The 112603-nt window shown below is 43.0% G+C and overlaps 2 protein-coding genes across 10 annotated transcripts; both read left to right on the forward strand.

Moving 5' to 3' along the window:
* The first annotated feature begins 10433 nt into the window (after positions 1–10433).
* sema3aa (sema domain, immunoglobulin domain (Ig), short basic domain, secreted, (semaphorin) 3Aa) lies at positions 10434–40740 on the forward strand. 2 transcript variants are annotated; one of them, XM_046379350.1, is made up of 18 exons: positions 10434–10556; positions 10675–11146; positions 23084–23244; positions 24497–24559; positions 27896–28015; positions 28901–28991; positions 29087–29206; positions 31183–31325; positions 31488–31602; positions 31694–31763; positions 34057–34201; positions 34306–34525; positions 34703–34794; positions 34911–34952; positions 35204–35361; positions 36997–37064; positions 37178–37326; positions 38150–40740. In XM_046379350.1, exons 2-18 carry the CDS (start codon positions 11041–11043, stop codon positions 38867–38869), a joined length of 2583 nt encoding a protein of 860 aa, XP_046235306.1. In that variant the 5' UTR covers positions 10434–10556; positions 10675–11040; the 3' UTR covers positions 38870–40740. The 2 variants fall into 2 exon arrangements, with proteins under 2 accessions (XP_046235306.1, XP_046235307.1); XM_046379351.1 differs by having other exon boundaries at positions 10438–11146; positions 27899–28015.
* A 199-nt stretch (positions 40741–40939) lies between these two features.
* pcloa (piccolo presynaptic cytomatrix protein a) lies at positions 40940–104563 on the forward strand. 8 transcript variants are annotated; one of them, XM_046379346.1, is made up of 25 exons: positions 40940–42122; positions 54652–55639; positions 57323–58342; positions 69844–70053; positions 73030–77113; positions 77416–78953; positions 79909–81970; positions 83692–83739; positions 84404–84486; positions 84711–84786; positions 85894–86019; positions 89123–89231; positions 89624–89688; positions 90081–90265; positions 90752–90802; positions 91041–91171; positions 92916–92942; positions 94009–94102; positions 94593–94664; positions 94761–95007; positions 98264–98405; positions 98570–98631; positions 99494–99628; positions 101053–101198; positions 101372–104563. In XM_046379346.1, the coding sequence occupies exons 2-25, from the start codon at positions 54857–54859 to the stop codon at positions 101513–101515; spliced, it is 11640 nt and encodes a 3879-aa protein (XP_046235302.1). In that variant the 5' UTR covers positions 40940–42122; positions 54652–54856; the 3' UTR covers positions 101516–104563. The 8 variants fall into 8 exon arrangements, with proteins under 8 accessions (XP_046235302.1, XP_046235303.1, XP_046235296.1 ...); XM_046379347.1 differs by lacking the exon at positions 40940–42122 and adding an exon at positions 50024–50213; XM_046379340.1 differs by lacking the exon at positions 40940–42122 and adding an exon at positions 52077–52525.
* Positions 104564–112603: the final 8040 nt, after the last annotated feature.

Genomic DNA, 112603 nt, shown 5'->3' on the forward strand with positions numbered 1-112603 from the left:
TTGGACTTTTTTCTAACTTATGGAGGCGTTCTTTGAAGACATTTATTAAAAGACAATAAAGAGTAATGGGGTGTTTCATTTGCCATAATGAAACCTAATCACCCTGTGGACAGTACTTTGAATCCATCTGTCCAGTGGTTTAATGGTCCAAGCTGAGCACCGAAACAGATTGACTCTCAGTCTCAGTCAGGGAAAGCAGCTGAGGGGAAGGATTCCTTTACATCTTAAAAGGCTGAAGTGTGTGGAAGATGATGATGAGATGAGTAGTTGGAAGTCTGACTTTCTTTTCCCCTTGGGAAAAGCCGGACAGATGCTGATGAATCCTTGAAGAGAATTCTCGGTGGAATTTGTTACGAGGAAATGAAACTATCCATTTTATAGTTGTACTGTATCGCACAGCTACAGTCCAGTGTATAGTTTTAAGGTCACACCAGCTTCAGAACAGTGAAGTAAAGGGGGAGAAATCAAATTCACAAAGGGATTGTTAAATACAGTGAAATCGATATCGGTTTGATTTAATTGGCCGCTTTTATTCCATTCTTTAATGTATATCACTTCTCTCTAGTATACAGGCAAAAGTTTGTTGTTATTTGGTTGTGTTATTTGCCAAGCAAGTGTGAAAGATAATTGGTCACCTAGGAGGTTTTAATGGAGGTGCTTTGATGGAATCATTTAGTTGCACTGCTTTGCATTTCATCACTTCTGTCTGTCAATTATACTTGATTTACAAGGTGTCTAAGGGATAGCGAATGTGAAGCATCAATTTGCGAATGGGTGATTGCGCTAGAGAGAGAGAGAGAGAGAGGAGACGGCAGGATATAGCATTCATTAACATGGCAGGATGTCCTTCAATTATACCTTGTCGAATTGGAGTGAGTCATTTCAGTCATTAGTCTTATCAGGAACGACCTCTCCCAGGTATGCGGTGAGAGTCTGCATGAGTGTGCATGAACTTGTGTTACTTGTTGTGTAAGACCATACCAGGCGTTTCCAGAGCTATTGTGCTGTTGTACAGGTGGGACTCATCGCTCACCATACCGGCCTGTCAGAAGTCTGTTGACACAGATGGTTTGTATTCACCCAGGGCCCTATATGAATGCTGTAAAGCTAGCAGAATACGAGGACTTTGTCATCATAGAGTAATGAATAGAGAGTACATGACAGTTTTGTTCTCAGGGTTACATGACACGGGGTCTCATAAAAGTTAAAGGCGACAGACATGAACCACTTTCCCCAGACAGACGGGGGCACAGAGGTTGCGTGAAGCGCCCCAAGGTTGCATTATGAGCCCTGATAAATTTCAACTGATAATATTGTGCTAATGGTTTCGAGGCAGGGCTGGGACAATAAATAAAAGAAGGTAATTAGGTTGTTAAAAATGGGAGGCATAACTCTGTTTAGGAGGAAGGACTTTTATCTGGAGGAAAAACAGGGCTTGGTAATGAGAGGTGATGAAGTTTGGTGCCAGGCGAGCAAGTTTGCTGCGTATCTGTGATGAGTTTTCCCGTCTTGATAAAACACAGAAATGTTTTCTCTCCATTTGGAAGCGTTGGCTTGTTCACACAGCTGGGTCAAATCACCATGGAGGACTATGTGGTGGCTGAGTCACCCACATGCCACAACACATCTACCATATTAAAAAGAGACATTCACCAAACGAGCTAAAATACATAATTTTACTTTCAGATAGCTTTTAGTGGAATCATATGGGAGCGATCAATGTTGGGCCCGCTACTCAAAAAATAAATTGTTCTCATTCATCATTTCAGAAGGAATATTATCACTTAGTTATTACTCCCAGTAGGTGCAATTTATTGTACTTTTTACTTCACTTTTCAGTTAAATTTTTTACAAACTGGCTTCATCTCCTCCTCTTAAAAATGAGCACAACTCAGCTACCCGTCCTGTCTTTCCTGTGAATCATTACAGATAAAAATGAAATGTAGCAGTGCAGAAATCCAATATTCCGTTCATCGTAGAATAAAAGTAGTGGAAATACTTAAACAATGAGAAGAGAAGAAAAGAGAAGAGAAGAAAAGATGTGGAGGATGTGGTGTCATGTTTTTGCATAATTCATAAAATCTGTATATCATAAAAGCTGATAGATTTTGTAAGTGTAACATAATTGCTAGCCTTTTGTCATGCTGTACAACTTTGTGAGGAGTAATTAAATTATTGAGTAATTCTCCATCTCCCAACCCCAAGAGGCAACAGGACTGACAGTATTTCTCCTGAGTCAAAGTCTTATTATTTCTAATTATAATTCCTAAGTATGCATAATAGATGACGGGTCAATAACGGCCAGATATTTTGAAATGATATATCAGCGTTGTGTTAATGACGTTGTAGCCGGTAAATAGAACTGGTAATATATATAGAAGGTGGTGGTATGCACCTTTAAAGTTAGTTTGTGATCTGCCAGTAAATGCCAAGATGTGTGGACGTTCCAAAATGAAGGAAAAGTCTATGAGTTTTATATATCAAATCAATATCAATTTATTTCTGGCTACCTCACGTTTACTTGAACTACTTTTTTTTCAAGCACAAAACTCTGAATTTATTGGTTATCTTATCAAAATTGGGCATGAGAGGCAGGGCTCAGCTGACAAAATAAATAAAGGGATTCTGTTTAAAAATGCAAAAAGCTCTCATGATGGTGGGCAGCCAGAATCCCTCAGCGAACGTTTCTGTACACAAACCCTTAAAATAGGCTGATATGTGTTAAATAAAATGGGCTGAGATGTTTTGCAAGTTAAATTTCCTTGTGTTTGATTTTAGACTTCGGTTTGACTCTAAAAGGAAACAAAACAAAATAGGAAAAAAAGTCCCCAGTTGACCATTGGACACTTGCTCAGCAGTATAAATGCAGTTGGACCCATGTGTCTGTCTGTCTGTCTGTCTGTCTGTCCATCCATCCATCAGTCTGTCCCTCTACATCTCCTTATTTAACACACATATTCTTGGAAGCGAATGTGAGCCGTATTAAATCTGACTCCTCTGCCGAGTGGTAATGCGAGCGCCGGCGGTTAGTTTTATATGTTTCACAAGCGTGTAAATATTTAATAGAAGAGGGGAATGGAGTGCTGTGTCACTGTTCCTGCCCTGTCAGCCGTACAGGCGCAGAGACAGAGAAATACTGAGAGAATATCTTCTTGACAGGAGTAATTTATGGAGCAGCTCGAAGATTCATATGCAAGTCTTATTCCTAACCGTCGGATTCTTGGATCATGTGACACAGACATGGATATACAAGCTGTTTATGGCTGCAGAAGATGTCAGTTGGTATAGAGGTTGATATCTAACTTGATATGTATGAAACATGATGGTGACTAACAGCATTCCAGACTTGAGATGTGTGTTTGGGGGCGTCTTTGTGGTATTTTGTTCCTGAATACTGTATGCTTATGAAGGCTGGTGGGAGTTCACATGTGTTATTTGGTCTCACGGCATTTTCAAGTCATATTTTTGACCACATTTTTCAATCCACTTTTAGTTGCTGAAACCCTGATCAGTTGATGAGCTGCATGATGAGCTCTTCATGGTTAGTGGTATTCCACTCCATAATTTATTTGCTCGGTCAATACATTGCAGATAAGGTTGACAGTCTTGAGATGTTGAGCATGTTATCATCCCTGTCCAGGTCTGGACCACATTTACTGCTCTCCTCAGAGTGGAATTTGCTGAAACAATTTACTTATTGTCAGAAAATGAACCAGCTGTTTTGATAGGGATGCCACATAACTGGTTTGATGTCAGCCTTTGTTGCCATACCTACTTCAGTTACCCTCCTCTTTGTTTCCTCTGTACCTGTTTACCGTCAGGTACTGCTTACTGAAGGCAAACATGGCAAAAAAGATAAAAAAAAAATATATAAAAATAATATATCTATATATATATATCTTAAAAAGAACAACTATTTTGATTATTTATTTGTAAAATAAAGGCATCATCAAAGCCATCAGTGCTGCAAACAGATCCAGCATTTCAAAATTTGCACACTCTAAGGCTGGAACTGAGGATTGCTTTCAATCCTAACTATTTTCTAGATTGTTTAATGAATCATTTGGTCCTTAAAATGAAAATAGTAAATTATGCCTGCCACAATTTCCCAAAGCATAAGTTACTTGTTTTCTCCAACCCAAAGTTAAAAAAATTCCAAAATGCTGAAGATTAGAATTTGTTAAAGTTTAAGAAATCCAGCAAATATTTCACAGTTACATTTTCGATGTAATATAATATTTTCGCTTAAAACTTTGAGAAATTACTATTTTCATTTTATGGACCAAATGATTCATTGAACAATCTGGAAAATAGTCAGGATTGAAAACAATCCTTAGTTCCAGCCTTCGAGTGGGCAAATTTTAAAATGCTGGATCTGATGGGAAAATTGGCCTTTATTTTGTCTCCTTGTTTTTTCCAGTCATGCAATACTAGTGATGCTATGTGATGTTGGTCATGATTTATTTTGAGTTACAGTTGCCAGGAAGTACAAGTATAAAACCTTTATTGCTTTATGGTCGTAAATGCCAGCTGTTAACCTAGATTAACAGTATGCCCTCGGTTGGTCCAAAAGACAAGAACAATATTGGTTTCAGAGGCAGAATGGTGCTTGATTTTCAGAGTGAAAATCAAGCAGATATCAACATGAACCGTGTTTGTCAGTAAAGGGCTTGATTCATCGCTAATTAAATTAATGGGGGGAAGTAATGCAGGATTTCTGTGATTCTGAATTTACACCCTACTGAAAGCGGAGAAAATATATTTGTTGCTCTTTCAATCTGCGTGACTTGAAGAAAACATTTTCAGGGTAATGCTTTTAGTCCCCTCAGTATTCCTTCATATCAACGAGACATTGCCACTTAATTAGGTTACACTTTCATTTCAGCACCATAGCAGTGATGCTGATGTTCGTTGAGAGGTCTCTCAGAGGCTCTATTCACATTGACTGTGGGAGTAGATGGGAGGGTGAGGGAAGGCAGATTTCTTCAAGGCCTATAAGCTCCCTGATTTGGCCATACAGAGGGAATAATGAGCTTCTCTGCTGTTGTCTCAGGCCAACCCAGGACTTAAGCCCCCCCTCAACAAACCTCCATTCACAAATGGTGTGTTTTGCATTTACATATACATACGATTTAAAGGAATCCTTCAGGTCTTGGATTAGTTCATGCCCCCCCCCACTTCAAAATTTCTATTGGTCCTTTCCGCTTCAGTGGTGCCTCACGATGAGCTTCCTTTGGACTGAGATGAGTTAGAAGTCTTTCATCCCTGACCTGAAAGTCACTCAGTCATTCATTTGTAACATTGTACTTGTTCAGCTGCCATGATTTTAAAAAACCTGTTGGGTTACATGTTGTGTATATTATTATAATTGACTTCAGAAGAAGTGATTACGTTGCTCAACAAATGCACACCAGCTGATCACAGACAAAACAACTCCTCCGTCCTCCTCCCCCACGTGAACGTCAGCAGCGAGTCACTGCAGGAAATTATCAGATTTTATGAATCAGTGTTAAGTTTCAGTCGAATTTCCTTCGCTTCCTGTAAACGGTTCCTGATCTGCCTGGTACCACCGTCATCTTCCGAGCGGAGCGGACACATCTGTGTGAAGCAAAGCTCCACAGGAGACTTCCGTCACCAGAAGATGGATGGAAATGCATCAGCAATGAATAAATACACCCAACAACCTCCCTTCGTCCCTCCCTCATTGCAACAGATGTTACAGCTCTGTCGTGTTTTCTCTCCCATGGTGCAATGTGGTTCCACTTTTGTTTATTTATCCTCTCATTCCCGTACTTGTCCTGAGTGGATGTGGAAACTGGATGTGCACGCATACAACTGCGTGCATGTATGTGTAGGTGGAAGGCCTTGCTAAAAGAGATTACCCAAGCTCCGTCATGCACCCGATGGGGTTGCGTGACCCCTTTGTAAACCTGGAGGCCGACCTCTGACCTTTTGAGAAGCGATGAAATGGAGGGAAACCTCCCATTTCCCTCCGCCAGCGTTTGAAGGCTCTTCTGGTGCAGGGAAAGCATTGTTAATGAGCTCTAGAATGGATTTTTAATGCAACCGCCACTTTGTTTGAAAAGTAAGAGTAGGGCGAAAAGAGCACGCAAGAGCAGAAACAGGTGTCGGCACTTGACTGGGCGGATGATGAAGCGGAGGGGGGTGATTTTTATATTTTTCCTGATTGTGAAGACTTTGCTTATAGTGAGGTCAAAGTATGTGTCTGTATCACATGACTGCCAGACCTTCTTTTTGTCACACTCCAGATGTCTTTTCTGTAAAAAAGTTATCTCTTTGGATTTTGGAAACTCTGAGTTGACGCTTTCACATGTCAGCAGAGACGTATTTTCAGGCTTCATATGCTGTGATTTATAGCTCATTATATACCTCTCACAGACATGGACAGGTTTACAGAGTTACTGTAATGATTGCCCACACAGATGTTTTTTTTTCTTCTCTTTTCTTCTTTCTCACACCTACGCCTTCAGGTAAATGTTTAATTATGATATACCGATTACACAACTGGTGATATATTAGGTGATGTTCCTTTTATTGTAGTGAGTGTGATGAAGAAGTCCAGAGTTGCCCTGTTATCTCCCTAACTTACGTGCCTCCTTCAACCCTCCCTTTTGCAATAAACGTTGTCAGTGTAACTCAGTTGTACGTTTTACAGTTTCACTTTCCTCACTCCAGTCTTTTTGACTTAGTGTTTCAGATAAGCAGCGTTAAGGCCTGGGTTACAGTTCACCACCGCACTAAAGGAAATGCTGCTCTCTCATAACACTCACTATTTGCTACTGCTCTTCCTCTGTCCCTCCACCCATCTTTCCTGACCATCTCCCACCTTTTTCCTCATCCACGTTTCCAGAACATGTCATTCGCTGAGTAAGGAGCTCACCGTGTGACCTCCTGTAGCATTGAGTAGGAGGTGCCATTTGGGAACAGGAAGTGAATAGGAAAAGGAACTCCTGTGACATAAAGGAAGTGATGGCTGTTCGTACCTTGAACTTCATATGTCATTCATCAAAAAGGCAATTAGTTACTCTGTGCTTGCAGTGGTAGCAGACCTCAGGAACATAAGGGTCAGGTAGGATATGAGCAGGCCAGTTTGTAGGCGGGTGCTAAAGAGTGGAGGAAAGGTCAAAGGGCAGTGTGTGCGAAGTTCAGGGTGGGACATTTCCGCTGTTCTCTATAAAACAGACATCGGGCGTCACGTTACCATAATCATTTTCTCTAACACACACACATACACAGAACATTAACAGCACTTCCCACACCACCGGGTGAAGATACACCATCATATCAGTAACAGCACATTGACACCTGCCACACACACACATAGACCTGTTTGACGCCTGTCCCCTATCCACTGTGTCCTCATAAGCAGGGTGTCTCGTGTCCCCTTCTATTTTTACCAGGAGGCGCTGAAAGCCTCTGGAAGATCCTTGTCAATGGGCATCTCATTCCATCGCCAACAGCGTGTCACCATTTATTAAGTCGTCATTACTCAGGGCCGCTCCGACTGCCGCGGTGCCGGGGTGTGTCACAAATAGATCAGCAAGGATAGGTCGGACTGTTGCTGCACTCTCTAAAGGGCAACCCATAAAGGCGTGTTCCAGCACATCTCACTCGGTCGGCGAAGATCGATGCAGGTAGCTAGGCCTGCCATTAATTTGCCTAATGCAGATAAATGGGAGGGAGGTGGCTGATCGGGGCAGGGGAGGGCGGTGGAGGTTGATGGAGAGAGGCTGAGTGTGAGAAGAGGGTGCTTTCATGTGTCTGTCTACACGTCTTTTTGTTTTGGGTAAACAGCTAAAAAGGCTGTTTAGACTAAAGGGGTGTTGAGATACGAGGACGTGGACGTCACGGTTGTGGAAGTGAATGCACAATGGAAGACTTGTAGGCACACATCAAATTTCATTTAGAACAACTCAAATAGATGGAAAGTAAAGATGGAGTAAAGAGGTGCAATTCTTATGTTCTTAAATTCCTGTAGGGGGAAACACTGCTCATTCCAGTGGGAGCTGCCGGAAATCTAGTGGCTTGTGGCACAACTGCTAGCGAAGTCGAATTTCTGACCAAACTGTCTGTAGTCGTGTTAAATTGTGTGTCGCCGCCTGGTTTTGACAAGGAAGAACAATACATTGAATTAAAAAAAAAATACTACTTTTTTTGTCCATTGTGCGTCGTCTGACAGTTTCATAGCAGTGCCATGCTAAACGTGGGTCTTATTTTCATAGATTAAGACACATTTTTTATTGCCTTTGACAACATCAGTAAGTGCTGAAATCTGCGGACATAGTGAGCAGTCAGAACATCAGACTGGTTGTAAACAAGTCAGCAGTTCAGCCACATAATCTAAATAACTGTATTTGGAGGTAAACCTGGAAGAAAATACACCTTAAATGTCAGTATATTCTCATTGCACAAGAAAACTGCCCATAACTACAGTACATTTGGTAAAACTTGGAAAATGCAGCGAAATTGCCCCATTAACTTTGATGGATATTTATAATAGACAGTTTGGATTAAAAAAATCACCAGTTGCCTTTTTCATTTTCTTTTCCAGATATCTGTGGCTACGCAAGAGGTTTAACAGGGACCCTTTAGCAATGACGCTGTGTTTCCACATTTCAGCTAATAGCTTTTTTTTTTGTACCAATAAAAGGTTGTCCAAAACTTCAAAAATAAGAATTCAAGTTGCAAGAAACTGAAATTAGTGGTTCCTTTGAGGAGATGATATCCTACCTGCTTTGGCAAACTGTTCTTTTTCCAGAAGTGATTAAACACAAACAGCCGTGTCGAAAATTCCATATAACAAACAAACACACACAAAATGCCATTCTGGTTCAACAGCAATAGTTTCAATACACGAAGCACCAGAGGGAGTACTGCAACATGAGGGTACCCACATGTCTCACGCGCACACACACACACACACACACACACACACACACACACACAGTCCGCTCACTATACCAGACCAATTCTCAGGTTTTCTTTTGTGTCTTAAGGTGTGTGAGTTGACACATCAGCACTCCTGTTTATCAAAGCTTTTATCACCTCACCACTGCTATGTCGCCCTCCCAGAGGAAGCAGGAGACACACACACACACACACACACACACACACACACACTCACTCGAACACCTGCAGGGGCTAGCAGGGGTTAAGAGGAGGAGGAGGAGTGTTGTTGACCTGCCTCACTGATGTGAATGACTTAACCAGATACAGGATCCCTCTCAGACTGTACAGGTTAACCACCAGCATGTGTTTCCCTTAACCTGCTGGTTTCATCTGGACCAGTCAAAAACAGACTTGCAGGCTGTGGACTTGTTTTTTATGTACGATTTTCCTCATCATAACTCTGAAAAAGATCCAAATAAATAGACTTTTTCAGTAATCTTCTTTGTAATCTGCTCTGTTGAAAGCGAGACGAGTTTACATGATATGACTGTTAGAGGAATTAGACCCTGCTGTTCTGTCTTGTCTGGTCTTGATTTATTTCTCCCAACGTTTCCCAGCACCACGACTGTTTTCTTTCGTCCAGTCCACTTCTTCCGAACTCCCTGACTCACTTCAACCCAAAGATCCTGAAAAGGTCATGAATACAAACCCCAATAAATTCAAGAGAGACGACCTTTCATATCTCTACTGATCTAATGCCTATTTGTGAAAACAGTATATTTTTCTGTATGTTACCGGAAATTTTGCCGAGCAGCTAATGACATATTGTGTCTGGTGTTTGCGGTCAAAATAAGTCAATATCAAATTTTTAAAAAAGAAGAAAAAAAAGAAATTTTTTTAAATAAAGTTTAAGCAAAAGTTCAGATGAAACCAGTCCTAGTGGATTACTGACTTGAAGGCTGAGTGACTGTGTTGAGAAGCTGCAGAGAAACTACTAAATGAACCTTGTAATGGTGGTATTTTGTCATTTATTGTTTCCAAAGTCAAAAGTGCGCTTCCAACGTCAGAAACATCTGAAAATCTGAAAAACAACTATTGTACCTATAAAGAAAACCTGAGACAATCATTCACAAGATTTCTCAGGACAGAAAACAAACAAACTGCTGCGTGCGTACACCCAAAATGTTTAACGGACGCCGATTCAAATCTGACACAGATATGTGTGAGGTTTAAACTTTGCTTTATTAACCCAAATTTATCGGCAGCTATCAGTTCAGCGTCTGACTTCTGTCTGAGGACAAAATGGGTGACCAGCACATCAGCTGACTGGAACATTCATTAAACCCGGTGAACACCTTGCCTGAGTCATTTAGATAAAGGGAATGATGTTAGGAAATTGATGACAAGTAAAAAAAGGAAATAAGCGTGGAACACTATAAAAACCTCACCATCTACTGCTCTCAAGTCATCTCACCCCCCACCCACCCACCTCCCTGTCTCACCAGCACTCCCCCTCTCTCTCTCTCTCTCAGCTGCTCTCCCTCCCCTCCCCTCCCCTCTCTTCCCGTGGACGGTGTTGCTCTCTCTCTCATTCTCTCTCTCCCTCGCAGTCTGGTGGAGCCGCACACAAGGATTAGAGGGTGGCTGTGAGTGTCTGCTCATAGAGAAGAAACCAGAAGACAGAAAAGAGATTTTTTTTAAAAAATCTAGGAAAAGGACAGCCTTTGCTATTGTGGATAAGTGATCTGATTTATCTTCACACAGGCTCTACCTTTCATCTCCTTCACAACAAGCTGAAGCCCTGCTGAGCCTTCACCTGTGGGGGGAGAACAGATAAACCAAAGGACTATATAGCCTGGACCTCCACACGGGGAGCCATGTGAGCGGCTCCCCTCCACCCACTTCACACTACAGAAGTCCTCCTCATCACAATCTGCACTCTGAGCTGGGGAGCACAACCAGGATTTCTTCACTCCCCCCCTCTTCCCTGGATCCTCCAACTCTCAGGGCTCGCGTGGACAGACTCTCCAGGCTCGGCGTACCCCAGCGGGAGACATTCATCTCTGGGCACCGGTCGGGGTGTTGTGAGTGCCCCCTGGTCTGGAGGCCAGCCAGCAGCACTCCAGCACCATGGATTACCTGTTTGGGATAGTAGTGCTGCTGTGCGGGGCGGTGCAGCCGGGAAGAGGTGCTGAGCCCAGGCACAACGTACCCAGGCTAAAGCTGTCATACAAGGGTAAGCCCGTTCTCTGTTCTCCCCTGACTCCAGGATATAAGGGACAGTGGTGCTTACTGGTGCTTTTAACACAGACTTGTTTGTCCAGTCTGTTTTTCTTGCCTGCGGGTGCTCTTTCAAGCTTTTCTTTTCACCCATTCTTTCTTATGTTGAGTATCCCTTTTCCCCTACTATTTCTGTGAATCTATTTCTGCCTCTGTGTGTCTCTCATTCACTCTTTCTCCCTCTTGGTCAGCACACAGTATCTTAACTCTCTGCCTCTGTGTTCCTCTCTACCATTAACTCACTCGTCTCCTCTCACGCTGCCTGTCTTTCAGAATTCACTATTCTTCTAACAAATAGACAGATTGGTTCCATATGCTGAGGAATGGCTCTTGCCTTGAGTTAAATGTATATATTGGCCCCTGTACCGATTTTCCCCCTCACGCTGTCCCCTTCTGCCAGTACTATACAGCCCTGTTAAGTGCTCTGAACAGGCAAGCGGAGCCTCTGTTTTGATGGCTTCTGTTCCAAAAAACTCTTTGCTTCGGTCGTGACACAGAGCCTTTCTTTAAGGGGCCGTGCAGGTTTCCCGACTTCTCATTACTCCATCCTAAATGGATCCAACAGTTGGAGAATTTTGCTTAAATGGAAAACTGTATGGGCACGTTGTTTTAATATGTGTGCGTTTATGTATTTGCAGAGGAGAATGACAGGGAGTTTTGTGTGTCTTTTTATATCTCGCACGTGTAAGTTTTTGACGTATACAGCAAACATGTTATTCTCTCTCCTGTGTTATTTTGAGGGGAGACTGCGGAGCGCCGGTTCTTCCTCTCCTCCTCCTCCTCCTCCTCCTCCTCTCTCCTTCTTTCTCTCTCTCTGTCTCGTCTCCTCTCTCACACCCCACACTAAATCAAGCTCTTTGTAATAGCAGACTTTTCATCTCAGCTAGAAATAACTGGCAACATTTTTGGCATATTTTGGGATGGGATTTTTTTTTTCTTCTGCTTTTTAATGTCAGCGAAGGAGGCTATTGTGGTTCTTTGTCCTAAAACATGACCGAAAGTATATGGCTGGGAGTGTGGTCTTCGGATTCTTTATTTTAGTCCTGTTTTCTCTCGTAAAACCTGCCCTCTGAAAATTTATGAACAGGCTGATTTGCCGTCATTTTGCAGCTTAAAACATGAGCGTGCGGTTGATAGCCCTCGTGTGTGTTTGACTGTCACCCAAAGCTTTGGTTTCCTCCGATAATTTCAATCTATGCTGAGGAAATTTCTGTCTCGGTGGGGGCGAATGTGATGTTTGTCACTCTAATTCATTTTCTATCTTTAGCTGAGACGTTCGGCACAACATATGTTTAGAGGCCTTCTATATGACATGCTTTATTCTTTAGCTGGAGTGCAACTTGTAATTTTGGGTATAGTATATTTTCCTTTATCACCCCGTCAACTTCCAAGTGTGTACGGTGATTGTTTGTTCTAAATCTAAAATTTTTAAAAAAGAAAAAAGCACGACACTTTAGTATTTTATTTTTCAGTTTGTCCTGATGGCACCACGGTTTGGTGTGGTTGGCACATTTTAACGGGTGATGACACATTCACCACGTCAACAAAATAAATCTGGAAAGAATCAGAGTTTAACTTACCTGCTGCAAGCCATGCATCCCCAGGGCTCCATCATGTCAGTTCACACGTAACAGAGCCTCTAGGAATGATGGGAAAATGTCTTCCCTTCTTTACACAGTCATCTGTTTAAAGAATATAGTCCCCTCCCAACCCCCAGCCCCCTTTTGTGTGATCCTCTTCACAGTGCAAGCAGACAAGTGAACATGTTGCTGACAACAGTACTAGACAAGAGATATGTCAACAAGCATCAAAGTGTGCATCGACTGACTGTGCGAGTGATGGATGTGTATCGTCTGCTGGGAAAGAGTAGCCTGTCATGATAGATGTATTTTTGTGGATGTACAATCATTTATGCTAAAAGTACATCAAAGCCTCATTGTTTATGTGTGTGTGTGTGTGAATGTTCTTGCCACGTCTTGGTGTGAGGACTCAACACCCTCTCTTGTGATTTCCTCCCTTTAGACTGTAAGTGGTGTCTCGGTGTGTGCGTGAGTGTGTGTGCGCGTGTATGTGCGTATGTATGTGTTTTAGCAAGGCAAGAATGTGTCAGGTCTGGTGTGTACTCATATAATTAGACACCTGGTTTTGTGTGCGTGCACATAATGCATAAGCGCACAAATCGGTATCTCTTATTGTGCTGTTGAATCAGAGTTTCTATAATTGTGTGATTGCAAACCTTTCCAGGCTGCCACTGTTGTGTGTGTGTGTGTGTGTGTGTATGCATGTCATTGTGTGAGTGATCACGTGGTGTAAAGGCACCAGAGTGTATCAGGTGCCACTGTCTTTGTGTGTCACCGCCAGCGTCTGTGCTTGTGTCTCGGGCTCCCAGGTGTTTGATGGCTCTCTTGATGCCTTGTCAGGGGACGATTCTCAGTTAACACCCACGCTGTGGGGGGTGGGGTTGGGAGGTGGTGGCGGGCGATGGCGAAGGGGAGGAGATTTGTGTTTAATGAAGGAAAAGCTGGCAGACAAACAGCAGACGACGCAGAAGGAAAGGAGGCTGGTCGTTAAGTGAAGTGTCACTCATCCCCTCTCGCTCCGCGAATCCGGCATAGTAATTAAGTCAAATAAACGACGAGGAGGAATCCTCCTGGGAAGGACAGTCAAACAAACGGCGAGCAAAAGAGTGGGTCCTCGAGTGGGATGATCACACAAGCACAGCAAGAAAGAGAGAGTGAGGCCCGGGAGTGGGACAGTCGCAGGAACAAGGAGGGCCTGTGATTTAGGGAAGTCGAATCAACAGCGAGCGTGTGAGCAGGACCCCGTGAAATCAGTCTCAAATGAGTGCTGATGACGCGTCTCCGGGGACAGATAGTCAGAAAAAAAAGTGAGTGATTTTATTCTGCCGGAAAGGACAGGTGAACGACTGCAGAGTGAGCAGTTTGGGAGGCTGGAGAATGGAGGACGGTAGATAAAATGACCTCTCATGGGACGGCTGGAGCTGCAAGTGCAGAGTAAATGATTTCCCAGTGGGGTCAGTTAGACATTCGGCTGAAAGGAGCTGGTTTGATGGAGACAGAACTATGATCACAAGAGTTAATGATTTTCTCCTCTCCTTGAGACTAGAGTAGTTTACCTCACTTTCCTCGCCTGGGGTGTTGACTTAAGTATGGGGAGACATAGAGTGAAACTCAAGTCCAAGTTAAAATAATCCTGCTTAGCAAAGATATTACACAAATTAATATCATTTCATCAAAGCCTGACTTGTTCAAACAACTACAGAAATCAGTGCTGTGTTGTAATATTTGAGGCCACAAATGGCAACCACACTCCTAGAAGTGGCTCATCATGTAGAATTGCCAAGAAAACCACAACTGCCACCACATTGGTTCATCATCTTAGATAGCAGTGCTTTAATGTTGCACAACTGAGACCATTAGAAGCTACTGCAGCATGACTGCAATACAGCAACAGTATGAAATGCAAGAATAAAAGCATAACACACTCCCATGGATCAATGCATATCTGCACACAGTCACATTCCTGCACACAATCCATCCACAGCACTGTAGGTACTCCTCAGGAGGAACACTGACCCCTAAAGGTCAACTGATGCACATACAGCACACAGTGAAATACAAAGAGTGTGTGTGTGTGTGTGTGTGTGTGAGGGGGAAGTCCACGCAACTGCAAAACTTGACCCTGTTGTGATCCCTAAAAAAAGGAGCCAGTGCACTTTTAAACTCAAAAGGTCTTGATAATTACCCTCAGCTGAGGTAATTATGGAGCCCACTGTATGACCTCTTAGTGCCATCGCGGCCGCCCCACGCCGGCTGGATGGGTGGAACCGAGGAGGAAACTGAGTGCGAGACTGAGAAAGAGACAGGGAATCTGGAATTGGCTTACAAGCTTTCAAAATAGACACTTGGTGTGGAACCACACAACGCAGTCTGAACTCAGCCCCATAATAAGCCTGTGTGTGTGTGTGGGTGTGTGTGTGTGTGTGTGTGGGCATGCCCGCCTATGAAAATATCTACTGTTTGTACATTTGTGGGTGTTTGCATGTGTGTTGGTTTATCAGTGTATCTTTGTCTGCTCATCCCTTTAAACGTGAATGAGCATCACTTTCTGTCTCTGCTCGCCTGTTGTATCTGTCCGCTCTGCAGGCTGGGGCTGACAGAGCAGATGTAGATAATTATAAGGTGTTCACCCAACGCGCCAACTTTGGAGATGTCTGCCTCCATCTCCCTCTCTCTCTCTCTCCCTCTCCCTCATCGTTCTGTTCTTCCGACCCCCTCCTCCGTCTCCTGTGGCTCAGTCGCATCTGAAGGAACCACAACGCCGCAGACCCTAAGTACAATCTTCAAGTAGGCTCCGTGTGTGTTTGTAATGTTTTTCTCTGGTCTGCTTTTCCTGTCTCTTGGTGATTGCTGCTCAGTTGATACATATCTTTTGGCTATCCTATTTTTCAACTCTGTTTGGAAAAACACACACACACACATGCTAAACTACCCTCATCTCTGTTCCCACACAGACACATTCCAACAATGTAAGCCAAGGTTTTTTCAGTGGTTTTGCCCTCATGTTACATCCAAATATTTTACATTTCCTTACGCTGACTCACATACCTGACTGCACCAAGTCCACAAGATGAAAGCTGGTTTCAAGACGTGCGTGTAAGCGTGTGTTCATGTCGAGAGTCATTTCCCCGCAGATAATTTTGCAATGACTCAAATGCACCCGCAAAACAAAAATACATTCAGCAACCTGCAGAAGAAATGGTTTCATACTTTATCTAATGTATCTCATTGTAGGTAATTTAAGCTAATACAGGAAGCGGGAGGAGCTAGAGTGTGTTGTCACTGCCCCATGCGGCAAAATCGGCTGGTGTAATTTGCGAGTTTATGACCTTTGATTGCGTGTGTCTGCAGTTTGCTTTCCAGGTTGTTGTGTGTTTTGGAATGTCGTGTGTTTCTCCAGCGTCCATAAAACGTTCCCTAATTACGCTGCTATTTTCCTTGGGAAGTTTTATTCAGACAGCAGTGATGATCAGAAGGGATCTGGATGTGCGCTACAAGGCCTCGATAGGAGGCGGCGTCAGCGCAGCGGGTGTGTTTGCTCTCAGCGATTGTGTGTGCCCCAGTGTACATTTTTTTTTATGTCTGTGTGTACATAAGCGCTGTATGGAAATGCACACAGGAAAATATCCTGCGCCTTTGCATCTGTGTTTGGGATGTAGGCTTGGGTTACAGCGTGGTGCAGATTGCTGAACTGCTGGCATGAATGGGTCCCGCCACCTGCTAAGTCTTGTCAGTCAGATGGAGAAAGGGGAGCACCGTTCAATCCGAACAGAGTCGTGTTACAAATGAGGTGGACATCTTTGCAGAAAGACAGACTGAACGACTGACAGACAACAGACGGACACACAGACACGAAGACAAGGGAGTGGCAGAAAGACAGGAACACTGAATAAGTAGAGGAAGTCGAGCGAGTGATGGATTTTTTGCACAGGACTGATGTCACTTAGGATGTGCAGTGATTTATAGTAATTACAGACAGTGGTAGTAATTTCAACCAAACTCTGCCACTCTTGTTTTTTAATGTGAAATCTAAGGTCAACTTAAAATACCAGTTCCTTAAAATCTCAAGGAGTAATATTTTTCATTTCCTTCCTTTAGACTTGTTCTTTCTCTGTCCCTGTCATAAATGTCAGCAGCAGCATGAGATATAAAGAGGAAGGTTTTGAAAACACTTTTGCTCAAATGTGGTATTTTAGTTTCCAGCACTGGTATATGGCAAACATAAATCCTGACTTTATATAATTTTAGTGCTCGTGATTTTGTTTATTATCATTTTCCAGCGCAAATGCATTTCGTGAATTGCAGAGGCTGTGTTCATTTATCACACAAAACCTCACTTTGTTACACAAAATCCTGAAATGATAGTGTGCAGAGCTGAAATGTGCATCTGTGCCTGTGGATTTGTGTTTCGAGTGCCTTTGCGGTATCGGTGTGCTCGCCGTCGCAGTTTGCCAGGGACACGCTCAGATCTGTAGCCTTGCCTCATTAATTTCTAATAAAATGGCAGAGCTGACATTCGGCTACACGGTACAGCTGACAGGCTGCACTAACAGGCAGTGGCTCCAGACATGACCACGCTAACCACAGCATGGTTCCTCTCAAAGTCCATCCATCAAACTGCCTCGTGATAGCACCGTCTCCCTCTCTCTGCACAGCTTTGCAGAGGAGTGATATTGTGATTTGTGTGTGTGTGTGTGCTGGGATACACATGGCCCATTTCGCCAGTTTTCTGCATATTCAAAGTTGGCTGTATTTGCATGCAAAAGTGAATGTGTATATTTGCAAGTGTGTCCCCTTGTGTGTGTGTGTGTGTTTTCCTTAAAAGTAATAAGAACCAGAGAGGCTGAGCAGCCTGGTTGTGCCGTGAGCATTTAGTGGTGTGTGAGTGGGCTCTCTGCGGTAGGCATGGCCAGGCCTCCAGCCGTCTGTGGTCGCAGCGCTGGTGGGAAACCACTCTCTGTGGTCCAGCCGTCCAATGACAGGAGGAGACACACACTAATGAAATGGTTCCATATTCAACTGCTTTTGTTATGTGTGTGTGTGTGTGTGTCCCCACTCCTCTTGTGCTCATGTTTCTGCCTTAGTTTGCTGCCATTATTCTTGATTTTTTTCCTTTTTTTCTGTCTCTCTCTTTCGTTTTGTTGCTTCCTGTCAACTCTTCCAGCTTGCTATGCTTTTGTATTCAGTATCCCTCCTCACTGTCTGTCTTTCTGTCTGTGTCTCTCTCTGTCTCTCCAGGGAGAACAGGAATGTCGTGCGGTGACAAGGAAGTCTAGTATTTGGGTTGAGAAAGAATGAATGGTGCTGCATGGTGAAATTCAACACATACTTAGGACTACTCATATAGATTCTGTGTGGTTTAGGATGTGGTCACGTTTTCCTTGTTAGTTCTCGTGGTACATATCCTATGGCTGAACATGGACAGAATATGGTATTAAAATGTCCCATGAGATACTGTACTGGACTATGAATTATAGCTGTGAGTCACTATAGTTGAAAAATAGAAAAATATCTATTTCAACTGAAACTGTGTTGGAATCAAAGAAAACAATGTCCCTCTTTCTGTGAGGTAATACCAAGAGCAAAGTGATCACTCTGCACACACTCTCTGCTCTTTTGGATTGAAACACACATGGGGAGCTCCTCTTAATCATAAGAGCTCACAGCGCTCTGTGTGTGTGTGTGTGTGTGTGAGGTTGCACATTTCCTGTCAGAGCTGTCACTCAGCTGCACCTGAAAGAGAAATCCGACGGTCACTATGGAAACCAACCCACACCTGCAACTGCACTTAGAAAGAGAGGGAGGGAGAAAGGGAGGTGAACTTTTGAGGCATGTGTGGATATATCCTTGAGCTTAGGATAATATTCGAATGCTTTGTTAAGAAAAGCTTACGGCAAATTTCCACGGGGCGGCTGTCTCTTCTTCTTCTTTTTTTTTTCCTGACACCTGTGTTTTGTGGCCGAGGCCATCACGAGAGGAAACACACCGCACCACACAGAGAGAGAGAGAAAAAAATGAAAAAGAAGCAGTCAGAGGCAGGGCAGGCAGAGACAGAGAGACTGACGAGCCAAACCAAACCGCTGCAGATATTATAGCACTGTGTGTCTTTGGTTTTCTGAAGCTAGCCTTGTATTTAAAAGACAAACATGTGTAGTTCTGTGCGCTAGTTCCTTCTCAGCTGCAACCCCCCCCTCTCAGCCGGTGGGCGGAGTAACTCTTTAGTAATGCACACTTTACACACTCTGACAAACCACAGAAACACACCTAAAGTCCAAGTCCTGCACCTCCCGCCAGCAGCAGACTAAAATAAAAAAAGAAAGCTGTGTCAACTACAGGAAATGAACAAGTAAAATGGGTCATTCAAACACTTCTTTATTCATGTCCAAACACCCTCTCCTCTTGTTGAGCCTTCGCTGTATATATGCACAAGAGAAACACTTGAAAAGTGTTGCATTAGTTTAATGGAATATTACCCATCTGTTGAATCTCAGTCAAGTGTTTTCCTCTGTCAGGCTTTTATGTTTCATGTCGCTCAAACACACACTGACACAGCGGCACATACACACTTTCAGATAAACATAATTTAATGCCCTGTCGCCTTTCTTTCATGCCGTTTCATTATTCCGCCATTGCGTGGCACGTAGGCGTCTAAAACGCCTGCCTGTTTGGAGAATGGGGGAGTGAAGAGTACTCCACAGACAATTGCACTTGAATTCTGAATGTAGATTTTTTTTTTTTCCTGGGGCTTTTTAAGACAAGTGCCAGGTTATTTTCCATAATGGAGTATGGCAGAGGGACAAATAATTTATTTGAATGAATTGCTTATGTCTTTTTTTTTTTTTTTTTTCTGTTTCAAGGGGCATCCTTGAATATACGGTGTGTGTTTGTGTATGGTGTGGTTATGAAAACTGAAGATATATAAAATGTGTAGGTAGTAAATACAGTTTATCTGCATGAAAATATGCGGTTTAGCGTGTGATGAAACTGAAATCTTTCAATCACATGGCAATGATTTCACCATATTGTAGAGGCACACGGGTGTGTCTAGATATTTGCATCTGTGTGTGTGTGTGTGTGTGTGAGCGAGCCAGTTTGCCCGGATGTGTGCACTTTCATGTGTGAAAGACAGAATGTGAGAGTGAAAAAGAGCAGACAGAGGATGTGTGTAATAAGAGAAATTGGAGGAGACTCATCAGAATGTGTGTGTGTGTGTTTAAATGTGTCTGTTTATCCAGCGGCTAGTGTAAGCAGACCGTGTGTGGTGAGTGGAGCATGTGGTATGTGCACGGACACACACACATAAGAGGAGGTGTGTTTTGATGTGTGTGTGCGTGTACGTTGGGAGGTCCGTGGCCGGTGGGTGCGCGTCCGAGGTAGAAGCTGCTGAGTGCGCTCGCTGTTCTTCTGGTTCATGCTGCATAAGCAGAAATACTGATTGGATTACAACTTAGTCTAGGAGAAAGTATGTGCACGTGTGTGTGTGTGTTCAGGGAGAATTGATGCGGTGTAAACATTTAGGCCAATATGAATTTAATATGAATGTCAGTTTAAGGGTGTGTACTTGTTTGCATTTTAAAAGAAGAGCGCAGTGAGTTTGTGTGTGTGTGTGTGTGTGTGTGTATCTGCATATATGTTAAGTGAACGTGTGTGTACTCGCCTTTTGCTTGGTTACTATATCTGCCCATGCTCTCATTTCCAAACGAGCGTGTCTGTGTTTAGGTTGGAGGTCCTTTAGGGGGTCACGCCCAGTTCCTCCGATTCCCCAGACACTGGCAGGAGATCCCAGCTCAGATAAAGCCTCACTGTGTGTGTTTGTGTGTGAGGGCCACTGTGACTTTGTCAGAGATTCACCACGTGTTGAAATACGCGCATGTGTTTTTTCTTCCTTTGGCCCATCTGGGGTAAACCTTTCGTGACGGCGCTCAGAGGCTGCCATTTTGGCCCACATTCCCGACTCGCAGGTTAAGCTCCAGCCTCTCGCTTTCACATGACGCAGGTTGTCACAAATCAAGCCAAGATGGCAGTGAAGAGGAGCTGAGGAGTCCTTACGTCTCAATAGCTGCCCTTCTTTTTTTTTCCTTTTCATTTTCTTTCCCCTTGATCTTCCAATACCCTAAAACTTTTTTCCATTTTTATTCCCATTCTGGTGTCTACCTTGGCTTCCTGCCACATCCATTTCTTTTTCCTTTACTTCATCGTTGAAACATAAGAAGACCCCCCTCTGGCGTTCTGCTGACTGGAAATCACATTTCCTTACTTCCCCTCGTCTGACTGATGTCTGATTGGTAAACTGAGAATAGGAGGCTACCTGATTGGCTACCGTATTATAAAAAACTGGCCCTGTCAACACCTATTAGCTTCAGTATTTGATTTTTTTTTGTCACCCTAACTTGAGTATTGTACTATTGCTTTCCTTTGACGAATACCGGGATGTTGGTTTGCATGCAGTGGTCAGTGTAGAAAATAGAAAATAAAATACCTACACACACACACGCACATGCACTGAAACCCACACGCATACGCTCAACCCATCTGTGGTACACTACAAATTCTCACACAAACTCACATCCACAGACCTCCATTCATGCCCACACCCACCCACTCCTTTTCCTTCGCCTCAAGCTCAGCCTCAAGCCGAAACCCAACCGACGCAGATGAGCTGCAACCGTCTTTATTAGGTGACGACCACTCCCTCTCGCGGTCCTCATCCACCCCGCTGGTGCTCGATACACAGACGTGGTTGACACACCACTTCCTCCTCCTCCTCCCATTTCATCAATCCCCTCTTTTATGTAGACACAGATGTCCAAGATCTTACACACTGTGAGTGGGCGCAGATGGCTCCTATAGCAGCCCGTCAATCAGAGCTGTGCGTGGAGAGCAGTGAGGATCACAATCCACCGGACCGCGTGCACACGCGCGTGCACATACAGGATATCCATGTTTGTGTGCACATGTGTTTGCGCTGGTTTCCTGCATTGCGTGCCTGCGTGTGTCCGTGCTCTGTTGGGACGCTGATGATGATGGATGGTGCCGTGTGACGGTGAGGTAGATGCGTACCTGTGGGGCAAATATGTTACGCATCCGGCGGTTCAACCAGAGGCAGAGGGTTAATCCAGTATCTGTTAATGTTATCACAATACCATGGAGAAACGTCTCCTGACTGACAGTCAGCTGAACTTATTCCTTTGTTTTGTTCTTAATTATAATTAAAGATAAATGCATTTATGGGTCAACTTGGGCTCTCTGAAATTTGTAGCAATTAAAGGTCGATAATGTGAGGGGACACTAATGAAGTGTCTTTATCCACAGCAGTGTTAATGAAGGGAGTATCAAATCTCTTTTAACTGTGCTTAATGAACAACGTGATTATTGTTGCAATTACTTGATTTGCCTACAAAACAATGAAAAATAACCATTAAAATTTCTCAGATCCCAGTGTACAGTGCTTGACATTTTTTCCTGATAGTGGAATGCACCATCAGCTATACAGTCTGATACAGACTGAAGGAAGATATTCTGGATCTTCCATTGATTCGCCTGAACACTGAAGCTGTACTGGTTGTGCTGTCTGTAATCAGTATAAATGAACTATTCTGTCATACTTGTGCTGTGGCAAACCAGATTCAGTCAGGGGGATAACCTGGTCTGAGGGAGGGAGTCTGCCTCTCGGTTAATATAATACTGATATTGTGACAGCTCATGTCAGAGGTGATGCGACTCATCTTTGGTGATTAAACTTTAACTGACCATCAGAGGCCTGGCGAGACATCTGTCCGTGTGTGAAGTTCCTGCTGCTTTTCATATTGTTCATGTATACTGAAGGACTTCACACACCTAAATGGAGCATGTGCATGTGCAGTCACACACACTCTTCAGTGTTCATTTACATAATAACCCATTTACATCTACACGCTACACACACACTCGTACTTGGCCCTGGCCCTGACTCTGTATGAATTATTCAACCAATCACACGGCTGAGCAGTCTGAACCATGTCCCTGATTGGGACATGCTGTGTTCTCTTCAAAATGTCTCACACTATACCTGACTGCCGTGTGTCTGTATGCAAGTGTGTGAAAAAGTTTGTGTGGAGAAGCAATTAAGGGAAGTTGGAAAAAGTGGTCTTCTTGATATGTTATTATTTTTCATATACATTTTTCAGTACATTTGACGCTATTGACTCGCGCTTATCAGCAAAGAGAGAGGAAGTATTGGAAGTATATTACAAGTATTTTCCTTCTGTCACGTATGTTCTGCATAAATTTACACACATGCTCATCACCAACTCCTCGTCCTTGTCCTCTTCCAGAGATGTTAGAGTCCAGTAATCTCATCACCTTCAACGGCTTGGCCAACAGCTCGAGCTACGACGCTTTCCTGATGGATGAGGAGCGAGGGAGGCTACTGGTCGGAGCCGAGGACCACATCTTCTCGTTCGACCTCGTCAACATCAACAGAGACCACAAACAGGTAAAATCCAGATCCACTCAACTTAAATGTGGGTACAGTTTGGAAATGTAATGAAAAACAAGTTTGTTTAATAGCTGAATGCAGGTTGCAAAGCTATTTGATCTCTTTTCTTCGCTTCTTTTTCTCCCTCTGGAGTCCATTACACCACATCTTTCTCCCCCCATTCATCCCTCCTCCCTCTGTCTGTCTTGGTCCAGACATGGCTGTCCATAATTCCATTACACCACCTGGACTGGGTTAACAGTCTTTTTATCAGATTCGGGCTGCTATCATAGACACACAAGACTGACAGAGACTTGCCTGCCGGCTGCAGAAAGCTGAGCAGGGGTATGAAAGTGGTGAAAAACACGTCGCCAATGCAGGGAGCGAGAGAGAGAAAACGTGTCTCTAAATTCCTTTTTGCCCTCAGTTCGGATGGGTATTTTTTTTTCTCTTTTGCTCTTTTGTTCTGAACTTTGCGTCATTATGAGATAAAGACCAGAAAGCAGTGATTAAGCAAATCTAATGTAATTACCCTGAAATGTGCAGCGCAGAATCCCAAGACGAGAAAACTCAGCTGATTTAGAGAGGAGATAAAGCCCAGGAATAGAAGGAGGAATTTATTCCCAGATTCATTATGGCTCACACATGCACACTTGTACGTGTGTTTATAATTTACGTGACACCAGAGGCCACAGATGAATTCACCTTAAGGACGGTACGAAGCCGTCATTTATACAATCAGGTCTACTTCTTCCAAGCTAAAGTAATAAATGCCTGTTTTCTCTTCATATTTGAAGTGAAAAACACACCCAAACTTTTTAAATGCCATAATTTTAGCCCATATTTAGAAAAGCACATGAATTGTCTTTATCCACACAGCAAGAGCAGCGATGAAGATAATATTCCTGTGTTTTCATATGAACTGTATTTTATTTTATTTAAACACTGTATTTTTTATTTCATTTTGTTTTCCCTCATTTTCATTTACCCTCTGTGCAGTCCATCATTACACTCTTTGAAATACCCTCCCTGCTTTATCATAAACACATGCAGCACTGATGGTTAGAGAGAAATAAGGAAGTGAGTAAACCAGGTGCTGTCAATGTAAAACATGACAAATCCAAAGTCATTCTCCTTGATATACACAAATCCCGATTTCCTCTGATTCACTGCATTGACTCACTGCCTTCCCTGTTTCATGAAATGACACATAAATGTCTCCTCTCCACCTCCAGCATAGTATGACTTTGTCATTCTCTCATTTGCACAGATTGCGTGGCCTGCCACCCCCTCTAAGAGAGATGAATGCAAGTGGGCAGGGAAAGACTTTGGGGTAAGTCCACATTCATGACGGCGGCGTCATCTGAGCTCATCCCTGCAATTTCTGCTTCTATTGTTACACAAATTACATGGCTGTCCTGCGCAGTTCCATGCCGTTCTTCAAATTTCTCTGGGATGCGTGTTTTGGTGGAAATAATACAGCACGGAAGAAGCTGTAGAGGATGGAATTCAGCTCAAATAGAAATGACAGAACAGCAGACATGTTCCACAGCACACTGTAATCTCCACGTGCCGTCCCCCCACTGACCCCCACAACCCCAGCAACACGCTGTATGACAGATGTTCGGCCACAATAAGGTGTACGCTGCGTCTCAGTGGCACGAGGACAATGACGCATGACCTCGCAAGTTATTTGCTGCTGTTGGGAGTATGTTTATGCATGTGCCTCAGAGTGCGCGTATATGTGCATATTTATGTGGGAGTGTGTTGTTTGAGTTCTCTTTATCTGCCGCGGCCTGTTAGCTCACATGTGCCGTTCTGCACAGGTTTGCTGAGCACATGCTGTATAGCACCAGCTTTGTTTGCGTGTACTGCCTGGTGGTTTGTGTTATCTTTGTGTTGCTGTTTGGATAGGCCCTCTCTGTGTTGTATCTGATCTTAATTTCATGGCTGGATGAGTCTGGAGTGCAGCGGCTGCAGGGTTTTGGGATTAGCCAGAATTACGACGTGCTTTTAAATCACAGAGGTTTTACTGGGGTCTAACTCACTGCAGTTTTTTGGGGATTTTCACACAAACATGAAGTCGCGACCACACAAGCAAGCTCCACACCTTCACTCGCTCACGCAGTGGAAAGAAAAAAACAAAACATAATAATGAGGCATTTGCGTGCTGTGAAAATGTTTACTCTTGAAAATGAGGCGGTGAGAACAGAGATGGAGTGCAGCATGGAGAAATCTTGATTAGGACATTACTAAAGCATTCAAAGCTCCCAAAGTGATGCATACTTCCAAACCGCAATTTACAGCCACAGAGCAAATGTAACAGCTGCCCTCCAAAATGCCTGATGGCTGTATCGCTCTCCTTGGCAGGACGGGTGTGTAACACTGCCCAGGTTGTTGCATTTGATTCAGTGAACCACGGCTTCAGATACTGGAGTGTGGAGTCACCGTCCGGGTTATTTCTCCAGCCATTACGGATATTAAAGGAAAAATTACAGTCCAGCCTTCCAATGCCTTTTCCATATGCAGTTAGAGAGCTCAGCGTAATCTCAAAATTCACTCAGCTCCTCCAAATATAAACCCACGTACAAATCTCAAACAAATCTGCCCACCCATTTCTCTCTCGTCATCGATACCCAGTCAAAGGGAGTCGTTCATTTGATCCAATAATGATCATTTATTCTCTGTGGGTGGCGTGGTTTTCACATCATGACACGATTTGTGGATCAGGCAAGCCATTTTTCACCTGGAGGCCAGACAGAGCCACATGTTTGAGCGACTTGCATAACTAATGTCTGTCAGTGCTTAGGTGCGACCTACCTACCACACAGCTAATGAGTCCAACTTGAGGATAGCCACATAAAATCCTAAACAGGGCTGACAATTGGGAAGGGGCCACAGGAGTTGGTTAAATGCACATTATAAGGGGGCGTGAGAATGATGTGGGGGGACATGTGCTCCCGCTGTTCAGCAGCAGGAAACGCAGAGGGAAAAGTCATTAAGTTACACGGTCAAATAGACACAGAGACGTGCAGAGCTGAGATCAGCCACGGGACATCATGCAAGTTTAATCTTCCTCTGTGAACTCGGCATTAGTCCTGTGCCTGAAATGTGTGGCTGGGATAGTGCGTTAATTATAATGTAAACAGGTGAAAGGTGCTGAGTGCTTTAATGAACTGTGTTCAGCTACAAACCACCGGCACGTTAGTCTTTTTTATATATAAATGAAAAAACTGAAATCTGTTTTTTTGAGGTTTTTTTTTTTTTTTTTTGTAAACCAGATTTCATATGAATGAAATATTTGGGTTTAATGCACGGGACTGTTTGTTGACTGACTGCAGTGTCAGTGCAGAAAATCACTGCACTCAGTCAGGAAATAGTCCTGCCATGATTCCCATAAAGCAGATTAAAAACATTTACAGGTAAGCAGATTGTGTTACATTTGGACAGATGCAGGCTAGCTCTGTCCCACTGTTCTCACTCTTCATGAGAGGTAAGCTAACTGGCTGTTAGCCCCAGATTCATACAGAAATCTTCTCATGCAAGTCTTGTCCAAAATACAGAGACAAGGCCTATTTGTCAAAATGTCAAACCACTCCTTTAAACAGATTTCTGAGGAGGACAAAGAGTTAGAACCTAAAAGTGATTTTCTGCCTTTTTGAATAATAGCAGGAAATTCAGTTTTTTTGGAAAAGGTTCATCGTCTGTGATCCCAGAGTCAATTTGGTGCTGCGCTGTGAAATGTCATCACTCAAACCCGTACACAGTGAAGGCTCGTATCCACTTATGTCTCATATGTGGGACTTCATCAAACCATTAAACTGAAATGTCAGTTAGGTTTAGAAGCCCGAAGAGACACATGCGTTAAAGGAAGGAAGAAAAGAGGATAATTTGTCTGTCTGCGTGTGATGTGATGTGTGCGCTGTTTCCAAATCCCCAAGCAAATGTGTACTTATTTGTTAGGAGGATATTCAGTGTGTATTTATAATAAGGCAAACCCCAGGCTAATCTCTTAAACACATGTGTCCAAATCAACTCCTCGAGGCTGCTAATAACCCTCCTACATTAACCAATCCTGTTGATTAGCACACTAATAAACAGTCTCCCACCACTGGGGACTATCAACATGTGCTGGAGAGCCAACCCAAATACACTCTGTAAACTCAAACATATGGATCATTAAAGATCTGAGGTCGATTTGCCTGATTTGACTTACAGGTGGGATTTCCTTGAAGGAGACTCAGTTTCAATCAGTAAGCCTTTTCCAAACCAACTGGAAAGTCCCTGCTTTAAAGGGACTTCCAACAGAGCTTTCCTCTGTTCTCCTTTATTCTCTGCTTTCTATTAGTCTTTATTTTCAATTGAATCACACCAGGCCTCGTCTCTACTAAAAGTGTCAGCGTTATGTTCATAAAGGATAAAACTTAATTTAAACTTTATGACATGGAGGAGGTTAATGCTAACATATGCAGTCTCTTTCACAAAAATCCCTAAAGTTTCACATGCATAATATACTGTTATACTGTACTGTACTGTAATATAGGATTACTACATAAGCAGGGACGCATACACAAGATGTTTTTCAATTTCTTTGCCAGCTGTGTGTCTCACTGTATAAAATTCTACATTCGTTGCAGTTCTGATGTTTCTTATCTCATTTACTTTCCAGAAGGAGTGTAATAACTTCATCCGGGTCCTCCAACCCTACAACCAGACCCACCTGTACATCTGTGGCACAGGCGCCTTCCACCCCATCTGTGCTTTTCTGGAAATGGGCAAGAGGGCAGAGGTAATGCATCAGGCGCATTAGCATCGGTCGACCAAAATGTAGCGGCTTTCCTTCTACATGTTTAATCAGTTATATATATGCAAAAGGAAATTTAGATCTCAATTGAGCATTCATTAATGAGTCATGAAATGTGACAGCAGTGCTATAGTAAACTAATGAGAGGGCAAAGTCCAATATTGTGTCCTCTGAAAAGAGTTTGTGCACAGCAGTCACACAGACTGCACTGATTATTACACACACATTCATTTTTCTGTCGAGCACAGCAGTAACCGTTCCCTTCATCGATTATCTTCTCGTCAGTGTTTTCTTTTGTGTGAGGAAAGGGGTAAAAAGTGGTCACTACATGGTTCGGAAATTAAACAACCTGTCCCCTACATAAAAGTTTAATCAGTCATCTTGAATGAGGTCTACAGGTTAATCAATGTGCCAACATGGGCTCTGCAGTCCCACAGTGGAGAGTGGAAAGACTGTTGGCACCATGCAGGTTTTCACTGTAGAAGCCCCTGCATGAGTTCATTTGGATAGTAGTGTTGTCAGTAATTGATTTCAAGAAAACCGACTTTTCTTTTAATATGCTCATTGAGTCTGAGAGTGAGCTGTGCTTGTGTACTGCATGATCCTACTTTGGTCCTCATTATTCCTTCTTGTTGCACAGTCAACAGAAAGTATTGTTGATCTGTAACCAAAGCAGAACGAGTCAGCGACATAAAAAAACATCTTATTGCTCATGGCTGGCCTAAAATTGTGGTGAGGCCCATCCCAAATGCAGTGTGCTATAATGAGAAATTGTTGTAATTTGAAACACGGGCTATAAATGTACCGTTAGCTAGGCTTAATGTGGCTTTCACTGGCCTCATTTGGAACTTTGACCCCTTTCTACCACAGGACAACATCTTTCGACTGTCCTCGCATTTCGAGAACGGCCGCGGGAAGAGCCCCTACGACCCCAGAATGCTCTCGGCCTCACTTCTGATCGGTGAGTTTGATCTTTGCCTCGATTAGTTCCAGGAAGTACACATTAGTCGCAGAACTGGACATTTGTTTCTAACTATACTTTTCTCTCCGTGGCAGATGGAGAGCTGTACTCTGGCACATCTGCTGATTTCATGGGAAGGGACTTTGCTATTTTCCGTACCCTGGGAGATCATCATCCAATCAGAACGGAGCAGCATGATTCAAGATGGCTGAATGGTATAAATGAATGAATAAATAAATAAATAAATATTACAGTTTCAAGTAACAACGGTTGAAAAAATTGAATTTTAGTCCCCAAGGAAAGTATTTTCCGGAGGGAAAAAAAGTTCATCTGTATATTATACAAACTAAAAAAGAGTTGTTTGCTCTCCTAGAAATCTAGAAGTGTAATTTAATATCGTACTGTATCATACAAGGTCACCGTAGTCTGTTGCCTTACATTTCCAAACCTCACAAACTCCAACAAACCTTACTATTAAAGTAAAATTGGACACTTGTGGCCAGCATAAACCTCAACTATTTAGTACTAGCTGCAAGTAAACTCTTGTCATTGACCAGTTTTGGAGAAAAAATACCACTGATCTTTTCAGAGGACTTTGAAGCATTAAATTCTCTCACAAGCCTCAAGTCTCCAATCATTTCCATTCATGTGCAGACATCAGATATCAGTGGCCATTCACAAAGTCACTGGATTTGCCTGTGCTGGTGAGATTAGCAGGGCAGTGGGGGTTATTGACTGTTCAGCCTGTCTAGCTATCTTTCGGCACCGCTGAGGACTTGGGGAGCCACAAAAGGTCAGTTTGAACCTTTCCCTCAAGCTGTGCCATCCCTTTTCTCCCTCTTTCCCACAGAACTAATCCGCTCTCAGCTGTTTTCCTGCAGTGGAGTCAAATTCCTCCCAGTTCCCCTCGACCCCCCCTTCCCTGCACCATCAAAAATCACAAACACTGTTCTCTGTAGTGCTGATTACTGTGACATATTAATAAAGAGTGATTTAAAAAGGGAGAAGTCATTGTTAGCGCGTTAATCCCCATCGATCTTTCACCTTGTTCAAACAAACACATTGGGGGATTGTTTCCATTTGGCCCGGCAAAATCCAGGGCCTTCCAAACAAAGGAGGGATTGTAATTGCATGGATTACTGCGATGGGGATATTCTGTTGAGCCTTTATCAACAAGGTTACATGGTACTCAAATGTAACAAGGGGGAAACTTGGGAATCCTTAATAGCAGTCAATTCTAAAAAGGATTTAGGGTTAAATGGTAGCTTTGGCTTTGCCGGTCTCGATTCATGCAATTTATTTACACGTCTCTTCACCCTTTAATGCCCTCACACTCAACGTTTGGAAGGCATTAAACTTCTGCCAAGTAAAGTGGCCTTTTGCTGGGAATTAGATGGAATGAACTGACCTCACTGTTTTTTTCGTTTGCAAACTCTGAATTCATGAACGTGTAGATTTAATGGCATATTCACAATAGAGGTATGGAGTGTGTGTGTGGGGTACAAATGATTCATACCAGGGGTCTTGCACCCCGCACAGCGCTTATAAATCTGCTTCCCACTTTGGCCACACTTGTCTTTTTCACAGCTACTCTATATCCTAAACAGCCATGGAGGCGTAACATAGCACTGCTTGTTTCTCTGCAGCTAACCCCCCCCTCCAGCTTTTAGACACAGGCTCATTTTACACGTGGCGACGACTCAGTGACCGCTGACACTTTTCCTCAGTCCCCTCTGTTGAGACAGGAGATACCCCAGCCCTAAGGCCATGGGCTCGCACGTTTAGCTTTGATTTCCTCTCGCGCCCAAATGCGAGATAAATTTATTCAAGGGTTACCCGGGACAATCGGAGCCATGTGTGTTTGTGAGGATGTGGTCTAGAGACAGGGGTTATGTGGGATTTGGACTTGGAGCGCTCACTTGGGGTAAAGTCAGATACTGTAACACCAGGGTGTAAAGTGAATGGATGTTATTACTGAGCCGTGACTGTAGAATATCACGGGGGATTGGTTTTGGAGGTGTAAAATAGGGGTGAGAGGATTTCCATTGGGGCAGAGGATGGCTCGTAAAAAATTACTTTTGTGTATGTGTGTGTGTGTGTGTGTGTGTGTGTGAACAAAGTGTGCACATTTCACTGCAAACACTGTTGTTTCTGGACTTGATCAGTTTTCTTTTTCTCTTTTTTACTGCAGACCCCCGCTTCGTAGGCGTGTACTTGATCCCGGAAAGTGACAACCCTGAAGACGACAAGATCTTCCTGTTTTTCAAAGAGAACGCCATGGACGGAGAGCACACTGGCAAGGCCACCATCTCCAGGATAGGACAACTGTGTAAGGTAACAACACACACACGAATAAGCAAAGTCCTTATCACAGCTTAATCCTGAGATTTCTAATCATGTCTTTCATCTCTGTGGTTTTACAGAAATAATAACACGCTCGTGCCAGAGTTCGCTGAAATGTAATGAGTTTTTTTTGTGTTTGTGTTTGTGATACAGAATGATATGGGAGGTCACAGGAGTCTAGTGAACAAGTGGACCACTTTCCTCAAGGCCCGGCTAATGTGTTCAGTGCCCGGCGTCAACGGCATTGATACACACTTCGATGAGCTTCGTGAGTGTGTTTTGTTTATTTGTGTGTGAAGAAAAGTTGACCTCACAGACCCGCAGCTCACCCTCATCCATTCTTGCTTTGTGTTTTGCAGAGGACGTGTTTCTCATGAGCTCCAAGGACCCGAAGAACCCAGTTATCTATGCCGTATTCACCACATCCAGGTACAGACCACATCTTTTCACAGTGCCATCTAAAATGTGCGTGCAGGGGCTCGACGGATACGAGTAGCATTTGCTTTGTCGATTTTTTTTTTTTTTTTTTTTTTACTGTGAGGTCAGAAGGAGATGATATATATTCAGCGGGCAGCCGTCCCGGACAAGTTATTTCCTCTGCATTTGAAAAACACACGCTCCATAATTCCCTTCAAGAATTCTTTCTCTTCACATCCTTTATTCCCTTTATCTGTAATTTCCTAACCACTTTAAATGACATGGCAGGATGCAGGCAGCTGAGCGTGCCCCTGTCAAATTCCCAGACAGCGCTCCCCGTCCCGTAATCCACTTACAGGTGTCTTATGCTTGCTTTCCACTCGCTTGGTTCCCCTCCCCACGTCTCAGACTGGAGATTGCTTTTAGCCGATTCCCCGTTCCCCTGCTACCTGTCCCCCTTTTTCATTGAAACCCTGGCAGAGGCTTGTAGGGAAATCAGATTATGGGGCAGGAGGGAGCGAGAGTAACACGATATTCACTCAGCGGGAACGCATGTCTCCCCCCCTGGCCACCGCCCCAGCTTTGAATGGGGTTTTCAGAGGCCGGGTGTGGCTCTATTGAAGCATGCGGAGAGGTGAAGGCATGGGACGAAGGCAGATAAGTGAGCTGAAATGGCACAGATGGTGCCACTTATCGCGATTATGATGAATTTGCATTTGGGAGGAAGGAGGGCGGGCATTATTCTGTGTCCAGTAGTGTCTCTGACTTGCTTTGAAAAGAGGACAAACACTTCACCATCAATCACCGCTAATGATAAGACAGGCTGAATAGAACGGCGGCGCAAGATAACGCGTACTGACAGGCGCCTTGCATCACCAGGCCCGTATGGCTTTTCTCGGCTTTCTGGAATGCATTCAAAGCAAGAGGTCGGGGCGCGTTGGTGGGTGGGTGTGCATTTACGTACCCACATGTGTGACACACACACACACACACACACGCACGTGCTTTAAAATTCAATTATACTGCATTGAGGAATTAGAGTGGTTTAATTGGTTTTCTAAGTGGCCGGTTTTCAGAGATGAATAGAGCAGAGATTCAGAGGGACCGGCTTTTAATATCACTGCTTAATGAGGCACAAAGAAGCTGCCACTGACAGATCAATGTTTGATTGTGCCCGTGTTTGTGTGTGCATGTGCATTTTTGCAGGGTCGACTGTATTTCCCTCAAACTGTGTATCTATGCAAACACATGTTGGCCCTTCTTCTTAAGCACAGATATTGGAGTGTCTTTTTTTTGCCCCCGGCGTTAATTGAATTTCTCTGTAATTAACATTTTCAAATGCTAATCCATTCATCTTCCACGCTTTAGCGAATGCTGTCGGCTGCGTGTATGCCAGCCACATCCCTAATTAGCCTGATACAACTTCCCATTGCAGTCAGCAAGACAAAGGACGTCCAGACTCTTATTGGAGCATTTGGTTCCTGCAAATGCAAGGGACTTTCTGTCCAAATTCAAATCTGCCATCTGTAAAAAGTGATAAAAGCTGACAAAGGAGCATCTAACCCACAAGCAAATAATTACAAATCTACACAATTGTGAAACAGATCCATCCTTATATGTGGTCAGAGGTTAATGGACTTGATGGCGCTCAGAGATTTTAGCTGCCAGCCCCTCTGTCACAGTCTCCACATGAAGATTTTAATAACTCCACTGGAATATTTATATCATGGAATATTCCTGTGAAACTCCCAAATTCTCCACTTTAATGAGTCACGGCTCAAATTGCTGTCTTCTGGATGACCCGGGACAGAGCATGAATTGAACTAAAATTTCCCCTTTTTTTGTGTGTGATTGATTGACCTTGCCTGCTTTGGACCTCGCCTGGCTAGTGAAAGCAAAACCCACCCATCTGGCTCAAGCGAGCGCTCACAAAATATTGGAGGGGATTTTAAATATCCTCTGAACCAGGTCTCCCGTTTTGTTGGTGGTGTGCCCAAATTCCTGTCTGTTCTCATGAGGCTGGAAGCAATCAGAGTGAAGTTCCAATCTGTCATTCCCGTACTTAGGTAATGACAACCTCGCTTCCCTCCATCTTTGTGCGATGAAGGGTCATTTTAACGTCTTTCTTCAATATTTCACAAGCTCCTAATCCCTGCCTTGTGACCGATCGTTCATGAATCCCTTTTGTTTGTCTCTGTCATGTTGCTTTATTTCACCGCCCCCTCACTCCCTCCTTCTGTTCATCATTAGTCTTTTTCTCATTTCGTCTCTCTCTCACCCCTTTTTTCTGTCTTTTTCTCCCCAGTAACATCTTTAAAGGCTCGGCGGTGTGTATGTACAACATGGCAGATATCAGGAGGGTTTTCCTGGGACCCTACGCCCACAGAGATGGACCCAACTATCAGTGGGTTCCTTTCCAAGGGAGGGTGCCTTACCCCCGGCCTGGCACCGTGAGTCCCCACATGAACTGCAGTCCACGAATGATGCACACAGAAAATGCACAAACAACTGCTTCTGTTATTGAAGCTTTGTCTTTTTCTGATTTGACTCTCAGTGTCCCAGTAAGACATTTGGAGGATTCGACTCCACCAAGGACCTCCCCGATGATGTCATCACCTTCGCTAGGGGTCACCCAGCCATGTACAACCCAGTGCACCCGATAGGCGGACGTCCCATCATGGTGCGGACAGACGTGGACTACCAGTTCTCCCAGCTGGTGGTGGACAGAGTGGAGGCAGAGGACGGACAGTATGATGTCATGTTCATTGGGACAGGTACAGAGCTTCAGTTTGCACGTAAAGCAAGTGTTTATGTTTGAACATGAGGTGTTAGCTGCAGATTCAGACTTTAAACAGTGAGTTGCATCACTAATATGCAAAGATTTTTCATGCGTGATCAAAACAGACTTGTATTTATGCATATGCTGCATGTGAATGTGTACATTCTTTCAGACGTGGGCACCGTACTGAAGGTGGTGATGATCCCCAGAGAGAGCTGGCATGACCTTGAAGAGGTGGTGCTGGAAGAGATGACTGTCTTTAGGGTATGACATTGAAATCTGAGTGCTGACAACCATTTGTGAAGCTGATGCCTATAAAAGCACACATAATGTCTGCAGTTGTGGTATTAAAGCAGATATATTGTATTTGTTTTGTGCAGGAGCCTACACCCATCACTGCTATGGAGCTGTCCACCAAGCAGGTACAGACCTGTATTCACACATAATCATTTAGGAAAAAGTTGCCGACAAGGCTACAAGTTCAAGCCAAACATAAAAGTGAGAACTTCTGGGCCTTTAATCAAACCAACAATATCTAAGAATAAAGATATCTAATGTTCCTCCCGAGAACCAAACCCACAGCCACCTGCTTTTTCCTACAACCTCTCCAGCAGGTATATAAAATTTTTACATTCACGTGCTTTTTTTTTGTTTTTTTTCTTTGCTCCCACAGCAACAGCTGTACCTTGGCTCAGCCCTGGGTGTATCGCAGATGTCTTTACACCGTTGCGAGGTGTATGGGAAAGCTTGTGCTGAGTGCTGCCTGGCTAGAGATCCTTATTGCGCCTGGGACGGCACTGAGTGCTCCAGATACTTTCCTACCGCCAAGAGGTAAGAGCATGCACACACCAAACAAATCTTTGTCCTTTATTTATCCTCACAGGGTTTGCTGAGCCTGCATGCTTTCTTTCAGCAACATCCTGCCTTTGTGTTAATGTCGTCACAGCCGGTCACACCTGGGAGTTATCAGCACACCTGCAGTCTGCAGTTGCAGTTGGCCTTTAAATGCTTTGCTCAAGGGCATCCCGATATACAACCCTGTTTCTCTGACCTCAGACCTCCACTGGCCTATCAGCAAATGCTGTGAATCCAAAAAAATGAACAGGGACACACGGTTCAAGCCAAAACTTCTAAACATGGAAGTAATCTGGAGTCAGAATATTACACAGGCACAAAACACAGTCATTAAATCCACATACACTCGGGCTCGGTCCAAGAGGTACAATCCAAGCAACCTGGGTTCTAACTTTTGTCAGTAACGGTTGTTCTGAGCTGCAATGCCGTCACCCTACAGCCAAGATACTCTCTCTCACACACACACACAGCCATAAAGAGACACATAAATACATCTACACAAGCGCACACACACTAAATTATAGCCAACAGGAGCTGTCTGACCGCTTCACCCTGCAGCCAGGAGGTATGAACATACACACCCTCAAATTACCCTCTGCTGTATCCAGCGGGATTAGGCTGACCACTACAGCCCTCACACACACAGCGCTGCTCCCCTGCATCTCATTCATCCAGAACTTCTCACACCAGCAGAAGTAGGCCAGTGGGTATACTTCCAGCTTGGCAGAGTTACAGAGGAGGTGGCACACCCCGTGGTTAAGGCCAGGACCGGCTCCTCTCGGCTCTCCTCCGCACTGCAAATATTTTCCCTCCTAGAATGAGAACCAGACTCCCGGGCCCCGCACGTGCTCAGACGGCCAAAAAAGACAGGAATGTTTAGCACAGGAAACGCAGAGGGAGGGACATGTGTGAGAAAGAGACAGAAAGACGAGTGACCGAATATGACACACAGAAGTCAGGATGGAGGGATGTCAGCCGCATGCACATATACTGACCGTTTCACTCCATCTGTTTCCTTTTTACGTCTAATGGATCTACTTTGTTCCTCTATCCACTTTATTCCCTTCTTTTCAACCATCGCCTCACCTTTGGCTTACCCCCACCTCTCTCCTTGCTTTGATTTTTGTAGCACCCGCCAGAGACTTTAAATATGACCATGACAACTAGGAACAGGGGAGACTCATTCACAGTCACTCAGTAAAGCCATGAAAAGCTAAATGACATAGTGGACTTTCATGTCGAGGGCACAAAGGGGACGGCTACTTCAAGGGGCGAAACAATACTGTATGTGTTTCATAATATCGGCTCCTCAGAAGGAAATGAAGCACACTGTTTATGTTTCCTACATTCTGCCAGGGTTTCAGGTTTTTTTTTTTTAACTGATGTGATTTAACAAGTGGGGTTGAAGGTTGAAAAAATACTTACTTTCTGGTCCTGAAGCTGGATGTGGAATAGTATTGGCTAACATTGCCCCCTAATGGTTGAAATTAAACAGTACAGAGAACAGATCATGTGAAAGTTCAGTTTTGGTCTATTTTTTGTTGCTTACATTGTTATTGCATCCAAGTATGTTTTCGCTATCAACTGTAAACTTTTTATTTTTCTTCCCAGGCGAACCAGGCGACAGGACATCAGAAATGGAGACCCTCTGTCCCAGTGCTCAGACCTCCAGCATCACGGTACCTTAATAACTACACACACACACACACACACACACTCTCTCGTCTTCATGCCACACAGCTCTCATTCATCCCTTGTGTGTGTGTATGCGTGTGTGGTCTGGTTCGAGTAGAAGACATGGATGGCTTAGGAGGCAGCGTGGAGGACAGGAGTGTGTACGGCGTGGAGAACAGCAGCATGTTCCTGGAGTGCAGCCCCAAGTCTCAGCGAGCCCTCATTTACTGGCAGCTGCAGAAGCCCAACGACGATCGCAAGCACGAGGTGTGTTGACCGTTAAACCTCAGTGACTTTGAGAAGGTGCTAACCTTGTCGGTGTGGATGTTTAGACTAACTTTGACGTAACTAATTCCTTTTTCCTGAATCTCTGCTGTGACTGTATTTGTGTTAACGGACGTTCAGGACGAGTGGTTGCAAACACTGGCGAGATGAAGCAATACAATCAAGAAGGATCAGTTTGAGTTACAAATGTGTGAGTTTTAAGGCTTATCAGATCCCAACAGTTGCACAGCAGGGTTGACTATCGTGAGGTGGCACTTCTCTGGAAAAACAGCCGCCATCATTTTATCTTTAATAAATGATGCAGAACGCTCTGTGTTGTGTGGGTGCTGTTGTCTGTCTGAACATGCCCTTAGCTTGTGATGACCCTTGAAAAACTAAATCCAAACTCCACTCCTCCAGGTTTATCCATGTTGGCCTCGGTGACTTAAAGGTCCTCTCCACTCTGAAATGTGTTTTACTCTGCATTAACTGTGCAAAGTGTTTTCAAATTTATTTGTCGGGAGGGAGAAAGTCTGTCTGTGCTCATCTTAGAATCTGACTTTAAGACATACAGATTCAAGCATGATTTTGAGACGTTATAAACAGTTGGGAAGCTGAACGTGCTCCAGTGTGCAACCTATATAAGTGTGATGTGGAAATATGAGCCTTCCAGCACACAGCACACAAATTTTGATTCCAATCATTTTTTTAAATTTCCTAAAACATGTCTGACAAATAAATCTAGAAATTCCAGCCCGAATAGGAACACACATGTTGACCTTTGTCTAATATCTTCATCTTTGTCCCTCGCTGTGTCTTTGTTCAGATCAAACAAGATGACAGGGTGCTCCATACAAACCAGGGCCTGCTCATACGCAGTCTGACCCAGTCTGACACGGGTATCTACCACTGCCAGGCGGTCGAACACGGCTTCATCCAGCCCCTACTGCGCCTCAACCTCCAGGTCATCCCCACCCAGAAGCTGGGAGACATCCTCCCTGGACTTTCAGGCGCAGCAGGCGGTGCGGGTCACTCTGCCAAGCACAGGCTGTGGTATCGAGATTTCCTGTCTCTCTTAGACCACCCAGACCTCAACAGCGTGGAGGAGTTTTGTGATCGAGTTTGGAAGAAAGAGCGCAAACAGAAGAGGGTGAAGACGCCTAACGGTCAGGGTAAACCTGACTCCGGCAGCGGGACTAAATCTGCATTACAGCCTAAAGCTCCCAGCACCCAGAAGCAGCAAGCCAGTCCGCCACAGAGCAGGCCATGGCTCCAGCCGGGAGGTCCCACGGTCGAAGGCCAAACACGGAGCCAGAATACCCAGAAGGGTCAACAAAACCTGGGTATGTTGAGTGGCCAGACACCTAAAAACAACCAGAAGACACAAAATGGCCAGAGGGGGCAGGGCGGCACGGGTGGCTCTCAGGTCGTGGTGGGGTCTCGGGCGAGCAGCCAGCACACGGCCAAGTGGAGACGGATGCAAGAAAATAAGAAGGGACGCAACAGGAGGACCCATGAGCTTCAAAGACCCCCACGTAGCGTTTGAGGAAAAAAAAGCACAGGGATGCGCACATGCAACCAGATCTACACACACAAGCACAAACCCACGCATCCACACATGTACACACAAGCACATTGTGTATCCAATGTATGAATCAGTGACCTCACCACAACAACAGCAGAAAACCCATGGAAAAAAAATCAGAAACACACATTTCTAGGTAGAAATACATGAACTGCACAACAACAATAAAGCTGCCATTGAAGGACATTTACACGAATGCACATAACCTGTGAAGAGGACAAAGACAAATGGAGGACTGAAAAACTGGAATGCATACTGTAAATGTGTGAGGATATGGCTGGTTGCCTGGGATACCGCCTGGCAGACACTTCAACGTCCTGTACATAAGCTACTAAAATAAAATTGGGACAAAAATGTTTAGGTGTTTGTTGGTAAGCAGACAGACTTTGTTTTGAGAGGACAGCTGTGGAGACATTCACAGAGTACGTGGACATGTATGGAAGCAGACATTATGCATTCGCTGCAGCCCGCTGCCCCTCTTTGACCTGAGCATGTGAACCGCAAGACTGTGTACAAGGAATGGATTAAAAAAAACAAGAAAACCCTCTTATTTTGGAGAACTGTTTGAGGAGAAAATAACCTCCCGTCTAGACAAACAACAGCAGCCTCAAAGGAGAAAAGGGACGGGTCGCAGTTCACCTCGAGGTGTGCACAGCTTGACACATTGTGACACTGCAAAGTCTCCGCCCGCGGTGGAGACAACATGCTTCATCGTAACCTTCTCCACCTGAGGCTGGGAAAGCATTGTGCATGTTGTTGTCAATCAATGTGTTAATAAGCTAGTTATTTTACGGAGTTCTAGAGGCTTTTTTTTTTCTTTTTTTTTTTTTGTTACCATCCTACCTGAAGCAAAATGTTACATTTTTCCTTTTATATTTACTTTTGTTTCCAGACCAGTGCTTCTATTTTGGGGGCAAAAGAAAAAACAAAAATCACAAGAAAACATAGTAGTCTCATTGTGCATTATCCCGCCAGCTCAAGGATTCTCTGTAAGTTATTATGTTGATGCTCTTTCTGGGATTTATAGAACCTGAGCACGAATTCCAGTTGTAGGCTACGCTCAAAGACGCAGACTGAAACAGACTGTCAGTCATTTTGTGTACATATATACAACGAACTTAACTCTCTGTGTATATACAGTGCATATACAGTACAAGAACACCACTTGATTATTATTTATTGCTCATTGTTTTGTGAAAGGGTTGCATTTATTTTTGATATTATGGTATTTTTTTGGCTCATCAATATATTGGAGAAACAATGGCAACAGCAACAGCAAGAAAACTTTGATGGACCAACTGGCTGAAATCGTGTCAAGGAATCCATTTTTTGGGGATAAAAGGGTTGAAAATAACCGAAGCTTAGGAGCACGAGTTCAGGGATTTGTGTCAGTAACTAAATCCCTCTAACGATAAGCACAATTTTGTCTCTTTTGAATTTCATGACAGATGATTTCTTTATTTTTCCCTTTGTCCCAAATCCTTCCAACATGTCTTTATTCATCCAGTAGCCATTATGTGTAAGATAATTCCCCGAACTGAAAAACATTAGCTGTGAATCTCTGTAAGAAATAGTGGAGAAAAATGTTAAATCTAGTCTGAAGGAGAAGACACGTTATACTGCATGTGAATGCTACCTACAGTAAGTGCATCTTTTTTTATCGTCTCTTTACGTGTTTCGTGTGACAGGTAAAGTTAAAGCAAGGTGTTCTGCCAAAAACAGAGACATTAGCGAATCATGACACTCTGGCCAAAGCTGTGTAACATCCAAGCTCCTTAATCTTCGATTCAACAATGGTACCCCCGCGTCTCCCGCGTCTCCCCCGTGTCCCCTTAATACATGACAGCAGTAATGTGTCAAGGCAATAAATTAGAGCAGATTGTGTTCTCTACCAAAACTCCAAAGTGTGTTGTGTCCCTTATTCGGGTCTCTCCCTCAGAGGTAGAAAAGTGAGAGAGCTGGAAGTTACTGCTGCTGTAACACAGTTCTTTCTGGCATGCATTCAGTTGTCTAAATAAACATCTCCGTTACAAAAAGACCAGTCCCTTTGTTCTCATTTCTGTCCAGAACCTTCTGTGTCGTCAGCTTCGCTCTCATTTCAGGTAAGGAAAAACAAAGGACTTCAGTGTTTTGCAGCTTTATGTTTGCTGGTCTAACGGCAAACGAGATCATATGATCTGCAAGAAAAGGTCTGTGTTTTTATGGATGTATGCTACATGTAAGTGTCTGTGGGCTAGCAGCTCAGGCTGATGGGAATGATGTTAGTTTGCAGACATTAGGTCGTAAAAGTTTTGGACAAGTGAACGTCTGACCACAAATGTGTCCCAGTCCGTCATGTTGATGAGGAGATGAGATATGGCTAAACGTTCCTCAGTGTCCTGGTTACTAATCAACAGAACATGCTGTCAGCAGGTTTCATGGGGAATATTTATGAATGAAAGTACATCCACTGGCAATTTATCACAGCAAGCTCTCTGATTTGTCAAGCCGAATCACAGCTAATCACTAACAGGCCTGTTTTCACAGCAGACATTTTGGCAAGACCCTTTCTTTTTAATTCTTCAGCCACAGTTCTGTCTTCCTGTCTCATCTCATTCACTGCAGTGGCAACACATCTTGAAGTTCCATTTTTGAATGATGAATGACACACGTTGCTTCAGTCATCGCTCTTGTCCTACAAAAAGTTTGATTTTCTCTTTTGATTTGTGGTTTGTTCCTGAGCAAACCCTCGTTTGTGCTGGCTTCACGTCAGGGGAAATCCCATGGCAGGTGCTGCTGTCAATTTAAGTTGATTTGAGACTCACAGGTCACAGGTGTGTGAGTTACAAATGGGACTCACAGAGCCTGCTTAAGCAAGGATTTTTAACGTTCAGCATCTTTAATGAATTAAACCAAAGCACACTGTCGGAAATGATATTAAGTTCAAGTGTAAATCAAAGAACAATTTTACAAATGAGGGCCCTGCTACTGTCCATGCTGGCTCATCCTCATGGTTTTCTGTGACGCTTGATGGAACAGAGACGTCATTAACTGAATTAGTTTCACCGTTGATTATTCTGCTGTGACGAGCAAAAATGTCCGCTGTGTAAAAGCTCCACTGTGGAAAGCAGGAAAGCTCAGCATTACGTAATCTTTATCGTGCTGTTGAACTGTGATGCAGAAGAAGCCAGGCTACTGACACTAAAACTGTCTGCAGGGTTACACACCTCTACAGGTGAGTGAGATTGTTATTCTTATTGCTTGTAATTTAAGAACTTATTTTTCACAGTTAAATGCTGCTAAATGGAAGTCAGCACTAAGTCGAAATGTCTTTTTTTGTGAAATAAGGCTGATAAACCCAAACCGTGAACCTGAACTTGACCGACAGAGAATATGATGATTTTCATAAAGAGCCACCAGAGGTCACTGTTGTCTAACTGCCTTTGCAGCCGGCTTGTCAAAGCACATCCGAGACGTTTTGTGGTGAGCTCTGACAGGAAGCTGCACTATCTTAATCTTATGTGATGTTTCTGCAGAACTGCCTTCCAATCACAGTGGGACACAATTACCCATACTCAGAAACTGTGTGTGTATGTGTGTGTGTGTGTGTACACACATGTTAGCTGAAGTGATTGGAGTGCTGCAATCATGTTCCCTGCCCTCAAGTTTCACATGTGTGTTATGAACTTGCTGTCTTGTTACCATGGCGACTGTCCTTGAATGTCCTGTGGGTCTGCGTGTGTGTGTCTGCCTTAGTTTTATACACACTTTCAGCTGCAGAAAGGGGCCGTCTTGACCGTTATGTTGGAGGGGTCCTGTGCGGCGTCCTTTACTTAAGGGTAGTTTCTTCACTGTCTCAGGTATTTTCTTTCTTTTCTTGTGTCACATCAGCGCCTGAGAACAACACACAACAGCAACAGCAGTCAGATCTCAACAGTAGTTGCTACAAGATATATGTACGTAACAATCTGCCTTATGTTTTAGTACATTAATTCCAAATCAAATGTATTGTATGTGTTTATATTTTTGAGTTTTTCCTTTTTTGTCCTAATCTGAAATGTATGGCACGGTATTTGAGACATTCTTCTTAGGTGGGAAATACATCTGAGATTTAAAATAATAATAATAATAATAATAACTTAATATAATATTATGAGTTCAAATCCACAATTGCACAATAGCTTGTGTTCTGTTGACTTAATATTCTGCCTTGTTTTGAATTATGATTTTATTCTCAAAATATTAAGACTGTATTTTGACAAATCTTTGTCAAAATACTCAATTGTAAAAAAAAATAAATAAATAACAATAACAATAAATCCTCAATTTGGACAAAATGGAAGGAGACGACCAACCAGTGGAAGCTCCAGCAACCAAGATGTTCATGTTCCAGTTGCAGTATAATACCTGTATGAGCAAAGTTAAGAGTGATTTTTCTAAAATCCTGTTTTAATTTTCATCTTTGAAAAACCATGAAATGACCGTGAAAAGTTAAAAGGAAAACTCCACTGACTCCGCTGTAAAACTTTGCAGTAATTTTAAAGCAACTGATGTGACATTGACTTCTCAATTATTAATTTGTTGTTCAAGGATTTAAAACTTGAAAATGACCATGCAAACTGGCACTTTGCATTTAAAACAGATCGATATTCTAGCATGCATTCAATGCACATTTCCATTTGACTCATGTCAGGATTCCCTGATTGGTTGACTTTTATCATAACACACTGATCAGAGGACATCAGTCCCCTGTTTACATCTGTTCACAGTATGTCACAGCCAGTTTATGTATCTTTGTGTGTGCATGCTGGAGGAAAAGCAAGACAGTGGAGAGAAAATAGAGAAGCTGATCTCAAACATATCTTCATGTTGCCTCCAGCCAAACGCACATTATTTGTGTGTGTGTGTGTGTGTGCAGGTGCAGTATGTGTGTATGCATATCCAGAGCTCCTCGTGACTCTTGAAAGTAAGCTCTGTTCAAAAGCTCTGACTCATTCCTTCTTGCCCAGGAGCTAGCCCATGGGATTGTGGGAAATCAAGTCTGTGGGCAAGGAGACGGGAGATTTAGGTCAAAGGCAGGACAGCACACCAGCAGGCTGCTGAACTCACTGCTTCTTCCCACAACTATTAAACAGAATATATTATTTAAATCCTCCTGCTCATTTTCCTTCATTCTGTACGAAGAGCTGGTTAAATTCTCTTTAACGAGTAAACCGCCTTGAAAACATTTGGCGTTCACATACGTGCATGGAGGCTTACAGCTGTAGGCTTTGTAGATCTGCCACACTGCACTGCAAAGAAGTGTATCGTGCATGGAGTGATCCTGTAATTAGGAAGCCTGCAGGTGAGTGGCAGCTGCCTCAGAAACCATGGCAACTGGGGAGGCATCCGAGACAGAGCAGCTCTCCTTGATGATGGATGACATTTTCCATCAAGAATGAACCCCACTGAGCCACAACTGGGTTCTCCAGCAACAGATTTCCTATGCTCACTGATTGCTTTCACTGGACTGGCCCAAATTGTCTTAAAAGTATATGCAAGCATAATAGATACTGTGGTGTTATATTTTTGATTTCAGTCTCACTTTGTAAGAGCAAAGTCCAACTAGATATAACATGATCAAGGAATTGAGGAGGAATTGGTGAAAATAATCATCTGATTGACTGGTGATGAAAACAATCGAAGCCCAGTAACTCTGTGGAAGGTTTTGCTTTCTCAATTTCCATACAGTCCCTTTTAATACAGATGAACTAAAGTATGACTATAAGGATGTCAAATACAATCCAGTACGTTTCAAGACATGTTCATTTGGACTAAAACAACAACTACTCAGCTATGTTTTCCTTTCGTTTTCAAATACTAATCACATCACCGAGCGCTTCGTCTCTCTGCACATATATTCCCTGGAGCTTCACTGTATACTCAGTGCCCTCTGGGTATGCCGTTTCCCTGTCTGTCGTCAAGAGGCCGTGATTTATGCTACGTCCTCCACATGGAGCTACAAGGCTGGGAGTCATAAACTGGGACACCTTGCACAGCCAGGCGCAGACCAAACTGATTCGCACCAGTTTGACCCCACACACTCTGCATTTGCCGATTGCTTGTGGATTGACGAGGTGATCGATGATCGATTCCTGTCTGCCTCTGGAGGCACCTTGGGCTGCAGGGTTTCGTTCAAGGACTTGGTAAATCATCAAGGACTACCAAAGCTTTCGGGGGTATAACCTCAGTAACACTATGAGCCAAGCAAAAATGATTTCATTAAGGTCGAGATAGTATCTGGAATGTTTCCCCAGGAGAGTATTTTATGTAAGCTCCTTGTTACCTTCCTAATGTGCTGTGTTTGTATTTACGCGCACACATTTAGAGTGTGACTCATCCGTGTTCAGTCCAGCTGAACTCAGGGGACTTACCCCCTTGCTGAAAAGCGATGACGTCACTGGCTGTGACGCACCACCTTGACAACAGGTGTGTGCTGTTAATGATTCATGAGCTGCGGGGGTGCGTATGGCTTGATTGGTATTCAAACCCACATTACTTTGACATTATCTCTCAACCCTTTCTTGGAGCTCTCTTTTTTTCTCCTAAAGGACTACTCGCAGTCCTCTTCCGCAACTGATGAATCAGCCCATTAGATCCTGGAGCAGCATTAGTTAAGATGTCAGCTGCTGTCAATTCACTAAGAAAAATGAAAGTGGAATTTGGATTGCGAGTGGGAGATGAGGGGAGGAGGCGAAACCGCAAATCCATTATGCTGGCGAGCTGTGCTTTTGAAGGTTTTCTCAAATGCCACATTCCTCCAAAGAAAATTACACTCGAAAAGCAATGAGAGGCACGAATCAGATGCGAGCTGTTTCACACAGTTTGGATGTTAACACAACACATGTTACCAATGTCGATTATGTTCTGAGCACTGGTTTAGTTGCTGTTCAAGAACTATAAAGCTTGATTAAAGAATGTTATGAGAATATTTTTGTTTTAAAACGATCAGAATAGATCAACATTTTGGGAAGGAGGGAAGGCAGGAGGTGGTTAGCTTACCTTAGAATAAAACTCTGCCCAAAATAACAGCCTACAAGCAAAGCAAGTGCATAAATCGCTTACGCTGCCATTTGTTTGTGTAATCGGTGCAAGAAAAAGAAATGTAAATAAATGACAGGTTGTGGTTTTGCAGAAGGGTTATGTGTCAGACTGTTTCTTGGCCTGGAGCTGAACTGAACTTCCTGGAGTTTCTGCTGGTTGCCTCGCCGTGACGCTCTGTCCAGTCGAAAAAACAAAAGTCTTGGCTGATGGTGTAATGTTGTTTAGGCTTCCATGTTTTCCTTCCACTCGAATTAGCTGACTGACGAGCTCAATAGAAAATTTAACAATAGTGAGGTAACGCAAGAATAAAGTCAAAATCCTCACAAATATTTAACTTCATGCACGTTGTTGCCACATTACACTCTCTCATTTAAGCATTATTATTTCTATTGTATACCAGGAAGTGACTTAAATATTATGGCAAATAAGAAACACTGAGGCAGTGAAACCATCATGTAGTTTAAGCTAAGCTAATTAGCTTTTAATTGGCTTTTCGGGCATTAGACGGTGCCTGTAGGTGGATTTTGACTTGTTTTCGACAGGCTAATTGCCCCAACCTCCATTTCCAGTTTCTGTGCTAAGCTAACGTCTGCTGGCAAAGGCTTTATATTTAGCATGCAGACATGAGAGTGATATTAGTCATCTCATGTCTGCAAGAAAGCGAATAACCATGAAGGGTTTTGCTTTTTTTTTTGCTTTTTTTTTGGACAGTTTTACTGTCAGTGCGTCTTTATCATCCAGAAATATCCTCCTGTGATGTGTTTTCATTTCTGGCAGCAGCTTGTGTGGAATACGCTGCAGAAAACCTTGTTAATGAGCACGAGCAGCCTCCATTGAACAGACGCAGACAATGACTGGTATACTCGCAGGAATTAAAAGTTCCAAGGAACAAGACATCAGAGAGCTGTGACACTATCTGAGCGATCTCTGGGAAGCGCTGTGAGAAAGACGGCCTTGCACCAACTGAGCCAGGCTCAGGGATGTCGCTCTGACTGCTTAGATATGACTACATGTTCTTCAGTAGTTTTACGCCGTTCACACCTCACTGTTAACCCTGCACACCGGCCAGAAGGACACGCAGTTGTTACGTGAATCAGCCACTGGGCTTTGCAGATTGGCTTCCAGACAGTGACCAGTAAATCATATTAACAGTTAAGTCTCCTTCCCGTGCCCTTCACCTGAGCACCATAACAACCTCCTTGAAGCAAATCCTACAGAGACTGATTTCCGTTTCACTGTCCAAAATTTAGAATCTTTACCCTTGAGAGATGAGATCGCTTTAGACGGGAGAGTTAGAGGTGAAAGCTATGATCTCTTAATGACTCCATGCACCTTTTAAATCCACTTCAGTCCTGAGATGAGGACAGGTGATGTGGACCAGAAAGACTGTTAAGCCTCCAAACAACCGATGCACATCGTGTTTGATTTCACTTTAAGCTCATGTCGGTGATATTTTACACACTTCATGTCCTAAAATCTCTGACGTTAATTCTGGATTGTTGTCACTTCAACACACACACATATGCGTCTTCTTGACTCTGTACGCTCATGGCTTTGTGTTTGCGCTGCTGTGATACTGTGTAACAAAAGACACTTGTATAACTCTGGCATTGTGCTGAGTCTCTGAATCAGAATCTTTTGTGTGCCTCCAGGGAGCGAAGAACATTATTCACAGGGAATTCAGCTGGAAAGAAGCTCTGCATGCTCTGAGAAAAATATTACAGCCTATTTCTCAAATACTGCAGGGAAATCATATGTTTTCTGTAATGCGGCAGTTTTACCACACACCTCCCTTGTTTGTGTTGCTACTGGCTTCAACAGATGGAGGTGTTATGGCTTCTCGATGCAGCTTTTGGAGAGTATTCTGGGGGGTAAAATGTAGTTTGGCAGGGGATGAATAATTGATTTGGAAGCCTTTTTTCTGCTTGTTTGTTTTGTTGTTTCAGTTGATTGCCAGTGAGTTTACCTCACATACAGCCGAGAGTTACAGCAGGACTTCATGCACTGTGTGTAAGAGAAAACAGCTTGCAGTGTACCCAGAGCAGCCTGTGATTGGCCTATCTCTCAGAAGAAAAGAGGATTAGGGGGACCTCTTATGTCTGTGCATGAGTGTGTGTCTTTGTCTGTGTCAGGGCTTGTGTTTGTGTGCTGGCAGCAGGTGCACCCGGTGCGCATGTATGTACCAGATCGTAAGACTGAGCGAGGAAAGGAAGGGAGCCTCTGTGACTTTAAAGGTATTTTTAGTCCGCAATGTCTCACTGGTCAAGAGAAATTGGCGTTGAGGGAGGAATTAGGCATGTGCCACGTTGCTAATAGGCTCGGGCTCAGTCCTAATAGACGAGAAATGAAACATCACCTGTAGGCACAACGTCACCCGGGAGCCACCCGAACTCATCACACACACACATTTAACTTCAAGGATACCACCAGAAACACACTGCGACTCGTTAACACTAAAGTAAAGGTATGTGACTTTTTTCTGCTTGTCTTTTGCAGAAGTAACAACTTGTTTTTGGACTGAAACAGGAGTTGAATCTCTCCAGGGATGGTTCTAGTAGCTTTTTGGACAAGAACTCCACCTTAACACAAGGGAAAAGAGCTGTTGTGGTGCATGTATGTCTGACATCATAGATCCACAGGGATGTCTTTGCTGAATTATCTTCATGTGAAAACTTGTGTTTAGGAAGATGTCGTTCAGAATTTAAAGTGGCTTTTTTTAACTGTTCAACTGATATGTGCAGCTCAAGAAACTGCCTTTGTTCATGTCTTTGCCTCATACCCAACTGAGTATTCAAATTTAATGAACACAGTGCAGTGTGTGTTATCTGGTTACAAGACTCAAATTACATCAGCAAGAACAAATGTGTATCCACAAACTGTAAACGTCCAGGAGAGAAGCTGATCGGTATAAAATCAGTGGTACAGCTACAATTTTACTGTTTTACAGTTTCATTTAACCATTCAAATTTTATGCAACTTTATACCTAAAATGCCCTACATTTCAGAGGGAAATGTTGTACTTTTTATTCCACCACACCTTCCTCATAGGAGTCATGAGTTAGTGACAGTTTTTATATTAAAAAGTACACAATATGCTAAAAAAATACAGTGAGTTACCAAAGATTGAAATGCTGTTTCCAAACCTTTTGGGGTTGCGATCCTTTAGAAAAAAGGAGTTTCTAGTTAGGGTCCCTGATCAGATCTCAGGTGTCTGTGCATTAGTTACGTCAAAGAGACATTTCTCCTTTAATCCTCCCTGCTCAAGACCCAAAGAGGTAAAACTCTCCCACATCATGACAAAAAGCAAAAAATAACGAACAAGTCGAAGAAAATGTGTGCAGCAGGGCTGACCTGAACTGCTACAACACAATCCACCAATGTTATATAATCATATAATCAGTGATGGGCAGTTTTTCTGCAGAGTACTTTTACTTTTGACATCCTGCTTTGAGTACTTTTTTATTGATAATACTTCAGCGTGTTTAACTATGTAGAATTCTGATGCATTTCGCTAACAGATAAACACTCAACGTTTAGTTTACTCTCTAACAGAAATCTGCTTGAAGGGCCCTGATGGCTCTGTGCTAGTGAGTCTGCTCTGTGTACACTGTATGCAGGTGTGTGTGTCTGTATAAACTGCTGGCTTTGCACATGGCTCACAGAGCGCTTGTCCCCAGGCCTGTGTTTGATGTTGTGCGTTTACACCTGTGTGTGTGTGTGTGTGTGTGTGTGTGTGTGTGTGTGTGCGCGCATGGCTGTCTGTCCCCCCCGTCCATCCATCCGTCTGGGTGACTGAGTTTGTTTTGCACGACTGGATGCTTCAGTCAGTGTGTTTATGTGAACGTGTGGGTGAGATAGATACGGAGGAGAGCGGGCAGCGAGAGCACGCGTGCACGAGCCGCTTCCGCCTCACAGCGTAGAGACAATCAGGCCACGCTTCAGCGGTCAGTGGGAAGAAAGGGGAGGAGCATAGCGGTCGTCACACTACTGTCGTTTATCACCGGAGACGGAAACCACACCTCACCTTTGCCTACACAAACACTGAGGTGGGGAGGACAAGGAGGAAGAGGAGGGACATCTATACAGTATATATAGTAAAGCCAAGGAGATTAGGAGAACTTGATTCTAAATGTGCGGATAAAGAAAACAGAAACGGGGAAGGCTGGGAAGAAACAGCACATGAACAGAGATGGTGAGGGTGGAGGTTGGATTTGAACCCTGTGACCACAACCGATCAGGGGAGGTAACTTCTTAGCAGTATTTTTTTACACACACTGAATTTAACCCATCTTTGGTTGATGGGTTGGTTGAGGATTTTGACACATGCAACACCTTATTGTTTACGCAGTGTTGATGTTGATTTTGCAAGAAAAGCAGAAAAGGCCCAGCAAATGCCCCCCAGATTAAAGTAAACTGGATGTCAACTTGTGCCAGTGGGTAGACTTTATTACCTTTGGTCAGAACCATGCAAGCTATAGCTGGCTAGTTGTGCTATTTTTGTTATTATCTTTTTTTTTTTTTATTTGTTGTTCATTTTTGACCTAAAATCAAACAGTTAGATGCACAAACAGCATCAAAGCCCCATACAGAACACACACTGCCGAACTGTCATCACATGGTCTATCTGTGGTGTGACAGGGCACTTAATGCTTTTATACAGAGGCTTTTCCATGTAGTGGGGTGGGGTGTGGGGGTCTATTGGTCTTTTGCTATGTTTTTGCTGTATTTCCCATGGTGCAGAGTCCCCGCCCAGGTACTGAGGGCTCTGAGCTGGGTGCACAGAGGACACATCTGCCCCTGAGCTCCGCAGACAACACAACAAATGAGCACTCGCTGTCATACTGCAACACATCTGCTTGATGTACAGCCGAGCCGACGTATTTTTAATATCCCACTCGCTGGATCTGGTGACTGCCTGTGCATGTTCTCAGTACAGTGCGGCTTAAATAAAACTGCATGTGTTTTGCAGTCATTTTCAGCATGCGGTCTGACGTGATGCAAATGCACTGCATAATTTTGCTCTCAAGTTCATGTAGTGGTAGATGCTGCAGTCTCCGTGTTGCCTTTTCATTAGTGAGCTTTGATATTAATTTCATCACATGCAGCCTTCTGCACGATAACACCTGTGATCGGTTCTTCACAAGAGGAGATAAAGAATTCACTGTGATTTATCTGGCTACAGTCAACCATGGTTCCCCACATGCTTCTGCCAGCCTTCAGTTCCACGTTAACATATCAGGGTTTAGATATAAAACAAGGCATTAAACAAACAAAGCGGATCCATTCTTCCTGTTATGAGCCATCTAAGGACTTTAAAAGATTTCTTATGTGCATTTCTGAATATTTCAACCCATCAGTTTCCCCTCAAATTAGGTATATGGCATTTTGTGGCCACGCGAACTGAATGGTCAGTCCTAGATGAATGAAGACACACTACAAATGGCATTTTTCTGACGCTATGACATCTGAGAGACGTTATGGTATTCACACTGTAGGCTTTGAACTTCCACTTGACCCACAAACACACAAGTCTCTCCTTTCTGCTTTAAAATCAGGATCAAGAGAAAAATATCACTGACCCCTCGTGTCTTGTTCCGCCTAGACTCTTTAAACAATCAAACCACATCTCATAGACACATTTAGTTGAGTTAGTCCCCTTTAAAAACACATTTTCCTCCGCTGATGTCTTCTGATCACCTGTCAGAGGCGGAGCATGCGCGGTGAGCAGGAGAGGCTGTTGGGGGATCTGCGTCAATATAGCCGGTACTACATAGAAAAGATCGGAAGTAAAACTAGTTTGGCATCAATATAAAAGCCTTCAAATATTCTATCGGAGGTTAAAATGAATAGAGTACTACAGTGGCAAACCGGAAATCGCGTCTAGAATTTATAGGTGAAGAGCTAATTTGTATGCGAATGTCACAGTTTTCAATCAATGTTAACTGTAGATTCTACCTTTGGTAGATCGGGAGTTTTTTCCCCTCCATTGTACAATACTGATTAGGTCCATTTACACCAATGCCGGTTAATTAGGATTTTATTTTGTCAATTCTACCGGAAACCACCTTCTGTGACTGTGAGCAATAGTAAACCAGAGACCCCCTCACGGAAAACTGTGGTAACTGTGGTGTACAGCTGCAGAGATGCGCGACACAGAAAAACAAGGAGAAACGAGAGGACTGGAAAGACGGCACGGGGGAGGAAAATAACCGCTGAAAAGAAATCATCTGAGATGCTCCGAGACACCGAGGGACGCCGCCTGCGCTGCGCTCTTTGGACATAAGAACACGGATCGACTCGGATCGTGCATTGATCCGAATACAGGGGACGGGAGGGGTCGATCATGGGGAACGAAGCGAGCCTAGAGGGAGGCGAAGGGCCGCCGTCTGGGCTACCAGAGGGGCTGGCACCTGACGGGAAGGGCGGCTTCGTCCGGGTTCCCGAAGGCACTCCGGTAAACCTGAATGAACTCAGCGAGGAGGAGAGGAGGCAGCTGGCCGCGGCGATGTCAAGGGCGCAAGGCAGGCAGCCCGGAGGCGCAGCATCTGCACGAAGGCAGGGCTTTTTATTCCAGCATTTTTAAGATGCACTTAAAATACCCACACTAACCAGACGCGAGAGGGGAACGAGTGGATGTGTTGTGGTTGTGTGAAGCATCGTTTGGAAGGTATCTGAGATGCCATAAGGAGGCAGAGAGCCCGTTCACGCCCATTTTTAATCCCCCCGACCGCCCCAAGAGTCCATTCTTAGAGCTCAATAGATTATCTTTAACATCTGATGATCTGCGTGTCTGAGAAAGATCCTCTCCCCTGATACAGCTCAGATGTTGGCTGGGCACGTTCAATTGATAAGCCGAACGTTGTGTGCGCTTACGTGGATGCACACGTCTCGTTTTGGCCGCTTTTCTAAGATTTAACGTCTGAAATGAGACTGAATTGTTTGACTGTGTGTGTGCGTGTGTGTGTGTGCGTGTGTGTGTGTGTGTGTGTGTGTGTGTGTGATCAAAGCGTAAGAGACACACCTCCGTATCTGTGCGAAATTTCCGAAATGCCTGCTGGGTAGGAAAATCTGTCGTGCCCAGTTTTGTTGTTTTTCTTTACTCCCACCGCATCTGAACGACGCCTTGACACCGAGCTAAACAAAACCCCCCATCAGCTGTGCACAGGCTCTCTGAGATTACCAATCACACCGTCTGCTCGTACCGAACTGGATCGGAGTCGCTTGTGTGTGAGAGATGCTGTGTGTTGTTGTGGTGGAAGCAGAAAAGCTACACATGAAAACAAGACGCTGCCAGCTTCACGATGCTTCAGAATTACAATACTGTTTACACAAAGAGAGACAGAAAGAAAGATTCCTCGATATGTGACAAAATGACACGGTGGGCGGTGAGGCTAATTGGCTCCAAATGGAGGGGGGGTGACTGTTATTTATATCTGAGCTGGAGATGGGGGGGAGGGGGTGCATCAATATTAATATGACTATAAATAGAGCAGCAGCGTTAATGTCATCACTCGCAGACTTCCCTCCTCCTGCTTTCTGAAGTAAAAGTCAGATTTGATCTTCTGTTGTTGAGGCATCAGTCCTGGAAGAGTGTGGTCGCTGTCCGTGGTGCTGAAACACACTCTCCTCTGGACTGGCCTACAGCTGGCATTGCAACACAACTGCTTATAATGTGTGCGGGGTTCTTACCATTTAGAATCATGCATTACGCTGTGCACATTGTAAAAATAAAAGAAAATCAAATGCTGTATTCATTACAGAGTCTGGGATTGTAAAGTTTTCACAGACATAAAGGCTGAAGCATCAGGGACTCGGAAACAACAGCTTAAGAAACCAGTATGTTTCATGCACACATCAGCAATATTTCCAATCGGCCCATTTGATGCATTTCACTGTGGAGCTAACGCTGACTTTCACGCTTGTGATTAGCATGGTGTGTAGGTTGTGCATGTCGCTCGGCCTGAGCTAACAAAGATGTCTCAGCTTACCCCTCTGGAGCCGAGCATTTCGCTCTCTATCTCGGTGATCTACGCTCCATGTCATTCAGCAGTATTCACTTTCCTGTCAGCTTTACCCGAGGGCTGCTGGCTACACATTTCGTGTTCACTGACGTGTTGAAAGGGCTAGCAATCACAGAGTGCTAGTGCTGTGGTCTTAACCTTTTATTATTGGCACAATGAAGCTACAGTAAAGGCAGAGGAGTTAGTAAATACATGAAGTAACTCTGTTGTTTAAGGTGAAAAACTGAAGGGTAACTGTCCAAATCACATCCACACCCTTTTTTAGTCAAAAGAGAAACAATTTTGTTTCATCATAATCTAATTTATTGGTTATCTCATAATCATGATGGACAGATTCTTTGTAAATGTCAGTCTTGTGTTAGTATAAATGTTTGCATTTGGTTTGATTTGACGGAGAGCTAGTTATGTTCTTGTCTTTACAATTGTAACGTCAGTTGATCACCACCACAGACATCAGAATGACCAATTAAAGGATGAGGCAGCTAAAGGAAATATGTTTCAGAACTATCCAGTCTGAAGCTGTCGACAGTTACATTTTTATTTTGGCGTTTGAGAGTTGGTGCTAAAGTTCTTCTCATATTACCAAAGTAAACACAAATGAACACCAGCAGTAACAGTCGTGCTAACAAAGACCCCTTTTGTTCTGTTTTTGTTTTCCAGACCTTCCGAATCTGATGCCCAGCAGCGCTCCCAGCAGGTAGGGGCCTCCAGGGGCCCTACAGGTCTCAGTAAGAGCCGCACTGTAGACGCCTTCAACCAGGGCCCACCTGGAAAGCCCACGCCGGGCCGCAGCCCCTCATCCCTCAGCCTCTTTGAGTCCAGATTCCGGCAGGAGCCAAAAGACCCAGAGACTAAGTCGTCCGGCATGTTTGGCTCCAGTTTCCTCAGCGGGGCCAACCCGCTCAGTGCCGTGTCATCCATGACTTCCTCTGTGTCCTCCTCCATATCTTCCATGGGCGACTCTGTTAACATGCCCAAGTTTGGACTATTTGGGGATGAGGAAGAGGGAGATGCATCTGCTACACCTGAGTCCAAACAGGGAGGAAAGCCACCAGGCAAGGGCCCCCAGCAAGGGCCCGGTCCAAAAGGACCACAGCAGGGAGCACCTCAGAAACAGGGTCAGGGCCCTCCTGGACAGGGGCCAAAGCTGGGGCAAGGACCCCCTGGTCAGGGACCCAGGCAAGGTCAGGGACCACCAGGACAGGGACCCAAATCAGGTCACGGGACCCCTGGTCAGGGACCCAGGCAAAGTCAGGGACCACCAGGACAGGCACCCAAATCAGGTCAGGGGCCCCCTGGTCAGGGACCCAGACAAGGTCAGGGGCCACCTGGCCAAGGACCCCCAGGGGCCACCAAACCAGGTCAAGGACCACCAGGTCAAGGCACCAAACAGGGTGGCCCTCCCCAGCAAAAAGGTGGGCCCCCTCAACAAGGACCCGGGAAACCTGGGACTCATCCTGGAGAGCCATCTAAGACTGGAGGGCCTCCTAGTCAGCAGGGGGCTGGAAAGCCTGAAGGTGGACTCTGTCCTCTGTGTAAGACCACTCAGCTGAACACTGGATCTAAGGACCCACCTAATTACAGTAACTGCACTGAGTGTAAGAACCAGGTCTGCAGCCTCTGTGGGTTCAGCCCCCCAGACTCGGCGGTAAGACAGAGATTTCTTGCTTTTTTCTTTTGTTTTCATTTTCTTTTCAAAATCTTGAACTCACATCAATAAAGTCCTGTGACTTATATTGATGTGAGCACTATGGCTGTCACTTTTCCAAATGATAAATAATCTATGGTCGGACAATATTCCGGTCCGCTGCCGGGTATACTAATAATACAGAAGACAGTTCATGTTATTGATGGCAGAGTGTGGGAAAGGTCACACATTACTACATTTTCTGTGTGTGAAATATCAAATTATCCAGTCTGTTTGCAGTTTTCAGTCAACATTACACTGCAAAAATGTAATCTTAGAAGTTTATGTACTCAGATTAAAAATGCAGTTTTTCTTACAAGAAGGAAGAGTTTAATTAACACCACACAATTACTCTGTGATAAACACAGAAGAAATTCTGAATAGGAAACAAAAGAGATTATTGAAGGTTGTTGCATGTTTAAAATAGATAAAATGGTGACATTTCAAAAACAAGGGCGATCGATTTGTTGAGGAGAAGATTGTATTTTCTGCCCGTTAGCAGCATATTGCTGTTCTCGCAGCCTGAGTGGAGGGAGTGTAGCTCATAAGAGCGGCACACTGAACAGAGGGACCATATGGACCCGGAGAATGTTGATCAAGGTGACTCATGTCATGGCCACAGGAAGATGCTGTGCCAGCCTGTGAGGACACTCCGTCACACATGGACGGTAAATGCTGGTGGGCCATGATTAAAGCACAGCAGAGTGACTGGTTCCTTCTGTTAGAGCTTCTTCTTGGGAATTGTCACCATTCAGATAGTACTGTCCATCTGGGGCCAGTTGATCAGCACAGGAAGTTGATTTTCTTTGGTTTTCAATTAAGGATAACGTCACTAGAAATTTACTGTTGTGTGCAGTTGCCATATGCTTTTAAGTATATGTTTTAGGCTGGTTGAATTGACCTCATCTCTGTTTAAATTATATCCAAGAACCATTACGGACAAAGCTCACACACTGTTCTGTTCTAGATACTGATCAAACTGTCAACACTGGCCCTTTTAAACAGTGCGGTTTGCACATGGTGGGAACCAGGTAGATATCCTGTACACTAAACAAAGAGCACTGTGGTATAGTCAGGTGTTTTGGAAACGGGTATTGAGATATCCTGTATGAAACTGTTTTTTATTGTCTAACATATACAACACCTGTACAAACTGACAGTACAAATGGCTTTGATACCTTAATTATATGTGCCTTTCTGCTCACAGTCTGTTGATATTATTTCTCCAGATTCAAACAGTCATTTGAAGAAATATCAAATTTTTAGGCTAATCTAATTAGAAATGTTTAATATATAAAAAAAACACAAAAATGTCTTTGTTGTGTAAATATAAATATGCTGTAGCTTTTTTTCAGTGTTTAACATTTATGTTAATATTGCCAGATTTGAATTCTCTCATATTATAAGAAGCGATTTTTCTGGGGAAATGGGATTCAGCATCATCTGAAACACTAATTAATGGACATGTCTCTGAATTTGTATTTATTTTACTCTAAACAACACGAAAACAGTAATTTTAGGGATTTAATTGGGTATGCTTGCCTGTGCATATTCAGTAATTACACATGCCATTGATGCCTGTGCTCATAACGGTGGGGAAATTTGTTCCAGTCAAATATAACCCATCTTTTGTTTCATGCACAGGGTAAGGAATGGCTGTGTCTGAACTGCCAGATGCAGCGAGCGATGGGTGGTATGGATCCCCCTGGTATGACAAAACCCAAACAAGGCTCGGCCCCACCCTCGCCCCAGAGACAGGCACCTGGAAAGCCCGGGAAGCTGCTAATAAAGCAGCAGAGTACAACTGACCAAGGGTTAACGCCGCCAACCACACCCAGGCAGAAATCCCCTGGTCTTGCCTCTCCTGGACCGCTTTCCCCAGGCTCCTCAGCGGGAGGATCCCCAAAAATCGACCCCAAGACAGGCCGGCCCATTCAGCCCAAGTCCAGTCCACAGCAGTCTCCAGCTAAAGCCAAGCAAGATTCCAGTTTTTTTGGGGGGTTTGGTGGTATCAGTCTGGGAAGCTTAACAGATGCTGCTAAACCTTCTGCACCTGCTTCACAAGCTGCTGAGTCCGTAACAGGGAAACTGTTTGGTGGGTTTGGTTTGACTGAATCGTCGAAACCTCAAGCGCAGGCCCCGTCAAAGCAAGAGGAGTCAGTGGCTGGGAAGTTGTTTGGAGGTTTTGGAGGGTTGACAGAGTCGACAAAACCTCCCGCCGCTGCTTCTCAGATGTTCAGCTTCGGATCGTCATTCTTGAGCTCAGCCACCAGTATTGTCACTGGGGAGGACCAGAAGGTGGAAGATTCTCCACCGGGGTCGCCGCCAGACTCCCCAGCTGACTCCGGACCAGGTTCCCCTCCAGATTCTGGTCCCGGCTCGCCACCTGACTCCCCCTTCTCTCCTCCTGGGTCTCCTCCTGATTCGGACCCTGCTCCTGACACCCCGCCAGCTAAGTCCAAGAAACCCCCCAGAACCATTTCTGTGGAGCAGGAGGAGAAAGCCTCAGCTGCTTCAGCCCCAGCAGTCAGGGAAAGCTGCCCTCTCTGTAACGTCGAGCTGAACGTTGGATCTTCAGACGCACCCAACTACAGCCTTTGCACCGAGTGCAAGAAGAAAGTGTGCAATCTGTGTGGATTTAATCCTACTCCTCACCTAGGAGAGGTAAGAAACCTCCTTAGAACTACAGTTGTTTTAAGACAGCTTTCAACGCACTGCACCTACCAGTAATTTATTCTGTCGTGTATAAATAGAATGCAAACATCCTCTAGATGTTTCATTGAAATAGGTCACTGTAAAGATACCATCAGGAGCTGCGGAGTTTTCAGCACTAGTATCTAGCAAAGTACTCTCGAAGGAGGTTGGGATGTTATTAGTCGTCCTAAGTACATTTGTTTATCCCAAATGGACACTGTAAAAACATCTGAACGTCTGACCACTGAATGAATAGATACTGTCAATTATGCTGCGTTTCATTACTATAAAGCTTTCTTTAGGAGAGAGGACAGCCTGAAATGTGCAGATAGATTAGGCTGTTTAAATGGACGCCTCATCGCCAAAGAGCGCTTGAAAAAATTGACACTTGACTCTGAAACTGAATACTCTGCGTGTGTGTACAGTATGATGTGTGTGTGTGTGTGTGACTACGTCTGCTCGTGTGTACAGAATGCACATTTGTTCTTATTTGACAGCACATTTCTTATCCTATTAACGTCTTGCTGTATTTGAATGATGCGTGTGTGTTTCTTCGTGTGTTTTGTGTGTATGAGAGTGTGTCGGTTCATTGTCATAGCTTGCCTAACGATGACGTGGAAACCAAACACTTTTGGCCTGCTTATCTCCTGAGGTGCGGGGACTGGTTTTCTGGTGTTACTGTGGTGTTTTGTCTCATACGGAAGCAGCATCACAAGACTGTGTCGAGTTCCACAGAACAGATGGCCCTCTATGGTGTAGGTTCAGTATATCATGAGAACAGAGGCCAAAAAGTGCTTTCGGCTGAGTGATTTCTCAGCACGCAGGCAAAACATATTCACACATGCTATGCCCGCTTCATATCCCATGCGAAGGATCCTGGTTATTTCCTGTAGACCTCTCATAATCCACACAGCCTTCCTTGAAATTTCTAATATTTGTCTGTGTCATGTGATTCACATGTCACATGTTTGTGGACCAGCAGCTCTACTCAGGCTTCACGTGTTAGCGGCTTCGTTAGCTGGTGGTTTTAGTGTGTCTTTAGTAATCTGCTGTGTATTTCTGGCTCTTTGAGGAGACTTCTGTAACAGCGAGGGGAACTAAGCTGGGGATGACCTCCATCTCCGTTCTGTTTACAGGAAATACTAAAGTCTCATGTGAAAACAGAGGGGAAAAAGTCTGGCAGAGGAATGATGATTCGACTTGAAAGAACTATAAATACTTTATTTTCCAAGTGTTACTCAGATATATAGGTGAAACCTTCAAAATATAATGAACTCATTTTATATTTCAGTAGTGTGGTCTGTGAACTTTAAAAAGGAATAATTTGACATTTTAGGAAATAAGCATATTTGTTTTCTGTCAGAGCTGGATCTGAAGTTCGATACCGCTGACATGTCTGTCTGTGAAACATAAAGCTACAGCTTGGTTTAGCACAAAGAATGAAAACGGCTATTTCTCACCTTGGAGCATTAACTTTCTGTGAGCAAGCTGTGATTTTTATACTTAAGTGTTTTGTACGAATGGCATAAATGAGATTTAACATTTTAATTAGTGAGCTTCAGACTGATATTGTCAACTAGCTCATTTAAGACACAGACATGAGAACAGCATTAACCTTAACCTTATCATCTAATGTCAAACTACATCAACTTTTTGTCGTGCTAACATAGTGGCTATGTGTATAGAAATATAAAATGTACTGTTATATTGGTGTGGCACTTCAGATTGGACAGTAGTTATTTATTATGCATTGAAACTGTCTCATGCCCCCCCACCCCAATTCCAAAACAAGATGGCCATCTTTCACTTTTACTCTACAGTAGTGATGTGTTAAAGACTCGAGTTCTTTAAAGTTTTCAGATTCTTTTCCTTTTCTGCGGATCTTAATTGCACTTCCTTGCTGAGATAAAGGTGAGTTGAATAACACAGGTAGCTGAGGCCAAGCATGGAGAAAAATGTAATTATGTAGGAGAGACGGGCATCCAAGCCATTGCTTCGCTAACTGTGTGTAGATCAGTCCTTTGACTAATACCTTGTCATTTTAAATCGTTTAAAATCAGAACATTTTAAATCCTAAAGCAGCAGTACTTTGTGGAATATGGCTGTAGAAGCCACACACACGTAACAGCACCTTGGCTGCATCATCTACCCCCTACATACTGTGACTCGCTTCTGTGTCATTTGCTGTCACAATGTTGGCTGCCAGTAGGGGTTCACTTGCTGACGCACGCGCGCATGTGTGTGTGTGTGTGTGTGTGTGTGTTTGATTTGCAAGACTGCTAGTGTTCAGTTCATACAGTTCAGTATGAAGCAGACTGGGCAGGCTGATGTGAAGTTGAATACTGTAGGTGTCAACATGTGTGTGTGTGTATGCATTCATGCGTGTGTGTAGGAGTAATCTCTGTTTCCTAAAAGGATTTAAAGGGCAACAGGAAGCCTGTCATTTCTATCGAGGCTTGATCCTGGACTCAGGTGTCTCATGACTCACCTTTGTGGTTTTTCTCTTTCTTTCTTCCCTCCATCTTTGTCTCTCTTTGTGATATGTTGATTTATTTTGTCACCTTTTCTCAGATATCATTTTCCTCTGTTTTAGGTCTTCTTTCCCTGTATCCTTTAATCTTATCCTCGCTTTATGAGGCCAGGAGGAGACTCACTTCATGCCAGTTGTTTCTTGGTGCTTATCCTCCTTTTTAAACACGCGTATTCTACACTAAGGAAGAGTGTCACACATCTTCCTTAGTGCTTTCCCTTCGCTTTTCCTGCTGTCGCTCCCTTTAATGTAGAAGTCTGTAAATGTGTGTCTGTGTCGAGTGCTGCTCAGCGACGTTGCTGGAGCTCAGACTCCATGTCATGTTGCCCTTATCAGTAATGAGTGTGCTCGTCGTGGAAGTCTTACGTAAAATGGGAGAGGCACCACTTTTCTAACGAGCATGACTCAAAGAATTCAGGCTCAGGAAGGAAGCTGTAAGCTACATACTGTGTCACCTACACCAACCAAATCTCACCTTTCTTAGCAGGTTGTGTGAAATATGGAGAGTCACAGCTGAATTTTTCCCATTCTGAAGCTTAAAAACAATTTGTGGTTCATTTAGTAGCCTGCAGCTTAAGATGCAATCATACGGTGATGTGGTTAAGGGTGAATGCACCTGTGCCCACTGTACTCTGTAAGCGTGACATGCACATTAATCATTTTAAATGTCCTTTTTTCTTTATATCAGTGCATTGTTATTTATATTGGCAGATGAATCATTTGTAATGATGTTTTGTTGGAGGTTCACACTTTGCTCTAATTTATATTTACAAGGTATTTGACTCTGCAGAAGATTGTGCTTGGCTGTAACATATCAAATCTCCTTTGCTTTAATTATTAAACACTGTAAGGCTGAGGATGAAGGAGGATCTTAGCAACTGATATGCTTCAGTCCAAAACTCCTCACTTATTTCCTCTAGCTGAATTGCCAATCTAAATACTTGACAAAAGTGGGTCCATGACTCTAAAGCTCAGTGATGGGATTTAATTTAATGTCCTCACACATGACAGAAACAAATGTAGTCTGTTTGTGTATGCATGTTTTAGTTTGTAGGTCCAGGTCATGCACATTTTCATGTCTTCTAACACACACTCACTACGTGGTGTTTCCTGTGTCTTCCTCGCTCATTGTTATTCTGTGTGTGTGTGACCACAGAATAAGAACCACAGCCTGAACCTTCTTGAGTTTGCACTGGCTGATAAACGCTTCCTCAGTCGTCATACATGCAATACACACTTACACATGAAGGGCACAGTAACAGTCTTTGGTATCATCTGACTGTCATACACACATACAGTCCAGTGCACTCAGAGTCTTAGCCTGGTGTGTGTTTGTTATCCTCTTTACATAATCAAAAGTTGTATACTAGACCCAATTGAGATTGGGATGGATGGATTTTGTTACACTGTAGTTTGATTCTCATTTGTGTATATCTCAGATTAGTGTGCATCTGGCCCATACAGTCCAGCTGCCTCACAGCTTTGCCATCACTTGCTCAGGATGCTGAAGTATATAAAAATAGTCAGCGCCACAAAAGAGCCACAAAGGGGAGAACACAAGCTACTGCAGGGCATCTCTCCATCTCTCTCTCTCTCTCTCTCTTTCTCCAGGCTCTTTTGTGTGCTTCCTCTTTCATATTTTCTCCTTTTAAAAGGGTCTTTTCGCCGCACCAGGAAACCCAGACTCCCCCCTCCCTCCCTCCCTCCCCTCGGCCACCTTGGAAGGCTTGAAATGGATGGTATTTTTAGACACTAAGGTGTTTTGTGTGTGTGTGTTTGCAGTGCTTGGTTGGGCCGTTGTTGTTTTAGTTGCTCTGACTGTGTAAATGCTGCTACATGAATAGGAATGTATTATACATATCATATTCATGTTTTGCCTGGGTGGTTGCACACACAGGTTAATTTTCCATATTTACCAGCTCCGGGATCTCGTTCAGACTATAACAAGGGTTGATCATTGTTTTAGAAACTGCTGTGATTGAAATGAACTGTCTTCAGACACTGCAAACTGCCGCCTCTTTTCCTTTTGACACAGCTCCCCCTCCGGCTCTACTTCAGAATGATCTCCAATTATCCCCTTTCTAATTTACTGATGCTTGCATTCTTAGCGTGGGCCACATTTTAGCCACTGAGCCTTTAGTGCCGAGAAAAGAGGGGGAAAAAGCCAAGACATCATGTGTGCCAGCACTGAGCCCCGATTAGACTGAGAGGCAAGAACAGGCAGGCAAAGACACACAACACACTTGGAAATGCACACATTCTGGCACAAGCCTCATCTAGTTAGCACAAGCTGTTAGATCCTGACTGCTGCTCTCTCTCTCCTCCTGAACATGGCGTTTACTACAGTGACAGGAGAGTCTCTGATCTGAGTTGAAAAAGCAAGTTGGCTTTGTGGATTGGAGTGTCTGACTCTGACTTCATCCATAAAAATTGATATTCAATAGTTGAGGCCAGCAGCAGAGCCAGGATTAGGAAATGGATTCACCTCCAAAAAACTCATTTCCGCGCATTAAAAAACCTGAGAGGAAAGTGGATTAACTTTTTAAGGAATGCCCTTCATCCTTGTTTAGGAATATAGAAAATGGTGTAGGGAGTGCAGCCCGAAGGCACTTGTTGGACTGACAGATTGTGAGACATGTAGATCCTGGTCACAAACAGCCCCTGTTTGTTCATTCACAATTAAATAGCAATTTGTAAAATAAGCAAATACACACATGTGTGAGTCACGCTGAAAACCACACAGTTTCTTTCAAGTAATAATGGGAACAAAAGTAAAAGATGCTGTGAAATGAGTCACAAACACACAGATTACATGTGGCATGGAGGAGGACAGGCCCAAAACGGAGGAGCCAAGAGACAAAAGAGGATACTGTGACTGAGAGAGTCCAGCAGGGGGAGGGGGAGATGAAAGGATGGAGGGGGGGTGTCACAAAGGATATGGGTGCCAGCCCGTGCTGCCCTGAGCAGTACAGGCCGTGACAACCTGACTATTGTGGTTTGCTTTAGCACTCGTGACTCACGTCTCTGAGTCACATTAGCAGCACCTATAGGCAGAATTTACTGTCAGACAGAAGCATCTGATGAAGCAAGAACTGTAACATCATGCACGATTTTGTGAGACTAAAGGAAGCCGCCAACACTTGATCTCAATGTTGGTTCTTAAGTGTCGTGTGTTAAGTGTTGGGGTTAATAAAGTAACTAAAATAAAATAAAACAAAATAAAATTATCATTAAAATACAAGCTAAACCCATTTTATCAGAAGTCTGACTTTGTCCATCAGTGAGTTGCTAACTTCGCCTGTCAACCAGTTGACGCTTGGCAGGAAGTGTATGTTGGGTTCATGTGTGAGGTTTTTCTTTTCTTTGTTAAAACTGCTGTGTTTTGGATATGTGGGTAAGATGAACAATGAGACTGAACCATCCAATAAACACAGTGAGCTAATGGAGGCTCGCTACATGAAGCTGGCTAATAATCCCGTGGGTTCATCACACAAGCTGTCTCACATTACATGTAATCATTTGATTCTTTGTTAAAGCGGCATTTTTTTTTCCCACAGTCTGTACCATATGAAGATGATAAGACTCATGTTTTAATATTAAAAATAAGGATTAATAGAGATCTAAACAGCTAGAAAAACAAGGGATTCATGGTTTGATTTGCATAGTGGAAACCCAAGCTGAATATGCTAACATTTATTTCAAAAGGCAGCTCTTGGGGAAAAAAGTGTCACATATGATAAATAAGATGATGAAAGAAGATGAAGCCTCAGCCAGCAGTTGTTTTTTTTTTAAATCAAATGTATTTCATAACCATGGACAGAAAAGCATCTAAAAGTCACTGAATGTCTCAGCTGCTATTTCAGAGAGGAAGCTGACACATGCAGACAGATTATGAAGTGAGCTGAAGATAAACAAACACAGATGCAGACAGAAAATGCCCTGAAACAAAGTCTCTCCCTCCTTAATCCTTGGGTTCAGATTACACATAGGCGCTGCTTTGCACCTATTCTTTTGTGTCAGATCTACTTATGCTCAGGAAAGCACATGTTTTCTCTCTCTTCTGGCACTCTTTCACTCACCTGGCAGGCTAATATCAACCCACAGTGCAGCGACACGGTCTGACACTCATGTCAAGAGAGAGGAGGCACATTCAGGCTCTTGTTTGTCATCTGTTAGGTTTGAGTCAAGTAAAAGATAGGATTAAAGAATTGGATAATTAACTTTTGTTCAGTCCTCATTTACCCAGACAATGGCTTGTTGTGCTTTCGTACAGCACTGCATCCATCGTCTATACGGTGCCACACATTCCCCGTCTAGGATCTGACAAGCACAGCCAGTGTTTTCTTGTTCTTGTTACTAAGCAGCTGAGGGTTAAAAGTACTTTTTCTCAAAGGCTTTTTGACGACAGCATTCGATTTATTCAGCTTCCCTGCTCAGATTTCGCTGTTGATTTTGGGATTAAAGCCAGCAATCTCCTGGTCCAAAGCCCAGTTCTTCAAAATTAAGGCTCTCACCTCTCATATAATATTTAGTATCATGATTCAAATGACATCAACACATGAATGGGGATCGCTTTAAAGGCATGTGTACGGCCCATTGATTCCAAGATGGGGACATATATTTATAATGCTGGGATATTTATTAGGACAAAAATCTTTTTTGGCTTGCAAAGGAGCTGATGCTGTGATGTTCTGCTTGCAGTCTGGTGAATTATAATGGATTTGGCCGCCCAGCAATGCTCATCAATGAGAAAAGGGCATCGACTTCCAGACTTTACTTTTAGCGATGAAAGGCGACTTGAGCAGGGCCGCCTAAAGCTCAACAATCTTTCAACAGCCTTATTATTAATACAACTAATTATTGAAATTAGACTTGCGTGGTCTTTGACGCAGCAGTTTTTCACTGTTGACACATGCTGATTGCAAACATTACATTCCCATGTTTTATCCCATGACTGATAAGTTCATGCTTCTCTCAAAGAGCAAAATAGACAAACCTGCATAAGTTCAGATGCTTTTTATTAACATTCAGCCAATAAAGAAGCACTTTCAAAACTGCAAACATACTGTAGGGGTTTGGTGCCCACAAAATTATGTGCAGTTTTTCTGTGTTAAAATAACGATGTACAGTACTACAATACCCAATATGAAAACAGCAGCATCATCCTTAAGGGATGTGTTTTGTTTTTACTTTTTTTTTTGCAAAATATGCTTAATTGATGTATGGCTGTAAGAAAGATGAGAAGATTAATACCACTCTTTTATTTTCCCATTCATTATGAAGCTACAGCCAGGAGATGGTTGGCTTACCTTACCTTAGCTTACCTTAGCTTTGCATGAAGACTGCAAACAGGTAAACAGGGACACTGAGGTTTCCAGGTTTCCAAGTAATGACTCCAGATGATGCCACAGTAGACAGGCGTTATTACTTTCAGACACAAGCTCGCTGAGTCACTGTTTCCTCTGTTGTCTCTCAGACATTAGCCACTGTAAGATTAAGCGACATCAAATACATTCTCAATCTTTACTTTAACATTTTAAGGTCATTCTTGGCCGCCATCATGGACTTCAGCTTTTCCTGACTTCCAGGCAATTGATTAGCAGATTTACAGGGTGATAATGTTAAGCTTGTTGGCAGGAACTGGTGTGGAGTCACCTCCAATGACCATTAAGCTCCTTTCATTTCTGTTGCTTCGCCCTTCCCCTCACCACATGATGTGCCCTTTCTGCTGACTTTAGTTTCACCTTGTTTGCTTATTCTCCCTGCTTCTTGTTTCTCTCTTGCCTCTCACACAACATCTCCCTTTTTTTCTCACATGTTCTCACATTTCCTCTGCGTGTCTCTTTCTCCATCGGCTCATCTGTTTTTATCCATCTGTCCCATCATCCTCTCGATCTCTTGTTCTCCCACTCTCTGTGCCAAGCTCCATCTATATTTAGATGGGTAAAACCCTCATAGGATCCCTTGTCTTAATCAAAGAACCGCACGACCTTCGCAACACTCCAACTCCCAGTTGGAAACAATAACCATCCATGGGTATGGCTACAGCCCATCTTGTCTCAATTTCTGGTTGCCGTCTGTGGTTTTTGTGGTCTTCTTTCTGTGTCCTTGGAGGAAGTTTGAAGAGGATGGAAAGTTGGAGATGAAAGAACACATGACAATCTGTCCTTACTCATTCATGTATTAGTTTGTATTTGTTTGAGAAATGTTATGTGAGAACAGGGAGCAAGTTGACATTTCCTTCTGAGATATTTCAGGCCTTTCATCTGAGTAGACGTAAGTCATCAACACCGTCACAAACCTGTCTCTGTGGGTTCTGGTGTTTGTCAGCTTCTTGGTACCCAAAACGTCCTTGTAAGATGGTGATGTGAGCGACTCCTCCAATTTTATGAATCATCCATGCTGCTGTTTGGAGAACTTGTCACAGCAGACAGACAGAAATACACACAGGCGTGTCACACTTACGTGAAAGATCGCACCTGGAAAGGTTCTCATATGAAAAACCACCTTGTTTTGTTAGTGTTAATTGCAAGGAAAGGTGGTAAGAGAGTAAAATCCCTGTGGATACACTGACATAATAACATTTGTGATGGATATGGCAGCACTGATGAAAATTTCACTCAGTTCTTCTTAATTCTTATGAAGGAAATTCAAACTATTGACTATTGTCACTTGCAGTTAACCTACTCATTAATTTTAGCCATGTTAGCAGCAAGGCTTTATGGATGGCGTCATCTGTCTAACCTGTCCGTTGATTGGTCAATGTACCTCATTTTTCTAGATAAAAATTTCTCAACCGCTATTTGACGAATGGCCACCAAACTTAGTACAGACAGAAATCCACGGCCCCCGATTGTGAAAGCTAATGACTAGTATGCATGACATATTTTGCTTTTTTTCTTCATCTCTCTGTATTCTTGCTGTGATCTAGGTTACCTTAGAAGTTAAGCACTGTGTACCAACATCTGTTGGTTTCTCAGTGTCAAAGTCAGAGCTGCCAAATTTCCTTTATTTAGTTTTAAATGAAGCCAGGAGGACAATTAACGACTGGATGGCCTTTCAGGGTGGTTGCTGTAAGACATGTCAGTAGAAAATACATTGAAGATGGCAACTTAGCGGTGGTGAGTTAGATTAACTTCGACAGGGAGTCTTTGAGTGGACTGTTGTGATATGCCAATAATGTACTATGTCTGCCATCATGTCTGAAGAGTAACTAGATTTCTGTGGAAATGTAACTCATAGTAGCAAATCTCAGTGTTGAAAGTGGTGGTGTGGTGGCTACTCTGTATATGTATGCAGGCGTGTCATTCTCTCCAAAGTGTAATCTTCCTTCTGTTTAGGCGTGGACTGAAACATGGCGGCTCATGCCTTATTTTCCCCAACTTTGCCGCTATAACATTCCCTGTCCTTGTATCCTCTTCCTCCTGCTTCCATCTTTCAGTCCTTCTCTCAGTGCTTGGAGAGAGGTGGCTTGTCTGCTGCATGGGTTAATATGCAGGCTGTGTGCCTTTTCTGAAGCCCGAATTTAACATAAACCCTCCTGTTAAGCCAGGCGAAGGTATTCACAAGAGGGCTCTCACAGAGGAATATCAGAGTGCTTGGTGCAATGTGAAATGAGGTGTTGACGTCAGAGTGGAGGATGGCTGAAAACATGCTGACTGTTACCTCTTCTGAGACTTACTGTATTTGTGTGTATGTGTGAGTGTGTGTGCATGTGGCGTATGAGCTTAATGAATCAGTGGTCTTTTTCTGTGATGATTTCTTTTGGACCTCTGCGTCCATGCATTCCCTCTTCTTTCAAGAACACAAGGTCAGAGTTGACAAGGAAAGCGATAGATTGAATGCTTGAATGCATTCCCATTTGTTGATGCATTTTTATTTTCAGAGACAGAGAGAGAGGGAGAGAGAGAGAGAGGGAGCAACAAGAAACATGTTTGTGTGTGTGCGTGTACACAACACATGTTCTGGTTTGGTGTCTCCACATTGGATGGGTGTCCACCTTTGCATTGTTTATAGCTACAGTATTTTATCAAATTGCAACAAGTGGATTGTCTAGCATCACTTTAATTTCCACTTAAAGCAAAGTCTTTCTGGATTCTAAACTACAATAAAAGCCATAGATCTCGAATTATAGGTCCCAGCAGGGCTTTCAGCTTAGGTATGTTCCTCTAGAGCCTTGTGTTTAAGTGAGTACCTGGAAATATACAGCTGTAATACAATAGCCGTGACTGGACAGCTTTAGTAGAACTCTGAGATGACAGGTTAGAACGGCTGTGGCAGCAATGTGTTTGTTTCTTGTTCCACTGCAACACTGTTTGGGAACTACATCCCATGTGATTTTAAAGAGGAAATTATGGTGAAATTTCATACTTCTTCATGAAAAACAATGAAAATATCCTTTAAATTGGTATGTGCTGGGCTTTCGTGTTTGATTATGGGTGCAGTCAGATCTAAAGTTATTCAGTGAACACATTCTACTGGACATGCTGTATGCCTACCATGTTATACAGTCATACAAACACAAATTCACTTTCAGACACAGTCTCTCTGTTAAGTCGGCTGCGTGAAATGTCTGCACAGGCCACCCAACCCTTTCTGACATGCCTTGGTAAACCCCTGTCCCATTACCATGCATTATACATGGACCTCTCTTAAATCCCGTAAATGCAAAAGCTTCCCCTGAAATAGAAGAAGTTACAATGTCATCTTGTAACAGTGACGTTTTAACTACGTAGAAACATGCTTCACGCAACTGTGTCAGAATTAAGAAAATACATTTCCAGTTCTAATGATTTGTGGGGATTTTACAGCAGTATCGTTAAGTCATTTGGTGCCGTTAAAGTGCTTCTATTTTAAATTAGTGGTAGTAATAGTATTGCAGCAAACACTTTTAAGAATTTGTATTAATTATGATCAATTTTCTCTTGTCTTTTTCTTACAGAAAGAATGGCTTTGCCTCAACTGTCAGACCCAAAGAGCCATGTCGGGCCAGCTTGGAGACACGCCGCCTCCAGCCGCGGCTTCCCCAATGAAGCAAGCACCTGCTCCTGCTCCTGCTCCTGCTCCCTCCGCCACTCCTGCCCCAGATGCTTTAGCTAGCAAACCTGTAGTAGAAACAGCAGATCTAATCCCACCAGCTCCTAAGGCCAAGGTAGTCCCTGCAACCATTCCCACACCTGCATTAGCTTCACCTGATCATAATGCTCCTCAGGAAACACCACAGTCAGAAGAGCAAAAACAACCATTAGCAGCTGAACCTGCGTCTGTAATTCTTCTTGAACAACAAGTTTCAGTTTCAGAGAGCATAGCTAAGAGTATCCCTGCAGTTGAGCAACAACAGAATATCTCTGAGAAAATAACAGAGGGTCAACCTCACCCTGACACTGAGGCATCTGATGCAGACCAACAAAGTGCAACAGTCATTGAAATCGCAGCAGCTGAGCAACAACAAAGTAGCTTTGAGAAAGCAGCAGAGGAGCATCCTTGCTCTGAGACTGAGCCTTCCAATGCGGCGCAACAAGTTGAGAGTGCGCCTGTCAGTGAAGTTCCAGCAGTTCAACAAAAACAACAGAGCAGCTGTGAGAATGCGACACAGGATCTTTCACTCCCTGTGGAAAGTGAGACGCAAAATTTATTGATTAATACAGGTTTAGGCAAGACAACGGCCCCTGCTGAGGTAGAAACAGAGCCAAACCCCAAGATTATTCAGAGTGAGGCTGCAGCTTCCCTGACAGATAATGAGAAAGTGAAGCTCACTCCTGAAAAGCTTCCAGATGTGACAGCAAAATCAGTTGAGCCAAAGCCTGCCTTGATCACTGAAAACGTGTCACAGGAAGTTCCTCTTCAGCTTGAGCCACAGTCAGACTCCACAGTTACAAATTTAAAAGAGGACAAGATAACAGAGGTGGAACTTGGTAAACCAACCATGAAACCCCAGATAGATGAACCCCAAGCCACGGAAGCAGGTCAGACTCCATCAGATATGGTAGACACAGGTTTAAATGTGGAGCAAACAGACATAACTACAAAACTAGGGGTTGACAGTGAAGCACTTGATGCCAAGAAAGAAGTTACTGCACAAGAAACAACAAAAGTAGAACCGATAATAAAAAAGCCAGTGTTCACGGAAGATGCTCCCTGTCCTCCTCCAATTGAGGTTTTAGAAAATATAGCTCGAATTGATAACATTGAGGTCCCTAAACTTGACAAGATCCAACAAGAATTAAAAACAGAGCAAGCAAAATGCGGAGAATCTGAAAGCTCTCCAGTAGTGTCAGAAAACAAGCACGCTGTCTCAGCTAAGGAGGAAAGCCAAGCTAATAAAGTGGAAAACAAACCCTTAAAAAAAGAGGAGGAGTCTACTGCACTTAACCCAGTAGATGAGTTAGCTCCTGTTGCTCTAGTTGAAGCAAAAGAGGACAACATTATTGAAAATAATGAAGCGGGAATAGCTAAGCAGAAATTACTTGAGAAGACAGATGTGGAAACATCAGCTGAGAAGAAAACAATGAAGGACGGCGCTGAAGATACAAATGTGAAGGAGAAAGCTATTGAAAGCAAAAGCTGTGAGGAAAGGGCTATTGAGAAGGCAGGAATTGAGAATGAATCATCTAATGACAAACATTTTGAAGTCGAGGGAGTTCAGAATAGTGCAGAGAGAGCTACTGAAATAAAAGCTGACAAAGGAAAAGCTTCTGAAGAAGAAGCAACTAAGCAGATAACAGTTGAGAAGGCAAATGACCAGAAACCTCTGGAGGAGATGGTTAATCAAACAGAAGCAAGACGAGCACATTCCTGTAGTGACACAGAGAATATTTGTCCTGGAATAGAAAGGAAAGAATCAGAAATGGCAAGTGAGTTAGCTGTTGATAAAGAAAACCCAAAAGATGAGCTACAAATATATAAAGAGAAAGAACCAGGAACAAAGTATGTGCCATTGCCTGCTGAGGAAAGACTTACTGAGATGGTATCATTGTCAGACATGTCAGAGGAGAAAGAAAAGCCTATTGTTGAAGCAGAGAGTGCAGTCCAAAAAGAGGAAAAGCAGACACCTATACAACCAATGTTAAAAACAGATGATAAATCTGAGAATAATGCAGTGGTTGAAAACGGAAATGTGAAAGAATCAACGCCAAGTGCAGAGCTGTCTTCAGGTGTCATTAGTGAGATACAAGTCAGGGATAAAACCTGTGAGGAGACACTCATTCAGGATGAGACAGAAACTGGTTCAAACAAGAAGACAAGCAGTATTGCTGAAAATCAGCATGAAGAAGGGATAAAGATGTCCGCTCTCATAGGCAACAATGAAAAACATCTTGACGAAGTTGCAGAACACAAAGGGTTCATCAAAGAGAGGGAAGAAAAACTTGACAAAAAAGAGGTTGTGTCACAACTTGTTGCTGGCAACATCCAGGAACCTATTTCAGTAACGAGCACAGTCTGTGACAAAGATAATACGACACAGCTTGATGTAGGAAAGAACACAATATCAAAGACAGATGAAGTATCAGAGACAGTCTTTGAAAATGCATGTGTGTCAGTATCAGTAGCTTCAGTCCCTGTAGCAGAACCTGAAATCCCAGTCTCTGTGGTTAATGACCAGGACAAAGACTCAAGGGAGGAGAACACTAATGTGGAGACAGTTGCTGAGGTGACCATAGTATTTAGAAAAAGTAGTGGTAGATTATATGATTCTCTTCGTGCTCTTATTTCTGCTATATTTAAAAACTATTTGGTTATGTGGAGGTCAGTTATGGCAAACTGAAATGGCTAAGGTCTCACTTTATAATATAAATTGTAAGTCCATACGATCTGTCAACTTCAGTGATTATGAAAACTTCCATTCCCCTCGAAATACTTAGTACATAATCTTAATACGAACAAAATGATATGATCACAACATAAATTAAAAAGAATAAATTAAATTGACTGCCATGTGATAATTACTTTTTCATATTATATACTGGAAAAAATACACTGTTTTTTTTTAACTAATTGATGGAATTTTAGAGAGCATATTTTGTTCTCCATTTGTTATTCCACTGTGTGCTTACACATTTGGATGTTTTAATTTTTACTGCAAAATCTGAGGGGGAAAAAATAATTCTGTCTTCTTTCAATCTATTAGGTGAAAACAGTGGAGACATTGAAAGAGCCTGGAGAGAAAGAGATGGCTGCCAAGGAAGGAAGTCCCACCAGCCCATCAGACCTGGCAAAGTTGGAAAGCACAGTGCTTCCTATTCTTGAGGCCCAGGCAAGCACGCAATCAAAGGATGAGGAGAAGTTAACAGACACTCTAAAGACCAGACGTAAATTAGAGGTGCTTCCTCTCTCGCCTGATTCCCCTAGCTCAGAGGATGAGCGAGAACTTTCTGAGAAGACCATCAAAGGTACCACAAAGAAAAAGCTCCTCATGCCCATGGATGTCAGAGCAGATTCCCTGGATGATAGCAGTGAAAGCTTTGGAAAAGAGAGCCCGATGTCAGGGGATGATGAGGAATTTATCCGAAAGCAGATAATGGAAATGAGTGAAAATGAGGATGCCTCCCCGTCTGATGAGGAAAATCTTATCCGGCGAAAGATCCGAGAAGATGAGAAAAAGCAAATAGAGCAGAAGAAAACAGAAGCTGCACAGAAGAGCACATCAGGAAAAGCTAGGCGACTTACTAAGAAAAGCACTATAAGTCCAGATGATGAAGAAGATAAGCAACTCAGAGGCTCTTTGGATAAACCTGATATAGACAAAGAAGAGGGACCAGAACTAAAAGAGGACCGTCAGACTGGTATGGCAGTTCGTGAATTCCATGCTATGGAGCTGAATACAACCAGCAGCCCTATGCGTATACCTAATGATGATGGAGAGCCTGAAATGGAAAGCCTAACTGACTCTCCAGATGATCGATCTCGAGGTGAGGGATCATCAAGTCTACATGCATCTAGCTTTACTCCTGGGACATCCCCAACATCCCTCTCATCACTGGATGAAGACAGTGATAGTAGTCCGAGCCATGTCCGTTCTGGTGAAGGTAAACAGCATAGGAAAGCCAAACACAGGCAAGCTGGTCAAATGCTGCCAACTATTGAAGACTCTTCTGAGGAAGAAGAGTTGCGGGAAGAAGAGGAGCTCCTCAGGGAGCAAGAGAAACAGAAGGGCTCAGGGAAAAAATCCAAGAAAGACAAGGAAGAGATTCGAGCCCAGAGGAGACGAGAGCATCCAAAGACACCACCAAGCAACCTGTCCCCCATTGAAGATGCCTCTCCAACTGAGGAACTGAGGCAAGAGGCAGAAATGGAGGAGATCAGACGATCATCCTGCTCTGATTTCTCCCCCAGTATTGAATCAGATCCTGAAGGGTTTGAAATCCATGCTGCAAAGATTGCAGCAGTTCAGAAAACTTATCAACTGCCTACATCAGTATCTCTTCACTCCCCAACAGATGATCAAAATATTAATAAACAACTGAAAAAACCTCTCAAATCTGCAGATGAAACTTATGAGGAAATAATGCTGAGGGCTACATCTCCAACTATTGACAAAAGAGAGGTTCAACCAGGGAAAGAGTCCCTTTATGGAGGCATGCTCATTGAAGACTATGCTTATGCATCTCTTATTGACAATTCAACTGCTGATCTCGGGGAGCCAGAGAAGATTGTTGTTCCTGCTCAGCCCAAAAAGCTGAGATCACCAGATGAAGTTTATGAAGACATGATTAAGAAGAGAAAAGAATTCATGCAGCTGGAGCAGGAATATCAAAATATGCAGCCAAAAAATGAAAGCCCTAACCCAGAAATTGTGCTGCATCCTGCTGAGAATACCTTCACCAAAAGCAGCACAGTAACATGCGGAAAAGATGGAAAGCCATTATTAGATGCTGAAACTGCTTATGAAGAGCTAATGAAAAGAGTGCTGACTCCTGGAACAAGTCCAACTCAGCAGGAGCCAGAAGTGGAATCTACTGCATCCAGACGGGCACTCCACCCCATCCCAGACTTAAAAGTGACACAGTGCTCTTCAGGAGAGTTGTCTTCTGATGATGAGAGTATTACCAAAAAAGAAGAAGAGGTAACTGCAGTATCAGAGACAGCATCAGATGTGAAAACTGAACCTTTGAGTGTGTTTTCTGAGTCTACTCCATCATCCACATCAGATCAGGAAAGTCATGCCATAATTACAACATCCCAGGCCGATGTGGTGGACTTATCCAGTACAGTCCCAAGAACATCAGCCCATGTGATTGCTAGTGTCTCACCCTTGCCTACAGTCCCCCAGTACACACCCAGTATTCCCAGTGTAGTGTCAACTGCCCCACCTGTACCTCCCAAGCCAAGCATTCCACTTAGGCCTAATTCTCAGGAAAAAGCAGAAGTACCTGTTGCACCACCACTGCCTCCTCCCACCCCACCAAAACCTACCGTTTTTCCCAGGAAACCTCCGGTTCCTCTTCCACCTCAGGCTGCAGCAGCTCCAATCAGGCCAGAGACAGTAGCTATGACTACTGGCCAAGGATCACCTTCAAAACAAGTAATTACACCAATGTACAAACCCCACGTTCCCCCGCCTGTTCCCCCAAAGCCCTCTATTCCGACTGCAATTGGGGATAGCAGACCAGGACATAGTGTCAAACCACCAATTGCACCAAAGCCTGGCTCACAGCCTTCTTCACCTGCCCACGCTCCACACCCACCAAGACCAACTGTACTTCCCACCAGTTCTGCTGACATAGCCCTGAATTTGAGCCCTTCTTCTGAGAGCAAGCCATTTCAACCCTCACCAAAGTCTCCTTCTTCTCCAAGATATGCCAGGAATCTTCGTGACACATATGTGGTCATCACGCTACCATCTCAGCCCAGTTCTCCAGTAGAGGGTGTCTCAACTCAAGCTCCCTCTAGCCCTGGTCCAGCATCTCCTTCACGCCAAACTCAGCCACAAGGTTTCACCCCACCACCGCCTCAACCTCAGTCATATACACATTCACATCCAACCCCTCCTCAAACAACCAGGGTACCACTGGCTTACACCCGTGTCACTGAATCCATTGAAAGTCAAGAGATTTGTGGCCCAGAAAAACATGTATCTAGTTCTTGTCACATAATTGAGGCTATATCTGCCTCAGCACAGCCACCTGTGGTCATGCCTAATCTCATCTCTCAAGTGGTCACTACAGAGGTCCAAAGGACCACAGTTTCCGTTGTTCATGAAAGGACAGCACCACCAGTGCCAGCTCCAAGGGCAAATGGTGTCCCAATCTCAGTGGAGAAATCAAAGCCCCCTTTGCCAGCACAGAATGGACAGACCTTCCAACCTTCGGAAGTGGTAGATCTTCGGACTATGAAGGTGGACCTAGAATCAGACATGAATGGCGTGGATCTCTCTGCTGGCCCAGACTCGAGACGTCAATCGTTTGCAACGGATGTCAGTCGTCAGAGCAGTGCTGTGCAGTCACCTGTGGTTAATCTTAGCGCTGAATCCTCCACTGTATCTGTAGTGACTGACAGCATCACCATTGTGACCTGTGCTGCCACAATCCAGCAAAACAACAATGTAGACACCTCTAAAGCATCCTCAGCGCCCCTTCAGTTAACAAAAAACAAAGCATTTGAGCCTATTTCTCAAATTATATATCGGCCCATTGATTCTCAGCCCTCCACTCATGCTGGTACAGAGATCCCTATAAATCTATCGGTTGGATCAAGCACAGGTGGAGGGAATTTCCAGACCAACCCTGTTACTATTGCACCCACCTCTATTGCAAGTGCTGCCAATGGATTAACTACAGGTACATCCACAGTGACAGGAGCTGTTGACCTTAGCACAACAAAATCATTCAACACTGTGGTATCAGTGGATGCTGCTTCTGCAGAAGTGGCCACCGCTGTAATCACGGATGATGATGGCAAACCAGTGGATCTGACTGCAGGAAAAAGAGCTGTATGTTGTGATGTTGTGTACAAGCTGCCATTTGCAGGAAGCTGCACCACTCAGCAACCTACCACACCCCTGCCTGAAGACCGTTTTGGATATCGTGATGACCATTATCAGTATGACCGATCACCTTATGGCATGAGAGGGTTTGGTGGAATTAAACCTTCAATGTCAGACACAAATCTAGCAGAAGCTGGCCTGTTCTTTTACAAGAGTAAGAACAGCTATAATTTCAGTGGCACCACGGAGGGTGCAGTAGATCTTACCTCTGCAAAGATTTCTGATTCAGGTCAGTGGAGTGACATTGCAGACCTGTCACTTAAATGTCACTTTGAACTGCCTCCACTCATTCATGGCTAATGTGGCATTTTTTTGGTTTACTTTTTCATTTATTTTTGTTTTGCATGGACAATTATTTTTTTGCATGTACCTGCATGCTTTTACTGTTTATCTTGTTTATTCTTGTTGCACTTCTCAACGAGTTTTTTTCCTCTTTCCCACTTTTTCGTAACTTGGATAAGGCATGGCTTGTTTCGACATTGAATAAGTCTGCATTATTTGGACTCAACTGATATTTTTGACTTTTGACAGGTGAAGCTGTTGACTACTCCAAGAAAGGGACTTATGCAGGAATGACAATTCCACCCTATTCCCAAGCCAGAGACACAAGTGCCGTTGGTACACTCTTTGGTACAAGCAGTGTCTTAAGGTCATCAAATGGAGTGGTCTATTCCTCTGTTGCAGCGCCAATACCATCTACATATGCCATTACCACCCAACCTGGGTCCATCTTTAGTACATCATATAACACCTTGTCAGGTATGCATACCAGTGATACCATGCCTTCCCTGTCCAACCTCCAGAACATGCCACTTACACGGTCCCACAGTTTCCTGTCCACCATCTCCACTGCTACAACAGAAGAGCAAGGTGATGGCCCACTTAATCTGGAGATATCTAGAGGGGGTACTACTGCTGCCCATACTATCACCACAGCCTCTTTATCCCTTGACACCTACACTGATGCATCCCTGGAGGCCATAGCTGCTTCACTTGAGGCTCTGTCTTCACCCATGGTTCCTGGGGATGACCAGTATCAGGCAGAACGTGAGAGGCTAGAAATGGAGAAACTCAAGCAACAGCGCCTGGCTGAGGAATTGGAGTGGGAGCGCCAGGAGATTCAGCGGTTCCGTGAGCAAGAACAGCTCCTGGTACAAAAGGAATTGGAGGAATTGCAGGCCATGAAGCAGCAAATCCTGACCCAACAAGAGGAGGAAAGACAGGCTCACCTTATGATGCAGAAAGAAACCTATGCCCAGCAACAGCAGCAGCTTGAGCAGATTCAGAGACTGCAAGAGCAACTGCGCCTGCAACTGGAAGAGCAAAAGCTTCGTCAGATGTACCCAGGTGGGGACATACCAGGTCATGGCGTGCAGGAGGCAATTGTTTTAGGGCCTGATGGCACAGTGCTAGCCCGAAAGATCACAGATAGTGGGTGCCAGACAGATGAAGAGGATGAGACAGTTAGCAAAGCTTACACAGCAGGGAGAAAAAAGAGAAGTGCTAAAAAGAGTGTTGACAGTTGTGTTCAGACTGATGATGAGGATCAAGACGAATGGGAGGCTCAGACCAGAAGCCGACAAAGCCGTCCACGCACTGCCAGAGGTGATAGGGGTGGGCAATCAGAGATGTCTCTTCAAGCCCACACTGAGATCTCCATACAAACAGATACAGATGGGAACATTAGAATGGACACCAGGATGGAGCTGTCTGACTCTGAAAGGACATCGCCAAAGAAACGACCTACACCCTTAGAAATAGGCCACTCTCCTAACCTCAAAGTTGATTCCTCTACACTTCAGGCCCCTCCGAAATCTCCCAAAGTGCTTTATTCCCCTATATCCCCTTGTATTTCTCCTAGCAAATCACTTGAATTTGTGTCCTATGAGAAATCGCTTGGTGATACAAGCCCACAAAGGCTAAGAGGAAATGAGGATCCATCAAAAGCCACTCCAGGAAGCCCCAGAGGACCAAAAGCCATGCAAAGATCCATGTCTGACCCCAAGCCCATGAGTCCAACAGGAGAAGAAAGAGCGACATCTGGCACGCAGTATGACGATAACTGTACTGTAAGTACAATGAGGATCACTTAAAAAAAAAAAAAAATAACAGAAATACAAGAGTGGGTTTATTTTGATTGTGAGAAGATGGGATGATATTTGTGTTTAACCTGTTTTTTTGTCAGTGATGTGCAAAGCTAAGTTATATATGTCTGGTATTTCCAAGTTCTTGATAAAATACCATGGTAACTGCTCAAATGGTGGATGTTTTTGGTTTATAGTGGCATTTGAGTTTTAGACGAATCTTGAAAAACTGCAGTGTGCATTTCTGCCATAATACTGTATTGTGTTTTTATGAAAACATAAAAAAATTAATGTGCAGTACTCTAATTTGGATATGCGGACATGCAAAGAGAAACACATACATACAGGGAAGTAAATGAAACAACTGAACAGGTTATGCATATCCACTTTTGCATGCATGTTGCTTCTGGCACTCATGAGTTATGGAAGTCAGTTTTCCGCCTGGGCAATTCACTCTTGAGAATCTCATACATACATAAAAGGATGGAAAATAAGCTGAGCTTGCATGAAAATATTGAGCTGTCAGAGATCCTTAGAGGCTCAGTGTGAATAAATTACTTCTTTTCAAAACTACACTTATGAAAGACTACAATTTAGTGAGTAGTGGGTAACATTTATAGGCAGGAATATCTATCTTATTGAGACACAAAATATGATCAGTTTTCCCATAACCTTTCATACATTCATACTCCCCAATGTTCATGTCCTAATTTTTGTTATGACTCTACATTAACAGTGTAGATAGACTAGAACTATTTCACATTTTCCCTTTCTTTAGTTTGACAAAATAATTGAAACTATGCAAAATTAGGCAATGTTCTACGAGTAATATGTTTCAGGGAAAGGCATAACCAGCTCACTCATTTTTTGAGGATTAAGAGAAGTGCTTGAATTCCTACAGCCGTGATCCGTTTATTTATTTATTTTTTTCCCCATACAGGGCAAAGGCTCAGGTGGAACACCAACAGGCACTCAAAAGAAGGTGAAGAGGACTCTCCCCAATCCGCCATCAGAGGATGAGTCAACAGCTACTGGTCAAACAGCATACACCACTGGATCTGCTCGCAGAAGAATGTGTCGCAATTCGAACATGGCACGTGCCAAGATCCTACAAGACATTGATCGTGAGCTAGATCTGGTGGAACGTGAATCTTCCAAGCTCCGTAAACGTCAAGCAGAACTAGATGAGGAGGAGAAAGAAATCGATGCCAAGCTTAGGTACCTTGAAATGGGCATTAATCGCAGAAAAGATGTGCTATTGAAGGAGAGAGAGAAGAGGGAAAGGGCCTACTTACAGAGTGTCGCAGAGGACAGAGACTACATGTCAGACAGTGAGGTTAGTAACATCCGAGAGACTAGAGGTGGGCGTGGAGGTGCTGAAGATGAGGAGATTGAAGGTCATGGTCTTGAACGTCCCAGGACAGCTCCCCAGTCAGAATTAGATGACTTTGTCCCACCCCAAACAAAGCATGAGTATGGAAAATACTCCCAATACCAGTACCCTCAAAGCCAATACCAGCAAACGCTCTACCAGACACCCCAGTCCTACCAATCTCATTCTATCTACTCCTCAGTCCCCTCACTAACTAGCTCCCAACAACAGAGCTACCACCAGATGCTTCTTTTGCAGCAAAAAGCTGCCAGACAAGCAGCCCTTCTGTCAGAGTTGGATGCAACTAAATATGATGTCATCAGCCGCCAGCCTGATCCCACATCATCAGCTTACCTGGGTGTCAAGTATGACAAATATGGCAACCACCTTGACCTCAGAGCATTGGAGGTGGGAAGTATAGCACGTAGCCCTATGTCAGCTGTCTCTGATTCATATTACACTGATGTAGATCACCATACACCTCGGAGTTACATGTTGCTGGAAGATGCTGCAGAGCTAGCAAAGGGCTCCACAGGTCTCTCTTCATCATATAGTCTGGCTGAAAGGGAGCTGGCTAAGGCAGAAAAGCTGCTGCGGAGGAGTGCTGCAGATCTGGGGTCAACTGACTATCTGGGATCCACCTCTAGACTCCATACATTTGGAAAGACCCCTGATGAAGAGGATACAATGGAGGAACCCTATGAACTGAAACTCCTGAAGCAGCAGCTCAAACAAGAGTTCAGGAGAAGTACTGGTACAGAAAACTTAGAACAATTGACAGGTATCTCCCAGCACTACTATACCCCAAGCTCTGGCGTCTCAAGTTACTCCCAAAGACACTATCCAAAGTCAGATAAATACAGTATCAGTCGCCTGACTCTTGAGAAACAGGCAGCAAAACAACTTCCAGCATCCATGTTGTACCAAAAACATAAGACTCCATTGTTGGATCCTAAAATCTCCTCCAAGTATTCCTCCATTACAGATAACAGAGGTTTGGACACAGATTATACTGGCTATCTTGGGTCTACCAGTGCGAGATCCAGCCGGCTGTCGCAAGATGAGATTACATTTGGTCTTCGAAAGAATATTGCAGAGCAGCAAAAATACCTGGGCTCCACCCTGGGTGCCAATTTGGCTGGGTCACTAAACTTGGGACAGAGCTTAGGCTTGGATTCTGCCTATCCTAGTGGTAGTCGCTCAAGACCTTCATCCAGGCCCACATCTTGCTATGGCCTGGACTTGTCCATCAAAAGGGACCCTTCCAGTTCTTCACTGAGGCTTAAGGGAGACGGTGAAGCATCTGGAGATGGACCAAGCTATCAAACCCCCTCTGGTCGCACAAAACCCACCAGCCTTCCCATTGTACAAAGTGGGCGTGGCCGAATACCCATAGTGGCACAGAACTCAGAGGAAGAAAGTCCATTGAGCCCTGTTGGGCAGCCTATGGGTATGGCCCGCGCATCAGCGGGACCCCTGCCACCAATCTCAGCTGATTCAAGGGACCAGTTTGGTTCCTGCTTGTCCTTGCAGGACTCCCAGCAGCAGCAACATATCAGGGAAGAACCAACCAGGGGTAGGGGTTATGTGCTGCTGGATGACCTTCAGGGCACCATGTCAGATAGTGAAGGTAAAAGCAGACTTGTCACACTGTCACTCTCTTGCTCCTTAACCATCAATGTGTCCTTGAGTTTGTCTGGTTATGGTTTGTGTTGCTTGCATTTATCTCTACTGTATAAATGTTTTAGCTTTTCTGTATTTATGGATAATCTTGCATGTGTCTATTTTTCATGTTTAACTTTGCTCAATGTATCTTTTTTTCTGGTGTCAGTATATTTGTTCAGTCCGTTGAAATCTGGTGTGCATGCATGCCTTGGTACATTTGTCTAAATGTCTTACAGGGTGTGCTTGAATATATCTTTATGCATGCACTTTGTGTGTCTACATTTCAGATGTTGTGTAGCATTTCCGATATTAGTTCACTGCACGACACCATACAGTTTAACTTTTTGTTACAGCTATGTTGTGTGGTTTCCCTCCACAAATAGCAATTTCTCAGTTGTGGTCGTCTATATTTTATTTAGAGCTTGCTGTCATTTTACACTCTTTCAAATACTGCTTGTTAATACAAGGCTCAAACCACAATAGCAGAGTAATTCTTCAAAAGATTTCCAAAACATTTTTCCCATGAATGAAAAAGTGCCTCCTCCATTTGCAAAAATTCACATAATTGGCAAATAATTGTCAGTTGAACCAGTTCTTTTGCCATTACTTCTCAAAATAACAGTATAATGTAATACCATAACCAGCGCTGCATGGAATGTATTTTTGGATTCTACAATAGTTAAAGCATAAAGTGGCTTGTAGTTTGTGTAGTTCTTGATCATATTAAAGAGTATACGTATATTTGTTGGCTAAATTATTATAACATCAAAATGTTACCTAATTATAATGGCACTCCTAGATAAAAATAGTTTAAAGCAGGATACTCATCACGTTTGGCGGACCTTGATTGTATCTTTTAAAATGCATGATCTTTGGTTGCAATACTCAAATGTGTGGAATAAATATAAAAGTGTAATTTGCATGTGTTGTCTTGCATACTTGCTTGTATGTTCTGTGATGCATCAGTGACTTGATGTTGCATGGAATGTTTTTATGCGTGTTGACCTTTCTACACAGTTTCTTTATACTGCATTTCCTAGAGGTTACTAATCAAAATCAACACACTCTTATTACAAAGGCCCATCATTGTTTTGTATATTGAGAATAAAACAGGAAAGAATCTGATTAAAAAAAAAAAAATCCATCATGCAACAACACTAACATTCTGATTATCTTCATTTAATTGCTGAGCACACTTTAAAGATTTATTTTTCTATGCACTTTCTGTTAGTAAAAGTATACTGTATCCTGTGCTGTCACCATGAAGAAGACTCTGTATTGCAAAATGTGCTGAATGGTATCTTACACCAACAGGATAACAACAGGATAATTAGATTTTTAACCAAGAACATAAAATAAATTTTAATTTACTACAAAGATCTCTTATAATCTTTGATTGTGTTTTACTTGGCAAGAGTCATAAACCATCACTTCAATTTGTAAGCCATACATTAAATATGCATTTTGCCTCCTTTTCCAGTCATGACTAAAATCTAAAGTTCCAAGCTGAGGACAGTCTTTTCAGATTTAATAAATTCAGATTCTTATAGATGTACCAATGTTAATCTTGTGGTTTAAAATTTTAAAGATCCCAGTTCTGAGTTGTCTTGAAGACAGAAGTAACTGCTTTTTAATAAAATCATATCCTATTATTTTGCTATGTAAACCCATTTGCCTTGATTCCAGCCCTAAGTGATTCCCTGATGACTTTGAACGGAAACGATGCAACCAATGGTAGAGTATTAGTTTGGTTCTCCCGTCATCCATTAGCTAACATATTAACATGCACCACAAGTCTTAATGCACATCACCATAAAACAATTACAGAATGTTGGGGAGATTACAGACGCTCATAAAATGGCAAATAAATACTGCTTTAAATGGCATGTCTTCAAACACATTTCAGTGACTTTACATTGCAAAATTGAGATGAAGTCATCTGATAAGACAAACATGCTATATGTTTTAGAGGAAACGCTCACATTTGCAACAATTGAAGTAAGAGAATAATTAAAGGAAATATGTACACACCCAACATTTACATTCATGGAAAATTACCACACTGTATGTTTTGATTTTGCTGCTGTACATCATGTATTAATACTATTCTATTCATTCACAAACTGCATTTCTTGTACTTATTTGGTAATACCTGTGCAAATCATACCCCTTGAAATAATTAAGTTAAATAATTTAACACTCTTTCTAAACCCTTGTTTTTTTCCTCATATTTTTATCCCAATCACTTATTAGCATCGACTTTTCATGAGTCCAATTTTACCTAATGGCATGTAATCACCTTTCTAAGATCTGACAAAACTCATCACATGTAGTAAGATCAAAAAGTCACGATTGTCTCAGATTGGTTCTGAAGTTCTGCTTGTTTTTATTCCTGAAGCCTACCATCTTAGACGAGAAGAGACAGACTGGTTTGACAAACCTAGAGACGGACGGTCAGAGAATGGACAAGAGAAGCGACAGGTGAAACAGGAAAAAACACCCAATCGCACTGTACGGACAGACACTGCAGTAAACTTACCACATGTACAACAAGTCCAGGCAGTAATGAAATGCATGCTCCCACACTCAGTCGCAAGGCATTTAAATGCCACATACATATGTCCATGTTATAAAGAATCCATACTGAACTGTTTCCCATTTACCCTGTGCATGCATGACATCTCACTGTTGTGTATGGGCCACAGGGGAAAGGCCTGTACTACCCCTTCCCTCACCTCAGGGTCAAACTGCAGAGGGATCCCAAAGACCGCAGTGTCTCAGGTAAGGTACCACGGTTTATATTCACATATGCATTTCATTCAGCAGCAACAGCATGCTATAATATGGATTCAAAGAGGCATATATTTCGAGCTAATGTGTAATTGACTGTGATGCATGCTTTGTTTATTGACCCCATTGCTTACCGACTGCATCAAATATGTGCCGCTTATAGCATAGACATCGCTTTTGTTTTATTGAATGTGAATAATCATACAGTAGATTCAAAATTGCTCAGAAATGATGAAGACACTAAAATTTACACATTAATGAGGATCGTCTCATTAGGTTTACAGAGCATGACTAGCACTCTTCGTGCGTTTTATTTACTTGATGTTCATGCCAGATCTCAAAAAACTGGCAAGTCACATCCCCTGCCATCACGTTCCATCACACCATTCCTCCAGGCTCAAAGCAGGCAGACATTTCATTTCCTGGCTTCCCTTTTGATTTGGCTCTTCTCCACGCTCATCAGTCATTGCCTTGCTTAAAATGGAGTATCCCTCACGCTCAGGATTATCTTATGCAATTAACAAACAGCCCACAAAGGAAGCATTTTGTTTCAGTCATTTTGTTACCGCTTCCATAACCATGTTAGTGTGTTTCATTCTGTGAAATGAGGGAGGTTCTGGTTCTGGTTCTGGTTCAGGTGAAGGCATTTTTGTATGTGAGTTGTGGAGGAACAGTAACTACAGAAGCAAAGGACCTTCAAGCTTTCAGACTGACTAAATTACTGCATAGCTGCCTTTCAGTCTACAGAACACTAAAAACAAAACTTTTGGAACAAATTATTCTAGTTATAAAAATTAAATCTGCTTTTCTTGTGTTTTCAGTTAATTTTAATTTAATAAATTTAAATAAATGATTTCAACAGCTCAACATACCAAATCACTACTGCTGCGATGCTAAGCTAGTTACTTTTAACAGGAGTGTTTTTTTTTCCATCATGACTGAATTTAGCTACCACATCATTTATTTTGGGGAATAACAAACAAAATTTTATAGACGGTGGTTTGTGAAATGCATGTGTAGCCATTATAAAAAGGTAGATGATAAATGTCAATGAGACTACAGACTGATGATGGTCTTTATTGTTTTGGTCCTAAACAGGAAATGGTCTGGGTATCCGTGTTGTTGGAGGGAAAGAGGTCCCCGGCTGCAATGGAGACATTGGAGCTTATGTTGCCAAAGTCCTACCTGGTGGAGCTGCAGAACAAACAGGAAAGATTCTTGAAGGTAAGCTCTTAGTTATTTATAAAGAAAATAAATTAGAAAAGGTATTATGATCATGATGTAATGTTCATGTTCATTTATAGTTTTTTTATGGGGAATGTGCTTATTCACTTAGAGTGAGATCATTTGATTGGTGTCACTCTCATGTCTGCATGGTATTATTACTTCTTATACCTATATGAATAAATGAGTGAATACGAATAAAATCTGTTGTATTACAAGTTTATTCCTTGTGCTAAGATTAGCAGAACAGTTGTGCAGTCATAAATCCGTCACACTAACCTCTCTGTTACTATCACTCTCACAAACACAAGAACACACACAGCTCCAAGAATTATTCAATTTACTCCAAACAAGCTAAATACAAATTCATGTCTGTATTAAGATGCCCATCCTCATCTGTTTCATACCTGCCAATACATGACGATATTCACAAAAAAAGTATTTGGCCGATATCAGTCTAACTAAATGAAGAACATACTGTTAGCCGGTACTGACTCCACAGATTTATGTCAAATGTGTCAGTTGTGTCAGTGTAATTAGTGTTTGTGAAATTAATTAAAAAAGAAAAGAAAAGAAGAAAGTCCCCCAAAACAGCAAACATCATGAAGGTCAGGGGGCCACTTCAGGGGACACCAGTCATCTAGAAACACTACAAGACCACCAACATAGAGACGTAAAGGAAAACAGCAGATGCATAGTCCACTGCAGTACTTTCTTCCTTTCAGAATACTTTGAGTCTTTTAAATTAGTAGATAAACAATGGAGTTGATGTAGAGTTTATAAAGCAGTAATATTTGATATATTCATGAATAAACCTAAAGCCACTTCTGTTTCATGTTTCGCCATCGTGCACTAACCTGGAAATATACAACCTGTGATTGCACCCTAACACACCTCTCACTGACAACACCTCAGGATAAATCGTCTTGTGGTATATTAACAGGAACACATTTCATGAGGTGCTATTGATTTCACAAAGGGGAGTCTGGGAACAGTTAACCCTCTCGCCCTCCAAGTCAATCTGTGCTACTCATAATCCCCTTAAATCTCTGTGTTGAGCCACACTGAGGGTGTGTGACTCTTGGTAAAGCCATGGCTGGAGCCTTTTTGAAGCTGCCACAGTGGTGATGTATGGATGCTGAGATAGGGAGAGAGAAACGTAGCCTGGTTTGGACCTGTGTAGTTTGCTATCCATCTGTCTGTGCTCTGCGGATGTGTGTGTGTGTGTGTGTGTGTTTGAGCGTGGGCAATTCTTTTTGTACTTTCAGTTCTGGTTTGTGTATCCTCCCTTTTCTTTTTTTTCTTTCAAAAAACCCTTCTAAGAAGGTTCCAGTGAAAATTGGCAGCTTTACTAGATCCCAAGTGTAACAAAATAAATGTAGATTTCATTGCTAGAAGGTGAATTATAAATGTAGATCATGTCAAAACAAAGCTAACCTCTACAGCCATGCTAGCAACTCTGCAAGACACTAATGTTGTTAACATCAGCTTAAACACTCACAACAGCAATTGTGACATTACAGCTGCAATGTGCACCATCTTAATCTATCATGTTAGCATGCTAGCTTTTGCCATTAACAGTAAACACAAGGTTCAGCTGAGAATGATGGGAATTAGCTTTGCAGGAACATAAACAGGGGCGGCACGGCGGTGCAGTGGTTAGAACTGTCACCGCACAGCAGGGTTCAAATCCCAGTCTGGACCCATGTTTCCATGTTCTCCCTGTGCCTGCGTGGGTTTTCTCCAGGTACTCCGGCTTCCTCCCACAGTCCCAAAAACATGCACATTAGGTTAACTGGCTACGCTACATTGCCCCCAGGTGTGAGCGTGTGTGGTTGTCTGTCTTTGTGTGTCAGCCCTGCGATTGACTGGCGACCAGTCCAGGGTGAACCCTGCCTCTTACCCGTGGTCAGCTGGGATAGGCTCCACCCCCCCGCAACCCTGACGGATAAGAGGGATAGAAAATGGATGGATGGATGGAACATTAACAGCCTAAGGGTTAACCAAAATCATTAGCAAACAAAGCCTGTCAATGACTGCTTCAGTCCAAGAGTCAAGATCCATCTGTGGTGGGTGTTGTTAGCCGCAAGGACAACTCAACCATGATAACACCCATAACCCTGTCATCAACACTGAGCAGAATGGCTTCAAAGCACTTTGGTTCTGCCAGTTGGAGTGCGGCATCTCACCCTCTGGGGTGTGAATGTGGGGAAACGTTGTCAGATTCAACGGGCATAGAAGCTCAGTGTCACAAGCAACAGAATCAGAGTTTATGAGTACATGCTTGTTTGTCTGATCGCTGAAATTTTAAACACACGCGAGCCACAGAGTGTGAACAATTTGATGGATAATATCAGGGTGAAACTACAGCAGCTTCCCTGTCACTCACACATGCAGCTCGAGAGTATCGGCGCAAACAGAAGACCCTCCTGATGAGCTGTTTCAATCTGTGTAAGTCCTGCCGTGAGGCGGGGTGTGTTCTGTGGAGGATGCAGTGGGTTTGCTGTGCTGTGTGGATTCATATAAGCTTTCACTGCTGCATTAAGTATAAAGAAATGATGTGTTCTTTCTAAGAGACATCTGTCATTCCTCGAACAGATTGGATTCTGTATTTTCTACGTGTGAAATATTTTCCTGCAAATTTTGGCTTTATAGCTGGAATAACATGAGGCCATTTTCATGTTCATTTGAATCCAGTTCTGTGCCTGAGTGCTCTACGAGCAGCTTTGTCACACAGCTGCTGTTTGGGCTGTCACCAGCATTTATCTCTCCGGTCCTGGCTTGCAGTCCAATGCACATGTCATTTGAGTACAAGAATCAAAGCTTGTTTTCTCTCAAAAGATTTTGCCCTGTGAGTTTAATCAAAGGCTGGATGTTAGACCCTGAGCTGGTCCCTCGTTCGGATTAACGTAAATTTGGTTTTAGAATGAAGTGATGAAATGGTCTGAAGCAAGGCTTCACTTCAAGGCTTTGGTTTGGGGTGAGCTGAAATGATTGTACAACTTATTAGAGAATATGCAATCAACAGACATTCTTTAAATCTGCTGCATTTTTGATTGTTTTCTTGTGTGTGTTTATGTGCACGTATTGGGACTGTGTATAGGAATGCAAGTCCTGGAGTGGAATGGTGTTCCTCTGACGGGGAAAACCTATGAGGAAGTACAAGGGCTTGTCGGACAGCTGTGTAATGAAGCAGAAGTGTGTGTCAGACTGTGAGTAAAACCTCTTGTCGCTTTCTATCTTTCTCTCCTGCATTCTATTGTTAGCATGTCATTTTGTCGTTTTCTTCTTCATACTTTAATCATCGCTCAGATTTATCATTGATTCATCATCTTCAGTACAGTCATTGTTCATTTTTTACATTTCCTGCCCTTTCATCTCACAAATGTCCAACTCCATTCTTCTTTCTTTTTTTCCCAGTCGTTGTCATTAGTTTCAAAGGCTCATTTTCCCCCTTAAATTACACATGAAATTCTCTGAGACGTCTGCCTTTCAAATAGAACCCGATTTCTCATTTTAATTATTTAAAAGTAAGTCATCATTGTAAGCTTTACTGTTTTTGAGCTGAAAGCAATCGATTTTTTCAATGTTTTCTGTCTTTCAGCGATCTCAACATGCTGGCTGAGTCTGAAGGGTCTGATCACCTGGACTTCCAGGAGCAAAGCAAAGGTGAGCTACGGTAGTTCTATAAATCCAACCTCATTATGCAGTTGCTCACTTTTCCCCCACCACCATCCCTAATTTCTCCATATTTCCAAATTTTGTCTCCAGCAGTTTTTAGACTTTTATCACTATATCACTTTCATCCACAATTCCCTATTTTCTCAGTTTCTTTCATGCATCACTCATCATTACTACACACCCGTCTGCATTACACTGGGAACATTAAATTGTTCTCAGAAGAGCTACTACACTGTTAAGCCTTGATCTACACATAATTCACTGTCTGTCTTTGTGGGAAGTTGATCTTTGCGTATGATCATGCCTTTGTCGTCTTGCATTGGTTTATGTGAGTGCTTTTGCATCATGCCGTACTTGTGTGTCTGGTGGGACCCCCTTAGGTGACAGACCTCCTCGGTCTCCGGGTGTTGACCCAAAGCAACTGGCAGCTGAGCTGCAGAAGGTGTCCCAGCAGCAGGCTCCCACCTCCACCACTTCCTCCGGCTTGCCTGCCTCCACCTCAGCAACCTCCAGCCCCGGCCAGCCTGGATCACCTTCCGTCAGCAAGAAACGCCACAGCAACAAGGTGAGTCTGGGCGGCTTTGTTTGTCGTGCAGTTTCAAGAAATGTTGTTATTGGTCACAAGTTCATTCCCAAAGTGCAGTATCATTACGAGCCTAATTACAACATTGAACGGCTGGACAAATTGCTTTCTGGTTACTCATAGAGCAGATCTGCAGTTTCTGGTTTTGTTTCATTAACTTACCAGGGAGCTTTGGCAAGCATCATCAGTCATAAAAATCATTTCTTTAGGCCTATTTATAATTTGCATCCCAGTTTGAACATAAAATTAATGGAACATATTTTAAAACCTACTGCATAAAACATTTATCACTTGTTAAGTGTAAAATGAATATCAGAACAGATGCAGATGTTTAACCTCAAGCATTGCATGAAGCACAGTGCAGTCAGTACATGCTGTACAGTATGAACACCCACCACTAAACACACAGCATCCACCTACAGATTTTCATGCAGCAGTATCTAAGCACGTTGCTTTAATCTCTTACAGACTGCAGAGGGAATGAAGACCCAGACCCACCCCATCTCTGGAGAGATACAGGTCTGTGAAACAAAAAGATCAGCTCTGTTTAAAGGTTTAGAAGTAAGGGTATGGTTAGTTTTGTTGTCTTTTAGCATTTCAAAAACACAGAATTAAATAAATGCATGAAAACACAAAGTGAATCCTGTATTTTAAGATCTTAAAACTTGCAGACAGTTTTTTGACTCAGTTTTCTTACATCATGTCTCTCCCCTAATGCAATCGAATCCATTGTAATTCAATGTGCTTCTCTTTGCAGCTTCAAATCCACTACGACAAGCAGCTCGGCAACTTGATCGTTCATGTCCTGCAGGCCAGAAACCTTGTCCCGCGGGATAACAATGGCTACTCTGACCCTTTTGTTAAAGTTTATCTCCTACCAGGGAGAGGGTGAGTCAAGGGTGTGGAAACCGTAAGCACACCTGCCTTTAGAAGTTCTTGTAGGATGAGAGAGTAAAACTTAAGCTAACAGGCTTTGTTGATTTAGAAAGATAGAAGTGAGTAAAATGTGACTGTTTTCATAGTTTTCTGTATTCTTACACCACTTTTGGCTAAGGAATTTGAGAGATAAACCAACTTTGATATTACTATGCTGCAAAGGCCAAGCTCAGATGCAATTTCCATTCATTTTAAAACTGATTTACGATTGATTTTGGCTTACCATGACACCTTTTAATGTGTAGCACATGACCTTTCTTTACACCTACACACTGCATGTCAGGTCCATCACATATTTTATAAGGTAGTTCCAGTGGTTTCTTGTGATATGAGTTTCTTGTCGCTTATCGCTGCTGAATGACTTAGATGTAAATGTAAATGATATGAAGTTGTCAGCATTCTTGTGTTGATGTTTCCCCTTGTTGATGGGTGTTCTACTCCAGGTGTGAGTGCAGTCAAAATCAATAGTTCTCATATTTTCTCGCAATACGATCCACACTCCCTCGTAAGTCCACTGTGTGATTGCGCTGTAATGTAATTGACTCTCTCACCCTCTCTGCCGTGCTGAGTCCCTCGAGAGAGTGTTTTTACCTGGGATCGTTTCAGATAAAAGCAGTAATCTATGGATGTGGACTTTGCAGGCCATCTCACATACCTTCACTTTGACTTGTGCAGGTGCAAACACCACTGTGGGTTTCAGATAGGGTTAGGGTTAAGTTAAAGTTACTGACAGAGTCGCACCCACAAGCCCTGCAGCCAGACTACTGTAACAAGCACACTTAGACACATGTGTGCAAATACTCGTGTATATGCTTCATGTGTGTATACATGGACATGCCCACAGCTGTCAGAGTGCCAACTGCAATCCATACGGAGGCTTTTCAGTTACATTACAGATCTCCTGGCAACCACATGGAGCTCCTGCAGTGAAACAGGTAGTCAGAAAGACTCTGCAACAAGGAAAAAGAGAATGTATGCGCAAACACTGAAATACAAAATAGAGAAAACTTCTCAACCAGGATGTTTGATGAACCAGTCAGCTTGTTTGACTTGTTATTGAGGAGCTCTTAGAGCTTCTGCAACCAACAGCTACCCATAAACTAACACCTGCATAGGTTTACAGGTTGTTTACCCCTGTCTTCTGCAGGAATTTGTCATTTAAAGCACTACAGCTTGCAGTTTATGTCAGCCAAGACAAAGGGTTACTCATTTTGGTTTTCATATTTTCTTTTGATGAGAAACAGTGGTGCTCTGTAAGATAATGATAATTTGTTCACTCTTGAACTATTTAAACTTAGATTATAATTTGTTGTTTGCATGCATTAGGATGAGACCTCTGAATTCCATTCAAGTGGCAAAGGCTTATAAATGCGGTGAGCTGTTCACTCGGGCCCATGAGCAGCAGGTCTCCACGATGTTTGCCAATGGATGTGTTACATCACCTGAAAGCCTCAGCACACATTCTGTACATGCTATTCATGAGACACTGAAGCACATATTCAGTCCACCGCCTCTGCAGCACACCACAGGTCCCCACTCTTGCCCCTTTGCCAAACACACAATAAACCCCACAGTAAAGTTGAACACAGTGATCTCCCCTTCCCACATACACACTCTCTTTGACCCCCCCACCCTCCCTCTGACTATTGTTTCTGTATGTTGTTCTTTATATTTAATGCATGCTGGACCCCCTCAGTCAGGTCATGGTTGTCCAGAACGCCAGGTATGTGACTTGCCCACTTTGGTTCTGTTTTGGTTGAAATTTGGTCGTCAGTTTGGTGAAGGTAACAAAACGTCCACGTTGTTTTTCTAACTGATCGGAAGCTTATTGATACGAGTCACTTCCACTAACTCCCTTAAACTGTGCATTTTCCTGGTCCCCTTATGTTCATGATGTACCACTCACATTTAGGGTTTGTCACTTTTCATTTTAGACCAGTTGAAACTCTAAATATTAACATCTTCCCATCTCTTTAACATATCACATATAAACTTATAGCCTCTCGTGCTGACTGACTGTTTTCCCAGCTAACTGTTGTGTTTTCTTGGTAGATGGTCTGTTTTTGTTCCTGTACCTTGTGATTAGAAATTTTAACTTTAAACCTGACACCCTTCAGTTTGTCCCTGTTTTGTGATTGAAATCCCTCAGTAATGTGCTGACATCTTACTGTACCCTCAACGCCCCACCACACCCAGTACACGATCCCATTGTTTTGCTCTGCAGTCCTTATTCATTCCATTACTTTAGTCCTTGTCCTGACAAAACTAACTCTTACTGACGTACTCATATCCTGCAATCTTAAATCAAACCCACTGCAAAAAACATCCATCTTAAAGAGTCATTCATTATATTTCGGTGCGTCTGCCCTGATGTATTTATTTTCCTCAAAACAGGTGAAATTAGTTGGAGAATCATATTTTGCTATTGACTTCTTTAAGCATCTACCTGGATGACTTAACAAAACAAGAAACTGATCAGAAATCACCCAGCCTCTCCCTCCTTACTGGCATACATTTTCACTTGTTTTAGGATATCAAAATTTCATCAGACTAAATGACTTGATGGACATCTAAATGGACTTTTTTGCAGCGCACCCTGACATCATAGCCTGCCTTCCATGCACGTAGGCTCATACATCCAAACAATGTGTATCGCATTCATTCTCTCCTGTCACATTGTGCCCTACTCCACTATATTGTGCTCACTGCATCGTGGTGGTCCACCAAACCTGTGGGGCTTTTGCGCGTCTGTGACCGTGTTGTATCTTGTTGTGATGTGTTCCCCCCAGTGCTGAAAACAAGAGGAGGTCCAAACACGCTGGCAAGACTCTGAACCCCGAGTGGAACCAGACTGTCATCTATAAAAACATCCTCCTGGAGCAAGTATGTGATCAGACACACATTCCTCACAGGAATGGTTGCACACGCTCGGTGTCACAGAACTTTTGACGTGGTTAAAGGCATTGACAGGGTCATAATATATATAAAATATCTGATGAAAGATTATGAGTTAATAACTTGGAAAGAATTATGCTAATATATAACATTATTCCATGAAAATGGGCAAAAAAAAAAATCTTTTCTCTGCTGGCATGCTGACTGGCACTGTGGCCACTGGCTTAAGTAGAACAGATGGATGTGCAGTTGGGATTTAATTATAGCATATCAGATCCCATTTTAGATTCATTGGAATCATATCAGTCATAGCAAATTTGTGGATTTTGGTTGTTTTTTTTAAATAAAGCTGCTTGCGTGGCTGCTCCCTCTTTAAACCCACATCATATGGTGTTTTTTTTGCCATTTTTATCGTGCACTCGACCAAGAGAGGTTACCGTAGAGATGCATTAACTCTTTTACTGTGTGTGTGCGTCAGTTGAGGAAGAAGACCTTGGAAGTGAGCGTGTGGGACTACGACAAAGGTTCCTCCAACGATTTCTTAGGAGAGGTAAACTTCTTTGAGAATCCCCAGTTCTTGATCAGTGGGGCACTGATGCATTATCATGAATCTGCTCATCAACTAAATTGCTCTGTTTGCCCCCAGGTCCTTATCGACCTGTCCAACACAGCCCAGCTGGACAATGTCCCGCGGTGGCTTCCCCTGAAGGAGCAGAGCGAGGGGGACCACCACCGGCGCTCCCACTCAGGCCAGGGCCGACACAGTTCCTCTAAACCCTCCTCACAGCACTCCTCCCCTAAAACCACTGGCTCTTCGCATGACAATCAGGATTCCCCCAAATCATCTGTCATCAAGAGCCGCAGCCACGGGATCTTTCCCGATCCAGCCAAGGGTAGGATGCAATGAAATTCCCTCCCCTGCTTGACTTTATCGCCGTCAACCCATAACAACCTTCTATACTGTGCTGCTTCTGCCAGTTCCCCTCTTCTCCGTATCCTGTTTTTCTTTCTTCTTTGCGAAACCTGTCATGACTTCTCTCGTCTGTATCTTGCCACTATCTTGGTGTCTACCTCTGTCTGCCTGTTTCTCTCTCTGCAGTCCTTTCTTTATAGCAGCACCTTCCTATGCCCATTTTTGCACACCAGTCATAGCTTGAGCTTCATGCTTTTCGCTTTCTCGTGGTCTGTTTTCTTGGTTGCCATGATATCACTCCGCCCAGAGGCCTAGCGGTAGTTTCCTACTATCCTTCTTCTAATGCAGAGCGTGACATGGCAGGGTGGAAGGCTTTGATTGCTCCCCTAATTTAGAAAAATAACTATCACATTTAGGCTTAATTTGTGGGCTTAACTAGGCAGTTACCATGCTGGCTAAATGGAGTTTTTCACTCACCAGCTAATCATTCACTACACGTGGTACAGAAAAGGTAGCAACGGCTAAGTTCACTTAAGTTAAAAAAAAAATATTTTGGTAATTTGGTGAATCTGGTTGTTTTAGACATGCAGGTGCCCACTATCGAGAAATCTCACAGTAGCCCTGGCACATCGAAGCCTTCCCCGTCTGAGGGCCAGAGCCAAAGCCACAGCCACGGACACAGCCAACACTCTCGCTCGCACGGCGCTTCACGCTCCAGCAAAAGCACTGCACGGCAACACCATCAGGACAGCGGCACAGGAAGCGGCAGAGGCGCTGCCATAGCAACGGGCGATGCCCCACAGCAGTCGCAGCGGCAACAGCAGTCGCCGCAACGCCTCCAACCAAGTAAACCAAGACGCAAATAAAGCCTACGCAGCATGGCCTCCTCGCACTCATCTGTTCGACCTTCTGTTGAGTTCTATTTTTTTCAGTTTCTTTAGTTTCCTTTTCAGTTCTTGGTTCCCCTGCCCCTTTATGCCCTCCAGTCCGGTCCTCTGTTGTACTCACAGTGTGTCAAACCCCTCACCGCTTCTCTTCTGTATGTACTCACAAGTGTGTAGAGGCAGCATCTCACCTGTACTGCAGCACACTCTTCTTTGACCTTCTTACAGTGAACCCAAAGAGGCATAATGGTTGCTTAATGAAGGGCGTTTCTAACTTAAAAATATCTAAACCTTTAAAAAAAAGTAAACTGTAAATCTTATTTTCTAATACTAATTTAATATGAGGTTAAACAGAAATAATTACTTTTACCTCAGTTGAGGTAGGTTTTACTGTTTTGATTAGGGATTTAAATATATTAACTTTACTTAGGATGAGTAAAAGTATGACAGCATGAAAACTGGAAAAAGTAGCAGCAGAGTTCAGAGTGACCAAAATAGCAAATTATAAACTCGCCACAACTTCACTTCATAGTGTTCAATGGGAAAATGTTTCTGCTTCCAGCTAGCAATTAAATAATTTTGCCTGAATTGACCCAAGCAGTAAAACAGAAGAAAGTTGCAATCCCGATCCCCTCCCCCACCCCCCAAAATATCATTAGCCTCTTTTGGCTTTTATTTATTTATTTTTTTTAAATTTATTTCCTTTTTGTTAACAAACAACGACCAGCTTTTCTGGAGCTCCTCCACTGAGATGGCTGTGCATGCAGTCCGCTAACCCCTTCTTTTGTTTGAACAACTACCGGACCCACAATGCACCTCAGTAGATGCTGCACACCCCGCCTCTTAGTGACATGCAGGAGGGGTGAATGTGCACTGCACACTGTGGCTGCATGTGAATGACAGTCAAGCTGGTTTGCCCTGGTGAAGATGAACCGCTCTCTGAATCTCCATCTTGCTCCTCCCGCCTTCCATCTTAAACTGCGACCCTATGACCTGACCTGTGTTTCCTGCCGTTGAAACCCCCCCCACCACCACCACCCCAACATCTGACCTGCACCTGCGAAATCAAACACATCCAGGCCAAAGAGGCCACCTCTCACTGAGGCACCAGAGACACAGCGTGGTGGGCGTGCTCACCATTCAGAGGGCCCAGTCTGATTGGCTGCCTGCCCTGCCATCGGCTGCGGCGGCCAAAGGGAGCAGAGCAGACGGCAGACACCTGACCCTCAGGAAAGCTGTGTCAGAAGAGAAGCCGCAGAGCATCGGAGGTGAGCGTTTGCCCAAGAGGCCTCCTCTCTGTCGTGTGACTGAAGCACAGATGGAGGAAGGAGAGAAAGAGAGAGTGAGAGAAAGAGAGGATGCGATACTACTAACGCACACCTGCAGAAACAGAGAGGAGATTCTTACAAGCTAATAATAAAGAGCCAGGAGGACAGAGAGAGAAAGTTGCACAAAGTCGCCACATCACCAGAGATTCATGCAGCAAGACACGCTTTCTTAACGGCCACCAACACAGCTCACTAATACCAGGAAATGAATGTCCCAAACTGTCATGTGAGTCACTGAGAGTTAACACTGTGCCACACTGCTCTGTCTGCTGCGTCATGACTCCTCCATTGCTTCATTCAACTCGTATTAGTGAGCTTTTGCGATGCCGACGATGCGTTGAGTGGCCAGAAAGAAAACACGTGTTGACATGGATCCTGCTCCGCACCACATCCACGCATCTCACATCGTTCATATTCAACATTTAAACATGTATTTAAAATAAGGTGCATATAAACAGTTTTTTAAATAAAAAAAAGATACACTCATAATCTTCCTTTAAAGTCCTCCAGATATGAAACGATACTCATATAATGTGATTTTTAAAGTAATTCTGAGATTGAGATATTGTTTTATTAGTAACAGTTCATACAGATGACTAACAATGTCAGTAGGGTCTATGTGCCTCTTGTTTGGTCTACATTTGCATAAACATATACATGTGATATTTCTCTGGATTTATTTGTCTCTTTCATGTTAACGCTTTATATGTGACTTTTTACAGTCTTGTCTTTGTCTGAGTGAGAGATTCTAAGTGCACTCTTTCACTGTTCATATGCTTCTCGCTCGTCCTCAGTGTTTGTGTGCTGTTCATCACAACCCAATCCTGTGTGATTTGAATAAGCTCCCCCTTTGACTGTGGCATTAATTATTTCAAGTGTGAAGTTGATTATGATGGATTATAACTGCAGCAGATATTAACTAACGCTTCCTGGCCCCAGTTGTTACGTTCTTGGACCGGGCAGAGGTGCAGTTTTTTCCTTCCTGTCTCTTTGTCGTGATGGGTGTGGTCGTGTCTCTGCGCAGCTCGCTCGAGCTACAGGTCCGGCGATGCCCCTGTCACAGCGGCCTCGTTGGACAGCGGCCTGAGCGGCAGTGCCTACAGCCTGTTGGACGAAGAGGGAGAGACAAACGAGGTGGACAGTGCCATCTTCCAGGTGCCCCGATTGTGAGTGGACTTGCTCAGTACCTTCACCTCAAAGAGCCTCAGTTTCACAGTTGGGATGTGTTAGAAATGTTTGTTTGATGCTACACCACAGCTTTCACTCCGAAGCAGAAGGCGCACAGCTCAGTGTGTTAAATTGTTGTGTAATTTGCTTCCTCTCTCTTTAGTGGAAAGATCCCGAACGGCACAGACGTGATGAAATCATCAATGGGACTCAGTGACATTGAAGGTTAGACATACAGCACATGTACAGTATGTGTGTGTGTGTGTGTGTGTGTGTGTGTGTATTCACAATTGCTTGTCTTGATGCCTTTTAACATTAAAAATCTTACAGGATTTTCTGGTAATATTAACTATTCAGTTACAGGTTATTTGTGTCAGTCTACAAGTGCTGATTTCCCTCATTTCTCCTTGTTTCCTTCCTGTTTTGAGTTTTGAGTCAAGTAATTATGACTAATGCAGAGATGAGTGTAAAATGCCACACGGCAACAATTCAAATGAGGAGGTCACCTACAGTGTTCGTCGTTCTGCCTCTCTACATGCGTTCCATACTGGGGAACGTAATTCCCAAGGGTTTGCTGTTGTTACAGTCTTTTTCTGTGACTCTCTCTGTAGCTTTGCCAAACCAGCAGATGATACAGAAGGTTAAACCAATAAAAGCCCAGTGAAACATCTGGAACATCTTGTGTTGAAAACCTATGAGCAGGAAGTAATCAGCTTTCTGTTGACCACAGAGATTGTTTCTTTGTACCTTCGCATTGCGCAGTCTGGCAGCAAGCTCTCCGACCTTCATACCGCAGAAGATTCTTAAACTTCTCCTCATCCTTGTTAAACAAATAAATGTGATCGCTTGCAGGCCCCGTTTGAAGCCATTCATCATGGGAGTAAACTCAGTGTCCAGCAGAGGGCAGTCACACACACAGAAGACGCCTCATGTCAGGGAACGACTGAGAGAATACTGACTGATAGAATCAGCTTTGAATATTGTTGTATGGCTCGGAAACAAATCCTTATGTGGAACATATTTCACTGTGTCCAGCTGACTGAATGTGTGTGTGTGTGTGTGTGTGTGTGTGTGTGTATGCATTCAGGTAAGTCCCAGGTAATGGGCGAGATAAAGATCGCTCTGAAGAAGGAGATTAAGACGGAGGGTGAGCACCTGGTCCTTGAGATCCTTCAGTGTCGCAACATCACCTACAAATTCAAGAGTCCAGACCACCTGCCTGGTAATGGAAAATAACACGCACACACACGCACTACTTGCATTTATCCCTGTATACACACAAAAATTCTTTAAGATGTGTCTCAGGATTTCACAGCATTCAAAGACAACTTTATGTGCTGCATATCATTTGAGTACATGACAGCCGGGAAGCCCACACAGACACTTGTTTTGTGAAAGGCTGGCATCCGACGTGGCACATGGTCCTCCTTGCCAGTTTTTTTAGACGCAGAACCACAGGTGTCGTGATGGTGTTTTCCAGCCAACATTCCCTTGGAAAAGCAGCATTAGGCATGTATTTAACAGCCTCAAATGATATATGTGTGCGAGCCTGAAAACGGCATCAAGACAGCAGTAGCTCACACACACATGCATAAAGAAAGATATTTTCTAGAGACTCAGTTATTTGAAAATAAAAATCATTATTTATTTGTCATATTTTACCAGTTTTATGGCTAGAATACTCGTTACTCCTTGTATAAAATAAATAATGTCTCCTTTTCAAGCTTTTTTCCATGTTGTATAGTAAACTTAAATAACCAACAAAAAGCTAAAGATAAATTTATTCTGGAAAAATAATATGTTGTGCAGTTTAACGCTGTTTTACAATTAAAAATAACCTGCCGTACTCACATGGCTGCTTTCAGTTAACACCTAGGATTATCAATTTTGTCTGGTGTCATAGGAGACAAGCATAAAACTGAGTCACAAAGTCTCCTGCGATATCTAACCAGTGTTATCGAGATACAATATACATACGTTATTTAGATGGATGACATGTGAACATGATGAACCCTGGACAGACGTGTCCATGGTGCACACAGACTCACAAATCAGGCTTCTCTTCCCTTGATAAAACACAGATTGGTGCCCTCCTCTTCTAATATTTACATCCTATAATACCCAAGCTGACGGCCACACATTTGATTTGCATTTGCCTCCAGATGGGACCTGCAGACAAAGATTCATTTCTACTGACAGCCTGTGACTGCGCTGAACTACAGGATGTGTAGCAGTGACTCACAGCATTAACACTTTATTGTTGGCCTTGTGCATCTGTGACGATATCTAAAGCTGGTTTTGGTGTTTGAATGTATATTTGAAGTTTTTCTCCACGTGTTTAGTGGCTTTGACTTTCTAAACACACACTGGTGTCTTTGCAGTCACAGCTCGCTTATCGCCCTCTAGTGGCTGGCGGCAGAAAAGAATTAAAACTTAACCCATTTTCAGTATTAACAACCAAAATAATTATGTATTCAGCGCTTTGTGTTTTATGTTGCTCTGTGCTAATGTAAAAGGGGTTGGTTTCAGTTATATATATATATATATATATATGTTTATATATAAAATGAAAATGAATGGCAATATCAGCATCCCATTGATGTGTGTGATTTGATTTAATTTGTGTGTGCGTGTCTGTGTCCACAGACCTTTATGTGAAGCTCTATGTGGTGAACATCGCCACCCAGAAAAGGATCATCAAGAAGAAAACCAGAGTGTGCCGTCATGACCGTGAGCCATCTTTCAACGAAACCTTCCGCTTCTGTATGAACCCCACCGGACACGCTCTACAGGTGCTCCCTCAGTCACAGGCTTCGTTCACACTGTGGACTGAAAGCTACCAAAGTCTGATTTTTTTTCCCAGACCTGACAAGACAAGTTAGGGCTTTGATTTATGACACTTATCTGATTTAAATAATCAGTCATGTGACCTACTCTGTTCTGTTCTCTGCTATTGTCACGCCAGCTGTTCCTGGTGTCCAACGGCGGCAAGTTTGTGAAGAAGACCCTGATTGGGGAGGCCTACGTGTGGCTGGACAAAGTCGACCTGCGCAAGCGAGTGGTGAGCTGGCACAAGCTGCTCGCCAGCACCGCCCAGATCCACTCGTAGAAGGAGACCCAAGCTGGAAAAAATAAATAAATAATAATCCTGAGAGGGTACGGATAGGTTTCTGGCATCTGGGTTGGGTGCGGGACAGGGCAGTTTGGGTGAGAAAAATATGTATTTCTTCACTCTTTGTTTCAGGGCTCGAGTTTTGGAAGATGTTTTGGGTTTGATGATGATTTCTGTCATGAAGGGAGTTTGGAGGATGCAGTTCTGTGTTTACAGGGAATGAATGAACGCAGGTTTACCGGACGTACGGTGTACAGCTGTGTAGCCAGGGCTGAGGAGGTCAAAGGCAGAATCAACCAGGTATTACACACTTTAACTCGCAAACCGTCGAAACACACACACGCACATTCGCACACACAGTTATGTACGACAACTTTGCACGCAGGCATTCACGCAGGAAAAAAATCTTTAATTCTACAGGGAATGGACACACTTGTAGATTTATTCAGATGTTTTATCCATGACAGATTTTCCTCATTGCTTTATTATGACCGCAGAGTTTTATTGAGTTACAAAGCATTTTGGGAAAGAAATATTGAAGACTCTTATTTATTTTTGTATTGCAATATTAGCATAGACTTATATCATTTGTCCTCTCCTTAGTTATTTAAGTAGTTAAGAATATATCCCGGGAAGGAAGCGTATTATATTTTATAACTCACTAAATATCATTCCAGTTGAAGAGAGGCAAAAAAAAAAAAGAAATCTCAGCAAGCATGACTTCATCCACTTTGGACCCCATCTTTTCTCTCCACAAGTGTAAAATGAGTTCTATCAAATGATGATTATTGTCTGATAAAGGATATATATTGACATATATCAAATTGGACACTATATATTGTGCGCATGAGTCTATTTGGTATGCAGTGCCACATGTTGTGCACAAAACATGAAAAAAAAAATCACCTTTAAGATTCACTTTGTATATAGTGGAGTGTAATAGCTGGAAATGAATTATAACATATATTAGATATATAGATATCTTTATCACAGACAATCGAGTCTTGATGATTGTGACATAGTTTTTATTTATCCATGATGCCCTGTTAGAATGTGACACATTTTACCACGAGATTTAAGTATTTCTTGATTTTTTGTTTTGTTTCTTTGTGAGATCCAAGCACATTATGAGTCCCGTATCAGTTCCCGAAAATGCACGCTTTTGTGGTATTTTGCACATTTTCTGCTTAGAATGTAAAAACCGACGCCATCGCCCTGCTCAAAATGAGACAGCCAGAGATTTTCTTTTTTTCCAAAGGGAGGAAGCAGAGGGGGGTAAAGTAAAGACAATATCAGATTACTGTAGCGAACAAAAGGTAAATGTGCCGGAAACCATCTAAGATACGACAAAGCTATTGCGGTAGCATGTTGATGTTTTGTCCCAGCTTTTTCGTCATCCCTGTGTTGTCTTGTTGCGTCTTTGAAAATCAACTGTGCCAGTTATGTCTTCAGAAAGGTCGTCGTGTGGTGTTTGTATGAGGGGGGGTCAAGAGGCAGGACAGTCGGTTCATTCAGCATTTTCAGTCAAACTTAGCAGTGGAACTACACTTACTGCGTGAGGGATTTCTATGCAACATCGACCCCATAGAGGTGGTAACTGCATCTTGACTTGCCAGAAATGAGAAAAGGATTTCTATCGATTTTTCTTTTGCACTGCTGTTTTCATGTCCTCCATAAAATGGTTATTGCTTTAATATGTTGCTTTTTTTTTAAATTTACTGTTATTTTGTATTGCTAAATGAATCTTTATTTATTGCCTGTAAGACAATTTCATATGTTGTATTATATTCGTTTACAGTACATATCAGTTGTACATAAAAAAAACAGATGAGAATTTTTGTTTTTATACACAATGTAGTGCTTGTTTACAAGGCCTGAAACTCAGAGAACCAACTTTTTTGCCCTTGTGCACCAACACACAATCACATACGGAAATTAACATGCACATGAATTTCACGTAGTCCTGAATCACGATAAGAAAAAATGACGTTCCCATTCAAATGATTCACATGTTTTTATGCACCACCCCCCCTTTGAATATTTTGCTTTTCCAGTATGTGTATGTAAAATGACCAAAAAAACCCCACGATATTGTAATCGATGGACATTATACCCGAAATGATACTTTTAAGGTCAGTCTGTGTTTTTTTTTTCCTGTTTGCCTTATTTTTTCATAGCCACATGCTTGTGTGTGTAGCACCTCCATACCAAGTCCATGCATGTCATTGGCTATGTCGCATATCTCTTCTTTTAAATGTTGTCCGTCTAAAAATATCCACTTTAAAATCTCTCGTAACACACAAAGAATCACAACTGCCCACACACACACACACACACACACACACACACACACACTCACAAACACAAATGCCATCTATCTATTTCCAACCTTGTAAATACATAACTTTTTTTATACTGGGGTTTGGGGAAGCAATAGGTCTTTTAGCAGACAAAAAAGAAAAAGAATGGCGTGCGGACATAGAATTCAAAAGAAGTTGTTTTTCTCTCGATCAATGTATAGCGGATAGACTGAGAAATGAGCTTATGTCTGTCGATAGGGACCCAGATTTACCCAACCCTTTACACCAAACACTTAAAGGTTTACCAGACTCTAACTACACAGATGTCTATCTCAACAACTCAAGCAGTTGCAGGAGAATTTTAATGTGCTCACACTGGATGTTGCATGTTTCGTTGGTGGTTCATACTATTTTTGTGTCCAGATATTATTAAAGAAAAAAAAAGAAGAATGAGGTAGAGAAAGCTATAGAACAAAATGTTATAGAGGGGGAAATTATTATTATTATTGTTATTATTATTATTATGAAAACCTATTAAAATTATTGATGATGTATGCTGACTGTACAAAGATTATGCTTGTAAAACCTGTCTGGTTTTTCACCTGTAAGTAAACAGAAAAAAAAATCTACTGTCATGGTTTTGTGATTGTATACAGGAGGTATTGATAAATTATGCAAATTGTGCTGTAAAAATGGCTGTTGCCCCATGTCTAAATATTAAATATAAGTACAAATGAAGTGTTGCTGCGTATTGCATTGCTGATCATGACACGGTTTATTTTAAATCCCTCTGAGAGATTTCATAGGAAGTTTGCAAATGATTTGATAGCAATGATGTTATGCTACAGCATTTAACCACAAGATGGCGCCACATTCTTTCACTCTGAGGCAAAGATTTCCTGATGGGGCCTACACAGCTGTGGTACACCTGTGCAGGTGTCTTCATTTACAGCTTGATAAGACCTCACGTCATGACCGTGTGCTGTCTGACTGACAGCTCGTCCTCTCCTGAGGCTCGTCTCCATACACCTTCAAGGTGAGTGCAGGTTTAATAAGCACCTGTTGTGTGCACGGAGGATCCCTGCTCGCATATGTTAGTCACTGGTGAGGAATGTGTGACAAACAACACCAGCATGCTCTGAAGCTAAATGGAATTAAGCCATAATTCATGTTTAATGTTTAGGCCTGTGCTGCTTCTGCTGCAACAAGTGGGCCTTTTCCCCTCAATTAACCTTTATTGCTGGAGGGAGAGCTGGGTCAGTTCATCAGGGAGATTCAGCTCACCTGGTCTGATCACCTGCTGCACTGGTAGCTGTCAGTGCTCTTTTGTTTTTTTTGTTTGTTTGCTACAGCATACAACACCCCCACAGCACATTGATTCATTCTGCATGTTTCTACTTTAATTTCAGTTCCTGTTTTAGCTCAGATTAAAAAAAAAAGGAAGAAAAAGGGGAAAAAACATCTTTTATTTGTGTTCATAGTTGCAGCTCACGTGTGGTCTCTTTCCTTGAGCTGGGTTATAACAATAGTGACACTTGTTTCCAAAGACATAAGATTGTATATTTTTCTCTCACTCACTACAAATGAAGGATGTCCTCTTTGTTGCTCTGGCAAGTCACAGAAACAATCAACCAGAGTACATATCCGCCTCGCTGTGTGTAATTTTTAAGCGGTCTCATAAATCCTAGTGTCATTGGTCTTCTACCTTGGCAGTCCTCGCACAACAGTGCTGGCTATTGTATAATGAGCAGATTACTTTAAGTAAACACACAGTAAATTTATATAAAACACAATACATTTCCTGACGATGAGTCAACCCACTGCACAAATATTCCAGGGAATTGCCCTTTACTAGATCTTGGATTGCAAACTACGATGAATTTGAAGATTAAAATAATGTTTATATCATTCTTTTTTTGTTTTTATTGGAAGCAACATCTGATGCTGAATACTGTCTGTCCTGTCCTCTGATCAAATCTTTGAAGTCAGCCTTAATTTTGAGAACCGGCTTGCATTGTATAAAGAAGGCTTCAAACAGGGCTTGTAGAGCATTGGCTTGCAGCAGGGATTTATCAGAGATGACGCCAAGGTCAGCTAACGACTGTGTCAAATCATAGAGACGTGGAGAATGTGCCTGTAGCCAGCGTGCACTAGCGGCTGATGAAATACTTGATGAAATAAAATGATGATGAAAAGGAATTAATTGTTGCTTTGAGTTGCAGGCAAAGGCTTTAAAGACTGGACATGTGTTGTTTTCTTTTACTGGGTTTGTCATGTGCTTAAATGGAGTATTATGGATGGCTGTTTTTGCATGGTAATGATCTGCAAGCTTGGAAAACATTCTGCTGTACCGAGAGAGAGAGTTTCTTTGTCTGGGTTGCTGATCTACTTTTACTTTTATGTACATGTTCCTGCAACTTTCAGTCAGAATCATGACCTTTCTCAGAGTGTCAACAAAAGCTAATATATTTATATATATATGAACTTTATTAAAGCATCATTTATAGCAGTTGTTTGATTGCATTACACTGTACGTACCTGATGAAGAGGTCAATGGGTGCTCAGATGCTTTTTTAAGTTTTGTCAGCATTTATCTCATTTTTCCTGCAGGGGGAGTAAAAACCCCATTTTGCAGACTGACCCAGTGGTCTCGTCCTGTGATGATTTCTTTTTGGACCTTTCACTGCATGTATTTCCCTTCTTTTTAAAAATGCAAGAGTGCACATGGAAAATGACTGAATGATTTAATGCTTATTCATTTGCTGATGCATTTCTGTTTTCATAGATGGACTGACTTCTCTCCCTCTCTCTCCCTCTCTCTCTCTCTCTCTCTCTCTCACACACACACACACTCTCTCTGTGTATATTGTGTGTGTGTGTGTGTGTTTGCAGACAGTCTGTGAATGGATTATGTGTGTCATCACCTGCTGGGTGGTGACTCTGCAGCTGCAACTACAAACCACCTGCTCCTGCCTGCCGAGTCTCTCGCAAAATAAAAATGAATATCAGAGATTTTATAAAACGCACAGCTCAACACTTTTTTAATCTCGGCACAATATTCTGTCTTTACTTCATCATCCAAGAATTTGCAATCTGCTATCACCCTAACCAAATTGTACCCATCAAATAAAGCTCCAGTCGACCTAATAATCCTATAAAGGAGCTAAAGTGTAAATATAAAGTAATGGCAAAACCAGCAGTTTGTAAGATAAATAACATCACATAAGAGTGATTTCTTTCTTCATACACCCAATATTTTTCACAAAAATAGCATCGGAACAAGGCCATGACATGTGACAAAGGTCATTAGCTGACCTCGGATCAGGGATGTTGTTTCAGGATACTTCAGCCTCAGACCACTGGTGCACCATAACATCTACGTGTTAAATTTTGCTCAGACTTTAAGACAGCGTGGGTTGCTATGGTAACAGCGTCGGCATCAGTAACTTCGTACGTTTTTTACTATTGCGTTGTCATCCGTGTTGTCCTCCATACCGCTCTGCTATTAGTACTCTGGGTGTGACCTAGACGTGTGTTGTCTTGTGAGTGACGCAGGAGACCATCTTCAAAATTCGATTTTAAGCATGTGTGTTGTTGATTCAGTTACGTTGCAAATTGAACTTGGATTGTGTTTCTGCATAGCTCATCTGTTGTCTGTTGCACTATTGAACCGTAAAACGAGCAAGGCCCAATGATGGCTAATGTCAAGACTCTTCATCGTGGTTGATGATCTGGTGTAACTAAAGTCTTTGCTTGGACACCTGCTGCAGATGCCATAAATGGTCGTGATAGCTGTGTGGGGCTTAGTAAACAGCAGTGAGTGTCAACTGTACTTTTAAATAGAGAAACCATTTCAAATATAGCAGAGTACTGAGGTCTTGCCACAAGCTATATTCAGTCTGACATCTCATCTAGCTGCACTCAGATACTCCCATTGCATTACCACTTTGATATCTACATGCAAAATATGAAGGTACAGCAGCCGGTTAGCCTGACTCAGCATACAGACTGGAATTGCTATTTCCCACTGTTTCCAGCCTCTCCACTGAGTGAAGATGACTGAATCTGGCTTCAGCTTCACATTTAACCTGCAGATATGTTGGGTGTGGAACAATTTTTTCAATTAACAACAATGTAAATTGATAAATCAGCTTCATTTTTGCGCCCTAATTTCATTTAATTTACTCACCCATCTTTTAAGAGTGTATATCAAATTTTGTGATCAAACAACTAACTTAGGACACTTATGATAGGTTGACTTCTCATGTGCTTCTTGCTGAAAACATTCACAATTTGATCAGAGGACGTCAGGCTCTCATTCTGTTGTCCATATTATTCCTTTTCTGTCTCCCTGTCTTGTTTTATGTTTCCTGTGTTGTCTTTAATATTCACTCACTCCAGCCCTCTTTTCAATAACGCCCCCCCGATCCCCCATTCTATGCTGCTCTTTCTTTCTGATGGATCCCTTAGATCCTTCACTTCTAAAGATGTGTTTGTTCCCCTCTTTTACCTTCAAAGATGTGGTCTGCATCAGACAGGGACCTGGAAATGCCCTGTATCCGTGATTCACCGAGCAGCAAGGCTGATCAAAACGACAGGGATTTGGAGAGGCCACCGCAGGTGATGCTGCCGGATGCATCGACTTATTCCAGTCAGATGGGGTTCGCGCACCCATCCAACATGGCTTGGTCTCTGAAAAAGGGTCGTCAGCATTCAGCTGACAGATCATTTTGGAATACTGGTTTGGTAACTCCATAATACAGCACACAATTTACAGTGTAAATTCCCTGGATCAGAGTTCCTACCTGTACTTAAAGGAGCAGCTTGTAAACTATGGACAGAATTTCAACGTAGCTGCAAAAATATAGGAAGCAGCACATCACAGCAGTAACTGCACACTGCTGCGCACTTCTTTGCTGTGGTTTTGTTTAACTTTATAGTAGTTCAGTTAGCAGTGGAGCTAATGGCCCCACAGATGGATGGAGTCTGGCTAGACTGCGACCTCTGATCACGGGGGGAGTCACCACAGGGAAGGACACGGTTGTAGGCTCTTATCATTGGCAATATTTAATGGCAGAGAAATTCCAGATTTTCCTGCTTATTTGGGATAATGATCTTCAAAATGATTTCACATGTACGAAACCATTTGACATCCTCATACAGTCACAGACTTGAAAGTGTAAACCATCTGGAATTTGGTTTAATGGCCAGAGTTTTATTCCTGTTGGGTTAAATTTGTTCTCCTGCACTGAAAGGGACACCTGGAAAGTCCAGATGTCCAGCTGATACACAGACAGGGATATGCTGTAACTTACCGGTGACTAATGTTCTTGTCCTGTTGCTACATGAAGCCAGAGTCTGGAAACATAAATGTGAATTAATTGTGTGTGACAGCCTGGAAAATGTCAAAAGATTAAGCTGTAGATCACTACAATTGGGCATAGTGGATACATTTCAGGCAAAAACATTACATTTGCTGTCATAAATAGTAGACAGTTCACTCCTGTACACGTGTCTAAATTAAAGGCCATATGCAGTCGGCCTGTTGCCATGATTCACTGAGAATTAAGCCATCTGTCAAACACTGATACATGCAAAAGCAAAAACCTAATTTTGTAGAGAGGGGACAAGATTTTGAAAAAGCTAAAAACAGCCACGACCCTTCATGTCCAATCACCTTGGATCCCCCCACCCCACCCGATCCCACTTCTCCCCTGAAGCCTTCTTCCTGTCACAGGATGCCCGCTTCACCCTGAGGCCCTTGTTCGCCGGGTCATAACTTCTCCTCCTGACAGAATAGCTTTCACTAATATTAATGTGATCAGTCAGTGCACAGAGGGGACTGAGGCTGCCCCTGTCCCGAGTCAGACATCATATCACACACATTCGCCATCACTTCTCTTCCAGTGAGTCAACAAGGCACACCAAGGAGGAGACGCGAGGGTTTTGTTTTTTTTAGCCAGTACTGATTATGATCAAGACAAAGATGTACATCGGTGTGGAAAAGTTAGATATTTTGGGGAACAGGTTTATTCTCGCTTTCACACCACCTGAACTACATCCTCTTGTAGTGATGGTGTTTCCATCTGCCATCATATTCCACCTTTCCTCATAACAGCTGGATCTGACACTGAAGAATGTGTTGGGGTCGGCTTATGTGGCGATAAAACACATGTCCCATCATCTCTGCCAGGAAGACACTGTGCAGAGTGAGGCGCCCATTACACCTTAAAATTGGAAAATAATTTGTTGCCAGGGTAACACACTCACCCAGAAGATTTAATAAATGAATTGTGCTTGGCAGCCTGCAGAGGGGTGGGGTGGTGGGGGGAGCAGTATAATGTAAGATCTTTTGCATGAATGCAGTTTCCTGAATTTTTAGTGATGACTCAGCAGTATATGCATCAGTTTGTCTCGCAATACACTAAAAAATCAGAGAACGTGACAGTGACATTTGAACTTTTCAGACAGGAGTCCGATTTGACATCATTGCCTCATCATATTGTATCACGTCACGAGGCCTTTGCTGCTCTGCGAATGCTCACAACCTCCATTTTTCCACTGGTGTCAGCATGAAGAAAAACGTACCCATAAAACCAACGGTAATCAAAAATGTAGAAGTTGGCTGAAAAGACTCTAAAGTGTAATTTGATGTGAAAAATGGCCATGGGTGCATTTCAGATGTCATTTGAATAAATTGCAAAATGTGTTTTAATGAGCTGCTTCATTTTTAGAATATTAAAACTTATTATTAGGCACAAGTTCCTCGTCTCTGCTCTTGTGTTAAAAATGAAGATTTAGGAGAGCTGGATTAAACAGTAGCTTAATGGGAAGGGATCTGATCTTTTTCTGTGGCTTTGTCAGGGTGTGTAAATGAAAAGTCATAAATAAGATAAAAAAAAAAATTCAAATATTTCTTTTTTAGCAGCTTTCTGAGGAAAATGTCTTCTGCTATTTTCTTTAGAGAGTTTATGTCTCCTGATTTGCCCTCTCTGTGCTGCTTCCATTGTGAACACACACACACAAACACACACACACACACACACACACACACACACGTAACATGTGCACTCACTGGTCGGGAAAACAACAGCCTTGTGGCTCAGTTGTGAGGAATTGGCGAATGGGGTTGCTAGGCGACGGCAGCCGGGCAATTCCCTGGACAGGTGGGTGGGGTCGCAGTCTGGTGATAGAGGCCACACCTGCTGCCTGGATGCGCACACACACACACAATCTTAACTCGCTCAGAAACACCACCTTTTACATTAATCCGCCCCCCATGTCTCTCTCCATTACACACACATTGTGCACTTGATTTCACCTCTTTTGCTGCTCTTTCCTTGAAACACGACCTGAAGCAAACTGCACCTTTAGTGGTCAACAAGTTCAAACAAAAGAGCAGCGAACCGCACAGCTGAGAAGCACACAACCTTTACGCAAAGTTCAATCCAACATGCCCAGTGGAAAAACTGTCTGTGTCCAACTGGAGCCAGTTTCTAAACAGTTAACTACTTCTGTTATTCAGTCTCAGGTAGCATCCCTGTGCTTGTATCAAACTGAGAAAGTGAACAAATCAAGTCAAAATGTTTGCTGTGAAAATTGATCGTCTAACCTATTAACAGTTTTCTATTCATACATTCAGCAGATATCAGCATGTAAGTCCAACAGTTAAAATATCTGACTCTTTAGCTGCTGATATGTTCACCAGCTGGTTGCTAAGTTTGTTTGGTGTTGGGGAAAGCTAAAATTCTCCACAGATCCGAGGGGAAGGACTTACTGTTGTCTATTGTTGACATTATAATATCAATTACAGCAGCTAAACATAACTACTACAAAAAACCCACACTGGGTATCTGAAATCTGGTCATTTATGGGAATATGAGTTATAAACTTAATTTGCTGCTTTTGAGAAGCTTTTGAAAAACAAACTAATCCCTGTGAACATCCAGTATAATCCTGTTTAAGACAGTGTTGCATTTCGGGTTCAAAAACAGAAGCAGCATGGGGGATTGTGTTGGATTTCTGTGTGTGTCGACACATGGCCACAATCCTTTGGCTTTTTTTCCCAGATTATCTTCAAAATTCATGGTTACTTCATAAGTGGCTTGTAGAACTTGTTATTTATTGACTAATAGTTTCATCTGTGTCTTCTAGTGTATCTGATGATCTCTCCTAATGTGCTCCACCTCCACCTCCCAGCAGGAGGTTGTCGTTAGAGTCAAACCTGAGCAGGCAGGACACAGATGGCTATTGGCACAATAAATCTATTTGTGTGTTTCATATAAAACACTGAGCCACGCTTAGCCTGGTTTGTGTGCTCTGACCCTTGATTTCAAACAGTGGAGTCCAATTCATACACGCGTCCATATTCACACCTTAACACAAACAAAACTAAAGTCAGGATGAACAATTTTTGGTTCCACAATGAGGGAGGAGCTCTGAGGAAATTAGTTAGGGATTAGTTTTGGATCTGACGAGGGGCTTTGCAGAGAAAACTCATTAGAAAATAGAGTATATTTTTCTGGTATTTACCTTGCCGATTGTCCCAGCAAAAGGAAATGTCGCCTCATAGCTTGCCACAGCCCTTGAAGCAAGAAGAATTTATTATCAAATTTCTGCATAAACAGATGCACTGCACTTTTGCAAATCAAATGAGGGCTTATCATAATATACATAATAAAACGGCGACCCTTTATTGGATGAGAAGTGCGAGTGTTCCTTGGGATGTGGATGGATGTGACGTGGACAGCAGTCATGTTGAGGGCCTGAAAGGGCTTTCAGCAAC

The sequence above is a fragment of the Scatophagus argus genome, chromosome 22, assembly GCF_020382885.2.
Source record: "Scatophagus argus isolate fScaArg1 chromosome 22, fScaArg1.pri, whole genome shotgun sequence".
NCBI lineage: Eukaryota > Metazoa > Chordata > Actinopteri > Scatophagidae > Scatophagus > Scatophagus argus.

What these genes read in the sequence shown, in the direction of transcription:
- pcloa (XM_046379340.1), top strand. Translation starts at nt 52,314, where the DNA reads ATGGGGAACGAAGCGAGCCTAGAGGGAGGCGAAGGGCCGCCGTCTGGG. An exon ending in CTACTCCTCACCTAGGAGAG is followed by an intron (nt 58,343 to 69,843) that starts GTAAGAAACCTC and finishes TTTTTCTTACAG; the next exon opens with AAAGAATGGCTTTGCCTCAA. An exon ending in GGGACTCAGTGACATTGAAG is followed by an intron (nt 98,632 to 99,493) that starts GTTAGACATACA and finishes GTATGCATTCAG; the next exon opens with GTAAGTCCCAGGTAATGGGC.
- sema3aa (XM_046379350.1), top strand. Translation starts at nt 11,041, where the DNA reads ATGGATTACCTGTTTGGGATAGTAGTGCTGCTGTGCGGGGCGGTGCAG. An exon ending in GCTAAAGCTGTCATACAAGG is followed by an intron (nt 11,147 to 23,083) that starts GTAAGCCCGTTC and finishes GTCCTCTTCCAG; the next exon opens with AGATGTTAGAGTCCAGTAAT. An exon ending in GCCGTATTCACCACATCCAG is followed by an intron (nt 31,764 to 34,056) that starts GTACAGACCACA and finishes TTTTCTCCCCAG; the next exon opens with TAACATCTTTAAAGGCTCGG.